The sequence below is a fragment of the Ammospiza caudacuta genome, chromosome 11 (genome assembly GCF_027887145.1).
Source record: "Ammospiza caudacuta isolate bAmmCau1 chromosome 11, bAmmCau1.pri, whole genome shotgun sequence".
Classification (NCBI taxonomy): Eukaryota; Metazoa; Chordata; class Aves; order Passeriformes; family Passerellidae; genus Ammospiza; species Ammospiza caudacuta.
In genome coordinates, this window is record NC_080603.1 from 5,046,007 (window position 1) to 5,190,185 (window position 144,179).

The following is a 144,179-nucleotide window of genomic DNA, read 5'->3' on the forward strand; positions in this document are numbered from 1 at the left end:
AGCCATCAGGGCTTACAGAGCTTTCACAGCGGTGCAGCCAAACCAGACCATCTCTGCAGGCAGCCCTGATTCATGGGCTCTGCCAGGGACTGTGTAGGTAGAACAGAAGGGCGAATAATTTCATCAGGAGAGCTTTCCTTTCAGCTCTTCCCTCTCTGGCCAAGGCCAGTGCTGGCTTTACTGGCCACATTGGTGTGTGTGACCGTGGTCACAAGGGTTTGCAGGTGAGGGAAGAGACCAGAATGTTGATTCTATGATCAGAAGGCTTGATTTATTGTTTTATGATATATATACTACATTATAACTATACTAAAAAGAAATAGAAGGAAAAGTTCCTCAGAAGGCTGGCTAAGCTAAGAATAGAAAAGAAAGAATGATATCAAAGGAGCTCTCTCCGACTCTGTCCCAGAGAGAGCTCAGTCCTTGATTGGCCATTAATTAATTGTAAACATCCAAGATGGCCCAATCACAGATGCACCTGTTGCATTCCACGGCAGCAGATAACAATTGCTTACATTCTTTTTCTGGGGCATCAGCTTCCCAGAAGGGAAAATCCTAAAGAAAGGATTTTTAGTGAAAGGATGTTTGCGACATATGTGCATTGCTGGTGCACGCAAGTGGGACAAGAACCTTTGTGATGCTGTAGGGCAGTGTGGGGTCAGACACAGAGCTCTGTGGAGTTTGTCTTCATGCAAACACATGAGGCTCATGCCACAGTCATGCACAGAAGAGTTGCACGTTGAAGCTCCTACCCTGTTAGGAGTACAGGTAGGCATCAGCTCCTACCTGTAGTGGATGCCACTCTTTTATGGTTTTGTCCACAATCATTCAATAATTCTGTTCATAATCATTCATAATTCTTGTTCATAGTCCTTCAATAATTCTGTGCTCTAAAACTAACAGCTTGTCACTGCCACCACAGCACCAGAGCCAGACTCTCCTTTTTGCTGTCCATCCCAGGTGGCCACACACGGCACCCACTCATAGGGTGTCACAGGTATACCCTCTGGAAGGGTTGATAAATCTAACAATTTCTGAACTCATTAATGCTTCTGCTGCCCGAATCCATGCAACGGGCTGAGTGTCACCTGTGTGTGTGTCCTTGCAGCCCGCAGGGACGGAGCCCGCTGGCGGAGGAGCCGCGGCGGTGCGGGCCCAGGAGGGGCTGCCGGCAGCCGCAGGAGGAGCCGTGCCCGCTGCCGCAGCTCGGGGCCCCGCGGCGCTCGGGGAGGATGTGCCCGAGCTGCGAGATCCTGCTCTGCCGGCCCTGCGGCACCCTGCACTCGCAGCGCGCCTTCATCGCACACAGCCTGCTGGACCACTACGACAGCGCTGCCCTGCCCTGCTGAGCGGCATGGAGGCTCCGGGGCCCTGAGGGCATCCAAACCCAGCGCTGGATCCATCGGGATGATTGATCCCAGGATGGAGGCTCCGGGGCCCTGAGGGCATCCAAACCCAGCGCTGGATCCATCGGGATGATGGGCATGGAGGCTCCAGGGCCCTGAGAGCATCCAAACCCAGCGCTGGATCCATCGGGATGATTGATCCCAGGATGGAGGCTCCGGGGCCCTGAGGGCATCCCAAACCCAGCGCTGGATCCATCAGGATGATGGGCATGGAGGCTCCGGGGCCCTGAGGGCATCCCAAACCCAGCGCTGGATCCATCGGGATGATTGATCCCGAGATGGAGGCTCTGGGGCCCTGAGAGCATCCCAAACCCATCGGGATGACAGACCCCTCTCGGGAGTTTTGTTGTTAATTGCAGCCCCAAGATGTGTGAAAAGTCTCTGTTTCGGCCCGCGTGTCCGAAGAACGAGCTGGAGTTCTTCAGTTTTCGTTCTTAAAGTTGTTTATTGTATCTTATCTATAAAATTTTTCTCCTGCCCAGCTGAGGTCCACTCAGCAGGACAGACAGAGGCACTCTGCCTGCCCCTGGGGCGGTGTTATCTCTTTATGCTACAAACTACAAATAACATGTTTGCAATTACTTTCCAATCCCTATCACCTATATTAGACAGTGAGCTTCTACTCTAAACCAATCCCAAAGTGCCACCATCACAGCAGAAGATGGAGATAGAGAAGAAGAAGGACTGGACACACCCAAGTTCCTCCATCTTGTCCCCAAATCCCCCATTCTAAAATCCCAAAATCTACCTTTTCATCCTGTGATAATTTTATTATTACATTACTTAAACTTCTGTGGCTTTCAGGTCCTCATACAAAGCTGGTAATTTGCTCCACAGGTCATAATCAAATCCTCAGGTGTTCTGGGCTGTGTGCCAGGGTCTCTGAGCCCCCTGGCAGGGTCCCAGCAACTCTGGACACCCAGAGGGATGCTCTGAGTTCTGACAGATCCCAGCATGGAAGCTCTGGAGCCCTGAGCACATCCCAAACTCAGAGCTGGATCCGTTGGGATGACGGCTCCGTGCAGCCGCCCCGCAGTTCAGTCTGTACCCATCACTCATATAACCAGCACAAACCCAGTAAACAGAGTTGTAACCTAAACATTTCTCAGCTGTTAAGTATAGGGAATTGTTTCAGAAATATTCTCTAGAGCCTTCACTCTCCTCTCAAGGAAACAAAGATTATCCCATTGGGCTGCAAACGTGACGAATACATGCAGAGCCACTTGCAATGCCTTTGTTTGCTTCAGTGTTATTTGTGGTCTGGAATATTAAAAGTTTTATTTCTAAATTAACTACCTCTGAGAAGCAACTTTATGGGGGAAAGGGGCTTCTAAAAGCTGTCCTGGCCACAAGGATTGCAGCTCACATCCCAACTCCCTCCTTGAATTTCCAAACTTGCACAGGTTTTTGGTATCTCACTTGTGATCCTGCACCTTGCCTTGGAAGGAGCAACAACAATCACAACTCACAAAGTATTTAAGCCTTCTTTGAGCTCTTAAAGCCTGACCTGTATTTTTAAGCAGTTCTTCAAACAGCGTAGAACAGCTGCAGACACCAGGCCAAGGCTCTGGGGCAGGGCTGGGTGGCATTAAACTCCAGGTGTACAAAGACTTTACCACTGTGGAATTCCCAAGCAGAGGTGAGGGTTGTAAGGAGCCTCAGGAACAGATGGTCCCAAGTCCAGCAGCATGCACCTTTTCCTCCCATCTATATGCAGGATTAATTCCTTGCTCTTTGGTAGGGAACAGGCTAAACAGACTTAGTCTCCCACAGCCATTAAGAGTTCTTTTATTTAGCCAAGCAGAAGAACAGAGGCTGGGACATTTGGACCTTCATTTCATCTCTCCTTTTCCTAAATTCCAAAGTAACAAGTCCATAGGGAAAAGGACTTTCTGTCCTTCCCACTCCTCTTTTGGAGCTATTCCATTTTTTGTTTGGTAAAATGACTAGAATCCAGACTTTTTTCCTATCCCTAGGGAATACTTGGGCTGGGCTATGACATCTATTCTTGTGTTTTGTTTCCAGCCCCCCAGGAAAACGGTTTCAGCAGGAGGAGTTCAGAGGCACATTTACAACATTCTGTGCTCCAGAGTATCTTGAACAACAGTGCTCAGCTCCCTTGTGGAATGTCTGACACTCAATGCTCCTCATGCAAGAGTACAGAGATCATTTCAGAAACCAGACTGAGCTGCTGAAAGCTCCCATTAGGAATTCCATGTAGGAGAAAGCCTTAGGCAGGACTCACAAACTGGAACGAAGCACTGCCAGGTTCCTCCTTTCTGCCCAGATTTCACTGGTTCTGCCCATTGCCAGCAAGTGCCCAGACTTCCTGCCCAAATACAGACTTCTAAAGCCAGAAATGAGATCTTACCAACACCCTTGTGCTACAAGGGCCTTAATCCCTCCAAACCCACATTTCCATGGTGCTTGATTGTCATTTTCAAAAGCCAACCAGGGCCTGGCAAACCAGAATTAACCTTTCCCATTTCTTTGGGACTGCTATTCCTAAACTGGGACCCCTTACAGCTCTCCCAAGAGTGAGCCATGCCATTACTTTGTAAGCCATACCATTACTTTGTAAGCCATACCATTACTTTGTAAGCCATACCATTACTTTAAGAAATATAAATTCAACCCCATTCCTCATAATCAAGCAATCCAGAGGAGACTTCTCCAGACAATCACCTGAGGAAGAGCAAGGTGACAGACTGAAAGGATGAAGGACTAGCTCATCACAACAGCATTATTTTAAATCCTTCAGTGCCATGCAGTGAAATCAGTTCAAATAGGTCAGAACTGAGCCTTCATCTGTTCCAGAGGGGAGAGAACGAGGGAAGCTCTCTCAGCATCTGCCTGGGAGGATTTTCTGTGTGGCTTGCTGAAGGACACCAGCAGCTCCTCATGTGGGTCACGAGGCTGGAAAGGCACCTGAGCAGCAGCAGCAGTGTGCAAACTGAGCTCACTGGGCACAGCAGCTCTGTCCTGTGCCCATGGATGCTGCTGTGCTGGGCTGGCTGAAGGACACTGCCAACAGCAGGGTGAACAATGCTCCTGGCAGGAGCCCCTCCCTCTCCTCCATCAGGCATGCAGTCCTGCTTGGGGAGAGCAACTACAACATTTCTGTTATACACTGAGGCAGCACCAACAGTTTTGTCCCTGATTTCTCAGAGCTGGTGAATTACTGCTCTTTGCCTGCACTGGCTACCCAAACCTGCTGCAGAGATCTGCCTGGTGTTGTGTTTGCTCCTAGCACACCTGTGACAGTGTTCACAGGGGGTCTTATGCTGAAGGAAGAGACAAGGATCTGACTCCATATTTCAGAAGGCTTGATTTATTATTTTATGATATATATTACATTAAAACTATACTAAAAGAATAGAAGGTTTCATCTCAGAAGGCTAGCTAAGCTAAGAAGAGAATGGAATGAATAACAAAGGTTTGTGGCTCAGAGAGCCCAAGCCAGCTGACTGTGATTGGCCATTAATTAGAAACAACCACATGAGACCAATCCCAGATGCACCTGTTGCATTCCACAGCAGCAGATAACCATTGTTTACATTTTGTTCCTGAGACCTCCCAGCTTCTCAGGAGGAAAAATCCTAAGGAAAGGATTTTTCATAAAAGATGTCTGCGACACACACCCAGGTTAATGTGTGTCCACTGAGGTCAGCCAACAGAACCACACCTTGAGTTTAGCCTGAATTTCACCAGCCACACCACAGGCAGCTCCTTTTTGTCTCCAAAATCCCCAAAGCCCCGTGCAAACAGTGAGGCCCAACAGCAGCAGAGCACTGAGCCCTCAACATGGCAACACCTACTGACACTTGTGCCCCAGAACAGCTCTGCTCCCTCAGCTCTTGGACTGTCATGCCAGACAAGTCATTTTTAAAATTATTACATCTTAGCAGAGGATTTCAGGCTTAGATTTTAAAGCTGGCTCTGACACATAATTACACTAATACACTATATTGTGAAAGAATAATAATAGAAATACTGATTACACATTTAAAAGATGTAGGCTTGAAACCATCCTACAGAATAAAGCTACAATATAGCCTGACATACCAATTATTAGGAGCCTCTACTATTTAATTATCTGATTTCAATAACTCTGGGAGATTAAAGAGGAATATTGGACTCTTTTATGTGAAATACAGGAATGGGCTCTGTCCAAGGCATTTGCTGGAGCGTGAGTGACTGATAACCAACATCCCACTGCCAAAACAACCAATACAAGCACAAGAGGGAAAGGAAGCAGCTCCACAGCTGAGGGGCAAATCCATGGGAGCTCCTTCCCTGGAAATCCAAGACAGGACAAGCAGGAGTGTGAAATCAGCAGTTGTCACCGTCTGTCACAAAATAAAAGATTCAAGATAGAAAGCAAACCCATCAAGTAATCATGCAATCAGTAATAAACCAGAACAAATAAAGATCATTTATACACTGCATATACCAAATTTCAGCTGTGGTTTTTAAAGCAGCCCAGGCAGCTTTCCCCTCTGCCAGATACAATGAAGGCCTTGAGAAGGAAAAGTCATTTTTTCAGTGGACATATACAAAGAAAGGTAATTAACACGAGACCACGTGAACTGAAGATTCAACACAAACTCTTTAAATTCTCTTATTATAATCTAACCATTCGATGTCTTGTGAATTCAGAAACTGATTTAAAACAATATGTTCCAAATCAGCCCCAATTAATGTACCAATTTAGTATTAGAGCTGGATATTGTGAGGAAAGTACTGAAACAATCAATGGACTGATGTGCCAAAATCCAGTCTTGGACGACAAACAGTGTCAAAGTCTCCTTTGACTTTTCACAAAGCAGTTCATTTATTTATTTGTTTGTTTTCTGAATGAAAGTCTGTATGCCACAGGCTGTAGCAAGTATGATGAAAACCAGGGAGAGTGGTGATCTTTTTACTAATACAATTCAGCAAACCAGGACTCTGCACACAACTTAACATGAAGCTATCACAAAATCAGCCTTGGTGACCTGGTAAATGCTGCTTCCTGCAGGTTCAGCCCTGAGAGGTCAGCCTGGGAAGCATTGCTGTGGGATGGGATCTCTTCTCAGCTATTTGAAGATAATTCACAGGAGGAAAACACTTCATTGTCTTTGCTGCCAAACACAAAAATAGACCGTTTAACTCGGCTCTTACTTTCCTTTCCCATTCTTGTTAATTAATTGCCAAGACACAGAGAAAGTAAAGACAAGCAAACACAACACAGCCATTGAAGGGCTATTAACCAACACAAACACCGAGCAGAAGCAGCATTTCCTAATCACCTCTAAACACTCCTCAAGGAACAGAGGCAATGGGATTGTCTCACCACCTCAGGTACTTTTATAACCCTGCATAGAAGTCGCATCCAAAATCCCCTCTGGACTGAGTGCAATGCCCTGGTGGTGCTGGAGGCAGGGAAGGGGCTCCTGCACCTGCAGAGGCACAGAGGGGAACAGAGGGGAGCAGAGAGGAGCCTGAGGCACAGAGGGGAGCCTGAGGTGGGACCCAGCTGCCCTCAGAGCCAAGGAAATAAAGGAAATGGAGATGCCACTGTGCTCCCTCCTGCCAGAGCCCGTCCACACCAGCCCCAGGCAGCCAAGGGCCACTTGCCAACTTCACCTCACAGTCCTGAAAAGCTGATGTCTCCCTCAGCAAGGCCAGAGATGCTCAAGTGCTCTTCCCACGTGTCCAGGAACCCCTCCTTATGCACAGTCACCTGCTGTGAATTACCTGAAGATGTCATTACTTTTTTCAGAGCTGTCACCTGCAATGCAGTTTCTTTTTAACTTTCTTGCTATCTGCTGTAGAAATAATAATTTAAAAAAGAACATGGCACACTTGAAATGCTACTATGCTGTATATTAAAAAAACCAGCCCTAAACCCAACAAAACCAACCCACGTAGCACTTGTTACTTTTACAATATTCTAGAAGTAGAAGTCTTTTCTGAGAGATAACCCATAGGGTGAGGAGAAGAGAATCAATGCCCTACACAGAACTGACTCCAGGTAAATTCTTAACCTTTAAAATAAACACAGAAACCCCAAAACAACAAAAGCAAAACACTCTCAACAAAGTAAAACCTACTTTAATTAAATTCATACATCATCCAACATTTCTATGCAGAACAACTGTTTAGTCAAAAAGTAAATATATATGTTTAATCTCTTTCAAATGTCCACAAGAATCAAGAGCTACCAGTGTTCCTTGGAGAACAGGCAGTAGTTAAACCTCTCTTGCTGATGTCCAGGAACAGTTTGTTACATCTTTTAACCAGCAGTTCCCTATTGCACATAACAAATTTGCTCTCCATGTAAGCACCTAAAAGCCTGGTACCTCACTAAATAAATTAAAACAAATCCAGTTTCTTCAGCAACCATCTTCAACATATATATCTCAGTAAAGCAACATTCCTGCAAGCTTTTAATAAATAGAGAGAGAAGATCAGTGACTGCATTGGTGTTCTGTGGAATGATCTTTCCCCATCAACTCTTGCTTCTCCAACCAGCTGGGGTTTTTGGTATGCATGCTTTAAAAATCACTTTGTGTTGTTTATTTCATGAGAACATCCCTTACATAGGTCAGTACATTTCACAGGGAATGTAGGACTGATCTGAGATGGGAATTTCAGTGTAAGGCTGGAAGGAGCTTCCTGCTGGAACCAAACCAAACTGTGCCTCTCTGGGAGCTGAAGGCAAAGTCCCAGAGGCTGAGTGGGAGACTGTAACCAACGAGGGATTCTCAGGCACGTTTGGAATAGGCCTCACCTTCCTCCTTCTGAAGGGCTTCTTTTGTGTGTTAAGTCAGAGGAACAGAGCTGTGCAACCCCTGAACATCTGGATGCTGCATCACATCTGTCAGGGCTCCCCCCCCCTTCCTTCAGCAGCAGCACAGACACGAAGCAGCTCCCTGCAGTACAGTGATACCATGGTTGCTATTTACAGTAGAATTAATGCATCTGTGCCAGTAGGGCAGAGGTCATATGAAAAATATACACAATACACTCATTTTTTAGCCAGATTAGGATATTAAAAAAAAAAATTACTCTTCAAGTCCTAACTTTAAATGAAGAACAGTTCTGCCAGAGGTCTTCAAACCTCCTGAGGATATGTTAGAGCACATTACCCTAACGTATAAAAACAAATATTTACACCTCCATGAAGTACCAAAGAATTTTTAAAAATGCCTAGTAGCTCTCAGCATGCAAAGTCAGCAGGAACTGATTATCCAGGATGTTCACTAACTGTAGACACAGTCTTGGAATCAAGCATTCAGAAGCAGAGTGCAAAAGACTCAGGAATTATTTCAGTCCGTTTGTTCTCACTGTCGTTTCCTTTCTTGGTTTGGATCATTTCATAGAATCACAGAATGTGCTGAGCTGGAAGGGACCCATCAGGATCAGAGTCCAACTGCTGGCCCTGTGTGGGGCTCCCCAAGAACCACCCTGTGCCTGAGAGCATTGTCCCAGTGCTTCCTGAAGTTTGGTTGGTCCATACCACAGAAACCCTTTACAAACACTTATCAAGGTAACCTTCAGCTTAGTGCAAATGCTAGCATGTCCTAGGACCTGTAATCCTTTCTGACAGTGTGAGCCATCCAGTTCACTTTAGTAGTCCAACTTTCCCGCAGAGCTTCATCAAACTTTTGCTTGAACTGTTTTAGTGCTTCTTCCTCACTCTTCCCTAAGGCCAGGGAGTCCTAAGGCAACAGGGAAACAAAGACTGTTAAGAATTTTAAAATGCACAGTGAAAGGCTCCTTCACCTTTCAACACAAGCCACAGTGTGTTTTGCTCTCCTTTGACACTTTTTCTGCTTACTACTCATTGAGCAATACATCAATGGGTTTCAATAATAAATCTTCCTGGGTTTAAAGATAAAACTGACAAAGAATGAAGCAAATTATTTTCACCTTTCAAGTTCTATGCTTGTGCATGAGCCAAGATGTAAAATACCCCTGAGATGACTGCATTTAAGATGCACAGATCCTGAACTCATTCTCTGAGCACTAGGCCTGACTACAGGCCTTGTCCTATAGAGCTGAAAAAGAAAACTTCAAGGACTGTGTGGAAATCTTCACAGAAATGAAAAACAATGAAAATGTATTTATCTTAGAATCAAAAAAAATCACATCCTGGAAAAATGCTGAGTCCTGCTGAGCTGTAGCTCTTACTGTACCTTGAGATACTGGATGTCCTTGACAGAGGTGAGCTCTGGCAGCCCTGCAGTCAGCATCAGTGCAAAGAGGGTAATAAGTAGGTTGCCGTGCTTGCGCAGGATCAGGTAGGCTTTCTCACAGCACTGCCGGAACCTGGGCACAGGGAGGGAGCACAAGAGGCCAGTCACACACTGCAAAGGGCTGCAACTGCTGGCTGTTCATCTGTTAACTCTTATCTGCAATCTGGGATCTGACAAACACACACTCTGGAACACAGCACAAGAGACAGAGATGCCTGCAGAACTTGTTTGTGCATTCCCACAGTGTCCTGGGCTGACTATATGATGCTTTTAACCCTAATAGTCTCATCCTGTTTATGATGAATAATAAGTTTTGCACCTTTAGGACTTGTACCAGAGAGTGAAGGGGGGAGAGAAGAAGCTCAGTTTGTTTTCAGACACTGCACTCACTCCTCCACATTCCTGCTCCTGCACTGTGCTGTCTGCGGATGGACAGACAGCGGGACAGAGCTCTCCTTTGCTTTTAGTTAGTTTAGCTAGCTGAGGCAGAGAAGCTCCCTGGACTGTGGGGTTTTTTCCCTTTTCTTTGGCCCTGTTTAACCTGCTCTGGATGAACACCCAGGGGAGCACCGGCAGCTGCACCTGTGGCCACCGGGCCGGGCCTGGCCTGGACATTTCCAGCACTGAGGGACTGATCAGAGCCCGAGTGAGCTGAGCTGCAACCCAGGGAGGGACTGTCTCAGTTTGTCATCTCTTTTGGAGCAGCAAGGGGTTCTATTGTTTAATATTGTTTAGGTTTTATTGTTTAATAAACAGGTTTTTTCCACTTTTCTCCAAGGAGGCATTTTCTCCCGGACAGGAAGGGGGGAGAGGCCAATTGAATCTGCTTTTCTAGAGGAGACTCTTTGGGGGTCTCTCCAAAATTTGCTCTGAACCAGGACACACAGACACATCCCATGTCTTCCCAGTGAGCCCTCAGTACAAAACACCACCAGCTGCTCTTCAGAAAGAACAAAAGTGCCAGAGGTCATGGTCCAACTCCCTGAGAATTCGTTAGGTGAAATGCACTGATGATCCTATAGGGTGGGCTACAGTGGAAAAGTCAAAGCTCTATTGCAATCCCTCTAATCTCTGCCATTTCTAATTCCTTCCATGATCAAAACTGAGCCAGCTTCCAGGGGTGGTGGATCAGGAGCACGCGGCTCCTCATGGCCAAGCAGGGCCAGCATGGGGCAGCACAATGAACAAGCCCTGATGGACAGGAAGGGTGGGAGGGAACCTCTACCTAAGGCAGTGCTTGAACAACAGCCTGGCAGCCCTGCCTGGAGCCCAGAGCTGCTGCAGGCAGAGCTGAGCCCAGCAGAACCTGCCACTCCTGCTGTGGGAGATCAGCTGCAGAGCTGCAGCTCCTGGTTCTAAGTCATCTGTGGGCATTCCAGCTCAGGGAGAGCAGTAGATAGCCCTGTAAATGCATGTTGGCAACACTTCCACACAAGTGCAAATGAGCAAACCAACCCCAGGTAAGTTCTGTTATGCTGGAAGTTATCTCAATTACAAATAGATCAAAGTAACACTCACCGACCAAATTTTTCCGTGTTCCCTGTTTTTCCTTGTTGAATAACATGAATGAAATCATAGGTGAGTATGAAAGGTACCCTTTCCCTTTTAATTCCAAACTTGGACTTGAAGTTTCCAAGAATATGCCCAAAATCTATGTGAAAGAGCTAAAAAAACCAAACCAAAACAAAACAAAAAACAAGTGAAAAATAATCTTCCCAGTGAAATGTGCCACTTTTCTAATATCTCTACAGGATGCAGGTATCAAGAATAGTTAACTCCTAACATGACTCTCCAAAACCTGTGGTTTCAACCCTTTGGGAGAATTTGGCTCTAAACCACTTCAAGATTTAAAGTCAGTAATAACATCCATACGCCTTTGAGTGACCACTGCAGCAAAAGATTCTCTCAGGTTTAAGCTGCTGCTGCCACAGAGAGACAGCTTGGTGGCAGCATCAGACAAAAATGAGCCCAAGGATGAGCCCACAAGGATCAACATCATCACATCCAAGGCCTTCCCACACAAGGACAGAGGCAAAGGGAGCAGAGCTGAGTTAATCTGAAGGACCCTGTGGCAGCTCCCCATGTTAGAATTGAGGTTAAGGACATTTCAGCTTTCTTCCAGGAAGCACAAACTTAAAAAAGAATACTGCAAATGTCTGTAAAGCTGTCAATTTTATAACCCTTGCTGATTTTCTAGAAGATAATTTCATTTAAATCAGACAAGTTACATTGCAGGGTAACAATTAAGAAAGCAGGTGTCTAGGAGCTCCCCCAGGTTCTGAGTGCACAGCACTGTGCTGCTGCTGGGTTCCACACTGAGCATTCCTGCAGGGCTGAGCTGCACAGACTCACTTCAGGGAAACCACACTGCTCCAAAATGCACCTCATGGATTTTTAAGGGTGGTCTTTTGCAAGATACCCTAAGACCATTATTATTCAATGAATCTAAATCATTATAAGGCCTCTTGCATGTTCTGTAAAAGCTCTGCAGAACAGCCTCTCTCCATAAAGAATTGCTGACGGACCAGGCTGTGCTCTGTCCTTCCCCCAGCATTACATTTCATTTCCTTGAAGCTCTCTCCAACCCTCAGTGAACCACAGACATCAGTTCTACCCATGTGTGCCTTTCCTTTCATCATGGCACCAAAGAAATTACAAATTCTGGAGAGAACTCTTGCACACCAAGGTCACCAGAAGGTTTTTTTACCTGCCCATTTTTCCTGACCATGATATTGTCACTGTGTCTGTCACCAATTCCCAGCACATATGTAGCTACACAGTAGCCAGCACAAGACAGAGTAAATTCTTCAATGGCTCGATCCAAGTCCTCTCTGCAACCACAGAGAAAGTTGTATTAGTGCACACTGATGGAATTCATGCCATGCTTTAGCCTCAAAAAAGATTTTACTTGTTTAAACTAGAAGTCCATTAGGATGCTACAAAACCAGAATTACTTGAGAAAAAAAATACTGTAAAGGTAGCTGTGGAGAACAAACATTATGAAAGGCAACATCAAGGCTTGAGACCCATGTAGTTTCCATGGGTTTGTTTGTGCTGCCAAATTTAATATAACCTACTCAACAGCACACAGCCAAAATGCTGCAAATGCCAGGCCCAAGGGTACCATGAATCTCAGGCAGAATTTGACATGCTAGAAAAACAATTAGCCAGAAACCACACATTCCTCCAGACTGAAAGAGAAATTTCTGAGGAATTTTGTAGCTTATACTATAGCTGAGAGAATAAGTGTAGAAATTACCCTAAATTGTATTCCTTCAGCCAGTTCAAGAGCGCGTCCTTGTTGAAGGCAGCAGCTGCAGCCACGTTGCTGCTGTTTAACTGAATGTCAGCAATGGTTTCTGAGCTAGAAACAGCCTCAATGAGGCCAGAGTGATCTCCAGTTGCCAAGCAGCCATAGGGCAACATCCTGCAAGGAAACACAGAGTCATGTCAGAACCTTAGCCAGCTAAATGCTTCTTTAGGGCATTCAGTGTTTGGAGATGGCTGAATGCTCATGTGAATAGGAAACTCTTAAGGGGCAATATATAGGAATTGTTTGCAAAGTTTAAGGACCAGCAATACATTTAAAACGTTCATTTTTTCTATTTTGTATACAGATGCAAAGAAAAGAGACACTTTAAAAAGCCTAATTTTTCCTTTTTTCTGGAACCCAGTTTCTTGTAACTTCCCAGGATGAGCCACAGAGGGAGCCCTGTGCTTGCATTTGTGAATTCCAGCCGGGACAGACCCTGACCTGCTCAAGTTCATTACCCATAAATTCTTGCTGGAAATGCAAAAGAGGATCTTATCCTTTTCCATCATCTTCCTACTTCAAAGGAAAATGCTAGAAATCCTTCTGAATCTTAACATAGAGAATGTTTTCCAGTTCATACTAAACTGAAGCATAGAAACCCAATGGAAAACAGGAATACATCTCTTAACTGGCTTGGTATCTCAAAACACACCTGTGCATTCACACACAGTGACCAGTGAAAATACCTCTTACCACGTCACTGCTTTACAGTGAGACACAGTTCAGGATGAAAATCAAGGAGAGGTGTGTATAAATAGCTAAGTGTATCTTTTCCCAATCCATTTCCTCCCTTCAGATGCTTAAAAAGCTGAACAGAATGGCAACATCCCATGAGATGGGAGCTCAGCATTTGCAAGGTAAACTTACAGCAAGCTTTTCAAAGGCAATGCATCACAAATTGAGCTGTCTGCTCTTGTGCCAGGCAGCTCAGGCCAAGGAAACGATCTCAATTGTGGTCATGGTCCATGGGTAACAGAATGAATACCAACAAAAATCTACATTGCAGCACACAAGGTATAGACCAGCACTCACTGACTTAGAGAGCTGTATAAAACAACTGCAGGACATGAAAATTGATGTGAAAATTTGATCAATTTTCAAATGAAAACTGATCATGAAAATTGATGTCTAAAGGTACGTACATACATACACATAAATATATATATATATAAAGCTTCACTGCTGGTGAAGCTGTCATTAGTATTTCTATATAAAACTATATATATTTTTATATATATATAAAGTTTAATATAAGATATCAAATTTAATAGCTACAAAGCATAACCACATCTCTGAACTGACACAGCCCATTATCCCAAGCCATGGAAGAAAAATGAATAAAATTCCTTACAAAATTAAACACAACGTTTTTGCTTCATAGCTATCAGGGGACTGAGCAGTTCTCCACCAAAGGGATAACACAACTGGAGTGGTGCAAGTAGTGATGCCTTGGAGGGGCTGCCTAGAACAGAGGCTGGACAAGATTTAGAGAATAAAGTGGGGATTTATTAAAGGCCTTCAACAGCCACACCTTGGGCAGTACCAGCCTCCCAGGGGCTACACCCAAGCTGGACAATGTTGAGAGATTTTCAGACAATTATAAGTTTGGTCCATTTACATATCAGGAGTCAATCCCTCAATTACAGCTTCAGGTAATGAAGTCATTTACCCCCAGTTTGCTGCCCCCAATTCACTTTTGTTTGTACTTTCAGGGCCTGAGACAGTAAAGTTTCCTTGAGCTTCAGGCCCAGTGGGATTGTTTGGTGTGACCAAAATGTGAAGACAGTAACTCACACTCTATATGGAGTTCAGAGTTGTGCACTGATGCAGTACAGCATCTGAAAAATATGAAAGCTAAAATCCTAAGGCATCAGAAACAGTAATGATATAGATTGGGATTCTTCCCTACTGGCAACAAAGTGCACTGAAAACCAGATTCAACAGCGTATTTCAAGAGGACTCAACTTCAAAACAACAGCAGAAGTGCAGGCTCGGAGCGTTCTTCCCGTTTCTGTTCTGCGCCCTGCCCAGCCCCAGCCCTGTCCCCAGAGCAGGGCTCTCCAGGAGCAGGAGGGTGGCTGGGACTGCCCCTGGGCACGGGGAAGCTCTGCCCATCCTTATCAGCACAGCACAAATGGCAGCCCAAGCTGGCCAGGTTAAAGTGCAGCCTGGCCTCCTCCCACGGCACCCAAGGCAGCGCGCTCGGGCTGAGCCGGGCACACGGCCAACAACTTCCCCTTCAAAAGCAGGCAATGATGAAAGCTGCAGCCCCTGGAGGGCTGTGTGCTTACAACTGCAGGAAAAAACATCCTTGTCAGAGAGACAGTTTGACAGGAGTCAAGTTAGGGACAAATCCTCTGGGCCCTTTCCATCTCATCCTGGTCTTTCTGACTTCAGCATCTGTCAGCAGGATATGCTCCCTGCTTTTTAAAGCCAGCAAAAGCCATGGACAGATCAATACTGAAATCCTGGCTAGGACAGAAAATTCTCTTCACTCATTTAAAACTGTTCTTTATTTCAAGTGTTTAATTCACCAAACCAGTGCCCTTCCAAATACACAAAAAATACTGGTGATTTATCAACACGTTCTCTGTAACTTCAGGTCCAATAGTTTAAAAATGATGACATGTTAAAGAGTTGTAACAAATACATTTTCCAGTATGTGTGTGAACTCTGATTTCACTCATACACAGCCATGTAACCTCAGATCTCACACAAGTAAGGGAGACAAAAAATGAGAGGCCACTATAGACAGGCACTGAAACAAAAAAGTGTTTTGGAGAATGTCCTGCATCTGGTCAAAAAGTAACCAAGTATTAAATATTTTTATGACAATTTACCAAGCAAAGGCAACTTGGCATAGATCAAACTCCTCAAATTCATAGTTTTCTGTTGCTGTTGCTTTACTTGTTTCTCCACTAACCCAACTTTGGTGCTATAACAGAGCTAAAGCAGTCCAAACACTTTCTGACACAAGGATTTTCCTGAGAGGTGCAGCACCACAGACCCCACAGCATCCTTGGGAAGACAGATGTGCTCCCCTCTGCTGTGACATGTATTTGTAATAGGTCACTGCTCAGGTACAAGTTTGTCTTATAAATTAAGGCGTGGAGATTAACTAAAAATACACTTTTTGCTTTGTTCATTTCTCTCTGCTACTTGGATGATGTTTGAGGTAGACTGGCAAAGGCAGAGTGCTCTAAGTGTCAGTGTTTGTCTCAGTGCTGGTCCTGTTCTGGAAAGCAGATCCACCCTACACCCCAGGCTCTCCTCACTGTGCCCACAGGATGAAGGACTTAGAGGAGCACATGGCACCATCCTCCTGCTCACAAGTGTCTCCTCTGATACACCCCCTGCCCTGTTTGCCACCCACAAGACAAATTAGTTGGCAGTTAAACAAACAAGCAAACATTTCTCCTCCTTCAGCTCTCAAAATCAGTATGTATTTGGCATTTCTCTCTAGAGCTGAGAAATCCCACTGGGAATATCATGCCTGCTTTTATTTTATGTGTATGCTACACAGACTGAGCTTAGCTTTCATTTTCAATCACTGCTAGAGAAGTGAGTGTGGACTGCAGGGCAATTAGAAGGGAACTGATGCTGTCCCCAGCTCAGGGGTGCACTGGCTGCCATTCGATCCATGCCTCATGGAAACTGGACAATCTGCTTGTGGCAAAACATCACTGATGGGGAGTGGTAGCAGCAAGAGCTTCTCTGACACTGCTGCCATGGCTGATGTCCTGCTTTTACTTGGATGGAGTTACCAGATTCTTCACAGTGGAAAAAAGTTGAAAAGTGCAAAATCCATTGTGCATCCACAAATGGAAACGACTTCAGGGAAACTAAGGATGATACAGGGCAACAGGTAAGGACTGCACTCTTTGGAATGGGCATGTGGCACTGTATTTTTCAGGAAAGCAGCTCTTTGACACTAGTTTTCCAGCTGAGACCATGCTTCTCACCCAAGCAAAAAGTAACCACTGACTCCTGACTCACAAACATGGCAAAGAACTCACTCCACCACTGCTGGCTCGTGGATTCTGGAGCTGTCTCTTCTTGAGAGAGATGCAGGCTATAAACACAGAGATGCCAAAGCCTCACCCTGCTGGCTGTGCCCTCATGCTCTGGGTGTTCTGAGTGCTGTTTTGGCCAATTCTGTTCTCAAGGAAGGTCATTTCAGAGCCTTCTCTTGGCAAGTGCCTGAATAATCTCTTTGACAGACACTGAACTGTAACCCTGCCTCAATCCCAGGACTTTATTTCATAATGGTAACTATGACAGGATGAATGGAAGGAAGATGCTCCCAGTTAAGCAAACAAATTGAAGAGGCCAAATATAGAACTTCAATTCTCACTAGGAACTTCCCCTTTTCTGCTTTTTTTTTCTTCGCAGAGTTTTAAGAAAAATCTTGGACATCAGAGCTACTTTTTTGTTTTCCTTTGTTGTGTTTTAAAAAAAAAGAGGCTTAGTCAGGAAAAACATATTTGATGACTCTCATCACTATTCCTGTTTGCTAGGCACGGTGTGTGGCCCAGGCTGGAACCACAAACAGCTTCTGGGAAGGCAGCTACTGAGGAATGCCTGATCTGGGATTCCACAGCTGCCAGAGGCTGTCCTTGCCCCCAAATGCTGGATCAGCTTCCTCAAAGTCAATTTATAATGACATAAATGACCTAAGGTTTCTTCAAGTCAGTGTTCAACTTCACACACACTCAACCATCTCATCACAAGTACATCTTTTCAGAAACAATTTGTAATTCACATTTCCACCTTTCCTGAAGCATTCTAAGCAACAAGTTGATAATTTTACTTACCTGTGTTGATGTTACGTGCCTTATGTAGTTCCCATTACTATACCTGAACCACAAAAATTTTAAAAGAGCTCCAAGACTCTAAATGAAGTACTTCAGGCAATATTTAAATATAAGTACTTCAAGACTTGTAAACAAAACTTAGAGAGGACTACAGCTCTTGAAACAGGCATACAAAATTTAATTTATGGCTAAAAATGTTTTCTAATAATATGATACCCAGTACCTTCCTTAGGACTACTTTCCTAAAGCGCAATTAGAATTTGTGAATTATGTTACCTAAAACTGGTTCATAAATTTGGGTGAAAAGGCTTCCCATGTACTAGAGGGTTGTGTGATAACACTGAGCAATGACTGATACTGCTGCTCTTAGGAATACTCCAGTATTCAAAGAAATCACGTTTACCCTACCAAGCATCCAAAAGCAAGAAAGCTACTTTGCAAGAGACTTTGGAAGATACAAAGATATTTCTGGCTGGAAAAATGCAACAAGAGAAAGTGACTTCAGAGTTGCAGATGTTCCCAGGGGCTGTAAGTGCTGGTGTGAGCAGCAATGAGAGCTCTGCTCCCAGCAGGAAGGAGCAGAGGTAATACTTCCCACAGCCTGCTTACCTTGGCCATGACAGCTGGGAGCTCTGGGAAGCCTGACAGATGTGTAGAAGAAAAAGGACAGTGGGGAAGGTGCTAAAAGCAGGAAAGCTTTATTTCTCAAAGCAAGCAGCACTGAGGAGCTCCTTACCGGAGGTTCAGGCCAGCCTCTTTCCACAGAATGTCCATCAGGCGCAGGATCTGCAGCGTCAGCATGTCCTGCCGGAGATCTGCAATGAGAGGTGACACCACTGCCTCAGCTCCTCACACTTCCTGCAGCCCCCAAGGCCTTCAGAAAAAGGCATCTAAAAATACTCAGCCTAAGGGTTAAAGTGGTATTAATCATAATCACATCCTGACTGGCAGTGTCCATGCTTTGAAACTTGAAGAAGATGCTTAATTAGTTTACTGATGTCAGAGTAATCCATGTTTACATGATGGCAATACAAAATAATACCAAAAAACTCAAGTGCAAACATGCCAGTGAAAAAAGAAAAGGAAAAACTGAAAGTTTCTAGCATTGCTTACCGTCACCATTTTTAAAGATGATCCCTACATGATCTCCTCCAAACATTTTGTTGTTGTACACTATCCAAAGAGGCTTCATTTTAGAATCCATATATCTACACTTCTCAACACTGGAAGAAAACATGACAGAAGTCTTAGTCAAATAGGAATAATTCACCTGAAAAGATCTAAACATGGTTCAGAACATAAGAGAACAGGTAGACTTCCAGTCTGGAAGTACTTAAATGCTCTGTCTGCTTTCATTCTGCTGCTATGTCATGAGCACTCCCCAAGCTATGAACATATTTGTTACATGTGGAATGTATTTGATACTGACTGGTGAATGTATCTCTACTTCTTAAATCAAGCACCCTCATTTTCAGAGAAAATAGTTTTCTTTATATTCTTTCCCATGTATTTTTAGACTTTATATTTAGGTGCTGTGGAAAGTTTTAGTGGCCTTTGTGCTTACTGTTAAAAACAGAAGTCAAGAATGCAGTCAAATTCACTTTTAGGCTTACATTTAAATATGTTGACTAAGACAGTATTATGTTTCATAAGACAGTATTACTTTTCATGGATCACAAAAGTCTTCTAATTTAACTGATGCCTTAACCTCAGAAGATGCCCAGCAGAGCTTCTGTCACTACAGGACAAGTTCCCTGTGGCAGCACAGCTGAACGATGCAACCAGAGAAGTTCAGACAGAAATGTGTTCCTGCTTTACTGTTTCCAGGCAAAGCTATGGTGAAATTGTGCTCATTCTCTACTTACTGCAGCTCTGAGAGTATAACAGAAGGGTTCAGAGGAGACTGGAGGTCAGAAAGTGCTTCTCTGTAAGCATTTTGTTTCAAACACGTATGCATTGCATCTTTGCCTTTTGCTTTGCTTTGCTTCATGGCATTCAGCTTAATTAGACTATTTAAAGTCTTCATTTTATTGAGGGCTTCCACCTGAAAGAGATATTTTATTATCAAGAGTTACTGCTTTGATTTGAGATGTAAGATAATGTGAAATCCCATTTCACAACAAAACCAAGTATTAAATCATTCTACAACTTTTTAAAAATGGAAATAATGGATGGAAATTAAGTTGCACATGTTTCAGAAATACCATTTTCATAACGATGAGATGAAAGCTCCTAAGCTTTGAGTCACTTTTAAAAGCACGACTTAACATTTCCAAAAAAATGAATGAGGCATTTTAATGTATGACACATTAACACAAATTCCTTCTTCAAAGTACAATTTTTAGTTCCCTATTTCAACAAAGCACATAACATAGGTGCCCCCTAGACATACAGAAGTAACAGAAATACTGATTATTTCATATTCTAACAAACTCAGACATTGCTGGAGATGAGCTGTGGATGCAGATACTTCATTGTTCACATTAAGATGCATCCAGCAAGGAATGGCCATGTGACCACTTGCAGACAATTTTCACAGAACAAAGTCTTAAATGTGTGTCATTAAAATCCTGCTGAAGTCAGGCAGAACACAAAAGCTTTAATTGGCTAAGGTGTTTAAAATCATTTCATCTCAACTAAGCTAAGTTTTTACCTTAGAAGTGTGTAAAAAGTCAAGGCAGTTATTTGCAATAATATAGCTGGGCTAAACTCCTTCTTTCCCTTCTGTTTTGCAAAGTTTTTTACTGTTCCAAAATCTCTGAGGAAATTGGTGATGTAAATGTGTAACACTGACAGAGCAGAGCCCTCTGACAAACCTAGATAGCACATACAGCAAATACAACTTAATACAACATACAACAAATACATCTAAGCAACTTTTTGACCAAACAGCTCTTCTAACAACCAGCTGTGCTTGCACCAGTAAGATGCTGAGCAATGCACAGATTCTGTAGCAAACAGCAGCAATGTAACAATTATGAAAGCTCTTTTCTATACAAGGAAGCTTCAGGCTGCCTTACAAGGTGCTGAGTCAAAACTCACCCCTCCCACAGCCTGAACCCTGCCAGGCAGGATGCTGTGGAAATTCTATGGAGTTTGATTATAAAACTGGGCAGTGGAGAGCTGCCAGGTCAGCCATCTGTCAAAACCAAAAGGGCTCTGCTTTTCCACTATTCTAGGAGCTGTACAAACACCAGTGACAAGGGAACAAAATGGAACCTGTGTTGTACAAACAGGAACTTTTTGAAGTATTTCTACTTTGAATTTCTTCCGTGTTTGCACAGTTGGGAATTTTTTTGCCCCTTCTTTGATTGTACTGACATTTGCTTCCTGTAAAGTGCAGAAAAACTTTACTGACCTTACATCTATTGCTTAAAGCATTTCACCACCTACTCTTTTTATGATTTTGACAATGCTAACGAGCACACATGGAAGAGATGGTCTTTTCCACGTCCTGTGAGCTGCAGTAATAAAGAGCACAACAGAACATCCCTGTTCCAAATGCTCCCAAAGCAGTTTCAATGCAGACAAACATCACATCAGTTACCCATCCACTGTGTGGATCTTTGAGACCTGATACTGTAGATACTTGAACTCCAAAGGGAGATGAATTTTCAAATATTTTTAAGATCACGATCTAAATGAACTCATTAAAACCACATTAGAGACTTCAAACATGATTTGTGAGTGTTCCTTAATGATCTGGTGATATAATTATTAGTGCTTTCAAAAGCAAACCTCTAGTACTTATTAGGGTATTTAAAAGCAAACATAGGTCTCCTTTGTTCTCTCTTTGTGTGTGTGTGTGTGAATGAAAGACCTATATTAACACTAAAATGAGTATTTGGGTAATATGCAACACCTTTTAACAAAAGCAAAAGCTGCAGGAAGTAGTCCTGAAGTATCTAGGTAAAATGTAGAACAAGCTACCCTTACAGGGAGAAAAACTTGAAATGCACAGAAGCTCTTTTTCAGTTAATCCAGAGTTTCTTGTGTCCAGAATACACAGATAGTGCTGAAGGTGTCTCACAGGTCTTAGAGCACTGTAAAACCAGCTCCCTGAGGCCCCACAGCCCTGGCTGCCTTCTGTGCCATGGAGGCTGCTCCATCACTCAGCCCTTTTAATTCCCTGTCTCACTCGCGCCTCCTTCTCCTCCACACTGCCCAACTTTGTAAAGGCAGCCAATACACCCCAGGATCAATGGAGTCGGGATGGCAGTTCCAGGCTTGGCTGAGTCAGGATGACAGGAAAGGAAAAGGAAGGGCAGTCCCCACCTGTTTAGCCAGCACCTTCATGTGAGCCACGCTGCCCCTGCAGTAAGCCTCCAGGATGAGCCCGAACTGCACCGACACGGCGGGGATGTGAACCTCCGACCTGCCGGGGAAAAACTGCTCAGCACCCACACAACTGCACCCTCCCAGCCACTCAAACACCCAGGACAAACAGTAAAACACCTCACGGGCACATCAAACATTGAAACACCTCATGGTCATGTAGCTGAAACTAGCCAGGTTTCCTTGTTGTCATTATACTGCAAGAGTTCTATTGTCATTATATTGCAAAGGTTCCACATTGCTGGAATTTCGTGTCTCTTTGATGTTTCTCGTAGGCAACTCCTCTAAGCACTGACTCTTTCTTCTTCTCACAGCAGCCAACTGAGTCCAGTTCCCTCAACTCTTTTATAACACTCTTCTTATTATCAGCTACAGCTGTGGCCTGTTATAGTCTGGCCTGCTCCTAATCTTTAATAATTAACCCAGCTGCAACTCTTTAGGGGGTAAGATTACTTTCTATACTACCTTTATTTACTTGTATTCTATCCCTCTGTATTTCCTAGGAGATGCTGGAAGGCCTCTGTGCTGGAGACAAGGAGGACAGGCCAGTTTGGATGCAGGATCCTTGTTTCCAGCCCAGGACTGCTCTGGGGGCAGCAGGGCTCATGCCAAGAGGGGCTGATTGAATACCTGCTTCAGGACCCCCTTTTACTCAGAGCAGCTCTGAGAAGTCACTGAAGGGCTGACTTTAAACCACACATTCTCCAACCTTTGAAAGGGAAAAGCCCAATTTGCCTGAAGGCAAACATTTTGAAACAAACCACTGAACTTTGTATCATAGCCAATTATCCTCCAAAACAATTTCATGTAACACTTGCTCTTTTTTACCTAAAAATATTAAAACTAATTAATCAACCTATCCAGCCTATTCCAGTCCATTCTAAAAGGCTTTTGCCAGTCATGAAACTGCTCATCAAAAGTAGCAAGAATACACAGAACAGCTTTTACTTTCTGTTAGACTTGCAACAGTAATAATTTTTCCCAACTGTGAAGTATAAATATTGTGCTTTTACTGCACCCACAGCCAAAACAAACACTAGGGGTATTTACAAACCTAACTCATCAGGTAGTCAGAGCTGAATGCAGTTTGGATTTGTTTCATCCAAGGGTAGATTACAGACCACTCTTAATTTATTTTTAATGAGAGGTGTGATCCATAGATCAAAAATAAAAAAATGGAGTTGTGGGCATGATGATAATGGCTCATTTAGAAAAATCCTCAAGAAATCCTATTTGAAAGCCCAATCAGCTCAATAGTTTCAGAGAGAAGAAAGGAAAATCTCCTACCTCAGGTGCCAGAACAACATCTGTCCTATTCGCCGATTGCCCAGTGCTCTTTCCAGGAGAAACCTGGAGAGTGCACAATCCAGAAAAGGCTCATACTTGAGGACTTGCACAAGTTGGAGAAGATACTGAGAGAGCTCTTCATCACTAGAATGAGGTACATAAAAGCAGTTAGTAAGAGAGTAGCTAGATTAGTGATATTTCAGAAATTCAGGTGCATATGACAAAATAATTACAGGATTTGTTTCAATACCAAGAGTCTTCCAGTTTTTCCATCACACAGAGCAGGACAACACACAACTTAGTGCAACTTCCAGATGGAAATAATTCCAGATGCATTCTTAGGATAGAATTCTAAGCAGCCAAATCCCTTGTTTGGATTTGAAAGAAGTCAAAATAATTTATTTTTTTTACCCCAAATGTCTATCCTTGACCATTAGAAATTACTCACTAAACTATTCACCACAGAGAATTCAGAATTCAAGGACAGGAAATGTGCAGTAATGATAATGTTACACAAGTCCTGCCCTAGGTTACAGAGGAAAGCAAATGAAATGCAATAAGGGAAGAAGTGCAGAGAATGAAAACTCTGTGAATCAAAACCAAATCAGTAATTCTCTGATTATTTATTGCATGCTGCAGCTCCCATTCCTATTAAATGGCACAGCAGAGTAGAGGTGGCTGGGTGCCAGGTGTTACAGTACTTGACTCAGGAATATTTCTCCCTTTGTTATTAAAACTCTCAGAGTTTCTCACTCCCCTTGCCCAAGAAAGGGATGAACACCCAGTCCTCTCTGGGACAAAGGTGCACTGGTGTTCTCTTGCAACATGGAAAATAATCACAATTTCCTACGAGATGTCAGAATAAGGTGGTTTTATTCAGCCATCAGTGAGCCTAGCCAGAAATCAGACTGCTTTATTTGGCCACCTATTCATGGCAGGCAGTGTGTTCAGCTCTTTCCTCTTGGCTTCTTTTGTCCTGTGAGCAAAAAGAATGAAGTTTGGTAGCCCAGAAACCCCCACCTACCTCATCTGCCTCAAACAGCCCACGGCATATTCCCTGACATACTGGTCAGGGTAGTTGAAATCCAGCAGCTCCAAAGCCTCCCTGGGCAGCAGCTTGGGCCAGATCTGCAGGAGGGCCTGGAGCTGTTCCAAAAAAAAGGTGACAGGTAAGGACACAGGTGGACACACTGCTCATAAAGGCACTCACATGAACGGAAGATGGTGACCAGCTGCCATGGGATGGGGGGTGTAAAAAGGAGAGAAGTCATTAGGGGCAACTGAGCTCACTTTTGATTATGTTTCTTTCTTACTCTTTCAAATGATGCAGATTATTTGTAGTCTGAAAAACCCATTTCTTCACATGTAGACACAATGCACCGTAAACGAAAATTAGGCAACACCTGGTATGTGTGGTTTAACAACAGACACACAAGACCTCTTATTTTTATTGAAAGTGCTCTCATAAATATATAACCATTTTGCTAACAGTGAAAGTTTTTTACTAAGGATTTAAAAAAAAGGGTTTTGTTGAGAGAGAGCTTTCTTTAGCAAAAACATTTGACGACCTCAACTGATGGAGCCTTTTTGAACATTCACTGTGAATATTAATGAGCTTAAATTGAAAAAAAAAATAGGTTAGGTATTAAAACAAATAAAGAATCTCTAGACTGATGCAATAATGTGCTGGAAAAAAAATTACAGAATACAGTGATGCATAACTTTGGACTACCAAAGAGAACAACATTTAGATGCCTCACAAAGTAATCTGATTTTATTGCACTGTTATGAAGCTCACAGCTACCTGCTGAGAGCAATATGTATTGAGTTGTATCACTATAGATACAAATAAACACTTTAATGCACATTAATATAAATGCATATTAGTATAAATTCAGTGTATCAACAGCATAAGATGTTTCTTTCTGTAGGAACAAGTCATGATAAGAACACAATTCCCTACAAATTAGATGATACAGGTTATTTTATATTTCAATAGCAACTTATAAAAGCTGAATAATGAAGAAAATCTTGTTTTTCTCCTGATTTCATAATGACTTAGAGCAGTGAAAAACATTTATTTCTACTCTGTCACCCATCAACTCCTGCTTCCAGTTCCAGTAGGACAAACAGGAGTTCACATTCTCAGCCCACATTTAACAGGCATGTTCATAACACCATTTATACACCTTGGGGGCAGATTCTGAACTGAGTCATCATTTTTGTGACATTCAGAAGGCAAGAAATGGGCATGAATCACATCACAAAGCCAGGGCTGTGCTGAAACTCCACAAGTGGAGGAAAGGACCAGCTAAGCCATGGGCAAATGATGTAAAGTAAAACTAAAGCTGTTTTAAACATAGATGTCACATTCCCACAGAAAAATACACTCAAAAATACACTCAAAAATCTACTGACCCAGCAAGGATCAGTGATGCCAGTCTTGACTGCAGCCACCAACATTTCCATAGCAAGAGCTGGCACTGAAACTCTGCAGGCAATACTAACCCTGAGCACATATTTAATACACAAGGCAGACACTGAAAATGCAAACAGCAGTTCTGCTTGTCAGTCAGAGACTCCAAAACAAAACTATCAGAATTTCTATACAATCTTGTAAATCAGGTGCAGAACCAGCAAAAATATACAGCTATTTTGTTAATACTGAATGATTGAAATGGAGAAACTGAAATAGTCTGAAAAGATGAGCTCACATGGCCCCACATGCCTCATACATCAGGCAGTGAAAGTCATGGTCCACAGCATGTATATTTACTGGGAAGAAGATCTGAAAATACAGAGCTCCTCCCTTTGCTGAAATCATTGCACAGGTGGTTACAATGAGAATGAACAATGCATGTTTCAGAGAAAACATGAATTTGGCCTTGGTGTATCAATATTTTCTTCTGTAAAGAAATAACCACAATTTCTTCCCTAAGAAGACTGTATGAGACAATACAATTAAGCACAGGCAAGTATTTTTATTCCAATTATTTTCAGTATTTCAGTTGTCCTTTCTCTACTTCTCATTAATGATGGTGTCACTTCACTGAAAGCAAGTGGATTTTTAAAAAAAAATTTTTTTTGTTTTAATTCTGCTTTGAGAATAAATACTGCCTGAGAATTCTCATAACAAGTTTTGCTACTCTGCTGAGCAGGGAGGTTATGGTAGCAGTAAGAGCAATTCCTGCAATGCAACCACTCTGCTAAAATCCTGCAAATCCAACAACGGCTTGGTACATAATAGTAAATAATTCAGGAAAGATGCTTGAGTCCACTGAACATAACTTCAGGGACCACTGAACTAACAGATGAGAGATAATTACAATCAAATATGAGAGAATCCACTTCTAAAAGAGCCTTACTATTTTTAAGCTGCATTAAATAAAAACAGCTTAATAGTTATTAAGTCCATTTGCTTACAAACACCTGATGTTTGATTGCTTTTTCTTATAAACAGCTGATGTTTGATTGCTTCTTTGAGGAGTTTTGTTGCTTTGTTGTATTGTGTTAGGGGTTTCTTGAACTTCCTTCTTGAAGTGTCAAGACTTACTGAAGTACATCTAAATATGGGCATTAAAACAACTTTTGGTACAACAGCATGCACATTGTAGCAGACAACTACAGCTAGTACAGCAAGGATTTCATTTTAAGGGGAAGTAAATTATAAATCCTGATCATTTTGGAATTCCTAAAATGAATGAGGCTGTCTTGCCTTACCTGAAAAGGTAAATCATTAGGAGCACTGACACATTTATGTACTACAGAAATATTCAGCATGTTTAAGGTAAGATCTCATTTTTCAGAGACTCTCCACACTGCCAAAACCAATATTATGATATAAACTGCACTATTGTCTATAGATAAGCAAACATAAATACTATATTCCTTCCAGAAAGTACACAGTAACAAGACAACAACATATTTTCAGCCATCTGTTTAAATAAAAAGTTTTATGCAAATATAATATTTAATGTTTCCAAGTGTAAAGGACTTTGGGCTGTCAGCTAATATCCATACTCCAAGTAAGTTTTCAAACTTGCCCCAAGGGCCATATTTTAAAGCCCCAGAACTCAGAATGCCTTTTCCTTCACATATTTTAAGGTGTAAAGAAGTGCCTGCTTGTATTTCTACAGTTTTGATTTCCAGACAACTTTGAATAACGAACAATAAATTCAGAAGTAATGGAACTACTAAGGAAGGGGATTCTTGCACAAGAAAGAACACAAGTGAGCAAGGAATGTGTGGGTGCTCCATTTTGTTAGTGTAGTGTTCATGGCACAGACAAGGAGCTGGGATGAAATTCCATTTATTTTCAGAAGTTCACTAAACTTACACATCTAGCTGGGAGGAATGATGCAGCAGAAAATGAACTCTCTGCTGGAGCACACTAGGAGCCTGACTGGATAATCACAAAAATCATAAAATGGATAGACAGAAGATGGATTTTCATGGATTGGCTGCCTTTTCTTCCAAGAACACATAGCCTGTAACAGGTGAAGGTCAGAAAACTAAGGGGCAATAGTTTTCTACAATCAGTCATAACCCTTCACAGCAAATGCTTTTTAGCTCTGAGTTTATAAAAATCAAAAAAGGTAGTTGAAAATTTTTAAAATGAGACTTGGGGAAAGACATGAACATTATCTCAGTGTAGTGGTCTACAAGAAGGTGAGCATCATTTACATCTGAATTCTGTCAGGAAGACCAGAACAACATCAGTGCTTGGTAACTTGGGCCAGACTTCATAGTCTGACTCAAACTTCACTGTACACAATCTGACTAAAACCTTTCAATTCCAATCCAGAAACCTGTTACTTTATTGTTTTTAAAACCATTCTATCAAGCAGGGATGGTCCTACTATGAGCTCATATAATTTTTCCTGTATTAAAGTTCAACCTATTCTCCAAAAGTGCCCCAAGAGTTGGATTCTACTTGAGTAAATACAGCAAAAGGCAGCAACACCAACTTCTTTACAGTGTAGTGAAATAACCTTGCACATCTGTGCAGCAAACAAGTGAACTAATTTTACTGAAAATGCACCTTGTATCACAGCACCAGCCTCATGTCCTTAAAAGTTATTTTAAAGAGACTATTATTTTAAAGAGACTGGATGGGAATCATGTGTTTTGTAGCACTGGTGGGTCTCATATCTGTCTCCCTTGGTGAGTTTTAATTACCCAGTCTGAGATCTGGATTTTATAGTATTTAAGCAGTTTAACAATTTTCACAAGAAGTTTTATTTCAGATCTTCATTTACAAAGTTTTTTTTTTTAGAATAGCCTTATAAAAAACATTCTTGCTGTGAGGGTGGTCAAGCACTGGACTTTTTTGCCCAGAGCCTATGGAATCTCCAGAGGTGGAGGTACTCCCAACTCACAGGCTGACCATGCTGGAGCACAGGGCTGCACTGGATGAATCTGGGAAATTCTTCCTTTTAGCATCAAATTTGAGCATCAGCCTGTGTAAATGTGTTTTTGTTGTCATTCAGAGGACCCCTGAAATGCATTTTGGTTTTGGTTTATGGAGGTTTTTTTGAGAGAATAAGTTCTTTACGTGTCCAGGCTGTAGAAGTTAGACAAGGAGCTCCAGCTTGCACAACAGCACCATTTCAAACTGGCTACACTTGGGAAAGAAATCCTATTTCCTGATGATTTAATTGAAGCTTTTTTCCCCACCAACATTGTCTTTTCCCTTACCTGAGCAACATCTTCAAGTTTGTTCCACTTTAAAGAGAGCAGCAGTTTTGGCAACGATTGTGGGAAATTTTCACGACAGTCATATCGCAAAGTCCAAATGAGATCCATTTCATTTTCACAAAGCTGAGATAAAGGATCTCTTTCCATTATATCTTTTAGCACAACATAAAACTTCTTACCACCTCGACCCTAGGAAATGAGACACGTATAATGTGATCAATTCAGGAAGAGTCTGGTATGGTATCTCAAATATCAGCAACCCTACAGCAGAAAGAACATCAGATAAAAACTCATGAAACACAGGGAAATCACCACTGTGCCTTTCTCTCAGATTCCTTACTGTAGACACTGTAAATAACAGATTCCAAATGCAGTGTGCAGAACTTTCTGAAAAAAATAAGTCAACTTTAGAGTTAAGGACGCTAGATGGCAATATTTCTGTTTTTCAACTCCAACACGGAGCACTCTCATTTAGGAGGCATATACTTTCTTCTATTTTTCAAATGAGCAAATTTAGATACATAAATAATAATTTCTTCTCATTAGCAATGAAAAAATACTTTTGCAACAATCAAAAGAAAACACATTTGCCAAGTAGACATACATTTATTTTGACCTTCTAGTCCTAAACTGTTTTTCAGCTCTAATGTAAATCTTAGCTGTCTTCCAAATTCAGAGTACGTAAAGCTTTTTGACAAAATATAGACAAGTCCAGAATATACTGGGAAAAGCACATATATATCTGAATTTTAAAGCAGTTTATCAAAGTGAATTATGTAAGATAACAGAGCCAGTAGAATTACTATTTGAGCAGTTGACTTATTTATTTCTAGACTGATGCAGAAGATAAGAAATAAATAAACCCAGAAAATTAATTTTAAAATAGTCTTTAGATGATGCTCACCGCCATTGCAGCATTGTCACTGTTTCTTGCAATCTCAGCTGCCTTTTCAAGTATCTGCAAGAAGTTGGTTTTAAATACATTAGATTTAACCCCAAATGTGACCACATTGCTAGAATAAGCATTACAGAAATGAAAGCAGATAAGGAAATGTTGCTATCTTTTAGGTAGTTTTGTATATCCAGTGGTATAACATGGACTTATGTGTAGTGTCCCCTTTCCCACCTGCAGGACCAGGGAGATCAGGAACAGCAGTGCTTAGGATGACCTCCATTATTTCCTTTTTCATCACTCCTGGGCTAAATTAAACAGCCTTCCTGATGACATCTTGCTTTCTGTTTCTGCATTTCCTCCTCATTTTTCATCACAGAAAATCAATTCCTCAACTCTAACTTACCCTTTGCTTTCTCCCCTCTACTTGTGCAATTTCCAAGGGCACAGTTTCCATGCCCATGGATCCATGCTTCTAGCCCTCAATCCCAGTAAGAACCCACAAGCCCAGTCCTTTCACCATGCTCTCAGACTGCCCATATGATCTCAGTCAGTGTGTCCATGTATTTCTCTAGATGTTGGATCTCCTGTCCTTTTTTTTTTTCCTTTTGAACATTTGTCTTGGTTTTTGAAGTTCAGGCAATAACCCATAACGGAGAATTAAGTCTAGAAGTAAATGCAGTTCTTCAAAGTGCATTTTGCACATTACTGCAACCAAGCCAGGTGTTACAATGCTGGCCAGGTATGTCTGATGCTGCTGCTTCAAGGAACAATGATATCATGAAATAAAATCTCAATAAAGAAAAAAGTCTAAGGAACTCCAGCATCTCATTTCCCTGAGAGCTCTGCCTCTCCTGTCACCCAGGAATACAACAGCACCCCAGCTGGTCTGGGAGCCACAGGCCCATCAAGACTTGTGTTGTCTTTCCTCAGACAACACAAGAAACAACAAAAGACTGCAATAATCAGAGCATAAATACCCAGCAGCTAAAATCCCTAGAAAGGCATCCTAACTTGTTTTATTTCTTTTCTCTGTATGAAACTCTCATTAATATCATGTATTACATCTGCTACTTGGCCACAAAACTTATTTACATACTGTGTGTGAAAACATGCATAAACAAAACCACAGTGTCCTAATTCTACGTTTGATTCTCTCCTCCCCCTGCTTTGCAGAGTTTCTCTGTGTGCAAATAAATTTTCAAAGTCTTTGCAAGCCCAGCTTTGTTCTGTGAACCCGAGCCCCATGATGTGCCTGCAGCACTGGCCATGGACCAGCCCCACACATGGCTCTTGTCTCAGACAAGTTTCTTATCCCTGCTCCAGGCTCTTTTTCTCCCTCAGCCCCAAAAAGCTCCTCACGGTGCAAGCAGCATTGCACAGCCCGCTGTGCAAGCAGGTTGATGGGATGATTGAAAAGATCCATCTATTTTTGCACATTATGTTTCTCAAAACACAAATCTGGCATCTCGTTCTTTGTTTTCTTGGCAGAAACCAGCAACAACACTGGGAAAATGAGAAAAAGCCATAGAACAAGCAAGTCTCAGCTGGAGCATTGTAAGAGACAGATCCTCAGCTGATGTAATTCCAGCAGCTGCAACATCCCTCCTCATTCAACAGAACCTTCACCAAGAGGATCTTTAGGAGATTGAGTTGAATGAAGCTGAAAGTCACGAGGGATGAAGACCATTAGACCCCACCTTAATGTCACTACACTCTGCCTCACCCAGTAAAATATTGGCTGCATTCAGCCCAGGCTTTTAAGTTCCTGAGAACTTGGTATTGCAGGGACAAAGAAAAGAAACACCAGAGCCAGAAGAAATATGTGATTACTAAAGAGACACACTTTTACTTAGTCTGTCTAATATGTACATTCATTTTTTTCTTTAAAAATTAAATACTCATAAGTGTAATGAGTAAAAAACTTAAAGTAATACCAAAACTGGATAAAATATGTCCACTATGAAGCATTAACTGGTTAGCCATAAATAAACAGCAATTGGTCAGTACTGGTTTAGCTCTTACTGCATTTCCAATGCTGTTTGAATAAAAGAAAAAGTACTGTGATGACAAGGAAGGGGAAACACTATTAACCCCAACTGAAACAAAAGAAATGCTATCTTGTTATTTGATTTCATTTTTATGAACCTTAAATGCCAAATCTGCCTTTGAGCAAAATGATAAAACTTGGTAATTTCAGTCTTGTTGTTCACACCTCCTGAAGGTGCAAAATCCTCCAAAAAGAAAAAGAACCAATTTCTGTAGGTTGTTACTGACTTTCCCCAAACCAGAATTCAGACTAATGTGTACATGAGTTAAGCCTGACTTTTATAATGTAAAATTAGCAGTCTGTTTTAAGACTTATTTCATTACTTGTTTCCAGGACTTAGCCTTTTTTGCTAGTTTCTAAATGGTTTTCCATCTATCCTTCACACTACAGAAATAACCATGTGTATTCCAAATATACACTTCCTTTCTAGACAGATTCTTATCTTCATCTGTAGAAAACTGCAGGGCCACTTCAGTGGATTTATTCCAAGAGCAGACCTTCAGAAATCCCTTTGCACACAGTGTTAAGAGTCCATTTATCTTTTAAAGGACTTGAGCTCACAGGGCAGTGTCCCAAAGAGTGCCTAACACACATTTGTACCAAGAGAGAACAGATCTTTATAGATCACAGGCAAGAACAGTTTAAAGGTTTCCAGAATAGCTGATAAATTTAGCTTTTTGTAAAACCATTCATACAGGAAACTGATTTGCTTTTGACCTTCAAAAGACCATGTAGAGACCACTTTTAAAAGTGTACATCTTCAAAATAGACCCTGAAGTCAAGCACTGCCACTCATGCAGTGCAAGTTTAACAAACTGCAGTACAGTGACTAAAAGGCAGGAAAAGGGGAATTCACTGGAAAAGGCAGTGTTGAAAGGAAAGAAAAAACAGTTATTTCCACATAGGCATAGTGCTCTTTAGGTCATCCCTTACCTTATCAAAGGGAGGGTAATTAATGGGCTGCTTTGAATATTCCTGAAATCTAATGTGCAAAGCTGTTGCATTTTCAGTGTAAGGGTTGGTCTGGACGGTTCCCATGGGATTCAACATTTCTTCAAGTTCATCTGAAACACAGAGAGAACAGGCCAGCATGCAGTAAGAAACCACTTCCTTATAAAATGGACAGAGCATGTTCTGCTACACAGCACTTTCAGTGCAATGCCCTGTATTTCCAACATAAACCACCTCCTGCATTCCCAAATGTTGGATTATCACCCCATGAGAAACTGATTTCCTTAAGGAAACATAATAGTCCAGGGAAGCTGAGCTATCCCCACACTGAAACAAATCCCAGTGAGATCTGCAGCTTCTGCAAAGCAGGACAAACCCTCTGGATCATATGGATGAAACTTTTAGAACACTACTTCTTGCTCTTCCTCTTTCCTGCTAAACAATGCTTTCAGGAAAGAGATTAAAATGCTGTATATATATACACATAAAAATTACAAGTATAAAGAGATTATTACAAGAGATCTGAACATGCATACAGTAAATATACTGTTCTTGCTTGCACCCACTCTTTCCCACAGCCAAAGTGCAAATCTGAAAAGCTGAGGTTTACCAGGAAATGATGACCAGCTGTGCAGTACCAGTTCTCCATTCCTCAAGTGTCCTTTATAATCAAACACCATGGTATTCACCCAGGCTACAGGATAATGCTGCCAAAGGAAAGAATTGTTATATGGAAATGAAGATGCCAGCAAATATTATAGAGAAAACACTGCAAATACATAAAATTGACTGGATGGCTTGGAGTTTTTTCCAAATGGTAATACCTTTCAAAAAAGAAATTAATCACTGAGAAATATCAAAAGTTTTCATACCAAGATGTGCAATTCTTAATACATACACTGCTTTTAATATCTTTGCATTTTGCATTCTTGAGCACAAGTGAGGACAAGGAAAGATTTCTGGATGCTCATTTTGATATAATGAGATCACTCAAGAAAAACAAATGAGATAATTACCACTTTTCCTGCTTTCCTAATGGTTTGGTATTTGGAAGGATTCATTGCCTTGGTGGACTTTTTAGTTTTCATCTTATCCATGACAGCATAAACAGCAAAGCAGAGCCTTGCCATCCTTGGCAGATCACAGACATTGATTTCAAACTCCAGCACTTCATTCCAAACGTGGTCACTTCTCCCAGATATTTCTGTGCTCACAATTGTTTTACAAAGGAGCTCTGTGCCATGGAAAAGACCAGCCCTAACATGAACCTGCCACAAAGAAATGAGAGGTTTTAAGATTATCACAGAACCTACAGAATTCTGCATAGAATAATATATAGAACATACATACATATAAATTCCATCAAACAAACAACTAAGCACAGTGAAGAAGTTAAGACTGATTTTCTGAATACAAATTAAAATCTTGAGGTAGAACCAACTTGTGCTTATAAATGAGAAATGTTTGGGGTTTTTTTTCAGCTTAAGGAAAAGCTCACTTTTTATTGAAACTATTTCTAAAAATGTATAGAGGGAACACTGCTGACCCTAACATCAGGAGTCACCTGCAGTAATAATAACAATGCACAAGATTTCCAGGGTTTGTTTTGTCTTTAGTACCCAGGAACCAACAAAACCAGGTAGCATGAACAATTAAAATAAGGATCAGGAAAGGAGAAGGACAACTAGACAAAGAACCTGGAGTTACTGGCACTGAAATTAAACTCATTACATGTCAATGCTAAGATGTTTTTCTGTTCTTTCTTCATTTTTCTGTTTCATTTCTACATTTCTGTTCCATAACATATATACACAGAAAACTGCAGAGTGAAATGTGCCAACTTCTTTCAGGTGGCCTTCCAAAATATCAGTGAGAGAGAGAGAGACAGAGAGAGAAAACCCCACAAATGTAATCTTTTGGCTCAACACCAAAAAGAAATCCTCAATGTTAAATATGTCAAAGTGATCTGATGTTTCAGGTTCCCTCTATTTCTGAATCAACCTTCCTCATATACACTTTAAGCCATCATATTATTGCTGAGCGCTGCAAGGCAAAGAGAGAGATATTAAATTTGATAGTGGCTTTGGGTAAGAAAAATAATTCACCTCTTTAATTCTATGACTTCTGATCCTGTTCATGTAAGGGTTTGAACCCCAATTTTTTTCTCTTCATTCCACCATGCCCCTTTTTGAATGAAATGGTGTGTACTGATGGGGTGGCCAAATACCAAGAGAAAAGAAAGGCAATTTTCAATATCATGTATTTGGAAAATGGGGTGTTGGACTGCTGGGTGAGGTCACTTGTGCCCTAGGTGGATGTCCCCAACCCAGCTCACACTAGGGCAGTGCTACCCAGCTGACAAATGTTTTGTTCCCCACTACAAATACTGCATTTGTGAACCTTGGTGGTGGGTTCAGCAGAAATGGATGAATATTGGCTTATCCACAGCACAGTGGGGCTAAAGGAACAATGGCAGTGAATTAAACAGCCTTAGAATCAGGACTGGAAAACAAATACAAAATTGTCACTATTGAGAGTGTAACAGTGCAGACAAACAAGGCAGGGAAGCATACACAGGTTTGCAGGGTCACTGCATTTATTCCTGTCCTAGGTTATCCACAGGAATTTAATTTTTCAAGACTGAAAAGCATTCAAAATACTAAATAACATTTAGATGGTGCCCACAGGTGCCAGTGTGAAAGAACTGCCCATTTTTCCTGTTTCTTCTCAAACTCAGAAAATACTTTGTTTTTCCCCTAAAAGCATAGTGAAATGAACAAAAAGTCACTTTTCTAAGCATGAAAAAACCCACCCTAGAAACTCCTGACAGCTATGTTCCTTCCAGAATCCTCCAGCTCTTTTATTTTTCCTTTTAAAAACTTAAGGGTCTACAGAGGAGGGTTAAGAAGATATTGGGACTAGCTAAATAATGGTTTAGACAAAAAAGAGGAAAACATCTGGTTGCCACAATCACAGCATCTCAGGTACTAAAATGTAACTATGGCTCATTTATCTGTAATGTAGAACTTCTTTTTGGTGTTGACCAAAATGTAGGATTTTTAATTTACAAGGAGGTTGTAACAACAGTTTTGAAAGAAAAAAATGCACCAAATACCCTGAATATAAGATGAGAACAGAAAATATCAATGGTTAACCAGGTATCTTCCTTGTCTACAGGATTGGCTACACAATTCACTGATTTCTGAACAAAATAAAGGAGTTTAATGTTGTTCTACCTCACAGGCAAGTGTTTGGTAAGGCATTAAAGTAGCTGAGTAATAAATCCCCACGTGTTAACAACTTGTGGTCTGTATAGCAGTCAGTAGCCCAGTCATGTATATTTTTACAGGAAATGATACTCCAGCTTTCTTTCTTTGTGCTCCTCATGTGTAGAAAATAAAAGACAGATTGTATAGAAGCATACAGCCCAAGTTTAGACATACAGAATATATTCAGGACTACTAAAATACCATGTTGCATTTTAAAACACTTAATATTTAATTGACTTGTGCAAGGTGTTTATGACAATCTATTTAAAATGAGCTCATTTCACACCACTATTAGCACTTTAGGGAAACCTTTTTTTAAAAAAAATCAAATACCAATGAACACTTACGTCATACTGCCACAATGATTGCAATGTTCCAATGCACATATCCAGCTTCAGACAATAAAGGAATGTTTTAGCAATAAAGCCAGATTTTGACCAATGCTACCAATGCAATTGGGAATAATTAAAAATGCTGAAATCTGTATGATTTTGAGCTCGCTTAGCATTAAAATCAATAAACAACAAACAGAATGTCTTCTGACACCAGACACAGTTACTTACTTTGGCATTTTCTTCTGTGTTTAGTTTATTGCCCTTTAATAGGATAATCTTGAAAGGGTTGGAAATATCCCATACACTCTGAGGAGAGAAACAAAGATACAAGTTCACTCTTCACCACTGTAACATTGAGACCTATTTTGTAAGCCAAGCATTTTAAGCAAAAATATCAAATACAAAGGAAAAAAGTGCAGTTAAAAATATAAATTTGAAATCCAGAAAGATAAATTGGTCATCATAGCTACAAAAGGAGATGAAGTAAAAACTCAGCTAGAAGAGAGTTTTCTAGGGGTGAGAACATACATCATGTACTACATCCTGACAATTCAAAATTTATTGTTCATTCTGAATAACTGCAGAGTGTGTAATAGAGCAAAGACCTGTCCACATTTCTGTTTCTGAGGTAAATCTGCCAAGCAAGAGAAGGCTCGGAGTTGACCCAAGTGACCTCCACTGGAGCACAGCAGCCACAGCACAAACCTCAGGCTCTGTGATTTATGTGCCACGAGTCGCTGCTCCCTTTGGCTATCAGACATTCTCCCCACCAACTCACAGTTGTTGCTCTTTTTTTTGGTGGCAGAGGAAGAGGAAGGCTGGAGGATTTTCGGTTGATGGCAGCTTCTATGGCAATCATCTCCTGCTCACACATCTTCTTGATGGTGCAGCACTCCACCAGGGTCAGCTGGGGAAGGGTCCTGCTCATCACACAGTTGAGGATATACTGAAAGCCCAGGGAAAGCAGCTGTTAGAGGCAGCAGAATATTCCTACAGCAACTTCCAAACCACAGGAACAAAGAATTCATTCCAGAGCTACAAAGGGAATGGTGCTCATGTGTTTTACACTGCAGACATGAGGAGGGGGATGTCGATGTTCAGTAATGGGATAGGAGGGATGGGAGGAAGCAACTTTGGACAAGGCAGCAGGGAATTGTTACATCAAGTTCCAAAAAACTCTGTGTACCTGGAACTGAATTAATGGGTGATCACCAAAGACATATTCCAGCCTTCCACTAACTTGCAGCACATAATCAGCAGGATCAACTTCCTCATCCTCTTTTCCATGGATAGTCAAACGTTTTCGGATTGCCAGCTCGTTCAGCTTGATGGGATTCATGTTAGGAGACACCTGGAAACTAAATACATCCTAACAAAACACAAGCAGGGATAATGAAGGTCAAACTTGTCTTAGGCAGACAAACAAGGCTAAAATTGTAGCACACATAAAAAAACAGGTAGAAATAATAACTGTTAAATCCAGACTATTTTAACAGTTAGACTCTGTATGTTCAGGGCAATCAAAATCACACACAACCTAAAAGCTGTAAGGTGTTAATTCTCTAAGTTTCATATTATCAGAAGTACTTTTAAAAACATAGGCCTTTATTTGATTTAGCAGTGAATTAAAGACTGCTAGAACAATGTATTGATCTAGAAGGTTCTATTTTGGAATGTTGAATGAGCGAGACAATTAGTCATGATGCATTTCAAAGTATTTAGCAGTACTAGAGGTGTTAACTTTTCATCTTTCTGGCCACAAGCAAGTTATCCTCTTTTTAAGTACCACTGAACTCAGAAGAAAAAGCTTCAAGTAAGAAAGCAGAAGAAACTGTGAATGTAATTAATGTAGAAAACCACCACCACATTGGGAGGAGAGCTGAAAAGAGGAGTAGTGGCCAATACCTGTAGCATTCTGAACACAGTATGGAAAGACTGCATTTTTTTTAAGAAAGTTTTTAATTAAAACCCTTAGAAGCTATCAACCTATTTCCAAAGTATCTCTAATTTTAATGTGTTCTAAAAAGATAAAGGTAAGAAGGTACTCCTTTTTGTAAATTAAAAAGGAGGTATAAATTAATTTCAAGTTCCTAAATTACAAAATCTTCTGTGAAATCTATCTCCCTTCATCTACCACATTATGCTTTATACAGGTTTGTTTGCAAAGGTTGATTCAGGAGGTACTGGGCGTTTTGTTGTTTTATTTTTTTCAAGGTTTTTTTTTTTTTTTTTACATGTCCAATTCTGAAGATGTGAGCACCCTAAACCCAGTTATTGACAAATGTGTTGTCAGTGTTGTCTGCTTAGATTCTTTTGACTTGTGCTTTGTTTATATAGACTGGTAAGGAGCCAAGCTGCCCAATGGAACAAGCAAACTCTGCAGAGATACAGCAAATTAATTCTGTGTTTTCTCAGTTTCTGCCTGGTCCACAACAGCTTCCTCCTTTCAGAAAGCTGTCCCAATGTGAAGGCTTTCTCCTCCTGCCATAACTGCTAGTGGCAGACAGGGAATAACACTTTTTCTTCACAGGAAGCTGGTGCTGTCTGACAGCTGCCTTGCTCCCCAGATGATCTGAACAGACATGTCACAGAGATGGGGAGCAGTCTCTCCTGCTCCAGAGACAACCATGAAGCCCTTACAGCTCACCCACACCTTCCAGACAAAAACTGCTTCAATATTTCCTTCTCTCAATCTTGCAGCTGCAAGAATTGACAGAACAGTGCCCACACCTTCCTCTCTTACTCTCCTGGGATGATTCCAGTGCTCAGTGCAAGCAGCAAAGTCTGGAAGTTTACTGCTCTAACAAGCAGTTCAGATTTGAACTGTTAATAGCTCTGAAGGTCAGAGCTGGCAGCAGAAGCATTTGAAACATTTGAAATGTCAGCAGCCTAAGCTATTATAGTGGCAGGCAAATACATTCTGCACCAGCAAGAACTTTTGCACTGCTTTTGTCCTGTCAGCACAGGCATATAGATGCAGTATTTAATCAAGGGATGAAGATAATCTCACTCCTGGACAACACAAATTCTCTCTTAAGATGAAGAGGACTGGAAAATGTTTTGTCATAAAACACCTATGCATCCAACATCAACTGGGGCTACTGGTAACCAAATTTAGCTTTTGTCTCTACATTCAGTGTCCCCAGAGGCAGATGTGTGTACCACTTTAAACCTTTAAAGTTTAAAAGGTTAGTGCCAGAAATAATTCAGCTTTGTAACTAAAATAATCTGAATCATTAGAAAATCAGCCTCTGGCACTTGGGTCAAAATGGACACCAAATCTAGCCTGATGCATTTACACACTTGTAAGATTTTTAAGGTTTCCAGTGCTGATTATTCATGGTTATCCAAAAGAACAGAGTGCAAAAAAGGGCAATGGGAATACTGGATTCAAGCACAGTCAGAGTAACTGCAACATCATAAAAACTCATGCTAAAACGTTTCATGTTTTCCTAGCAGACACTAAAGGGGGTTTTATTTTTAAAATAAACTATAGTTTTGCTAGCCTTAATGAAAAGCTAAGTCTCAATGCTTGGTTTTCTACGTGCATTTCTAGTAAAGGAAATACTGATTCTTCTTTTGTAATGTTTTAAAGTTATTTGTCAATGTAATTATCAGATCAACCTCAAAGATGTTCAGTGAGTCACACACAGAGACAAGTGTGTTCAATATGGTGCTACCAATCACCAGCAATCTCTGATGAACTGAGCTCAAAACTGAATGTAAGTGAAGCAACACAGGAACAGCTGGCAAAACAAGTCCTGACAACTTTGAACTATGTTTTACATTTAAACAAATGTGAAGTAATACAGAAGATACAACTGTACATTTTGCCTCTAGAAGCTGAACTGTAATCAGACTTTAGAAGTTCAATTCTCAGCTGTGGGCTCACATCCTCACTTTCTTTCAAGAGTCAAGGATCCTGCTGAAAGACTTTGCAAACACCACAATATAAGTGCTCTATTTCATTTATATCCTTGAGCAATCCATGCCAATTCAGACCTGGACCAAGAACAGCTCATGAAACATGAACAACCATTCCTACCTGGCAGTTATCAAAATGAACAGCCACCACAAGGTTTCCATTGTAGAGCTTATCTTGGAAGCTCTCTGGGATCACAGGCTCCTGCTCTGGTGGATAAGTGTGCTTCAACCAGTCCATCCAGGAGAGACCCACAAGGGACTGAATCTTTTCCTCACTGATTCTCCTCATTTTAGCTCGGAAGTCATTCACTTCAGGATCTTGTAAGGCATCAAACTCATGGAGACCTGAAAGAATTCAAGGAAGCAAAAGGATACACAGCTGTAAAAATACTGCCCATACCATCAAAACTGTTACTGTCTTGAAGTTAAGGTGGCACAGGTGGTTTCCTTCAGACATCCCATCCAAAATGGATGCTCAAAGCTGAGCTGGGTTCTACATTGTCCTGTACATCAGTGTTTTTCAAAGTTACTTGTACAATTGGCATGAGTGTTTATTTTAAACAAGAACCAATGTATCTCCTAGCTACTATGAAGTAAAAAATCCAACCTTACCCTGAATTCAAGGTAGTTTGAAAGTTTTAAGTCTCTCCTCACAAGAGCAAATTTTAAAAACCACAGTAAATGCATTGTAAAGATCACAGAGCAGAAGTGCTTTCAAGCTATAGAGGTTTTTTAATTGCCCAGAAAGATGATATCATCCTTTTAAATTTTCTTTAAAAGTCAAAGAAGAAAATCCTCTACTCACGTCAAAATGACATGACTAAAATTTCTACCAACTCAAGACCAGTTAAGTTCCTTTTCCAAAACATGTAAAGAACAAACACACAGGGCAACTCCTGCCTGACCACTTGGTGGCCTTCTGTGATTGAGTGACATCAGAGGACAAGGGGATGGCTGTGGTTGTGGCTTCTGAAAGGCCTTGGACATGGGCCCCATAATGTCCTTGTCTCTAAACTGGAAAGAGATGTATTGGATGGGGGACTGCTCAGTGGGTGTGAAATTGGTCAGATGGGCACATCCAGAGGGTCACAGTCACCAGCTCAGAGTCCCAATGGACAGGAGTGACAAGCAGTGTCCCTCAGGGTCACCAAAGTTATTAACTAGCTTCATTAATGACATGGACAGAGGCCCTGAAGAGCTGCAGACGACACCCAGCTGGGGGGTGTGGTGACACAGCCAAAGGAGGGGATGCCAGCTACAGCAACCCAAACAAGCTCAACAAGTGGGCACATGGGAATCTCACAGAGGTTCAACAAGACCAATGCAAGGTCCTGCCCCTGGGTCACAGCAACCCCCAGGATCAACACAGGCTGGAGGATGGGGAGCAGCCCTACCCAGAAGGATTTGGGGGTGCTGGTGGATGAGCTGGACATGACATGGCCACGAGCACTCAGAGCCCAGAAAGCCAAACATGTCCTGGGCTGTATCACAAGCACTGAAGGCAGGCGGGCTGGGGAGGAGATTCTGCCCCTCTCTTCTGGGCCCCCAGCACAGGGGGACAGGGACCTGCTGGAGAGACTCCAGAGGAGGCCACAAAGAGGCTCAGAGGGCTGGAGCACCTCTGCAGTGGAGATGGGCTGAGAGAGCCTGGAGAAAAGCAAGCTCTGGGGAGTTCTTAAATTAAAAGAGGGTAGATTTAGATTATATGTAAAGAAGAAATGTTTTACAAGGAGGGTAGTGAGACACTGGCAGCAGTTGCCCACAGAGGTGGTGGATGCCCCATCCTGGACACGGTCAAGGTCAGACTGGACAGGCTCTGAGCAACCTGGTCCAGTTGAATGTGTCCCAGCCCACAGCAGGGTGGTGGAATGAGATGACCTTTAAAAGGTCCCTTTCAACCCAAACCATCCCATGTTCCTATGATACAATGGAAAGCTGTGACTTTTTGGTACTTCAGGGCATGTAGGGCCTGCAAATGTCTTTATCTTCACTGGTGAACTTTGAAGGACATTGTCCAAATCACACAAAGCACCCAGCACCTTCTGAGAACAAAGCACTAAGTTTAGAAACTCAGACAGGAGCACTTTTTTTCCATGCTAAGGTACAGAATAGGGGCTGCTTAAGGCAGGATCTCACACAGCTCTGATAAACCAAATATTCAATCACAGAACGTGAATCTCTCTCCGAATCTGTCAGGATCTGTCTGAATGGTTAAACTGACCAACTGTTCCCATTGTCAGCTCTAACAAATAGGCAGACAGTGCACTGCTGAAATCTAAACAAAACCTGCAGTCTTTATAAGAGACCTAACAATGGCTCATTGTTTTAAAACAAGAGGTATGACCTCATATGACCCTGTCAATCTTGATTGTATAACCATGCAGACTAGATTTAAAAACTGAAAACTCTGAAATAACATCACGAATAAGTTACTGTGAAACCTTTAAAAATAGCATTTCATTGTTTGATGAAAATTAGTGTCACAATTGAGAGCAAAAGCAAGAATCATTGTTAACCAACTCAGACACCACGTATAATAAAATCATAATAATTTCTAGCTCCTTCTGAGTATCCAGTTTTCTGGGAGGTTATTTATGATAACACTGCTCAAGGATTATGCTGTTCTTCATTTAATAATAATATATATTTTCTCCTCATCTACAAAATAAAATTTGTTCCTGATTGATGTAGCAATACATTGCTGAAATGCAATACAGAAAGTAGCTTTAAATAACTTGCATGTGTTTCATGTTGAGTATTTAAATTCTTTCCAATTACATCAGTACTTGTTTGACAAAGGGAAATACTGAATTTTTAACAGTTTTTTCTTTAAATCCACTCCTCCCTGCCCAATTAAGACCCTCATCCACAACAAAGTTTAACCTCATTTCTCAAAAAAATAAATGGAATTACCTTTGCCTATTAGGACACCTATTTTGGAATCCAACTTTTCTCCTGGATCACAGTTCCTTGTCACTAGTTTAAGGACAGGAAGAAAGGGTCTAACATCACAAAGTCTCCGTGTTTCATCCTCTAATTCTTCATGTACAGCAGTCTGATTCACACATGAGAACATGTAAGAGTCAATCTCCATGAGGAGATGAAAGAGTGGGTAGGAATGTGCCTGCTTCCATAACAGCTGCAATGAAAACAAAGAAATAAATGAAAAAAAAACCCCAAAACAGAAAATAGGGACGTATCTTAAAGTACTGAAGGTACATTCATTTCCATTTATGATCCCCAAAAAATAGAAAAGAAACATGTTTGCTAACTTGTTTAAATTTTACCACTATAAATCACTGTATGTTTACTTTGTCTCACTTCTAGTGTCTATCCTGAGTGATTTCCAGGACAGACCTCTGGAGTTAGCATCAGCATTCCTTTTCTTGGGGAACAGCTAAACATCAACAGTATATATTCATGGCATGTTAAGTTTCCCTGTGCCACAAGCAGCAAGGCAACCAGGCAGTTTAGCTCCAATCCCTTATTGCTGTCACTTACACATTTGTTTTCAAAATCTTTATCACTTGAAATCACTTGATGTATTAGGAGTAGGTTAGTCTGTGCTGTAATTCATTCACTGGGAGAAGTTACTGAGGAATTAGGAAACGTCCTCACATGGCCATTATCTGATCAAAGGTCATTAGATTGCTTTTTAGTGTCTGTGGTCACTTCCTTACATTCTGCCCTTCCCTTTGTTTGGACATTCCATCGTGTTTTAAGTGCTGCTCCAATTTGTACAAAACCTTTAAGAAGAGGCAGATGCAGTTTTTAAAGCAATTATCTTTGGTGCCAGTCAACAGAAGCAGGAGCCCAATCTGTGACTTTAAAAATCTAATCAGGGCAATGTTAGCTCAGCAAACAATGGTCTGTCAATGTGTTAGAAAAAGGTTCAGAGTAGCAGTACAGTATTAATTGGAGCTATTAGAATAACCTCTGCTGAAGTGTAACTATCAGCAAGAAGCCACTTTCCAACCCTTGCCCCCTGCCCAAACCCAGTGCTGACCCCCCCAGACACATTCCTTTATCAGTCAATCTGCTGGGCACGTGCCTCCAGTACCTCATTTCTATGCCTGCTAAAATTCATGACTTGATTTGCCAGAGGGCAGGCCAAAATGAGAACCAGCCCTCATTCCAAACCTCAGCTAACTGCCCATTTGGTGTTACCTGTTTAATCTGAGATATGGTGGCATCTCGAGGGACATCCAGGTTGATGTAGATTCCAGTGGGCAACAGGAAGTCCACAGATATTGAGCCATCAGCACCAATCTGTGAATCCACTGCCCAGATGTCAAGGCTGTCTGTCACGGCAGGAGGCATTATGGAATCTCAATAATATCATAACCACATGGCCTTAGGGAAAAAGAAAAAAACCTAAAATTCAGTATACTTAACCTTCCATAATTAGACACACATTTTAAAGTCTCTGGAAGGTTGACATAAGCCTGCTTTGTACAGCTCAGCTTACAACTCTGAGGTCTCAAATGCCAGTATTGCAAACCCATAAGCATATTTTTACTCATTAATGTTATTTAATATACTAAAAGTATTTGCCTAGCAAAGCACTATTGTTGAGGTGTTTATATCATTAAAACTAAGTAATAAGAGAAAAAACTAATTAGAGGTTAGCTGAAACAAACTAAGAAATTCATTTCAAGTTCTCTCTAAAACTTTACCTGTGTAAAACACAACCAAAATAAGCTTCATGGATGAAGAGTGGCAATATTTGATCAGTTTCATTATTTTATTTTCTGCAAGTTTCCTCTTAGTTGTCCATTAATGTGGCCAGTAACATGCAATTTGAAAGTCTGTATTAACAGCAGGAAAAGTTTCTTTGACTCTGCTACACACTGCACTACTAGAAAGTGCCGTTTTCCTCTGAAGACACTTATCTCAATTTGTTCTCACCCTTAGAGAAGGATCACTGAACTCCACCCACGGTGGGAACTGCCTCCCTGCAGGGTAGGAGGAAACCCTGCCCATGATCTCCTCTGGCTCACTCCTCTGCCTTCCTGCTGCCTGTCCTCTGAATTTCAGCACATTCCTATTTCCTCTGAATGCTACCACTGGTTTTTTTCTGACATTCCAAGTCTTCTTTTGTGATTACCACTCTCTAAAGCTGACTTTTCCCTTCAGCCACGGTTCACTGAATCATTTACCTTCCTCCTCATCCAGACAATGCTCCTCAGCTGCCAGAAGGATGGGGAGCATTGGAAAACACTACAATAAAGCACTTTAACACACAAGTTACTCCTGCATCTTTTGAATTCTTGTTGGACAGCACAAAATGCGGGAAATCCCCCTTTGTAACAGAAAATGTCAGAATGTTCAACTCCATTCTGCAGCTCCCCAATATCTCAATTAGTCCTTCCCTTCCCCACAATGGATAACAGATGATGCCAGCAGCACAAAAATCAACTTGCCACAAAAATCAAAGCTGCCTCAGGTATTTGCCAACACACTCCATCCCCCTCGAACTGTCACATAAATACACTGAAAAACAAAAGCCAGATCATTCCAACACCTTTCCACCTGGCCTTAGCAAAGCTGTGAGTACCAGCACAAGCTGCCAACACATCTTGGAACCGCATCAATGCATGGATCACTTCACATTCCCCTTGTACTAGATAAAATATAGCAGAGATTTCATTAATGCCAAATAGAAAACCTTTAAATTTCAGAAAGCATAAGTACATAAGGAAAAAAATCTTTTTTCTCAATAGAAGCAATAATTAGGGAGCTTCTACCATCATCTCTATCAAAAATAGTTTTACCAACATTATGTCCACATTTTCATAAACAAAAAATCCACTACACTGAACATAAGTAATTAGAGGTGGTAGTATGGTAAAAATAACAACTCAGAAATGAAGGTATTTTATTTTAATCACCACAGTTTACAAATCCATCCATTCATCACTGGACATGCAAAGTTTAGCATGGTGTGTGAGCTCTAAGCTGTCTAAAGGAAAGAAATAAAATGTTACCCCACCATTACACCCAGCACAAACTATGTTATTGGAATAACACAGCATCTACCCAAAAAACAAACCCAGATAAAATGTCTAATTCCTCATTAGCAATCAGTATATTTTCCACAAGCTGCTATTTAATGGGATACTATTTGTTTTCCTCCATCCAGTTACTGGTACTCATAATATGCAGGCTGCAATTCTGTTGGAACTGAAATTAGCAGCCAGCAAAAAATACTAATACTGTACATTTTTCATATTTGGATACTCACATTTGCAGTTATTTTCTGTGCTCATGAGGGTAAAATAAAGAGGTATTTCCATTACAAAGTGTTACTTGGACAGGTACAGCATCAAAAAAATCTGTTTTATGTAGTTATTTTGTATGTAGTTAATTCCTGCTTCAATTCAGTGTATCTTTTCTATTTTCATCCTCTTTCAGATATTTTCCACAGTTGTAGTTGTTGAAACCACTTTAAGTGCATCAACAAGAATTTAAAATCTTCAAAGAAACAAGACTTAAAAATGCTGCTCCATGTCCTGGAGCCCAAACACCACAACACAGAGTTATAAAGTTCTTGTAAGATACTTGTTTCTAATTACAGATTTCCAGCACAGACACCAGAATCTTTAACTGAAAATGCAAATGGAATTGCAAAAAAGGGAAGGGAAGCCATCTGACCAATGTGAGCATGCTGAGGAGCTATTCTTGCCTGCAGGCACTTACTTAACATTTCCTTCCTCAAGGAAGCGGGTCAGTGTGCTTTGCAGGCAGCACCCCTTCTGCCCCAAGAGCTGACATCACAGGGTGAGAGAGGCAGGTTTCATCCTGAGAAACTCAAGATTGCCAACCCACAGCAGCTCTGGGGATGAGTCACGGCCCCAGCTGGGACATGTGTGGTGACTAAATCTCAATATCACATCTAGGAACTGAAACAAAGGCAAAAAGCCATCTGGATTGGGAGTAACAGCACCAGAGACATTTTAAACAACTTCCAGCTAAAGGAAAAAACCAACAATTCAAATAATAATAAAAAGCTATTTCAGGCTGTTAACCTCATAGCTATTCCTGCCCACTGTCACAGTAACAACAACCTCACTTACAAAAGAAGGAAGTAATTAAAGCAGCACTTAACCTTGGCTCCTCAAGTGTCTAATCAATGACTTGGAATGTCACAAAGCCCAATACAAAATGCCTTGCTAAGGTACAGGTGGTACTGACAGACAGCATTCAAACCTTCCCATGTAAGTGTAAATTTTCTCTAAGCTTTAACCTGCAAATTTCAGATTCATATATTTGTGTGTGCCCACAAATGCGTCTCCCTCCTAATCAATTTGTATTTTCATAAACCAGCAGCTCTGCCAGAGCTGCTTATATTAATGGAAAGAAATGGAACACAGATGAGTAAAACATCTGCAGAAGAAGGAAATTTATCACTCATTTATTTAATGTACACAAAGAAGAAGCCCTAAAACAGGATTTCTCAATTGGGTGTTGCTGTTGTGGTTTTTAAAGGATTTTCCATCTCTAGGCAGACAAAAGAATTTGTTCATTCCAGAAGCCAGGAGACCTTACAGCTTTTCCCTCACCTCCCAGCAAAAGTACATCTCCTCATTTAATCAACAAGACCACTTGGAAATCAAAAAAGGAAAAAAAAAAAACAAAGAAAAGAAAGAGCTACCAGAAGCAGGCTGCTTCTTCGTTGATTTCTAAAATATTTTAAGGACAGACACAGTCAAAAGTAAGCTGCAGATATTTTTATGTGAATTGCAGTCTCCTCATGTTTTGTCCCTAAGCAAACCAGAACTAAAATCATATGTCCAGGTTATACAGAGCAGGTACAAAACAGGTTTGGAAAAAAAAAAAAGTAGAACCTCTGGAACATTGCACAGTACCAGTTAACAAAACCCAGGCATTCAGAATATCCTCAGGAGTTTCAGACTAAGTCTTCAGACCAAAGGCTCAGTAGGATTTCAGAGGCTGTGGTTACACACTGGGGCTGTGCTCTCTTTCTACACCACCCACCCATTTTCCTGAAGGCAGGCAAGACTATCTTGTGCCAAACTCAAATCCACTGTGACTCCTTCAGGACATTGCTGAGAGTCCAGGACCACCCAGCTCCAAGGGCTTCCCACCACTGCAGAGCTGGAGAAATCAATTTTACCTGTGCTGGGTAGTTAACTTGCACATGTACAATAATTAAATAAATTTTACCCGTGCTGGGTAGTTAACTTGCACACATACAGGAATTAAATCCAGAAGGTGCAAATATCAAAGAGTGCTGACCAAGGAGATACAAAGGACAAGCATGGGAGGGAGTTTGTAAGGTTACCCTGAAATTAAGAGCTGCCCAAGAACAGGCTCACAGGGAGCCTCTCTGGAGCACTGCAAAAAATGAGACATGGAATAACAATGCAATGAACTCTCATTTGAAAATCATTTATCATATCAGCAAAAGGCTTAGACATTAAAAAGTACCAAATCCACTTTAATTGTCATCAACACTCAACATTTATCTGAGTCAGATAAGTTCTTTTAAAACCAACTTTTTGAAGAATGCAGCAATTATGAAAACTCACACTGTGTCATTAAATCCTTTACTTCTAAACTCACCACAAATCCCCTATCACTCATCCTCTGAGATTTGTTTTTCTGTTAAAAGAACACCAACATAAAATCCAACGCAATGTTAAATGTTTTATCTTGAACTAGAATCCAGAAGAATACTAATCAAACACAAGTAAAAGTAGCTGCAAAGAAGGTGGTAATTATAAACACACATATAATGCATTGCCAGAGGAAAATTTTGATGCCCTGTTATCTCTCCTAGTATTTATTCTCCTGAGCACCAAGGAAAAGTCTTTAGAAGACCTATCTTCCATCTGAAATGATGTCACCCAGTCCCTGAAATGTGGTCAGTTCTCTCAGGATGAAATCAGTATGCTATCATCCCAAACAGAAGGCAAAAAGTTGGAGGGGAGAATCATTTATATATTGAAAAGTAACTTTCTGTAAGTTTCTTTTACACCACCTCTTTGAAACTCAGGTGCATTTTAAGGGCACATAAATATCTACAGCTCTTTAAGTTAAATATAAACCTGGATTTATTCTTCTTTTTCACTAAACCTATGAATATTGACATAAAGGACGAGTATCAGAAGCAAACTTGTTTTGGATATGCAAAAACTAAGGGCACTCTGCTTATCCAGATTTTTGCTTTATGTAATAAGTTGTTACAACTGTTGAGCACCACATCCAAGACAATCATCACTGTGATCAATATAGCTCTTTATCTACTGCTTGCTCTGTCATGTGGCAGTCAAGGGGCTAAAAAAAACCAGAAGTCTTGCAGTAGTGAAAAGGGCCACCCCACGCAGACACACAAGAACAGTGTTTGAACAGTATCTCACTGTCCAGAACAGACGAGATGACAATCTGACCACAGTCTTTTTCTAGGAAACAGCACCACATCACGTAGTCTAAGTAGGAGAAACACTAAGCACTTACACAACACAACCATTGTAATCATTTTTCTAACCATGTAAACATCTAGTACTATAAAAGGATGAGCAAGCTATAAATGAAATATTTGAGAAGAAACAAGGGAAAAGAACCTATTAGAACGATGGAAAAGGAGTCTGACTATGCAGGAAGACTTATGTCCTATGAAACTTAGAAGGCCTTTAGAAAAAAGGTTTTAAAAAAGATTTTAAAAGTCTGATTTCTTCTGAGGACACTAAGATAAATATATGCATTAGATGAGGGGCAGTTCACAGCTCTGTAGAACTACGTTTTCTTCTGTTCCTCAATCAGCATCAAATTCCTGGGAGCTGTTCTGCAGCCCAGGGCAGTGCCTGAGAGCTGCCCGCAACCGCCACAGGCTGTGACAGGGGCACTTTGGGCACCAGCTCGACCCTCTCCACTCATCACTCCTGCTCCATGGCCTCACCACTTCTTTTCTACCCCCTCATCACTCCTGCTCCATGGCCTCATCACTCCTGCTCCATGGCCTCATCTCATTGCTCCTATCCCCTGCCCCCATCACTCCTGTTTCATGTCCTCATTCCATCCATGCTCCTGTTTCACTGCCCTCGTCACTCCCATTACCTCTCCTCATCACCCCTGTTCCATCCTCTCACCAGTCCCATTCCCTTTCCTCATCACCCCTGTTCCATCCTCTCATCAGTCCCATTCCATCTCCACAGCAGCCCTGTCCCATCCCCTCATCAGTTCCATTCTCTCATGGCTCCCGTTCCCTCTCCCTCATCGCTCCCATTTCATCTCATCAGTTCTGTTCCATCCCCTCATCGCTCCAGTCCCATTTGCTCCCCTCATGGCTCCCCATTCCATCCCCTCATCGCTCCAGTCCTGTTCCCTCCTGTTCCATCCCCTCATGGCTCCCCATTCCATCCCCTCATCGCTCCAGTCCTGTTCCCTCCTGTTCCATCCCCTCATGGCTCCCCATTCCATCCCCTCATCGCTTCAGTCCCGTTCCATCCCCCCTCATCGCTCCAGTCCTGTTCCCTTCCCTCAACGCTCCAGTCCCGTTCGCTCTGCTCATGGCTCCCGTCCCATCCCCTCATGGCTCCTGTTCCATCCCCTCATCGCTTCAGTCCCGTTTGCTCCCCTCATGGCTCCCATTGCATTCCCCCACCCTGAGGGCAGCTCTCCCTGAGGGCAGCCCGCAGCACTGTTCCTCTTTCCTGCCATCTCCTCCCACCCACCACGGGCACACAATGTTAACACCGGGCACACAATGGTGAACACCGGGCACACAATGGCAAACACCGGGCACAGGCACCCCCGTTTGGCACGGCCCGAGCGGCCTCGGCCTGTGCGTGCAGCGGGGCGCGGTGACAGCACGGCCCTCACCCACGGAACAGACACAGGGTGACACCAGGGGTAATGGGAATCACAGAATAACCAGGCTGGAAGAGACCTTCAGATCATCAAATCCAACCCAGCCCCAACACCTCAACTTCAATCATCAAATCCAACGCAGCCCCAACACCCCTGGCACCCAGTGCCATATCCAGGCTTTGTTAAACACATCCAGGGATGGTGACTCTGCCACCTCCCTGGGCACGCCATTCCAGGACTCTATCACCCTTTCTGTAAAAGACTTTTCCCTAATATCCAACCTGTATTTCCCTTGGCACAGCTTGAGGCTGTGAACTCTGGCTATGTCATTTGTCACCTGGAGAAAGAACCTGAGCCCATCTGGGCACCGCCTCCTTTCAGGAGCTGCAGCTGAGTTTAAAGGTTTAATGTGACAGATGCAGCACTGCCTATTTCAGCATGAGTGAGTGTAGCCATGATATTTTCTGAAAAATCCTTTCCTTAGGAATTTTCCTCCTGAGAAGCTGGGAGGCCTCAGGAACAAAATGTAAACATTGATTATCTGCTGCTGTGGAATGCAACAGGTGCATCTGGGATTGGTCTCATGCGGTTGTTTCTAATTAATGGCCAATCACAGCCAGCTGGCTCAGACTCTGTCTGAGACACAAGCCTTTGTTATCATTCCTTCTTTTTCTATTCTTAGCTAGTCTTCTGATGAAATCCTTTCTTCTATTCTTTTAGTATAGTTTTAATATAACATATATCGTAAAATAATAAATCAGCCTTCTGAAACATGGAGTAATCCTCGGACCTCTGTGAACAGTCACGTGTGCCACTGCAGAGCATGGAAACCCTGCAGACCCTCTGTGGGAATTCCCATTTAGCCCTAGAATGAACCCACTCAAGGTTCTGCCCTTCTACAGCTGCACAGGTGAATTTCCAGCCAAACTGCTTCCAAATCTAAAAATAAAATACAATCAACTTGATGATAAATACAAATGCCTAAATCAGCAAAGCAGAGGTATTTCCACTCCACAAATGTCAAGGGTATCTACCTACAATAGCAAAGATTTTAAGAATTCAAGACATCTACAAAGTAGACTCAAAAGTTATTTTTAAAGATCATGTGGTACTATAAATATTTCCCAGCAGTTTAGTTAAACTGCCACATGAGCTGGCCTTATGGAATGGAAAATTAAATGTCCATTTAGTCAGGGTTTCTCCCGAAATCAGAATAAAAATATCACCATTTAGTTTTCTAAAAATATCTATGTACAGAAAACATAAAAGACTTTTTTCAAAGGCCTCCTTCCCTCACAGTGCTCACACTGGTACCAAGAGTCGTCTCTCAGCTATCAAGTCTAGATTGTCTCATTTTCCTCACAAAATACAGCTAATTTTCCACAAACAAAGATAATTTCATTTGAGTTTTTTTTTATCCCAGCTCCCTGATTATTTTGCCTGCTCATCGCCTGTAGCCTTATTCCTCTGGTGTACCCATAACATTATGCACTAAGTTTTAAAAACTGAAGTCACGATTTTAAACCCACAATGAATGCAGTTTCTACTCAAATATTAATGCCTCTAAATAAAAGTGGCCCAGTTTTCAAGAAATGCTGACCACCTAAATTTGCAAATTACTTACACAGGACTCAGAGATATGAAAAATATGCAAACATGTTAACTGGTTACAAATTAATATTTAATTTAAGTAACTTCATTTGAACAGATGGTTAGATTAGATTACCTCTAGTCATCCCTTTATACAAAAGTTATTCTATAATTCAATGACAGTATAGCTTAAAAACTAACTGTGAAAAAAACGGTCTTCAGAATTTTTTTTTCCTGGAAAACAAGTCTACATGGAGAGAACAACACTACTAAAATGGTATTCCAGACTCAGAGGAACTTATGGACTTGGCTTGCACAAGAAGGAAAATCTTACTTCCTGTTACTTTATACATATAAATTTATGTAATTTTACATATATATACACACTATATATATACACTTTACTCAGGCCAGCACGCACATCTGCTGCTCCCTCTGAAGAATATCTATGAGGAACTGAACAAGTGAATAACACTTGAATCCCAGGCTTTGGCTAGATTTCTGTCAATGGCCAGGCAGCAGGTAATTCTGGAACAACAAACAGGAACACAGCAGCTTCTCACAGCCAATTAATTCACAGCCATCCTCTGCTCTACCCTGAAACCACTGCATACTCACATTAATACAGAAACAGGTTCAGGCCATCCTTTTGAGTTGTGCAAGTAAACTGAGTTACAGGAAGAAGAAAAACTCCTTTCACATTTCCATATTGCTGTGTCATATTTCCATATTGAAATTGTCTTTAGAAGCATCCAATCACTGGATCACACACAAGCTGGGGACACTATGGGAAAACATTCCCTTTCAGCTGGCTGGAATGCAGTTTTGCATGGTTGAGAAGGAAGGAGTAAAAAGGAATGGGAGAAAGCAGCAGCTCAGAAAAGCACTGTCATATGAGGAGCAGTTCATTTGACACCTTCACCAACACAGTCAGGGAGAGAAAAAGGAGAGAGCTCAAAGGAAAAAAGCCCAGGCCAGTTACTCAGGATTCTATATCAACTGGGCAATGAGAAAACATCTGGTAGAATCACCTTTAGAGGCATTTCTAACCAGCTCTCTTAGATATTTTGGCAAACTTCAACAGCAGCAGGCAGAGTGGGCAATGCATCTGTAGATCTGTTCCTGTGCACAAAGGTGAGACTGAAGATTTGGGAACAGATCAGAGCTGGTGAGTTCTCAGCCCTTTTGACCCTGCACTGTAGATCCTTCATGAACTAGAGGGAGTGTTGCCTTTTTCCCAGCCTGGAAATGAAACTTGAAATAATTTTAGTGAGGAGGTAACATAAGAGTAGATCTTTAGTTGAAGGCCTTCAGGGGCAGTTATGGAGAGAACATGTTAAAAAATAATGTTAAAAAAAAAGGCAAAAACCAAACAGCATCAGGAGGCCAGCATGAAATGTTAGGGTATGTTGAGTTCCAAGAGTAGACTCAACATTGAAATGATGGCACACTCACTCGGATGTTTTAAACAAACAAACAAACAAACCCAGGCTTAACAAAACAGGTGAATGGAGGGGGCACAAGAGCAGGAGGAGGACTGGACAGTCAGACTGAATGGAAAAGGAGGAGAAGGAGGAGCTGAAGCAGAATAAAGATGCGATTTGAAGCCCGGGGTGCAGGAGGAGCGGCACATCGACAGCTCCCCGCAGCCTCAGGGCTGCCTGGCTACTTGACAGCTCTTAAGATCATTTCAAATTGTAGGCAAAACCACAGCCTAAGGGCCTGGCTTTCGAACAGCCCAAGCTATTATTAAACTACTATGCAGTGCCTGTCATGAATCTGAAAAGATGCATTAATAATCTGAGTTTTATTACTTTATTGTACTAAGTAAACTGTAAATAAATCTTTATTGTTAAGTTAACTGTAGAGGCCCTGTCCTCCCACTGCTCAACAAGAATTGTACCTGACTTCTTAACAGACCCACAACAAAACTAGGAAATAATCAGCCAGGATTAGGTCTGCTCTCTGGGATTTCCTTGCCTGTTCTACCACTCAAAATAATTTTTTATTCCACTGTAAACACAAAGGAAACATTCCACTTATAAGACATTTAAATATGTAAATAGTTTATATTTCCTCTTCTTTGGAATTGTACAAATGAACCTAGACCAGCAAATCTCACCAGGAGCTGGCTATTCAGATGTTACATCTAGACAACATTCTACTGTAAAAAAAGTTAAAAACAGAAACTGAGGTTTTCCTCTAAGTGGATGGATATCTCTTCACACAGGGACTAAAAGATTCACCTTTTAGTTATTTCTGGTATTTTGATCAAAACCTCTAGGAAAGGGGATTATTCTCCAGCAGACAGACAGCATGTATCTACAGAGGGAGGTGAACCAGTGAAAAAAAAAGCAGTTGAGGATCAAGAAGGAGTGAAATTTTCACCTGCAAGGAGGGCACACAGCCCTAAACACACAAGCAGCTTGTGCTTAAGTCACATACAGAGATACCATGCATTCTACAAAGTAGAAAGATGACCTTAAATGGAAAAAAAATATAGATTTTACATGCTTCATCTGGCCAGGCATCCTTCCTGATGGGGTCTGTTCCTTATACAATCTGGATTTTTGCAGTTATTTTTCTTCCAACACCAGTTTCAACACCCCCATCACAAATTCAGAGGTGGCTGCTCACAGCCATTTGTCACATGGACAGGACTGGTCAAGGACTGAGCAAATACTAAAGGAAATCCAACAACTCATCTCTAATGCAAATATTTAGATATATTTTATATCAATTTTTCATCAAACATATTTATAAAGACAAGTTAAAATACAATGCCATTTGGTAGAAAAAAACAATCCTAGAAACCCTTTTTGTCATGAAGATAAAGGTAATAAAGCTAAAAGTAGCCCTGGCCATTCATCACAAGGACCAAAAATATTTCAGATTAAGTAGGAATTACAGACTATTTAGCCTGAAAGGTACCCCTGGGAGTCAGCTGGTTCCAAGCTCAGCTCCAGCACCTTGCTTAGGAGTCTGCACACATAATTTTGCAAGTCTCCATGGATGGAGGCTCAGTGTCCCAGAAATGCAGCAGCCCCTGGAGCCTCCAGCATCCCTTCAGCAGGGCCTGGCTGCTCCTGGGGTTACTTTTCCCCTGCTGTGAGAGTCAGCATCTGCTTCTAAGACTTCACAAGAAATCCATCTGGCTTTTTAACTGTGAATAGAGATGCTGAGAGGACTTTATTTTAATGCTAATTGCAATTTAAAAATTCCAATTGCAAAATGCCTTGTGATGATCCAAACACACACAAGCACACAAACTCCAACTAAAAACAAACAAACAGGTTGCAAAACGTTTCTCCAAAAAGGAAAATATGAATTAATTTTAAGTTGTAACAATGGAATTCTCTGAGTCTCTTAAAAAAAATTTTAAAAAGGAAAAAAGTGGGGGGAGGGAGGGAAGAAACACAAGTTTACTGACAACTGAACACCTGAGCAAGTTTTGTGTCTGGCATAAGCCTAAGAACAATGATTTAAAATGACTAAAGCTGTCTCCAGTGGACATTCTTCATTTCATTTGTTTGGGGAGCTCAGCTGCAACTTTGTTTATCTGTTTTAGTAACTTGATTACCAGAGTCAAGAATTAACTTGTCAAACTAAGTGTGCAGGCAGCAAATAGGTTGGTTTGGTTGGTTGTGCTGGGACCTTGTGAGCAGGTGCTGTATTTCCATTGTGTAATCTAATAAGGCAGTAAAAGACAAATAACTCCACATAACACAGACCCTGAACACTTCAGGGGTCAGAATTCACAATCAGGTGCCACAAGAATGTGGCACATGAGTATTTACCAGTCACTTGACATTTGGCCTAGATCAGGAACTGATGAAAATTTAAATGTGCTGACTAAAAATTGTAGCATTTCTTTCAAGTACCTAGAGAAAGGGAACTAAAGCACATCAACTTATTTAAATCCACGCTGAATTGAAAATTTTATAGAATTTTTGTCTTTAAGGCAGGAAATAGATCAATCCAAACATGTTATTCTGTCAGTTAAATACACTTTGTTAAAAACACCAAGTATGAAAAGCTTTTCTTGTCTGATTAGGTTCCACAGACATTGTTCTACCCAAATTATGACACCCTCTACACATCTGTGTTCAAAGAAGAAGCTAAGAGGAGTCATTTCCTCTTGGTAATAGAGTAATATGCTGAAATACACTTCTTGTAAAGTAAAATGACTTCTCACCCTTCTCAGCTCTAATGGCCAGATCTTTTTCACTCCCAACCAGGCATTCAGGACTATTTCCAGTGAGTTATTTACTCCTGCAGAGTTACATTCACACAGCCACATAGCAGGAGTAAAATGCATCAGACATATGCATTTTGCATATTACATTTTACATCAGACAGATGCATCTAAAATGTATCAGACAAATGCAGCTTTCTACCAGTTTCTAAGGAGAACATGCTTAAACATCTGACAATCCGATGCAAAGTGGCAGATAAATGATAACATTTCCCATCTCAAGCACATGAAGGATACAGAAATTAGGAATTACACTATATCAGGATAGAAATGTTTATTTATCTGGTAGTAAAAAGTGCCACCCACAGCAGCTGCATTAGGTAGAGAAGCTCCTTTTATCAGAAATGAGAGACACATGTGTCAGCCCAGAATTCACAAAAGCTGGAAGTGAGCTACAAACAGTGAAGGAATGATGTCTCTGATATTCATAAACTGAAAACCTAAGCAAGTTTGATGAGTGATGGAACTGCAATACAGGACAGATAATACACACAACAAAAATAAAGTCAGTCATAAGGGCCATGACTGGACAGTTACAGACCAAAAAAAAACAAGTGTATTTTCAAATTCCCTGGAAAATACAAGCAGTGCCTTAACTTTTTCCAGCAAATAGGGGCTTATATGTAATCACATGTATACCAGACAACCCCCTGCTCAAAACCACAGGCAGCATACACAGCAGCCAAGAGAAAAACCTGAAACCCATCCCAATTTCACAAGATACAATTAATTCCAAGAGGGAAGATGGTTCAGTGAGAATCCATGAGTCCATTACCAGCTGATCAACTGAAATGAGAAGAGTCACCCATTTATATTTTTAACATAACTACAACAAAGTTAAATACAATAAAAGCCTAATAATCATGCTGACTTTACAGCAAAAGACAATAGAAAACCCCAGAAAACCCAAGCCCTGTAATACTTACTCCAATGAACCTTCCCTGTTTCAGTCTGACTGTGTAGAGAAGATACTTTTATTAAACATTTTCTTCCTATTACTCTTGTTTTTTCAGAAGATTCCACGAGATGACCTCAATGTGATCTAAAAAAAGTAAAACACAATACAATGTAATTGACCAAATGAGAAAATCAGCAATTTGTATTTGGTGTAAAAGCTGCACCAACTTTCTGTGCAGAAATACCTAATAAACACAGTATTTTTTACTGCCTTCAAATACTACAGCACCACATTCCCACTGCACAATGTGATTAATCTAACAATTAAATTAATGTCAAATCCACAAACACCCTGCTAGCAGAAAGGAAAAAAGGAAGTAATAATTTGAATACGCAATTTATTCTAATAAGTCTTATGATCATGAATTAGTCAAAAGCATTTTTACCTGCTATAAATACTTTCAAATTTTTGTACACTCAATTTGAACCAGACTAGCAGATCTCCATTGCACTTAAAGCCAAAAAAAAGGGAGACAGAGTTGCCTTCTTATCTTAAGCACATTTTCTCTTTTTCCCATGGGCTATAAGGAGATTTTGGTGGAGGTTTTTTGTTTGTTTGGGGGGATTTTGGGTTTTTTTAAGAGTGTAATATCATCTGTAGGTCTGCTATGGAGAAGCTGAGCCGATGACACAAGTGATCCCATATTCCTATTCACAGCTCAACCTATGACAGGCTCAGAAGGTCTCTGACCAACCAACACCCTGCAGATGCACAGGGCAGAACATCTCCACAGAGGCAAGGCTCATCCTCCTCAGCTGTACGCTGCAAATGGAGCTCTCAGGAAAGAGAAGTGAACAAAAACCATTCAATCCCCCCGAGCAGCAAGCACTGCTATCTCCAGGTTTGTAGGCCAAGCCACAAAGCACAAGACATGTAACTACCCTGCACTTCCCATAAGCAATTCTTTTTCTAAACCACACCAGGCACGTCCCCTGTGCTTGTGAGAACTCAGCACAGTGACCAGGAGGGAGGGAGGGAGGGCTGTCACTGCCTTGGCCCACACAGAGCAGAATTCCTCTGGGAATTGGTACCTGGAGCCCTCTGAAGCAACTCCAACTCTTCAGTGACTTTGAGGGATAAATCCTTACTGCCTCATACTTAGGTCTAAAAAAAGTTAACTTACTGCTCCATGCACAACCAGGTCTAAAAAAAGTTCATTTACTGCTCCATGCACAACCTTTTGGTGCATAAAGGTGTTGTCACAAAATGGGTTTTCACCTGGTGTCGCAGACATCTTGTCATGAAAATCTTTTCATTAGGATTTTTCCTGCTAAAAAGCTGAGAAGCTTCAGCAACAAAATGTAAACATTGATTATCTGCTGCTGTGAAATGCAACAGGTGCACCTGTGATTGGCCCATCTTGGATGTTTATAATTAATGGCCAACCACAGCTCAGTTAGCTTGGATTCTCTGTTCGAGACACAAACCTTTATTATTCATTCCTTTCTATTCTTAACTTAGCTAGCCTTCTGAGATGAAACTCTCCCTTCTACTCTTTTAGTATAGTTATAATGTAATATATATATAATAAAATAATAAATCAAGCCTTCTGAAATATGGAGTCAGATCTACGTCTCTTGCCTCATCCTGAAAACCCCTGTGAACACGGTCACAACCTGGTGTCCAAGAAGCCACTCCATACACACTGAGTTGATTTATTTACAGAGGCATGAGTTAATCCAAAAACTTCTCAATATTAATGTTTAGGAGCCTACAGCAGGGAACACACACAAGAGAAAAAAAAGACTAGAGAAAAATGAGTATTATGTAATTTGGAAATTGCAAGGACAAAGCATCACTGTGAATCTCACAGAAGCAAGGCTGAACTACCAGCCTGGAATTCATGTTTTACAGCCATGTCAATATTTGTGCTTGTGGAATCAGAAAAATCCTAATCAAAGGCTACTGGCCAGCAGGCAGGATCTTAGGAGGGGCTGTGAAATGCATCCTGCCATAGCTCACAGGCATGACAAGAGAACTTCCACCCAGGGAAGAAATCCTGCAGGACCTGTGGCCCCTCACACAAGGGGCACAGTGTGTGACTGAACCATACCCCATGGCAGGAGCAGGACACTGACTAAAAGCTGGATATTCCAAACTTCTAGAGGTCAATGGCTAACTAGACATGACCAATCGGATGGTGGGTGCCCAAAAATTACCCAGGGTCTATAAATGGTACAGCTTAAACAAACCACTGCATTGTGAACAGCTCCTGTCACAGCTCCCTGTCCTGTTTCACCTCTTTTCTCCCAGCATTTTGGATCTCTGCAGCTCAGACATCACACTGACAACAGGCTGGTCCTCTACAACCAGCTGTGGGGGATCAGCCAGCCCTTGAGACCTACAGTACACAAACAAAGCAGCCATTGCTACAGCCAAGCATGAGAAACAAACCCTTCACTAGAGGATGAGAGGGTGCAGCCTTGTTTTTCTCACCAACCAACCCTCCCCATTCTGCAGAGCAGGGGTAAGAGAGGTGGCACCCAAGGGCTGCAGACCACACGTGGGCAGCCAGGACACCTCCCACCTTCACACCACCAGTGGAGAATTTGCTGGTTACATCCAGAAGACAGGGTACAAACCCTGCTGGCCTTTTACTGCCTGTGAACAGCTGCTGAGGACTCCAACCACGTCACAAACCTGCCAGCACCATCTTGGGGAACTGCATAAGGACAGGAGGACTTGGAGGCACTGCCTCACAAACTGCACTCTCTGAGGACATCTCTTTTCCTCACTGCACCTCTCTGGGGAACATGGGAAAAACAGAACTGGCAGCTGGACACTACAGACAGCCTCTCTTGTGGGTCTGCTGGGTGTGATCTCAGCCAGAACACACCACCAAACCACCATGGGCCCACACCCATAAAACTTCTTCTGACAGCACCCACCAGGGACTCAAGAGAAATCCTTTTCCATTCCAGCTTGCAACTTCTGCATGAGAAATTGCATTTGGCAAAATAATAATTTTTGTGAATCCTTTAATCACATCCTCATTACACAGATACTGATTTTATGTAAATCATAATTTGTTTTTTCTAAAATATTAACAATCCTGTGAGGCAATTCAGCAATCATATCACTGAGTGGTGGCAATAAAAATGCCTGTGACAATACAGTAAAACTTTTCAGAGCTCTTCACCTACACTCTCTATGTCCAAAGAAACACTTCTGAATGTATTTTATATTTATATATATGTATATATATAATATACATATATATGTATATTATATATTACAAAAAAAAAAATACCACAAGGAAAGAAAGGGGGAAGAGCTACAAGAAACTTTTGCCTAAAACTCCTGTGTGGCATAATGTTCAAGATAAACAATTACAAGTCAAGGGAATAGGCCACTCACAAAGACAGAGAAATGGAAAAAGAGAAGAGAGAAAAAAATAATTCATAAGCAATGTAAGGTGTCACATAGAAATCACTGGGCTAATTGTGGCCCTGTTGTCTTCTACTCTATAACAATTTCTAGGCCCATCAGACAGGCTGCTGCTCTGTCAATTCTTCCAAAGTACACAAAAAATCCATTTGTCAGAGAGGATGCTGCAGTTTTACTTCAGGATAAGGAACTCTGAGTGGGCTGAATGACATAACACATCAGTTTCTTGGGTATCTTCTCTGTAATTAAATCTCTTACTCTGGAAGAAAGCACTGAAGCAGACATCAGGAGAGACTGGCAGAAGTTTAGGACAGTGATACACAGCTGGGGCATTTTAGAGCTTTTGGTTCACAACTTTGGTTACCTCAAAGCTGCCTTGAGCATTTCATGCTCTCAGTAGTGCTGAAGACTGGACAGGTGAGTATCAAAGTGAATTAGCTGCTGTAACAACGGAGAAACTCACCTGTCGCAAACATCTTTTATGAAAAATCCTTTCCTTAGGATTTTTCCTCCTGAGAAGCTGACAGGCCTCAGGAACAAAATGTAAACAATGGTTATCTGCTGCTGTGGAATGCAACAGGTGCATCTGGGATTGGTCTCATGTTGTTGTTTCTAATTAATGGCCAATCACAGTCAGCTGGCTCAGACTCTCTGAGCCACAAGTCTTTGTTATCATTCTTTGCTTTTCTACTCTTAGCTAGCCTTCTGATGAAACATTTTCTTCTATTCTTTTAGTATAGTTTTAATGTAATATATACCATAAAATAATAAATCAAGCCTTCTGAAACATGGAGTCAGATCCATGTCTCTTCCCTCACCCTGTGAACACAGTCACACTCACCATTTCACCAAGTCAGACACAAAAAAGTATGAAGCATCAGTAAATACACCAAGTATCTTCAACTTTAAAAAATACTGAAACATGTAAAGCAACTCAGTCTGAAGTTCCAACAATAACAGACACTTCAAGAGCATTCACTGCCAATAACTAAGCCATCGCAACTCAAGCGCAGGAACTAAAACAGGGAGCAGAAGAGAAGCTCACAGCAGTGCACATCTGCCTAAATGACAGCAACTTCCAGCTTCTGCACACTGTACAGGCTGAAAATGCAGGTTCAATCTGCATTGAATGGAGTATTTCATGTGTGTTACACAGTGGTGTGTGCCAGCTGACCCAGAGCAGAGCTGGACACAAGCACTGGCCCAGCAATGCAGGGCCCAGAGTCCCTTCAGCAGCACAGACCAGCTCTGACCTCTAAAAGGTGCCACCTATTTCTGCAGTGACATCAAGAGACAAAACTGCCCATGGACAGCACACTGTTACACACAGGACAGCATTCTTCTTTGTGCTCTACTTTCCCAGGTGTTGGTGCTTGGTCAGAAACCAGTGATATCCTTTGAAAAGCCTCAGACTTCTCTGAAATGTGAAACCCACGTATCTTGTACAAAATCTTTTAACCAAAACTGAACAGGCATAGAGCAACAAGTTCTCATTGCACAAGAACAGCCACAGAAAAAGAAAAAAAAAGGCAGAGACAGAAATTACAGAGCACCAAATGAGTTCAAAAGAGATATCTATGTCAGATTGTAAGTCAGTTTATGTCCTTTCTTATTCCTGAAGCTGGGCCAAAGCGATTGTGGCCACATGCCCCAATTGTCAACAACATGCACTCTGGGCAAAGCACAGACCACTTAGCATTTTCCAGTATTATTCTTTAGGTTAAACAGATAAAAACATGATTTGAGGCTAGATTCAGTTATGCCTTCACCAAGAAGTCGATCCCATAATTACATTTATGCAGTGGGTGATTGGTGCAGGAGCCCACAGTGACTCACAGTCTGAGGGAGCCTCGTTCACCCTTCCCAGAGCTGTGCCTCACTGAGCCCTGGCTCACCTCTGAAATCCCCTTCAGAGCCCAACAGGCTCGGGTAAAACTCATTGATACTCACACAAGCACAGACTGATACACCTCACAATGAATCATGTTTTTACTCGGTTACACAGGCTGCTGAGCTCCCTTCCAGTTCAAATCTGCAAAACAACATCCAAACGATCTTGAGAGTTTCCACCTTTATTTTGAACATATTTTTTCTTTTGATCACAGTGATTCTTAAACAGGGTGTCTGTTACAGACATTTGAATTTATCCGGGAGGGTGGGAGGGTGTGTCCCTCCCTCCCAGTGATGTATCCTGCCTGATGGTGCTCAAGGTTCAGTAACCCTCCTGCTAATTCTATCTTAGAACTCAATTCCATTGGAGTTGTGAGGAAAATATCTTTTTTCCTTACAATGAAGTCAAACTTAAGAGCAAAAGACTGTTAGTGCTTACTGGCACTGGAAAAATGAAGGACTTTCCATTAAAGCAGCAAGAACAGATAGTTCCAGACAGGAAGCAGTCACCTGCACTATTAAGGATCAACAAACAGAAACCTAAACAAAAATAATTGGTTTTTATTTTCCCAGAACGTTTCACTTGTCTTTTTCCTGCTCTGTCACCTTCAAAAGAAATGCCTCTGGGCAAAGCAGAAGGGAAACACATCACTGTTAGGGAAGCTTAGCAAAAAGAGGCTCCTAGACAGCAAATTTTCCTCTCAGACTGTGCCAGACAGGCAGACATCCCCTGACCTGAGGGCAGAGTGCTGAGATGGAGATGGGCAAGGTCTGTGCTGAGGGAGACCCTGCGATGCCCTCAGCACTCAGGGCTGGCTGCCAGTGCTGATCACTTCTAATGACAAGTGCAGGGGAAGAAAAGCTCCCAGGAGAGGCTCTGGCCTGGAGGATGTGCTCTGTCTGCCACTCCACGGTTCAGAAAGCACAAAGTTCAAGGCTGCTGTGACAGTTCTGTGAAAACAGCAGCGTGTTTGTTATTTCAGATGACTCACAAACAAGTGCTTAGATCTGCTTTATACTGCTCCACAAACACAGAGTCAAGTGAGCAACACTTTCCAGCCTTTATAGTGCTCCACAAACACAGAATCAAGCGAGCAACACTTTCCAGCTGGTTTCCAGTTCCGCTGCAGCACGGGGCACAAGCGATGACCCAGCTGGCTCAGCAGCCCCGAGCTGGGACAAAGCCCTGGATGGCTCACCCTGAACAGACTCATCCATGTGAAGATGGAACTTCTCCCAGGGCCCACAGATCACTTCCACCTCCATGCCAGCCCTGCAGCTTCTCCACCTCTGGCTCACTCCACGTGGCTGAGAGCAGTGAGGAACGGGAAGCTGCGGTCACAGGGCAGTGCTCCTCTTCCCAGAAATCCTCACCTACAGGTGAAATGTGAGCCCCAAAGGCTTGAGATGAGCCAGCCTCACCGCTGAGCAGCAGTTTAGGCAGGTGCAGACAAAGCCAGCATGCTGCACAAGCCCTTGTGACACCTACAGGGGTATTTGCAGGAGTCAGTGAACCCCCAACCTGCCATCCCTGCACACCCTCAGCAGCCCTGGCACCCAAATTCAGCTTCCCACATCCTACAACGGGCTGCAAGCAATAATAAAATATTTGATTCTGCATGGATTTTCATTACATCTAGAGCAGAATTTAAGGACAGAAGTCTCAAGGGCAAAGGCAGGGGCATTAACAGCCAGCAGCACAGCAATTCCTGTTTCTTTGCACTTCTATCACAACACAATCACAACCCATACTTTTGTTTTTCAAGCTGCCCCTGAATCTAGAGTTAATTACTGGGCAGAACACAAGGATTTGCTCTCAAACAAAATTACCCCTGCACCATTACTTTCAATAAAGAAACCTTATATTTGTTTAATGAGATATTTTCAGCCATTCTACAGTTTATAGTGTCCTTTTTCATGATTTCTCTCTGATTGCCTTGAACTCTGAAAGGCCAAGGTCTAACACAGCATTTCCTCTGAACTCAGGAACACCTGAACAAGGCCTTTATTGCTGATGCATTTTCTACTCACCAGCGTGTCACACACATAAAAACACTGAAAAACACCACCTGGTTCTACCCAGAAGTTACTACATGAATCAATATTTACCTGCACTTTAAACAGAGAAATACAGCAGCGAGTCCTCATCCTGTTTCTGTGAAGATCCCACCACAATTACTGAGTTACTTGAAATGTAATTAGCAGCACTACTTGTGATTTCTGTTTCTTGTGATCTGTGTAGTCTGTTTTCTTCACTATTTGCACGTCCCCACGTTTCACTTCCCAATTACATTCTGTGAAATGCCTAATATGGTGAAACTACACAAATTTACTTCTATTTAGTTCCCAAATTCTGCTTTTTGTTGTGCTCATATTTGAATTTATAGAAATGAGAACACAGAATTCAAAAGCAAGACTGAACAATTTGTCAGTTATTAATCATTCTGAGCCATTTTGTGAAGGTGCTGCCCACCCTGCTCCAGGTATCACTTGAAAGGCTTTGTTCTTAATGATTAAAACAAACTCCAAATTGTGGATTGCAAGGAACTATGAACCAACACAGAAATACCTAATTTATTTTACAGACATGCTGCTGCAGTCCAGCTTTCTCTTTGATTCCAAATATTGCCACAAAATAAATAAATAAAAACAGCATTCCATCACTAAAAACATGCATACAGTAAATTCTACCTGAAACTCGAAGTAATCACTAAGAATAGTTCCTGTGCTGAAGAAGGAAAAATACAAGTATCTAAGAAGGAAAAATACAAGTATCTAATCTAATACAGATATCTAAAAGAGCTAATAGATTTCCTTTTGAGTGTTGGATGTAGCAGTTTACCTCCAGCGACATCCAACACTCAAAAGGAAATCTATTACCTCTTTTAGATAATAAAAGTGTGCATTTTAATCTGCTCTTGCTCCCCACTCCCTCTTCTTTCAGGTAGCGAGGCCTCATAGAAAAAATATTTAAAATACGAAGTATAATTTCAGCATGATAATTTATAATACTATGTAATTTAAGAACTTCAAATCTGAACTAATCCCAGGCTAGAAGCAAGGGAGTGCTTGGTTTCAAAAACAAAACAAAAAGAAAACAAAAACAAACAAACAATTCTAAACCCACCAAAACCAAAAACACACCACAAAAGAAAACAAATACAAAAGACAATCCTCCTGTCCTCAAACCAACAGTTTAAATCTGAATTTGGATCCAAAAGTCAGATTTGAATAGTATTCACATTTTTTCCACTGCCTTTGGACATAGCACCTAACATTACAGAATACTTGATGTAAGAACAAACCAACCAACCCAAACCCTTTTTTCCTCAGCCACAGTGCTCAGCTCAGGAATTCAGACTGCTGGCATTTTCTGGCTTCCTTCATTAATGAAAGGTTTCAGTCCATTCACCAGATACCTGCTCCACAGACTCATTTCTGAGAGAAGCAGAAGCATTTTGTGGTGCCAGGAGCCCTCCAGTAGAAATTCCCTTCCAGGTTGTGAGCAGGAGCAGAGGCAGCAGGTACATTGTGTTTATTTTATATTATATATTTTATATATTATTTTATATTATATATTTAATATATTATTATTTTATATGGCATATTTTATATATTATTATTTCATATTACATATATTTAATATATTATTTTATATTGTATACTTTATATATTGTTATTTTATTTATCCTGCTGGCACTCAGTCATGACACCAGTATTTACTCCACTGTCTGGCACTCCCTGATAAATGAACATGAGCTCCTTCTTCTCAGACTTTCATGTGGCACCTTCACTGCATTCTGCACCCCAGCCTGCTTCACCTCCAAACTGCAGGAGCAGGAGGACAGCATCTGTATTTAGGAAAGCAATTATTAAAATATGACAAAATCAGACACCAAAAAAGTGACTCTTGCAACTGAAAGCAAAGGCTTTTCAGTTTTCACACCAACAACGATGGCTTGATCAAGATAGAAATTTCTCGGCACCATGCCTGACAGCAGAAAAGCTCAAAAAATGTTTTCCTAAACGCCTTTCAAATTTTCTCCCAAGATAAGTGAGAAAGAAAACAAAGCCCCTCTAAAATCCTGTTTTACTTCTCACCTGTGCATTGCAAGAAAAAAGTACATCACAGAATGACAGAAAGTTTAACAACAAACCATTTCATTTGCCACCACACCCCAACCAATCTTTCTTCAGCTTAACTGGGTCTGTTAATCACCAAAATGTAGGTCTTGAGCCTGAGCTTTCAGGAATGCTGCCATTTTGAAGAACTCTTCTCGTATAAGGGGTCTAGCCATTGCCTCTTTTTCAAGAAAATTGTCATTATATAGGTAAAAACCCTTTATCACTGCACAAACAGAGCTAAAAACCACCTGAAGAGCAGCGTGCTACTTTCCTGGCCAACAAGTCCCAGTTAAATCAGCAATGAAGACACAACTTAGGGCATCAAGAGAGTGGAAAACTTTCACAGAAATTGGTATATATTGTCTGGTTCTTTCAAGTTTTATCAGCACAGCACAAAGAGCCTGCACCTCTCACTCTCCTGAGGCAACAACCCCAGGAATTCACCCCTGAACAGTGATATACTGGGATTTTAAAAACTGCCAAGTAGTGATGGGAAGACAAAAGGAGCCACCAAATGCTGAAGGCCTCTATAAATCCTGTACAAAATCTGACAAGTTACCAAACTACAAATGAATCTGAAAGTTCAGCCGTGGTTTGTGAAATTCACATTAAAAAGAAAGTTACTTGAGGACACTAAAATGATGAGCTGCAGAGATAGACTAAGGCAAGAATTGCTCTGCCTTCTCATGAAATTTACCTAGAAGTTAACTGGAACCAAAATAACTCAGAAAACAGCTATAAATAGAAAGGGGTTAATCATTCAAATTTCTATTCCCATGACAAGAATACACTAAAGGCTCTAACTTTTTAATCTTATGATATGATGCTTTAAAAATACTTCAGCTGCTGCACTACAATCTGCCTCTACCTACTTTTTAAGAATAATTTCTCCTTTATTTTTTTTAAACACAATAAAGGAGATTTTCTTTTGACAATACCATTTTCACTGACAGTCACCAAGCGAGCCTGTGCATCAGCTGGAACAACTATATGGAATCACTTAAACTGATCTTTTTATTTTTTAATGGGGCCACTTAAAAATACATTTACCTTTCCCCCACCCTATTATAAAGCACATAAAACTTATTTGTCATCGATTTCAACTACCAGAGCTGCTACAAAGTATTTTTCAATGACGTGTTTGCATTTATCCTAGAAGCAGCAGAGACATTTAGACTCATTAGGGTTGGGAAAGGCCTCTGAGATGATGGAGTCACACTTGTCCCAGCACTGCCAGGCCCATCCCCAAGCCCTGCCCTCAGCATCACATCCATTGTGTTTGTTCAAGGACATTAATTCAAATTTACCATGCAAAGAAAGAAAACTGCCTCACCCTCGATGCACAGATGAAAACACACACCAGGATAAGCCAATGTCTCTGAACTCACACAGAGCCTGTGACACACTTGGAAATAGAATCTAATTATTACAAATCCCCAGCCAGTGCTTTACTCACAGTATTTCCCATCCAAGTAAATTAATGCTGAAGCTTTTCAGTTAAACCAAATGGAGTATGAGAAATAATACACAGAGAGAAGTTCTTTACTCAAAATGTAGAAACAGATAAAGACTTTTGTCATTTTGTGGTGCTCAGCAGGTTTGCTATAAAGTGAGTTGTAACCCAGCATATCTGCAGTGACAGAAATTAGGACAGCACCCAATATCTGCATTCAGCTGCTGCAGATCTCCACTGACTACTCATACAAGAAATTGTGACAAAAAAACTTTATTATGGTCTTAACATTCTTTCCAACTTAAGTTACATCCTCACACTCTTGCCAATCCTGCTTTTATTGAAGAACTCTACTAAACAGACAGCTTTTCCTCTTTATGCAGAACTTTCCTGCTCTTCCCTCTCACTGCAGCTCTTCATGCACCAGATTTATTTACAGCACCCAGGGGAAACAGAAGCTCCCAGTTATCAAAACAGACTGCAGAATGCAAATAAACAATTGTTGTGCATTTTTGTCAGCTGGACTCTTAATTTGTGCAGAATGACAGTGGGTATTAAAAAAATGGTATCCTAATGCCACCGTCATATTTTATGAAAAATCCCTTTGCCAGGATTTTTCTCCTGAGAAACCTCAGAAAAGAAATGTAAGCAATAATTATCTGATTGCTTGGAATGTGGTTTAAAAGTTGCTTACCAACAGGTGCATCTTTAATTAGTTCCATGTGAATTGTTTTTATTTAATGACCAATCCCAGTCCAGCTGTATTGGGACTCTGGTCTGTCACAAGCTTTTTATTATCATTCTTTTCTAACCTCCTTTCTCTTTCTTTAGTGTAATTTTAGTATATAATTTTCTTTTAATATAATATAAAATAAGAAATAAAAAATATAATAAATAAAATATACTATACTATAATATACTATACCATAATATACTATACTATTATATTATATATTATTATATACTATTATATTATATACTATTATACCATATACTATTATATACTATTATATACTATTCTATTCTATTCTATTTCAATCTGCTAAGAACTTAAGAGTCAATTCTCATCTCTCACCTCGTCCTAGAGACCCTCACAACACCACCACAACAATTAATAACCACATCCTAACAACTAAAGCAACAATTCAGTAAACAAAATGTCACTGCTGTTACTATTACTCAGACAAAAATAGAGTTAGGTCATTACTCTGAGCTTACTAAAATTTTCAACATAGCTAGAGGTCACCTAATTTTAGTGTAAATAAACATTTCTATTAAAAATACATTACCTCCCTACATTACTACCACTAGCAGGAGATGTAAAAAAGACCCTGTGAAGTGCTGGGGAAGTAAAACTGGCCTAGCATGAAGACTCTCAGTATTCTACACATCTGGAAAGTGATATCTCTACCACTAAACACATAGGAAATTCTGCAATTGTTTGCACACAGCTTGTAAAAGCTTATAAAATAATAAAATTATTTAAAGTTTGATATGTAATCAGATGCAGATTATCAGTATATTATAAAGTTTTTTTTTATTTTTAATAAAATATAAAAGGACTTGTCAAAAGCATTGTATCTGTCTTACACGGATACTAAAAAGCAGAACAATATTTGCTACTGAGCACAGATAATCAGTCCCTCCTCATTTTTATTTTTAACAATAGAAAGGAAAGTCTCTTTTTTTGCTAGCAAGTTTTGTGCCAACAATTAATGTACCATTTGCTGCTGACAGTCTGCCAGAGTAATGGTGTTTTTCTTCACTCTGAGGGTTCAGAAACTGCTGCTCACTTTCCGGTCAGCATTCATCAGATTCCTCCCACGAAAGGAGAAATGAGGGAGCTCTTTGCAGACACAGACACACCTCAGGCATCACCACAAGTAAATAAACTTCAGCAGAAGCACACCAGTGCTCCTCACCTCCTGTTCTTGTGGCTCAATCCACAGTTCCTCAATTTCACTTAAACCTGGCAGAGGACAGAATAAAATCATAGAATCATTCAGGCTGGAAAAGACTCTTTAACAGCAAGTTTAACCATTAACCCGGTGCTGCCAGCTCAGCACTAAACCATACCCTGAGTGCCACATCTGCACATCTTTTATACTCATCCAGGGAAGGTGAGTGCACCACTACCTGCTAGATAATGCTTTTGGTGAAGAAATGTTTCCTAATATCCAACCTAAACCTCCCCTGGTGCAGCAGAGGCATTTCCTCTCGTGCTGTCACTTGGTGCTTGGGTAAAGGCTGACCTTCCCCTGGCTGTACCCTCCCTTCAGGTTGTTGGACACCACATTAGTGTAAAATTGCACAGCAAGTTGTGGCTGTCTCACCCCTGGGAGTGTCCCAGGCCAGGCTGGATGGGCTTGGAGCAACCTGGGATAGTGCAAGGTTTAACCTTTCCACCCAAACCATTTTAGGATTCTACATTACAAATTTTATTTCCTGCTAGGTTTGGACTTGTTTCTGGGGATTTAGTCTTGTCCATCTCCATTAATTAGTAGCAGGACCAACACTCTGCTGTGTCTGCTCCCATCCTGAGGCTGCCATTGCCCATGTGTGTGTAGTGGTGTGAAAATCTCAAAGGCCTTGCCGTCTTCAGCAACACCTATTTAAGTCAAAAAGGGAACTGGAAAAAAAAAACAAAAAAGCAACAAAACCAAACCACAAAAAAACCCAAATGCAAAACATCTCCCAACACCAGCAGAGAGTAAATAACATTGTCACGTACAGTTAACACACTTCCATTCTTTGGGGTTTGGGAGGGAATAAATTGAGGATCTGAGGAGAAGGACTAACCCAGGAGTAGTAAACTTAGTGCCATACTGTACAAAGAAAAAAAAAAAGTAAAAAAGCTGGGCATACTGAAAGGTAGATGAAGTGGAAAAAAAGTACAGGCAAAAGGACCAAAGTACTCTTCAACACCAGAAAAGGAATTTGAGAGATGAAGCCAAGCAGGAAGGGCATTCAGTACCCAGTGCAATTTTCAAATAACATTTTATGTGCTTCTTTCTACCAGGTCAACTTTGTACTCAGCTTTTTGAGTTTCTGCTGGCAACACAGGCCTTTGGTGACCTGGTTCTCCCCTGCAGCTGTGTCTGTACCAATGGTTTGTACATGCAAAGTACAGACCAACCTGCGGTCTTCTGGAGAAACAGCAATGACACCACTGACTGAAAACCATCCTTCTGCAGGACTCAAAAGCAGCATTTTTGGGCTGTTACTGGTAGTGACACAAATGTAATCAGTTTTTTAAATCATGTGGGCTTCATATTCTTCTGTTGCGAACACAGTATACTCATAAACATCCAATTGTTAAGTGAAAATAATAGTTACCTTTGCCTCCTAGAAAATAAAATGATGCAACAACATCAATGTGCATCTCTCAAGAACTGTAGTTACCAAAGATAAAAAAAAGGAATTGCTCCAGAGTTAGCTCCCATAAGAACCTCAAGCATTAAAAAACACTAGCTATTCTATTTTCTAGAGATTTTGTACAATGCTCTCCAAACCACCTACCTACCCTGATTTTTAAACTGCTTCTGATACTCTGTAGCTGCACACACACGTCTTCCACACTAAATCTGTCACAAAACCACCTGACAGCAGGACTCTGAGCCTCTGGCAGTGTCTACGGACCAGTGATTGTCCACATGGCAGCTTCCATAAACAACTGCCTATTCTTATGCTTATATTTTAATTATTTCATTGCCCTGATACCTTCCTGCACACAAAGGGCTTCCAGAAACACCAAGAGTTTAGCAAACACCTCATAGCAACCCTGCACCATAAAACTAAAGGCACAGCAGTATTTTTACAAATTCTTATTAACAGATAACTCTCTCCACAGAGCCCCACATGACTTCCACAGAACTCTTTATCTACCTCTGCCAGCCACACCAGCTCCTGCCCACATTCTGCCAGCTGAGGCCAACTCCAAACTTACATCCTCCAATTCACATCTCAATTCTCTCACTGAGGTTTATTTTTAAAATCCAGTGGATGTTTGGTGCCTGGGGACAAGGAGAGGACAGGAATGAGCTAAAGGGAGAGCAAGCAGAGCAAGCTCTAATGGAGTGCACGTCACTTAAAACTGTCCCATAGCTCCAAATTATGCTTTCTGCTTTGCATACAACAAATATGGTGGAGAAAAGCCTCAGAAGAGCACTGTGAAAAGACATTTAAAATCAACCTAAGCCTTTAGTAACCCCTAAAAGTGAACCCAAAGAGACAGCAATGAGAAGGCACTGATTACTTGTGTCTCATAAAAAGAAATTAGGAGTAACAGTGCTGTCACTGTTCCTCCCCTTACAAGTAAATTCATGCAAAGACAAAACATAACACCACATACCAACACAAAAATTAAACCTCCAACACAGCCTTTACTCCAAATCATCAGTTTCCAAAAAAAAGGAACGAAAATTGCGTTTCAGCCAGTAGTGAAGTACTAAAAGGTTATTTATCAACCTAATATGGGAGGTAAAACAGTTCAGCTTTACACCAGCATATAAAACTGAGCTACACAAGCACAAAACTAGACATCAATACCTCTGATGGAGTTCCTTAAAGATATTTGATGAATTCACAAAGCTGTTCTAAAAAATCAGAGTAACTACTTTTGCAAACAAAATCAAGATAGTCTAGAAACAGAAAAGCACCCTTTACAATTCCATTGCAAAAATTGCAATGCATATTGCAGCTGCATGCAATACTACTTTATGAAAAATGCACATTTAACAAGCTTTAAAAAACAACATTAAGCTGTGAGTACAAATTTACATATTTTGTGTCAGAAGGAAGTTAGAGTACTCCTATGTTCTTTTAAAAGTGAATACTAAACATGCTTCTGTATACCTAGATGCAGCTCCAAAGACATGAAGGCTCTCCCGAGTTCAGCTCATTCACAATTTCAAGTCAGGACACGGAAGGTAAGAAATGGATACATGTGCCCTTCTCCCTTACAATGAACTGCAGAGGGCCTGGCCAAAAGCCAAAAGAGAGAATTAAACCAAGGTAGGCGAGGACAGCCCGGATCCTCAGCTGTGTGCAGCCCTGGAGCAGGCTGGGATGAACCTTGGCTGCAGAAAAGAAGCCAGAATCAACCCAGTCACAATGGCCACACACGAATGATCAGTGGGGAAGCAGAACTGCCCAATCCCACTTGTCAAAGGAAGCTGGTTTTGACACCTCGGTGTCACTCTTTGTTTCTTTAATCTTCTGAAGCAGTATGTAAATTCAATTATGTTGGTACCTACTACATATCCACGGGCATTTGCACATGAGGGCCTCCTCTGCAGCTCCTAATGTATGCAAATGAAACCACATTCCTGAATTTCCTTCCACCAAAGGCTGGGATAAAAAGATTTACCCATGTAAATTTGATAGACTAACACAGACTGGTCGAAGTTGCCAATAAAATACCTGATACTTCAGGCATTATCCAGATTCAGGTTCCCTTCACCTTCAAAGTTCCCTGAATTATGATTATTTCAAAAGTTACCTGCTGTTCATTCTGGATTGTAAATACACACTTTACCAACCCAAAGCAAAACTTCTTGCTTACTAAAATAATTTACAAAAAGTTAAATTTCTAACACAAGATGATCTTTGCCCCCAAATCTGATTTAACTATCAAAACAAAACACATGGAAACTTTCACACGTGAATGACTAGAAGGACTAACAGCACTGCCACAAAACAAAGTGTTTCATGCACTCAGGCATTAGTATTTGAATGAATTAATATGAATTTCTGGCCTCTAGAAATTAAAAATCCTCAAGGCAAACGATTTGAGATGTAATGTGTAACACCGTGTGTGTGTCAGCCCAAGAGCATTGGTTTGAGGAAAACACATATTCACTAAAAATAACAAACAAACAAACACCCAAACTCACCAAAAAACAAACAAAAAACCCCACCAAAACAAACAAGCAAGCTTTTTATGCAACTGTGTGAATTATGCTTATTTCAGATTGTTCTGTCCTGGACTGCTTCCAGTGAAACTGCCAGTGGGGAAATGCTCCCAAGTCAGGAAGCCCAGCAAACCCAAAGCATCCTTTGGATAAACACAGCATCACATTCTGCATTTGTTTTCAGCTAAGTTAACTGATGGCAACCCTTTAGAGAACCAAGGGCAACACTTCCATGTGTATCTTTAGATCTGTGAAAAAGCACTTAAACTGAGTGCCCTGGTCACTGAAACACAACAGCAGCTTTCGAAGTAAACAGCCAAAGCATCAGCCTGCATTTCCACACAACTTCTAAATAACAACATTCCTTCCTCTGCATCCTCCTCCTGTATACAGCATCCTAACAGCTGGGGGTTTTACTGGATTGTAGGTCTAAATTATTTGCAAAATAGCCCATATAACAGACATATACAAACTTTAAAGCTAAAAGAGTAGTGGAACGGGACATGTTCTCTCTTCACTACATCACAAGGTCAAAGAATGATTTTTTTTTTTTTAAGAAGGCTTTCCTACACTGGAATTTGAAGTTCTGCCAAAAGCCCATAGACAATTGGAGAACCAGTGAATTCATGACATCAGATATTCCAAGGAAGTGAAACCTGGCTGAACGGAAGTGATTTTTACTCAAGAAAAATAGATACTTAAATAGGCAAACAAGAAACTATTTTAAGACCAGGTATAGAGGTCTTTTATATAAAGGAAAAAAACACACAAAAGTCAAATAATAAAACATCCCCAAAATATTTAATCAATGTTAAAACCCCACTAAAGCATGTTTCCACATCAAAACATTCCTGATGTGACCAATACCCCTGATATTCTTTTTTAAAAGGCCAGTAAACCAATTACCACAGAATTTTTGTTCAGCAATCCTTTCCTGAACCCCAGCTCTCCTGAGAAGCACTACTTGCTACCATGAAACTCCCAAAGCCTGGAAGCCCCATCAGTCTGAAGGGAAGCTTCCAGACCAAAGTTTCCAGGTGACCTGGTGATTGATTCCCAGCCACCTCAATGCATTCCTGAGACTTCACAGCCCTCTGCCAAGCATATGGATGTTCAATATTCCTTTACATGCAATTTTCCTAAAAGCAAGCATGCACTAGAGTTTTATTCCACCTTTAATTAAATCTTTGAAGGCACACAGCTGTGGGAGTCTCTGGCTAATACTGCAAAACACAGGCCAGTCAAATTTCCCCAACATCCTTCATACATTCATCTCACTTCGAACCCTGAACTATGATCCTGAGAACATAAATTATACATTGCTGAGGTTTCCAGCTCCAGGAGCTTCCTAAGCCTGAATGAAGCTCAATATCAACAGAACAATGGCAGCACGGACTCAGTTAGTACCTAATATTTCTAGTTATGGCTACGGTTGTCAATTCCAAATGAACAAAACTTCAGTGTAAGCAGTGACAAGAAAAGACTGTAAGCATAAAGTTCCAGGGAAAAAAGACACACCTAAACCAAACCAAAACAAACAAAAACTCTGTACATCTCAAGAAGAAAAAGTCAGTTTTCCGGAGCTTGGAAAGTGTCCAGCATGAGTCTAAGCACACATGTGTTGCAGCCAGAGAAACCAGCGAGTCTGGCATGAGAGGTTTCCGTTTCTCTTTCAGGAACTCTTTGGGACTAATGAAGATTTATTCCCCCCTTGCAGAGAAGCCGCTCCTGGTCTGTGGCAGCGCGGCTGTCTGTTAGGAGAGCACACGATGACAGCAGTGCCAAAGCCACCGCTCTGCGCGCCGCCCTGCAGCCGACTGCAAACACATTTCCCAAATACTGCTTTGCCATACAAATTCCTGCGGTTCCCAAGGAAAACAACGCTCAGAAACCCAGCTGAAAACAACCGGGAGTATCGACTAATAGAAACGCCACTTAAAATTCACAGAGCAATCACCGAAAGTTCTCAGCTTGGGACAAAAAAAAAAAAAAAAAAAAAAAAAAAAAAAAAAAAAAAAAAAAAAAAAAAAAAACTAGGAAAACCCTCCAGGCAGAGCGCAAAGCTTGTCCGGAGAACAGGACAAGCAGGGGGGAGCGGGCGCCCAGGGACCGAGCGGGAGGGGTGGCCCGGCTGGAGCTGGGCACTTGTTGCGGGGCCGATCCCGGCACAGGCGGACACAAAGGCGCCCGCCCGCCGCACCGAGCCCGGCCCGGCCCCGCCGGCCGCCCCGGGCCCCTTTCCGCCGCCAAACGGCCGCGTCCCGCCGGAACCTTCCCCCGCGCCGAGCCGCCCGCGCGGTTGAGCAACCGCGGTGTCGCAAGCGGAGCGGAGCGGAGCCCTCTTCCCGCGCAGCCCGGCACCGGGCCGGGGAGGCACGGCCAGCAGCGGGCTGGCAGCGCAGGGGAGCCCCGCCGCAGCCACACCGACACCGAGCCGCCCGCCGGTGTGCCCCGTCCCGTCGTGCTCGGAGCGCAGCCCCGCACAGCCACCGACCCGGGCACGGCCAGCCCCGCACGCCCCGCTGCTCGCCCCGCACACCCACCTGCCCGGGCAGCAGCGGCCGCCGCCGTGTCCGCGCCGCCCCAGCCAGCGCGGCGGCGCCGGAGCCAGCGGGGAGCGCTCCCTCGGCCGCCACCGGCCCGGGCGCTGCGCTGCGCTCCGCCGGGGTTACCAAGGCGATGGCTTCGCCCTCGGGCCGCCGCCGCCAACCCGGGCCGGGCTTTCGCTCTGCCGGCGCGGCTGGCGGCCAATGGCGCGGCGCGTCCCGCCCCTGCGGCCGCTCCCTTCCCCGAGGGCCGGCGCTGCGGGCTGGCGGCGGCCGGGCCGGGGTCGCCTTTCCCCCGGCGGGCCGCGGAGCCCCTGGCGAGCCGCCCCTGGAGCTCCGGGAGCGCTCCCCGGCCCGCGGACGGACGCCTAACTCCGCTCGGCCCGGCGCTCCCCGGGAGCCGCTACCGCGCCCCCAGGCCGGACTGCGAGCAGGGAGAGCAGCCCTGGGCACGCTGGAAAACCTCATCCCAGACCACCTTTCCCCAAGCGCCTTCTGGAAATCAGCTCATTATAGCAGCCTATTGCCTCGGCAACGAATTCCCCGCTCCGTCCTCATTTCAAGAGTCTTGGTGCTGAGCGGTCAGGAATAACTGCGTGGGAACTAGTACTTAGAAAAGGGGGTTTTCTAAGGCTTGAAAGAAGTAACCAGAGGAAGGGAAGGTAGAATGTAACCGGTAATGAAACAACTTTTGCATGCAGCGGGCCGGTCCCCACCCACTGAAATCAGCAGCAACATTCCTGCCGCCTTCAATGAGCACAGGGCGAGGCGTAGCACATCCTTGTCCACAAAGAGTATGCTCATATTATGCATATTTTAACATCCCTATGCTAATAATCATGCTGTATCATTAAGCTTGTCTATTTTAGTCTGTTCATTTTTCCAGTTATTCCAGTTTTGAAAATGGATGGATGGATGGATGGATTTACTTCCTCAACTTCACTTGCCGATTCTCAAGGCACTAAAAATCCATTAAATTTGGATTAGAACACATCTAGGAAATGTTTTGTTGTTTTTTTACAAACCACCCAACCAACCACAACATCTATTAACTGTAAATCTCTGGGAAGGACAACGATCTCCCCTATTACTTCAGCAAATGGGATTTTTGCATGAATGGTGATCATGCAATGCTACCTCTAGGCAAATCTCAGTGGAAGGGCAGAAGTTAATGAGAAATCTTGCCTACCGTGTGTCAGTTGCCTTCACAGCCTTTCTGTCCTGTGTCAATTAACAGCTCCCCTTCCTGCTTTTAGCAGTTCCTTAATCTGCTCAGTACCACAGGCATTGCTCCTGAACATCGCGCTGCTACTTCACACCACAGAGTGTAGTAACTTCCCTTGACTTCCCTTCTGCCTGGAAAAAAAAAAAAAAAAAACAGAGTTCAAATGAAACTGGTTTATCAGGCAAATGTGCCACTCATACAAATGGATCGTGTTCTACATAACAAAGTTTAGTTCAGCATGTTGAGCCACTTGTTTCTTCTGTTTAAAGTTTACATTGCAATTGAAATATGTTTCTGAAGAAATAAGGCATTAATGAAATCCAGTAGTGTAAAAAGTCCCAGATCTGCAGTTTCTCAAATCATTCTGATACTTGTGGTTTTGACATTAAATATTCCAGATAGTCTTGGCTTAGACATTGAAACCTTGGCTCAGTAGTTGGCCTCACTGATGACAAATGGGTTTGTGACTGGAAAGGCTTGATAAGGTTTCTTTAAAAAGAGCTATTTACTCTGGATGTTGCAACATTAGGTGTTGTTCTACAGGATCCAGTGCAGCCTCTGCAAAGCACAAGCCATGATGTGAATGACTTATGGACTGAGCACAGGGCTACAACCCAGAGCCTTGAAAATCTCTTTACTCTACTGTTTACTGACATTTTTTCAATTGAGTAATGATGCCTTGAAGTGTCTATCACACATAAAGCCCCAGGCACCTTAAAACTGTCTTGTATAGACAGTTCCTGTGAATTGACTTCAGTGATACCTGACCACACTGAGTTTTTCTCCAGGGTTGTAATCCCCGATTTCAAATTTCCTTTCCATTTTCTGTTTTATGCCTCCAAATACAATATCAGTATTTAGCAGGGGGAATAAAGAGATCTCAGCCAGTAGTTATTAAGATATTTTAGATTCTAGTTGATCAGCTTGCATGATATTAATGCTTTTGTCACACACAGAGTTGTTACAGACAGTGTGTGTGACACGGATGAGGAACTTGCCTTGAAACATCTTAAAGAAACATTTTTATATCCTGTGTGGCATGCAAAAAAAAAACCCCACCAGACTTCAAATATCATTTTAATTTTCAATTTCCTTATCTTTAGATTGCCTGCCCACCCCCCTTCACAAAACAACAAATGTTCTATTATTCTGCCCCCCAGGCTATTGTTACATGTGTTCTCAGTATAATGAAAGGGCTTTGTCTGAAAAGGCTGGATCTGAGTCATGTCTTTGCATGTGAAATAGCTGTACACCTAGGGCACATTCTTGTTGCTTGAAAATGTGTCATTTTCAGTTTTTTTGGGTTTACACTCTTTGAATTCTGTGTCACTGCAGTGATCAGAAGAAAGGAACTAAGTTGTCTTTGTATTTGCAAACAGCGCAGAACTGTGGCAGCAGACCCAGACATAAAAAAGGCAAGTGGAAACGCCATGTTAAGGATGTTGGGCCTGAAGCAGAAAAAGCCATTCTGAAAAAAAAAAAAAAATCTAAAGGACATCAATCCAGAACACAGCAAAATACTGGGCAGGAGATGCTTAGAAAGAATTCATTAGAAAATTTAAACACTTAGAGCAACTTGCTACTGTCTGACATTGTGATACAATGGCAACATCTACAAACCAAATGAGCTCTGGGCAGTTAAAGCACAGGAATGTTTTCTGGTGAATACAGAATGACACGAGAATTCTCTCATCAGTAATTCTTTTCTTAAAAAAAAAAGCTATATTCAAAACTGAGCAATAGTAGAGAGAATAATAGCCACTGCACTGCATGGTCATCCCTTTGCCAGCTTGCTGCCTACTGCTGTCCAAATAAAAGGCTTTAGAACATCTTGTGTATGACAAATAACATGTCACTCTCCTCAGCAGTCACTAGAGGAAAGCCAGTTTGCTTTGTAACATTCAAAAAATAGCTTGTCTGTTAACAAAACTTTAATCTCCCCTTTGAAGGCCTTTCTTCATCTAGACTAGAAAAAAAAATGTCCCCTACTCCCTAAAGTAGCAGGTTGGTACCATTTGGAAGGTAGAGTCATTAGTCACTGAAATTTAAGAAGTGTTAATAAACAAGTGAATATACTGGCTGTGACTATTTCAAACCATGTGTTTAGTACAATAAATCCCAAGAATCAGGTTTAACTGTCAAAGCCTATATTTCATCTCCTCTAGGGAAAATGCTAAGAGATTCCCAACACATGATTTCATGCTCTAGGTTAAAGTGCTGCAACCCACATGAACAATATGACAGAGAGGATAAGGTGTATGGGTAACATGGTCCTGTACCAGCTCAGCTGATAAATGGAAGTTGGATAAGGCTGGATAAGAGGATAAGGTGTATGGGTAACATGGTCCTGTACCAACTCAGCTGATAAATGAAAGTTGCTCTCCTGGACCTCCCCTGTCTCTGCAGCTGTTAGAGAGCCCAGCCTGTGAAACCCAAGCTGGCCACTGCCACCAGGACCTCTGGGGGTGCATGGAGAAGTGCTAATGGCACGGTGAGGGACATGGTGTGACACAGCACCTCAGGGCTGAGAGCAGGACACACAGGGCTGTGAGCAGGACACAGCACCTCAGGGCTGAGAGCAGGACACTCTGCCAGAGGTGCTCAGGCAGTGCTGTGGTCCCTGTGCCCATGCAGCTCTAGCCTGAGTGTCTGTGAAAGCTGCCCTTGGTGTCTCAGCTGTCCTGGTGCAGGAGGGCAGCAGCAGCAGGAGGAGCAGCAGCAGCAGGAGAAGGAGCAGCAGCAGGAGAAGGAGCAGCAGCAGCAGGAGTAGCAGTACCAGGAGCAGCAGGAGAAACAGCTGCAGGAGTAACAGGAATAGCAGCAGGAGCAGCAGAAGGAGCAGCAGGAGAAGCAGGAGCAGCAGCAGCAGCAGCAACAGCAGGAGAAGATGCAGCAGCAGCAGGAGCAGGACCAGCAGCAGCAGAAGCAGCAGCAGGAGAAGATGCAGCAGCAGCAGCAGCAGCAGCAGCCAGCCCGAGCAGTAGCAGACTGCTAACCACGTGTCAGACAAAAGGGATGCTGGCTTTGGCTAATGGAACACCAGCCTGCAGCCACAACAAGCAGCTTTTAACAGTGCTTTGCTAAACCAAGTTATTGAACACGAGTAAAATTCAGCAGAAGAGTTCTCTGAGAACCCAGAGTATATAGGAAGCAGAGAGGCAAACCCCTCAGATCCAGCTGCAGCAGCCCAGGCACCATCCTGGCACTTCAATGTTGTGTTCCCCCTGCTGAATTCTGTATCTGAGACCTCTCATTTTAAAATTTTAAGCCTGGCTTAAACAACACGGAGCCACTTTAAATCCAGGGCCTCTTCCTCACCCTCCCTGAGTCCCAGGCTGCTGTGCCCCAGCAGAATCACCAGCAGCCAGCTGATGCACCCACCAGGGCACACACAGCCCTGCTGTGAACTGCTGGGCTCAGCTCCCTCTGCTTTTCCCTGCTCAGACAAGCTGTGTGAGCTGGTGAGCAGCAGCAGGTCTGACCCCTCCAGGCTCTCCTGGAGCACTGGCTGTGCTGGGGATCCCTCAGAGCTCCCCAAAGCTGGCTCCTGGCTGGGGAACTGCAGAGTCCCTCTGCCCTGAGGCTGCAGCTGTGCCAGGAAGGGCTGGGAGCTGAACCCCACAGCCAGCAGGCACTTGGCCCTACTGCTTCCAAAGCACAGAAACCCCACAAAAACCCCCAGGAGCTCCTAGGCAGCCACTTTTAAATGGTGGCATTTTGATCACTTTATGCAAATTCCATTGTAATAAAGCAGCACATTTTTAATAGCACTAATCTGTAGACAAACTGACTGAAAATACTTATTGTCACTAATTCCATACCATAGCCATTGTATCTTTTTCTGCATCTGTTCTGGTCTCTGGGTATGGTCACACTTGACAAGACTGCTTTTTCATGAGGTATGTGGACCTCCATCTGTACCAGCAAGTGAAGATTAAAAAAACTACTCAGAATTAGGAAAAGTAAGGCCTTTACAACAATCAACAGCATCCTGAAGTGGCCAGCTGACTTTCCTGCTACATTCTCCCTTTATACACAAATAACTCTACATAGTCTTTTATTTTTCCAGTTTCCTAACACAGACTTTGTAAAAATAGTTCCATCAGTACAAAACAAATTCTTTCATCCAAAAGGCAGTGCCTACTAGAGCAGGACTTCTGTACACATGTAACCTCACAGCCCACACAGACAAATCTCCCACCAGCTATTTCCTCTGCCTACTTTGTGGGCCTGAACTCATAACCAATATTAACATTTCATTAACATAACTGGATTGTTAGAAATGTCAGTTTTTAGATGAGGCAACGAGTTCCCCTGTGTTATTTCTACCAACTTTTCCAATCAAATACAAAGATCCCATGACACATTTTGACAAAAAGTAGGGCACAGCCAGCTTATTTATTCTTTTACTAAAAATAGGCTTCAATGTCCAGCAGGTTGTAATGTGTGAGACAGCACTTAAAGTGTAACAGCTGCTCCTCCTGCCTCAACAGATCTGTGTTACCAGCCCCCCTTTGCAATCTGCTAATTACCAAAATCAAACATCAGCCTTCACAAGGAGTTCCCTTTTTCTGAAAGGCTTCCTATGATTAGGCTAACCAACAATTGGAATAGCAATAAAATATCTTCTCATCCTTACAGGAGGAGTTCCTGACACCCTTCCAAGCACAGCACAGCATGTTTTACATCTCTTGGGTTAATGGCATATTACTATTCTCAGCCAGAGGCAAAGACTAGAAAGAGATTCATTACAGGAAATCCATCTCTCTCTCAGCCTCTTTGCATATTTATTTTCTAGCTGGCCTTCTTGTTAAGGCAATTCTGATAACAGAGCAGATGTGACAACTGTGCAAACCAGCAATGAGCAGGAACACTATTGAGGCTGTCACACGTTTTAATGACTGTGGATATGAAACACTGTCCAATTTCAGCATTTCACCTTGAGGAGACTTTCAACTCATGTTTTGTCAAGTTTTCTTCCAGGACATCATTGTCCAGCCACAGTGGTGTAAGTCACAGTTAGCAAGACTTTGTTTTGCCAGAACTGCCACAAGAGAGAAACCAGAGTCCTTGTCCCTCCAAGGACACTGATGGGTCAAACACATCTACTGACCTGAAGGGCACAGTGGGCATCACCTCAGAATTTGGCCACGGAACTTTGCAAACCAGGAAAGACTTGCTCCAACCTACCTTGCATGAGTTACACATGATGTGCAAACCAAAGAAAGAGATAAAGGCAAATGTGATCTATTGCTGCTACCATAAGACACAGGTGCTGCATTAACATTTCACTAGCCCATGGAAAACGTGATCAAAACAATAATTTCATTGCTTATCACCACTATACCTACACAGCAGGGCAAACTAAAAAAGCTGTGAAATTTAAAAATTCTGTAAGTACTAGAAAAATGACAAATACTACATGCATTATCATTCCTCAAAAATGCCAGTTCTACCTACAAATGGACTATTATTTTGAATCTCTATCTAAAATCTCAGATTCTACCTTCTTCCCTCTGGTGACTGTGTTGTAATTTTAATACTGCTGATGAGTTTCTAGTTTTAAAAGGACTACCAAAAATACATATATATAGAAGATAGGCTTTCAAAAGGCATTTAAAGATGTCTTACAACAATGTTTCAAGTCTAATACTAATTCATGTACAACTAATTTCAATGTTTATTTCTCTATAAAACTGTCCTACACTAAACCAGTGCAAACACAGTCACAAGCACACACTGAAATTGCTGAGAAGCAAGAATGTTCAGTTCCCTGCTGCAGTAGACAGAAATAATTTCATCTCACAGTTCTACTAAACTTCTGATAATACAGAATCACGAGCCCCATCCTTGGAAAAAAGCACATTTCAGAGCAGAATTATTAATGGGCACTGCACAACCAGTGCAGGAGAGATTCCTGGAATACTCCTAAAATGCCAGTACATTTTTTGAATTCCTTTTTTCTAGCCTTTCATGCTAGATCATCTAGTCATCCTGAATCAGGAAGACTCATGTTTATTTCTAGGAATTATATTTTAGACAGTTTTTTCAAGCTACAGATGCATCATCCCAATTTTTAGTCTATAAAAGTTAAAATGACTAAGTCTGGCAAGATGCCATCACAAAAAAAAAAAATTTAATTGTTGCAATGTAAGAGTACAAGTGTGTCATTCTTTGTTTCAAAACTAGAAATTAAGCCAGCCTTACTATTTTGGAAACTCCAGGCTTTGTGCTGAATCACCTTTTACGGAGTTTCCAGGTACTGATTAACCAAAAACTGTGTGTTTCACCCCCTCTGCCTGGCAATCTATCACAACAAGTCAAAAGTTTCATTTATACGACTCCCACGCCTTCAGATTAAACAACTATGCAAATGATGCCAAGTCTTTGTTTATCACAGCTTTGTCAGCAAAACAAAATCATCCAGCAGGTGAATCATGCAATTGCTGTCTGTGTGGATGAGGGGAAGCAGAGATGCCTGCTGAACTTCACGCTCCCCAGTCCATTTCTCCTTCTCCTCTCCTTCACTGCGTGCCTGCAGCCCTGCCCATGTGAGAGCTCTTCCCCAGCAGAAAGGCACAGCTCACAAAGTGCTTTAGGCCCACCAGGAGAGCTCAGCCTAAGAGCTCTCTCAGCTCAGCAGAGTGCCCTTGCTGCCTCCCCTGCCAGGGAACATGAGGTTTGTTTCCAGAAGGAGAAGTGCATCCATCTCAGTGCCCCCTCCCCTGCTTGCAGAGGGGTTTTGTTGCAGTTCTGCTCTGCTCTGGAGAAACACTGACAGGCTGGCAGCCATCTAGGCAAGGTTAGGTCACCTTCACAAGAGGAGAGCACATTCCAGCAGCTCATAAAAATGTGGCTCAAGAACACTTTTTCTGTTCCTGGAATGTACCTCATTGCCAAAGAAGGTAGCTACGACCAGGAAAATATTCCATGGGGAGCAAACAAATTCTCCTGCCAAAGCCATTCCTCCCTGCTCCACCCCAGCTGATATTACACAAGTTGAATAATGCATGTCAAGGTATTAAGTAACATGTAAACACTTCCAGTAAATGTTTCTGCTGCAAGCCTTGCCTTAACTGGTATTGCTTCCCCCCTGTGATAATGGAAAAACATCTTCCTCAGTTCTTCTGCACCTAAAGCTCATTATTCATGAGGCACTTCCCACCAAATATTGGCTGGTAATCTTCCTCTTGCCCCATCTCCAGAGCAGATTTTAAACCTTTTGCAAACTCAGCTGTCTCAGAGATGGCCTTCCCTGAAAGCCTCTATTGGCCCCACAGCCAGCTCTGGGGAAGGCTGGTGTCCCAGGAGAGCTGCACTTCTGGTAGGAACAGATGACAAATTCCAATGGAAGCAAGCTGGGGGTTTTCTCTCCCACCAAGGATGTTTTATAGGGGCCTTGTCTTCCCATCGTTGCCCAACAGTGAGATTCTCCACCCCAATTTTGAGAATATGTGTTTTCACATCTTTTCCCAAGGGGAGCCACAGCTCTTTCCAATCTGGTAGAGGAAATCTCTTTGGAATTTAGTAGGCATGCCCACTGCTTGCACAGCATATGCCAGTAATTATAATTATATGCCAATAATTCCTTCTGCTTTACTGGCTGGACACTCCTCAACAGGGGCAAAGGCAGTTCTGAGCCAACTGACCAAAAGAGGACAGGGTTAATCACATCACTGGGATGAAGCTGGCTCTTGAATCACCTCCATGAGACTGAGAATCATTAGTCCCAAGGGAGAACTGCCCAAGGAAATTTCTGGGATTTTCCACTGGCATTTGTACTTTCATGAGGGTTTTCTGTAGGAGAGACTGACCTAGGGTCAAGTATCCAAGGAACTCCCAGGGAACAACACCAAAGTCCACTCTGAAAAATGCCTGGGCAATAAGTTTGAGCAGAGCTGTTAAGTAAGAAGGCAACCTCATACATTTTCTATAACTTTTTCCAAGCATAAATTATTTCATTTGATGTCTGTTAACTGCATAGGGCTGAGACTGAGTGGATTGAGTTGGGTTGTTTCCTCTCCATAAGTGTTTTCCTGGCAATTGAACTTGCAGCCCAGCTGAGGATGTGACACCAGCAGCACTAAACACTGCTTAGATCCAAGCCACTGCAATTGATAAGAAATATGCTCCTGTTTGGGCAATACATGGAAAGTGAAATGCCAAGCTCCTCCAAGCCTTCTCTGTCCCTGCTTACAGCACAGCCTTTTGTGCCTGCTCTCCCACATCTGGGAGAGGAGTAATGGCAACATCTCAGCTCCAGCTCTGTCTGACCACTGCACCACAGCACAGAGAGCACAGAGAGCATGGGAACTGAAATCACACCCACCATGGCAAAATCAGGTCACAGCTACACAACAACTTCTCAGGAACTCATACAGGCTGATGGTTTTGTCTGGGCTGATCAGGACAGGCAGAGAGCAAACCCCATGCCAAGAAGGAGCCTGTCCTGCTCAGAAGATTGCTCAGGAGATGGGTAATGACTGCATTACAGCTATCACAGGAATGCCAGTGCTCAGTAAGGAGTGATTTGAAGAAGGGTTTCCAAATGCTACTCTCTGCTGCTTTTAGTTCCCCCACAGAAGAACTTTTGGAAAGACCAAACCCTCCACAAACACTTTTGGAGAAAGCTCTGGCCAGCCACTGCTGCTTTCCTAGAAAAAGGTAACTCACTGAGCCCTAATTCTTCTTTATGCTGTGAAATAACCTTTTTATTTATGAAAGACTAATAAAATAACTGATTTCCAGACTTCTAAAAATGTTAGGGCTAAGTGGACACTCAGAAAGATATTCAGAAAGTCTAGACTTCTCAAGACCTGAAAAGTTCACCTGAAAAGATGTTTATTTTTCATCCAGGGCACTGAGGGCACTGAAGCTCAGGTATAAATTCCTGGTGCAGATGAAATAGAGATTTTTGGAGTTCACTTGAATTAGCAACATGAATGAAGCATTTAAATTTTACCTTGTAGAATTATGTGTTGAATTTTAACCTTTTCCTTAAGAAACCTCTGCCATGGCTCATAACTACATCCAGTTGTAGAGTCTATTTATTCTGTATATCACTTCAGAGAGAGGAATGTGATGACAGCAAAGGAAATGCTTTTGCACTGTCCTTTTTCCCCTCCATGCACCCAAAGCAGAATTGTGCTGCCCAGCTCCTGCCTGGATCCCTCTCCACAGGGACAGGGGAACAAGCAGGACCTGCCACAGCCCCCAGAGCAGCAGCAGGTGAGATAAAGCAGGACACAGAGAGCCAGGAGGGCTTTCCTGAGGGGTCCCCTGGGTGTGCACATTGCACACACACACAGATGTGTATAACCCACCCTCCTGCAACTGCACAGCAGTTTGCTCTCAGTACAGCAAGAAATGTTGTACTGTCACACTCCATAAGTTGTGTCACACACCATGAAGCAGTCTGCCAGCCCTCTCTGCTGATATCTCACATGCCACCAGGAGCTGGGAGCACACCCATGCAGCAGGAGGGCCAGGACTGGATGGTGATGGCAGGCTGTACACATTTGGCATGTGGAAATGTTTACAGAGCTGACTGCACACAGATCTGCACCCTTATTGCTGTGTGCTCACCCACAGAGCTTGGAGCAGAAGCGGTGCCAGCTCAGGGATCCACCCAGAGCTCACCCTGCAGAGAGCTGCTAAAGCTGAGCTCTGATGTGAGCCCATCACAGAGAACATCCCACACAAATCCTTCCTTGTGCCCCCACACAATGGACACCAACACTCAATCACTGAAACCGAAACTTCAAGGACATCCTTACCGCGCCATTAAACTGCATTTAGAATTCCTTTTGTCAAGTACAATTTTCAGTTACGGTGACTCAGTTGTGGTGAGGACTACAGGTGTTTCAAAACAGCAAAAAAAGCAACAAGTATCAGCTCTCAAGCACCTTTGTTCTCAAGCACCATTAACCACAAAGCAAATACCTGGAGCAGTCACAATTCAGGAAAAGAAATCTCTACATCCCAGTGAAAGCAGTCTCAATTCATGAAATAGCACCTGTAAACTTCCAAACCATCCTTTGCTAATTCCTTCATGTAATAAATCCAAAATAACCTCTTAAACCACTATTGTTAAACATTAGTCTTTTCCTTTGATAATTTAACTTAAAGATGTTTATTTAACCTTTAATTGCTAAACATTCCTCAGAGAAAAAGCCTCAATAAAGTATTAGAGAGATGCATACTTCACTTCTTTTAATCTTAGTCACATCTTAAGCTGCCATTATCACAGATATATGTTAAAAAGAAATACACTCAGATATGAAAAACAAAGTCCTGTTACAGCATGTCAGGTTTTCTATCAAAGAACATGCCATTACACTTTGTGGCTTAATAATTTTCAAACCTAAGAACTGATGATGCTCAGCTAAATTTTCCATAAAATATGCCTTGAAAAACAGCATGGTTTTGTTTTGCTGTTTTCTCTCCTTCCCCCACAACAACAGCTGGGGGGACAGTCATGCAGTTCCATAGTGGCTTGGCCATATGAACTCTATTAAAAAACTGATTATTTCAAGTTGCTAAAGATCAGGTGATAACCTCCCTCAAAAGATGAAAAAATGTGAACAGACCCTAATGAGTATCTGGTAGAAGTGGGGCTGTTGCACTGTGCTGAATTAGAATGATAATGCAGGGAACTCAACAAAAGCAGCTTTGTGTTCCTGCCTGCGGCCGGTGACAGCTCTGCAGGGGCTGTCCCTTGCAGCATGTGGCACTCTCAACACTGGGTTCACACACCCTGCTCTGATGTACCTGGCAGGGCTCCTACAGCTAGCTGAAGAGAACAAGACCCTGTCCCATGCTGCACACCTTGTGTGGGGCAAGGACTTTTAAAATAAATCCTTCTGGGCTGACTGACTCACTCTTACCTCTCAAACACACCTGCCCATGGCACTGCCTGCAGAAAGCCCAGCTGAGCACCACTGCTGCTGCCTGGCCTTACCAAAACAGGCTCTGTGCCTGCACTTGGGACTGGTGCTGCTGCTCCAGGTGACACTGGAGTGTCACTCCATGGCAAACATGCCCTGCACACCAGGGACAGGCTCTGCTTCACCAGGGCTGGCACACCCAAACACGCCAGGGGCTGCTGCAGGCCAGGGCTACAATGGACACAGCATGGCATCACTGTGTGGCATCATTGCATTGGCATCACTGCATTGGGATCATTGCGTGGCATCACTGCATTGGTGTCACTGCATTGGTATCACTGCATGGCATCACTGCATTGGTATCATTGTGTGGCATCACTGCATTGTCATCATTGCACAGCACCATTGCATTGGCATCATTGCACGGCAGGTTTATGTATTGTTGGAATCCTGGATGCTGAGACTTTTAAACTCTCTGTGCTGAAAGGCACAGACCCACAAGAGATCACTGCATTGACCTGAGGCTGTGAAGGTTTCCAAAATGAATTGACAGCACTGGGATTGTGGGTGTGGAGCTGGTTAGAAGTGTGTAATATCACAGGGTGGAAAACTTAAAGTTTGGGGTCTTAGAATATAGAAATAAATATAAAGCAAGATGGAGGTTGTAAGGTGGAGGCAGATTGTTCTTCACCTTCTTCTTCCTCCTTCTCCATGGGTTTGGGTGGCATTTTGTAATTGGGCAGAACAGTCTGCACTGGGGGCTCTGTGGGATCAGTTATTGGGTTAAAAGAGAAAATAATCCAGGTGTCAGCTCTTAACTGGATAGTTTAGTCTTAGCAGACTTTGTACCAAGAGATTGTTGGCCATTTTGTGCCTTCTAATGAAAAGCTGCTGAACTCATGGTTGTGAGACTGTTTTACTGATAAGGAATAACAAACACCTGGGTCTGAACATGAAACTGCTGTCTGGAGTGCCTTCAGCGCAGAGCCAGAGAAACCCACAGTGCATGGCAGGTTTATTGCCAGCTCCCAGTGACTGTGCTGGCCTCATGCAGGTTTCCTGACAGACACTGAGTGTCTTAATTAGCACCCTGCCTTTTTAATGCCCAGAAAATCACACTGTGCTTGGCACTCTGGGTCTGCATGGCTGCTCCCACACACCCCCACCTGTAACCTTACCCACACAGAAATCCTGCTGAGCCCAACCTTCTTTCCAAGCCAGTCTGCCCCCAGCATATGTCAGCTTCTCTACATTTTGCCCTTTTCCAATTCATCCCATCTGTTTATGGTCTATCTAGTTAAGTATGATTTTCCAAGGTTTCCAAGTAATCTTTTTGCCTTTTTATTTTCCTATCTGATGTCCAGTTAATGATATTAAAGGTAAATTTATTAAAGAACTACCTTAATTTCTATTTTATTAAAGAACTATCTTAATTTGAAAATAGCTACTCAATTTCTTTCCACATTTTTTCTCCAAACTGGCTGAGTGTGACCTTTGTAAAGGTATTTAGCAGAGGCCTGTCATTTGTCAAATTATTTTTCCAGTTTTTGTCAGCAAGAATTTTGAAATCATGATCAAATTATTTTTGTTACATCAAATTAAAAAAAAAAAAATGTTCTCTAGCTAAGCTGACATATTTTAGTATAATTCCTTAAAACTGCATGAGATGAAGTGCACAGTGGAAAAAACCCACAAAAATCTGGTTTGTGGCCAAAACTGCACCTTGACGTAAAACAGAAGGGGGAGAAAAATTAAATCTCTTGAATAATATTTCCCAAGTGTTTATTAAGAATTTCTTTCTTTCTTTCTTAGTCTCAAATCCACAGTAGTCTCAAGGCAACGGTGTCACATCTGTGTTGGGCCAACCCCTCGTTCTGCTGCCCTGCCATCTCCAGTAGGTTCTGCATCCGTGGCACATGCAGCCCAAATTGTTTATTTCTGCAGCTCTCATTAACCTCTGACTGCTCTGTTGGAATCAGGAGACCAGTTCAAATATCTTCTTACAGTTGCTGCTAAATTGTAACTGTTTGAAAAGATTAAGTGTGACAGGTCAGAGAAAGGAACAAAGAGTTTTATTCATGGAGAATCTTGCTGGCTTTCAAAGCGGGTCATATGAGGAATATATGAATACATAGGTTTTTATAGCTTGTGCCTAAATTAGAAACAAGATCAGAAACCTCAATGGCCCTCATGAACTCCTTCCTGTTTCCCCATGCTCTCCCATTCATTTTGGACAACACACTGTCCCCCTTTATTCCTCTTCCTCCTCTTGTCCCTCCTTGTCCCTTGTCACCCCTCTCTGCACGTCCTGCTCCGTGACTCTGCGCTCATTTGTGCCGCATTCAGAGGAGAACACCCCAACATCTCTGGAAATCTGGGAATTGCCAGCTGTCAATGTCCCATCTTGCCTCCCCTAAAGTGAGTATGAGTCCAGACTCCAGCCTTCCTTAACAAGGGATGCTCAAATACACTTCCCAGCAAGGTAAGAAACAAGCAATTTAATGTGGTATGAGACAAAAAAAATCCTGGCAAAGCAAAATTCCCCAGGAAAAAGGCCATTTCCTCACCCTCTGGCTTTGGAACTAGACCAGGATAAGCTAAGTGGGTGAGGCAGAAGTGCTGGCCATTTGACCACCTCAACGGGGGGGAAAGAAAAAGGAAAAAAAAAAGGAAAAAAAGGCAGAAAACAAGTGAAAACTGCTTGCACATGAATCCCTAGGGCCATCCAAACTGGGAAGGGATGCTAGAAACCAGTTCTGCTTCCAGGATTAAGGTTTTGAAGTCAACAAGGGCAGTAATTTCTGGAGATATAGTACAATACAGACAGTGCCTTTTGACTCAGACAGAAGAGAGAGCAAGAGACAAACTTCTGGCTGGACAAAAAACTCTTCCTGCAAGAACAACCACCTCTGAAACAGGTAAAGAGAACAACAGCAGCTGCTTTGATTTACACTGATGTCACAGAACAGAATTGGAACCAGCCAGTATCTCTAACTGGTACCAATTGCTACATCAGTGGGTCTAAACAAGTTTACAGCCTCAGAAGACAGCAATCACCCCTCTACACAGGAAAGGAAAATCGTTTCTTTTAGAGGAACTCAGAATTTCTCAACCCTAATTAATCTTCTAAAACAGGAAATCCCTTGCCAGCACAGGTGGAACTGGCTTGGTAACACATTGGCTGTGCAGCTGGGGAATGAAAAATGGGATTTCCCACCAAAACCAGAGCAAGTAAAACAAGCAGCTGAAAAGCTGGAAAGAAGAATACAAGTGAAAAAACTGAGAGGGGAATTTAGGAAGTCTCTAGGTCATTCCTAAGAAAATTCCCTACAGGGTCAAGGATGGTTTGAGGCCTTCTGAGGAAGCAGCCCTCACTGAGAGCTGAGTATTAGGGCAAAGGAAACTCATCCAAATCTGTATTTCAGGAGCCAAAGTCGAGAGGGCACTCTGCTGCCTTCTGAAAGAGCCCTGTAATGTGCATGGACAAGTCCAGCTTCCCTCAGCCATCCCTTTGTTCTCTGTAATTGCTATGTTTAAATGCAGTTTACACTGTTACTCACTGGACCACATCACAAAAGATGAATGCCAGCACAGACATTTCTTTGCCATTGAAATGTTACTTGAGTTAAAAGTCAAGACAAGAAACAGCCATTTCTCTTTGATACTTACAGCATTACAATTGTGGAGGCACGTAGAAAACAGGGAGATAAGTAATGCTACACATTTCTGTCTAATTGGAGCCAAAAGACTCAGAGACACGTGAAGATAACACAGGTGCTTGTAGGGTATGACCTGCACTCTGCTCTGAGCACTAGGGCTGTGCTTAAGTTCAGCTTAGCATAAACAGTATTTTTCATGACAGTTTACTTTTTTTTGTCCATTTTTTTTAAATATTTTATTTATTTTTATTTTATATTTTATTTATTTTTTATTTTTTTAATTGTTCCTGCCCATGGCTGGAGGGTCAGAACTAGGTGATCCCTAAGGTTCTGTAAGGTGCCTTCCATCCCAGGCCATGCTGTGATGCTCTGACTGGATGACATCAAGCACCACAGAACCACCTGTATCAGAACACACAGGGCAGGTTTCAGAGAAACTAAAAAAACATTGCGTCTCAAACAAAAACAACTAACACAAACAGTAGCACCCAAGCTTTGTTTAGACTAGGGGAAGTCCAGCAAGAGCTGTCGGGGTTGGGTGCTGCAAGGTGTGTTCTCACCAGAAGGGCAGTGCTCTCAGTGTAAAACAGCCTGAGGAAGTGACCCTCACTCTCTGATGTGCCAGACAAGTGGGTAACAAGCAAAACCAGATTAATTTACTTGAACTACAAGTACCCCCTCAACACTTGCTCACTGGGGGAAAAGATAAATATACTTACTATTAATAAATATAACACTAAGAAAGCAGGACTTTTTTTCTTTCCTACACACACACACAAATTCTCTCTATTTAGACTATTAGAAGGCTAACTTTTCTCACACATGCATTTCAGTCAATAACACAGGTATTTGCATTGTTACTTTCTCATGAGTTTGTATTTCATTGCCCCATTTTGACAGAGCCCACAGGACATTGCTGGAGTCCATATGGTTTTGTACTGCACAGCAAAGCAGGCCATGCTTGGAAATGCCCTGAACACGTGCAGAGGAGGCAGAAAAATGAGCAAGGTCACTCAGCTGGGCTTTCCTTTCATGTTCCAGCAAGAAAGTCACACACATTCTCCAGAGCAGGCAGAGCAGCTCAGCTGCTCACAATTCAGTGCCCCCATGTGCACTGGCAGTGCCACTCGGAGCTGTGAGTGACCTGCACAGGAGCTGCTCCAAAATGTGCCCGTGCCCTCCAGCATCCCCACAGCCATCCCCAGGCTGGCCTCTGTGCTTCAGCCTGCTACACTCAATATTGAAGGTAAATGTATAGGAACTACTGAAAACTATAGTGCTTAATTGAAGAAGAAGACAAAGATTTACCAGACGTGTTCTTCCCCTTAAGATGGGTTGGTAAAACACAGAATTTAACTTTAGGTAACTGCAGAAGTGAGATAATGTCATGATGTTTTGCTTTCTACAAGATAAAAGGAAAACCCCGGTTGCTATATTAAGAGAGGAAATTATTTTAAATAAATATCTCAACTTCCTGGCAAATTACAAGGTTTAGGTCAGCTCTAAAAGGAATTTGTGTCAGCTAGAATAAGACATCTATGTGAAAGATTAATGAGAATGAAAACCAACCTCTTTAAAAAGTAGAAGTAATGCTTGTTGAATTTATCATCACCTGTAGGACTGGTTATGTTAATAATCCTTCATGTTATGCCAGGTAGACTGAAAATAATTAATAGCTCACAACCTTCCCACAGAAGTTTCAGTGCCAATGTTGTTCTGACTGTTGACAATAAATACAAAGTGTAATCCCAAATATTTAGGCCTTCAACATAAATTCCTTATATCTGAGCAACTTCCATGAAAAGTTAATAAGAAAAGTTAATAAGAAATCCACCAGTCCAGCATTACCTGTGAGTTCCTGGATCACAGAATTTCAGCCTCACTGCTCACAGCTCTTCAATGAAGTTCACTGTGCTCACGACCTGGAGAAGCAGATGTGATGTTACACTCAGGGCTCCTCAGCTGAGCTCTGCTGAGCCACAGCAACACTCAGGAGCCAGAGATGAGAACCTGGGTGCTGCCAAAGCCTGGCTGACTGTGCTGCTCAGGGGCTGCTGTGAAATCCTCAGGGCTCTTTGTCCCACGTGCAAGCTCTTTCCCAGCTGTGAAACAATGCTCACCTCAAAGCAGCAACAAGGAACGGCTGCGAGGACACGGCACCGTGAGAGAGGAGGGGGAGGAAGAGGAGGAAATGGAGAATAAAGCAAAAGATGGAAGGGAAGAAGGTTGTTTATACGCTTACAAAATCTCTAAAATAGTCACAGCCCAGAGAGATGCAGGTGGCAAACTGATCTCATTAGAGAAACCACAATGGTTCGTTTCTGCCAGGATCCTGTTTCCAGCACTGCTCATACCCAGATGCTGCACAGGAAGGTTCCCAGCCACACTGTTTGACAGACTTTAATGTGATTCCTGAAGGACAAGCCAGAAATACTTGGCTAAAATTCATTGCCAAGTTAGACAACCACTACATAAGGAAGAAATAAATTCCACTATGTAGAACAGGACACCCACGGTTATCAAGTTTAGAACCCACTCATGGCATTTTTCCTTGGAAACAGCACTTGATGCAGCACACAGCATCCCTGCAAACAGCCAAAATGCTGTGATACAGGCCTCAAAAGTGTGAGAAATAAACCTGTTAGCCTAGGAACTGGGCAACTGGTGTGCAACCAGCACCAAATCCACTGAGGCATGAAAGGACTGCAGTGTGCACCTGCACCATGCAGGCTTTTGAGGCAAAGCAGGAAGATTTACACGTCCCCTCACTCCATCAGGACAACGTGGCATGGATGCTGTCAAGACAAGAAATGTACAAGACTGACTGCCTTCATTCCTCATCCCTCCATTAATACTGGATCTTAGGAACTGCTGCTCAGGGCTAATCAAAAAACTCCCCTCATGATGTTTTTCTGTTGAAAATTGTGTGTTTGTCCTTGGGGGGGGGAAAAATAAGCTTCCCATTAAAGGCCCTCACTCTCTAGTATTTAATTTCTAAAAACACCAAGACCTACTATGTTTTTGTTTTCAACAAAAGCTTGTTTTTGAAGTGGTGCCTCACCGGAGCTGTGGGTCAGTTGCCAGAGCACACCTCCCACGAGGTGTGAGATCACTCAGAGGGCAGGTGATGACACCACTGGGGAGATGCAGCCCGGCCAGGGATGCCAGGCTGCACCTGAGTCAAAGCTGTCCATGAAAAACTATTCGCAGTTTTAGAAAGTCTACTGCAAATTTTGACAAAAGCAATGCGCTTCGCTTTAAATTTTTCTGCAAAATAACGTGTTTGGTGATCATGTCTGTTCCTCACCATTTCTGGGCACTCCTGAAGTGCAACTTATAAAAGTGGAGCGAGCAGGACACTGGAGGCTCCAGCAACAGCAGCCATACCTACCACTGCCGGAATTGCAAGGGAATTCTTCCCCTTCTCAAGCATCTCACCCACAGTATCTGGCCACTCACTGCCCAGAGGGACTGAGCTCCCAGAGAATGCTCTGAAAACGTCAAAGATTAACTCACTGACCCTCATGTTTAATGTACAAAAACTCTTAGAGGAACTCTACACGTAAGCCTTTAACACAGACTCTGCTCCGAGGGCAATGGACAGCCCTAACAGCAAATCCTGGTGCCTCGGCAGCTGCCTGAGCTCTCTGAGGGTATGTGAGGGCTCCGAGAAGCAACCCAAGAGCACACAAGCATGTGCAATCAAGGCTCCACTCTTATCAGACTCCTCCCAGTCTGCTCGAGCTTTACCAGCTCACTGACCTCCCTCGTGTCACAATTGCCAGTAAAATACAAAAGCCTGAAACTGAAAACACCTCCGGTCTACCAAAGAACCCACTCCGAAGGACAAAGTCACCGATAATGCTGAGCCCAGCTCACAGGATGAGCCGCTGATTGTCTCAGCGCTCTAAGTGAGCGGCTTAATTGGAACAGAAAAACAGGGTGATGAATCACAGCTAAGGAAAGCACCTTGCTGAGGAAGACAGACAACATCAACGCTTTACATCATTAAAAATTTTTTGAGGTTACTCTTTAGGACAGCACACGTGGAAAACATTTCAGGGAAAAAAGATGAAATGTTGTTTAATTGGTGAATTCTTGCCATGAACAGGTGTGACACATGCTGCTGGGCAGGAGGTGCGAGCCTCAGACACGCTGCCAGCCACACTTCCCCGCAGCTGCCAGAGCTCGCTGAGGTTTCAAAGTTTCCCAGCGGGAGGCCCTGTTCCCTTTGCTTTCTGGTAAATTAGCCACTGTAGTTACATGTCCTTGCTGGGTTCGATTTCGTTTTTTCTTCTTTCTTCTACTTTTTTTTTCTTGGTTTCTTTTTGATGCACAAGCGTGTGATCTCACTCAATCCTAACTCCTCATCTCCTCACCCCGGAAAGGGAAAGAGACGCCAGAAGCACCCGAGGGAGTGGGGATTCACCTGGGACTGGGGAGATTGTCACAGCACGGGAAGCGCCAGCAGCGACAGGGAGGGGACGCGCCCGAGTCCGGCCCCGGCAGCGGGCAGGAGCGGCGGAGGCTGCGGGCGGTGCCGGGCCCGGGGAGCGCCCCCGCTCCTGCCCAGGGGTCGGGGGAGGGCACAAAAGCAGCAAAGCAATAACGCGAGCCGCGGTCCTACCGAGCCGTGTACCTCCCGCAGCCTCGCACCGACAGCGCGTCCCCAGCACCGCCGGCACGGCCCGCCCCGCCCCGGGGCCGCCGCCTCTTTCCTCCCGCCGTGCCTCGGCCCGGCCCCGAGCCGCCCTCAGCGACCCCGCGGGGCTCGGCACAACACGGCCCCGAGCCGCCCTCGGCGACACCGCGGGGCTCGGCACAACACGGCCCCGAGCCGCCCTCGGCGACACCGCGGGGCTCGGCACAACACGGCCCCGAGCCGCCCTCGGCGACACCGCGGGGCTCGGCACAACACGGCCCCGAGCCGCCCTCAGCCACCCCGCGGGGCTCGGCTCGGCATGGCCGGCCCGGGACAGGGCGGCTCGGCTCGGCCCGCTCCCCTGCCGCTGCTGCCCGCACAGCTCCTCCTCACCCCGGGCACGGGCATTTCCCGGGGCACCGCTGTCCACCGGCCACTGGCAGCACTGCCACCACCACTACTGCCACTGCCACTGGCACCGCCACGCACCGCCTGGCAGTGCCCCCAACCACGCTGTGCCTTTGGCCTGGGCAGAGGAGCAGCCAGCCCCTTCAGTTTACAAGCATGATCTTTTCAGCCGTGACTTTGCACTTGGTAGTGAAATACTGAGTCATGCCAAATGTTACCCAGCTGTTCCTTTATCTCCTTCGCTGGGGAAAGGTGATTACTGCAATAAAATCTGCTGGTTTCTTTCAGGCCAGCCTCGGTTCCCTCGGAGGGAAAGCAGCAGGTAATGTGGGGGATGCAGGGCCCGGCTCTGCCACAGCCAGCCGAAGGCACAGCTTCCTTCCACCCCTCTCCTCCTCCTCCTCCTCAGGCGGCTCCCAGCATGGCCTGCAGCCAGGCAGCCACCCACGGGGCCTGCCTTCCTCACAAACACCACCACACCTGCCACAGAAACTGCTGTGGGAGCCCTGCAGGCTGCCACGGGCATCCCACAGGCACACCCTGCATCACCGAGGATGCTCTGCCCTGCCCAGCTCCATGCACAGCAGAAACCAGCTGCCCACACAGGTGTCTGCCTGACCTCCAGACATCCAAAAAAGGCTTCAATCTCCTCCTCACTTCAGCAGCACCTTGTGCCTGCCTTCCCCAGGTTCAGGCCACTGCTTGGGAGATGACATTCTGACAAATCAAAACCTGTAAATTCAGGTGCAGAGGTGACAGATGTGCAAACCCAGACATCACACCTGGCCACGTGTCAGGGGGTGAAGCACAGAGCTCTGCAGCTCGGATCTGGAGAGACGGCCAGGGCATCTGCCAGCACACATGGGGCTGATAAAAGCTAAAAGGAGGACAGCAAGCAGACCCTACAGGAGGAGTGGCTTCCACTGCTGAACCAAAGGCAAGTGTGGTCTCTAAGAAAAGCCTGAATCCAAAAAATGCCCTAGTAGGAGACCTGGAACATCCCACAGGATAAGCTGATTGCATTCCTGTTTTATTGTCTGCCATAAGCAGCAAGCGTGGTGTTCAGCAGCCGAGAAACTTGAGTTAATGATCTCTTGTAAATTTCAGTACTTGCAAGAAAGGTTTAACAAGAATTTTCAAACCTGCAAAGTTGGAATATATGCTAAAAACATGGCAACATTACATTTTGGAAGCCTGACATTCTTTTAATTCATGGTATGGGCAATAACTTGCAATCAACAGTAGCAACTCCAGACCCTCTCCTACAGCTGTGCTAGCCACAAATAAGGTTCTGAGCAGGGCAGAAAAACCAATGTCACAGAACAAAGGAACCTGAAGTGCCCTCCCCCTGGAATTTCCTTTTCCAGGCTCCTCTCTTTGCACATGAGTGTGCTTTGGGGATCCTCAGGGCCAGGTCTGGAAGGAGCAGAGCTGTCCCTCCCAGTGACGCAGAACAAAGCCCAGGTTGCAGCAGATCCTTTTCATTTCTTGCAGGGTGCCGGTTCCCTCCCCTTGGACAAGCATCTGTGCCCACCAGTTACATCAGCACCTTGCAACCTCACCCTCACCTGGAGAAGAGCTTGGGGCACTCTGTGCACACAGCTTCCCCCTGGAGTCACAGGAACTGAGAAGTCAGAGTTCAGCCCCAATTTTACCTGGCACAAACCCACACCACAGGAAGATACCCCCTTCCCTTGCCCACTCGTGGTGCTCTCTGCATGGCCCCTGCCCTCCCACCACTGCCAGCTCCTTTCCCACTGCACATGTGGGTTGAGTGAATTTACCCATGCTAAAACACCATGTTGGCTTCTTTTCCCAATGTACTTGTGACTTCTTAGCAGCTGCTCCCTCAAGGAGAAAGGATATGTTCATTTTTTTTATTTTTTTTTTTTTAACAGAAGGTACAGTACTTAGTTCTGCATCTAGAAGTAGTGGTTCAATAATCTGAATTGAGGCATCCTCCAGGCACCTCCCCTAACACCCATATGGATCAATGGCAGATGTGATGAAAACCCAAGCAGCTGAGAAGGAACAACTAGAAAAAAACATCAGGACCTTAGGAAGTGTTTTGCACCAGTAACTCTCAGGGCTGTGGGTGCTTTTGGGTTCATATCTGCATCAGAATTTACAGATTTGGAGGCACAGTTCTCCACGACTGACTTTTGCCAGCACTCTATCAGTAGCTTTTATGGCATGTGTAGGTCAAACCCTGCTTTGAAAGGACTCTGCTTCCTTTGGACATTCTGGCATGACCATCTATGTCCAGGGAGCCAATCTGTCAAATTTTAGAGAACAACGAGCAGCAAGGCACTGCTGGCTCTAATTCCTCACTGAGTGTTCCTGAGATAGTTCCTTAATCCAGATTTCCAATTTCCTCCCACAGAGCATGGCCAATACTTCCCTTTTTCCATCCTCCACCAGCCATCCCTGTACAGATGATGCTGTCCAAGTCAGGGTGTTCCCCATGCACTGAACGCAGCTGTGGCACCTCAGCATGGCCTGAAAGGGTAAAAATAGGTACCAAGCTACTGCAGAGACAAATCCCACTTGCTCACTTTCTTGCCCTTGCCATGAAGGGATCCTGTTTGTATGTCCACTGCCACAGCTGGATTTTTCAGCCTGCAGACAGCTTGTCTGCCCAGCCTAGCTTACAGACTCCTGGCCAAGGTTTCATCTCACCTTATCAGTGTATTCAGCATTCTTCAGATCCTGCCTACCCACACCCCTCCCTCTCTGCTTCCCAGGATCCCTTTGTATTCTTGTCCTTATCTAGTGTTGCCTTTTATCCTTCTTGCTTTTTCTTTTTACTATCATTTCTCACCACACACCTTGAGAAGGGTGAGTTTCCTGGAAGAAGGCTTATGGAAAAGATCTTGCCTCCCTATCTGAGCAAGCAAGGGAGCCAGGAGCTATTTACATATTTTCTGATAAGCAGTGAGAATGTCCTGATGGTCCCGTGAAGTCCACAAAGAATTGGTTTCATGCTGTTCTGCATTTTCTGCTTGTCTGTGCTTGCCCAAATCTAATGAACTAACAGTATTAAAGATATTTTACATATTGTTATAACATTATTTGGAGGAGAAAACAGTATCACCATCTTGAATTTAGTTATTAAAGAGATGATACTGGCAACAAAATGATATTAGCATTTCAATAATGAAAATAACTTTTAAAGTATGATTTTCTTATTAATTATCAGTTATTTTCTGCCTACAGTATTACATTACAGCTGCATCTAATTTCTAATTTTTTGTGCAACCATTAGGGCAAAAATTATATTTCATTATATTATTAATTTTAATTCTTTTTTTATATGGACCAAAACCAGGGCTGTATTGAGTTTTTGACAGTTGACATTTTCTTTTCGTTACAACTTTGAAGATCTGGAGCCTCACAAGAAAACTCCCAGTGAGTGAGCTCTGCATGGTGTGAACGCAGCAGATTTCTGAGTATTTTGTTCTCTGTAGCTGAGAAATAAGCAAGGCTGGGCTAGGAGGTAACTAACTACCAGGAGAGAGCTGCTTGCATGACCGCTTCTGAAAACGCAGCTGAAACTCTCCTGGGGGCAGATCCTGAGACTGTAACTGTTTTTGCTCGGAATATTCAAATCAGCCTGTACTGACAACAAACAGAGTGAAAGCCAAGCCAAGCCGCAGTCTCGGAGGAGAGGAGAAGACACGAGCAGCTGTGAGAAGAGAGCACACGAGCTGCCCCTGCAAGGGCTGCCCGCTGCTCTCTGGGAGACTCTCCTTGCCCTGGTGGGAGCTCTCCTGCTCCCACTAATTCCATTCTTTCGTTTTTCATTAGATACCCGGCCTGTTATGACTTTCAAAGTGGTTAATTCAAAGTTTCATCTTACTCACAGCAGTTATCAAGCCCTAACACTTGACAAATACCTCAAACACACCCGCTTTGAACCTGGCTTTAGATTACAATATAAAAACTACCCATTTGGTCAACAAAAGTTGGTTGGTCACCTGTCAGTCCCTGACAGCCACACCCATCCTGTCTCTGACAGTCACCTGTTGCAGCATCTGCTGCAAGCAGGATAAAGGAATATCTATTCGTTTTCACTTCTCTTAACCCTGTGATGCTCAAAATTCCTGACTTTTGAAAGGCTTTTCTATAGGTGCAGTTTGGTACAACAATGATTTTTGAAGCAATACAGACACACCATTTGCAATAAAACCTCATCCACACAGGGAGAAATGAGGCAGCAGGCTTCGTTCCAAGGAGCAAATTCCACCATCCCAACCCAGATGAACTTGACCCTTACACAGCGCCTTGAAAACACGAGTACAGGCCTAAAACACACAGCTCCACACATCTATTTGCTACCATACCAGCTCTCAGTCCAAATGTTTACAGGTGAGAATCCCTCTTAACTCTGTTTTTGAATAGTTGCACTCATTCTCATTTTGGCAACAGTGCAAGTTCCGTGTGATACTTCATTCAGCTGAACGTTCTGAGCTGTTCCTCGCCTCGCTGTGCCTGATGCTGGGAGGGCACAGGCAGCAGGGCTCAGCCAAAGTCACATGAAGCGTGCTGCTGCTAGGCAGGAGCAGCAAGCTGTGGGGAAAACTTTACCAGGTAGTGCAGAGGTGTATGTGTAATAAACCACCCTGTACCGTACCACGGGCCCTGCCGTGAGCGGCAGCACCGCGCTCACAGCGCCCGCTGCCAGCAGCCTTGACCTTGGAACGCTCCCGAGAGCAGCGCTGCCGAGGAGGGAGCAGAGGACATTTGCAAATAGTGCACTCGGGCGGAAAGACAAGCCCGGGGCACGTCTGCCACGGCATCGCTGCCGCTGCACAATTCCGCCGTGCAGCCGAGCGCGAACCCCACGGGAGCCGCTCACCGGGGCCAGCTCCCCACGGCCCGGACTGGGGCTGGCTCAGCTCCCCACGGCCGAGAGCGCTCACCGGGGCTGGCTCCCCTCCCCTCGGCCCGGACTGGGGCTGGCTCAGGTCCTCACGGCCCGGGGCTGGCTAGAGTGGCCGCTCACCTGCCCACGGCCCGGCCCGGGGCTGGCTGCCCTCCCCACTGCTCGCACCGGGGCAGGCTCAGCAACCCACGGCCGGGAGCCGCTCACCGGGGCTGGCTCCCCTCACCTCGGCCCGGGGCTGGCTCACCTACCCACGGCCCGCACCGGGGCTGACTCCCCTGCCCTCGGACCGCACCGGGGCTGGCTCCCCTCCCCACGGCCGGCAGCCGCTCACCGGGGCTGGCTCAACTCGCCAAGGCCCGGGGCTGTCTCGAGTTGCCGCTCCCCTGCCCAGGGCCCGGGGCTGTCCGGAGCCGCCGCTCAGCTCCCCACGTTCCGCGGCCCAGCCCCGGCTCTGCGGAGCGCTCTCTGCGCACTCTGCCCTCACTGCACACTCTGCCCTCGCTTCCTTGAGGCATTCATCCTGGTGGATGCTAAAAACGTGTTTCCCTTGGAGTTTTTTTTTTTTGTGGCGTTTACTTTAAGAGCATCGCTGTCTGCTAAGTCACTGCAATGCTTTCTAGAGTCCCTGGGATATTTTTATACTCGTTCATTATAAGATGTACCAACTGCTACAAAATAGCAAGGGCTGCAATAAGAGCATTACGCGTTAAGGATGGCTTTAATTACATACACAATATCTATGCAAATGCCAGATAGCATCTTCTGCATGAAAGGGTTGGTTGGTTTGCCTCTTATCCTCTCAGTATGGAATCTTAGTGCTTCTTATGATGCAATATTAATTTGGTTAGACTTAATTTAATTACTTTGGTTGGTAATTAAATCAGCATGTCTTAAATTAAAATAACCAGTATCATCATGAAGTATTTCTGTCACAGTGGCTTCTAAAATATTTCAGTCAGGACTAGATCCCTATTGTTCAAGAGGCTGTGAAAAAAAATGCATTAGAGAAAGGGACCAGACAAACCCATCTGCCTCTTAATGTGAGGAGGCTACTGCTGAATGGCAGGCACCTGGCACACTACAGGTCCCCCTCCAGGCACCAAAAGCAACATTTTTCTCAGTCTCATCCTACTTTGAATACCTTGACCTGAGTGTCAAGTCCAACATTACACCATAAAGCACTAGAGCAGTGCTTGTCTTACCACTTTCCTTCAGCTGTTTCAGTGTGTTTGGTTAAACCCAGGAGCACCAGAGAGCAAGTTCACAGTGATGATCGTCCTGTCCCCCCCAAGTCACTGAGAGGTGAAGTAGCTTCAGCAAGGTAGTGTTAACTCAGTGGCTCACCCTTATTTGTACTGCTGCTGTAACTGTGCTAGGAAGCTGGGCTCCTGTTTGAGCAGGACTAAACACACATCAGGCCCTTACTGAGTCACTGGCACAGGCAGAAGGACTCCAACATCCTGCCACTGGCAATGATGCTTCAGGCACAGCACGCCAGGCAATGGGGGTCTTTGACTTTCCTGCAGGAGCAGCTTCCCCTGATGTGGTCTGGCCAAGCAGGTTTTGAGGTAAAAAGCAAGCATTTACTGCAGATTAACACAGCACATGTGGAACTGCACTGTTTGTTTAACTATGACTATTGCAAAGTGTCATGAGCAAGGTACAGTTACAGGTACAGTGAAGAAACAGAACCAGCCCCACAGATTTGCAGGACAAAGGTTACAAACACAATTTCACCTCAGTCCTCTGCAGGCCATGTGGCACAGTCTTGATTCCTTATTTCTCCTGCATTAATTCATCAGTGAAGCTCGAGCCCACTCTCTCCCTTGCAGCTCTCAGGAAGAGATTGCTTGCATACTCTCTCAGCTGGATGACAAGGGAAACATTCAGTGTGGGCCAGGAGAACACATACCCAACAGTGAGTTACACAAGCAGTTGTGAGACAGTACTGGAATGTCAGCAAACAGGATCTTTGGGTCTAGCTGCAGCTTTGGAGGCAGAGAGCAGCCTAAGTCATCATGAGCAAGAGGCCCCATCACAGCAGCAGGTAGGTTTGCTTTGAGAGGTGACATGGCAAAGCAGATGAGCCCTGCTGCTCTCCAGGCCAGGGCTGCATTCCCAGCTCTGTGCACACACTGCACACTGCAGTGAGTCTGCAGAGCAGCTGCAGGACCCCTGCCTCCCACCAGGAGGGATGGATGACTGCCTTGTGGAGTGCATGTGGGGACAGCAGCAGTGGGGCATGTGGAATCACACATCACAGGCTTCTGGGCAGCAGCGAACAGCATTGTGACCATGTCTAACTTCTCCCGCTGCCCTCGCCCTTCCCCTGTCATTGTGTGGGCTGGCAGGCTTGCCAGATGTGTCACAGCCACATGAAATGGGTGACACTTGTGACCCTGCCCTCGTGGCCCCCAGGCTGACGGTCAAGTCTGAGACACAGACCAGCCCAAAAGGAAATGAGGAAGGCCCTACCCAGAACAGAAAGACTGCAGGACCCGTCTCAATGTGTTTGTTTATTCTGCAAGTTTTAAGATGGAAAAACCCCCTGTAATAACAGCCAAGCTTGTGAATTCTGTGCTATGTACAGCAATTCTGTATGTGAGCTCTGCATGTGCTTGTTGATGTCAGTGCCCTGTAACCAAGAGCCACTGCTGCCTATCACACACAAGTCCTCATTATGTTGCATAACAAATTACCTTTGTTGCCTCACAGAATGGCACAGTAGATTTTGTTGTTGCCTGGTGTAAACTTTATTCTTGCGAGTTCCATTCTGCCCTGACGCACTGCTGCTGCCTGACAAGTGCTTCATTTCTGTTGTTCAGCAGCAGAACTCCACAGTGCAGGCGGCCTCAGAGCCTGAAAAACAAGTTCAGAAATGCAGAAATACGCCACCACTGTGTCTGCAAAACAATCGGCCACGTGGATCCTGGCTGCTGGAACACTGGGCTTAGAGCTGCAGCCACACGTCCTGGGAGGCAGCACCGCTGCACATTCAGCCCTCGTGGTCATCTGATGTTTTCAGCCACAAGGAAAAACAGCAGCACAGAGGAACAAAGAAAGTGGCAGAACAGCAAAGGAATTTTAAACCGACAAAGAATTCATGGTGTTGGCATTTTAATTCTATATTACTGCCTTTTTAATGGATTTATCCAACTGACTCTCATTTTCAGTGTTTAAGTACTGTTTCTAACTAAAACCCATTAGTTACAATGTTCATCTATTAAAGAAGAAAGTGTGAAAATGTTAACAAATTCATCATCATGATTACAGAATGTTAAACCTCACTAGACACCCCTGATTCTTGCTTCTTTATATATGTTCAGCACATATTTCAGGGGAAGGAAAACATTTACTGCCAGGCTTCAAACAGTGTTTCCTTTCTTAAAACATTTTAGTTGGCAGCTTTTTCTGCTGGCACATGACCAATACTCTGGATAAGTGGGAAAATAGCAGTGATATCTAGAGGCCAGATTTTGCCACTTCTTAAAATGAGTAATGCTATCTTATTTTCATATGTCCTGGCATTCCCTCTACTCAGAGCACTACTGCAAACTCACTGATATCTGCTCCCTACTTTGTCTGGACAAAATCCAAAGAGGAAGAAAATCTAGGCATTAAAAGGGCAAACTTCAATAAAATCTGAGAGTTGGCCTGTTGGGATAACCCTAAATAAGGGTAACAAAATCTGGATGCTAGCTTATTTAAAAATACATGTTTTGCCATCCCCTCCTAGTCCTTTGAGAAATGTATGTTCCAATCTCCAACACACACTCCTCTCCCATGCACTCTCCAAATTTTTTAGCTGCTTCCTAGTTGAACCTGCCCTTTCATCAGTGCTCCTGTCACCCCACTGCTCACCCCATCTCCTCCACAGCCAAGAAACTCATCAAATAAATCACTGGAGACATTGCTGGACAATGGGTGAATGAACTGCTGCTGAGGGATTGGGGTTTGCCTCTATTTACTGGCTGTAGTTAGAAACACTTGAAGCCAAATTTCAATTACAGGGATAAAATAAAGGCCAGCCCAGTCTGGGCATTTTAAGAGATAATTGTACTTCAGTAAAGCACTAAGGCAGGGCTGTTGTCAGACACTGCTGCTCACAGCTAATGGTGCTGGTACAAAATCTACCTGGGTATGACTGCAAACAGCTTTGGAGAGCCGTCACGGGAATGAGTGTGGCCACTGAAGGGAGCCTGAATGCTTGAGGTACAGGACAGAGAAACAAAAAATCTTTGTAGGAACCTCAGGTATGTGAGCACTGTACAGTGTAATTATGTTGTTATTGTAACAGCTACTCCTTAGCTTGTGGAAAAATATGGTGAGCAATGCTAAGGGAAGGGAGGGAGATTACAGCCCTGCCTGCTTCAGAGTGAAACACCAGGCCTGAAGCTGTCACCTCCTTCACCTTCTCCACATCCTGATGACACGGGGCCTGGGGAATTTCAGATGATGGCTGAAAGACCTGGGATTTCCCAGGAGAGAGAACTAGTGAGTCAAAGAAGACTTGGTAGGAGCATTCAATACAGGAGATAGCAGCTTGGCTCTTTCCTGTCCTGATGTTTGAACACAGGGCTATAGAAGGACATGGAAAGGGTAGAAAACACAAATCTGAAGACAAGTAATTTAAAGTGAGTCCTGAGAAAGTCTGGACATTAACAAGAGCAGGCAGTAACCCAAGTCCTGTTTACACTTCACACATTTAGGCACTAACAGCTATTGTATAAGTCCTGCTGTCAGCTCTGGGCTGACTGGTTACTCTCTTTTAAAAATACAAGAACAACATGACTTCAATGCAATTTGAAAGGCAACATTCTAAATTATAAAATTCTTTTCTAGACAGCATATAATTAACCTATGGAACTCATTCCCGCAAGATTTCAGTCGAGCTGAGACTCCTCCAAAAAGGATTGTACATGTATTTATTAGCTGGCCCGATTCCACCCAGGGCAAGGGCAGTGAACATTCAATTGGGTATTTGTAAGTGATCCTTTTTAAGTCCCCGTGGAGAATGTGCCAGCAACCCTAAGGACGTCAGCCGTGGGAATGATACACCCAGGGGCAGCAATTCTCCAGGGCTGCCCTTTAACACTTGATTTCTCCTCAACAAGAGATGGAGCTGAAAATTCAGCTCCGCTGCAGCCGGCAACAGCGCCCTCGGGACGTGACCTGCAGCCTTGGCAGGGGGAGTGCACAGGTAATAAATAACACCGTGACCACAGCTGCAGTGGGTGTGCACAAGTGACAGTGAGTGTGCACAGGTGACAGTGACACAGTGGGCATGCACAGGTGACAGTGGGTGTGCCCAGGTGACAGTGGGCATGCACAGGTAATACAGTGACAGAGGGTGTGCACAGGTGACAGTGACAGTGGGCATGCACAGGTGACAGTGGGTGTGCACAGGTGACAGCGGGTGTGCACAGGTAATACAGTGACAGAGAGTGTGCACAGGTGACAGTGACAGTGGGCATGCACAGGTAATACAGTGACAGTGGGCGTGCACAGGTAATACAGTGACAGTGGGTGTGCACAGGTGACAGTGACAGTGACAGTGACAGTGGGTGTGCACAGTGACAGTGGGCACAGGTAATACAAGTGACAGTGGGTGTACACAGTGACATGGACAGTGGGTGTGCACAGGTGACAGAGGGTGTGCACATGTAAGAGAGGGCGTGCACAGGTGACCATGGGCGTGCACAGGTGACAGTGGGCGTGCACAGGTAATGCCCAGTGGCCACACACCTGCAGTGACCACTGACCGCCCCCCTGTGCATTGCTGAGGTTTCCCCCCACCTGCCGAGCTCACCGAGCGTTCGGATTCGCGCTGGTTTTGTCGCTCAGCCGCTCCAGCAGAGCCGAGGCCCCTGCAGAGCCGACACTTGACACACACAGATCTGCTGGGACCCAAATCCCGACCGCGCCCTTTGTGATTTCCGTGCCGCCAAAGCCACCGCTCCCCCCGGCTGCGGCGGGGAAGGACGGCCACGGAGGCATCGGGCCGGGACACGGTGCAGCCCGTGCGCTTGGACCGGGATCCTCGGGACTCCCCCAGGTTCCTCGGAGCTTCTCCGGGCTCCTCCGGGCCCCCCGGGCCTCTCCGGCCCCTCCGCCCGCCCCGGCCCCGGCCCCGGCCCCGGCCCCGGCCCGGCCCAGCGCCGGCACCGCCCGCCGCGGAGCCCCCGCGCTCTGTGGCGACACCTGGCGGCGGCGGCCGGGACTGCCGACTCCGGCACACCGGGATGGACTCGGGCACACAGGGATGGGCTCGGGCACACAGGGATGGGCTCGGGCACACCGGGATGGGACAGCTCGGGCACACCGGCGTGGGACAGCTCGGGCACACCGGGATGGGCTCGGGCACACCGGGATGGGACAGCTCGGGCACACCGGGGTGGGACAGCTCGGGCACACCGGGATGGGCTCGGGCACACAGGGATGGGACAGCTCGGGCACACCGGGGTGGGGACAGCTCGGGCACACCGGTGTGGGGACAGCTCGGGCACACTGCTCCGGGCTCGGTCACACCCCGCTGGGGACGCGGGGCTCCGTTCCTCCCCCTGCCTTAAAGCCAGCGCTCACCTGGGGAGGCCGGACTGGCTACAGCCCCTGTGCAGCATTGTCCCAGTTTGCCTCTGCGTCTCAGGGACAGGGGCACTGCGATGGGACTGGACCTCAGGAGGGGACACATCCTCCTGCACCTTGGCCTGAGAAGTGGCTGAATTGCAGTGGAAAAGCCCTGGAAGCTGTGGGCTTATTTAAGGTGCTCGTTTTAGCTTCACCGATTCAAAAGTGGAAGGGCCCTGTGGAAGGAGAAAAGCAGTTCAGCCTCGGAACCCTGCTAACTGCAAAGGCTGGAAACAGCCCTGCCAGCACAGCACAGGGGCTGAGCGGGCAAAGGACACCTGAACACTGATGTTACTCTTAAAAAAGACAAAGCAGAGCCTGGGCAGGAGAAATGAACCTAGAAAGGAAAGGTAGCATCCAAACAAGTTAATTGAGGAGAAATACAGGAGAGGAGGGGAAGAAGGATTTCACCAGTTTTGCCTCTGCAATTTTGTCTCCACTTTTTAGGGCACAAATCTACAAGGCAGGAGCTTCTGCACCTTTTGTAGAGGTGTCTCTTCAGTTTCTCTTGTGGTGAGTTAAGCCTTGAGCCCATCTCCCAAGACCCACCTTCCATGCCAGAATGCAGTCGAGGCTGCTGGTTCCTCCCTGCTCCAGCCAGTGCCCTGCAGGTGTCCCAGGCAGACCCACAGTGACAGGGCAGGGCTGGCACCAGCCCTCAGTGCCAGTCTGTGGCACAGCTGTGAGCATGGCTGGAGCTGTCCTGTAGCTCAGGTCAGCACTGAGGGCTCCAGGGTGAGCACCAAGGGGCTCCTGGGCCATGGACAGAGGTGGCTGCAGGGCCCAGGGGAGGCTCTTTGGGCTGATTGGGGTCTCCTCAAGCCCTGACACACAGACACACACACCTGTGCTGCCTGGAGGCTTCAGGGGCTCCAGGGACCTCACTGCATGGGCAAGGAGGGATCCAAGAGCAAACTGCTGAAAGAGCATGGGGAGAGATCATTCTGATGTGCAGTGGCTGTTTCAGAGCTCTGCCAGGTCTCAGCAGTAAAAGCCTCCTGGTTTTCCTAAAAACAGCCCTTCTGAAGGCACCAGCCAGAGGGACATCACCCACAGCTGAGGAGACGAGGAAAGAACAAGATATTTCAGAGTAACTGCAAAGATCAAACACGCTCTCAGTATTTTACAATGGCATCTGGGATCCCACAGTTAAGCTGGGTTTGGAGAAGCAGCTACAAGTTTCTCCAGTTTTCAGTTCCATTTCAAACTCTGTGCATTTGCAGCCTGAAGTCTCAAGACAGCTCAAGCTTCACTGTGCTGGGTTTCCTCAGCGTCAACCCCTCTGGAAAACATCCCATGTGCACATTGCATCTCTCCAGATTTTCTTCTCATTCCAAATCTGCAAGTACAAATATAGTAACATTCCATTCTCCTAATGCACACTCACAAGATGTGCTGAAATGTCAGATGCTAAACGGTACAAAAAAGCACTTTAGCACGTTCCTGTTGATGTGCACTGGAAGAGAGAAGGCAGAAACCGCTTGAACATCTGTTGATTTATTAGATCTGAGTACTGCCCTCCTTTCATCTGGCAGCAGCAGAGCCATTAACGCTGCAGCAGCTTCTTCGGAGCTTGCCGCCGAGCACAAGGGAACATCGGAGCTCCAGCCCCGATGCTGCGGGCTTGGAGCAGGGCTCGCTCTGTCCCAGGGGGAGCTGCGGGAGCGGGGGGATTGCAGGAAGGTGCAGAGAGGGGTGGGCAGGCAGGTAATGCCCCTGCTGGGGGAGGAAGCCGGGGGGAGGCTGGAAAGCTTCCTACCGCTGGAGCTATTGTGTGCCTGCTTCCTCTGCTGCACAGGCAGGGCCGGCAGCGCTGACGCGGCCGGGATGGAGCTCACAGCCACCCCGGGGATGGAGCTCACAGCCCGGGGATGGAGCTCACACCAACCCCGGGGATGGAGCTCATAGCTCGGGGATGGAGCTCACAGCCACCCCGGGGATGGAGCTCACAGCCCGGGGATGGAGCTCATAGCTCGGGGATGGAGCTCATAGCTCGGGGATGGAGCTCATAGCCCGGGGATGGAGCTCACAGCCCGGGGATGGAGCTCATAGCTCGGGGATGGAGCTCATAGCCCGGGGATGGAGCTCACAGCCACGCCGGGGATGGAGCTCACACCAACCCCGGGGATGGAGCTCATAGCTCGGGGATGGAGCTCATAGCTCGGGGATGGAGCTCATAGCTCGGGGATGGAGCTCACAGCCCGGGGATGGAGCTCATAGCTCGGGGATGGAGCTCACACCAACCCCAGGGATGGAGCTCACAGCCCGGGGATGGAGCTCACAGCCCGGGGATGGAGCTCATGGCTCGGGGATGGAGCTCACAGCCCGGGGATGGAACTCATAGCCCGGGGATGGAGCTCACAGCCACCCCGGGGATGGGGCTCACAGCCACCCCGGGGATGGGGCTCACAGCCCGGTGATGGGGCTCACAGCCCGGGGATGGAGCTCACACCCACCCCGGGAATTGAGCTCACAGCCAGCCCGGGGATGGAGCCCACAGCCACCCCGGGAATGGGGCTCACAGCCCGGGGATGGGGCTCACAACCCGGGGATGGAGCTCACACACAGCCCATGGATGGAGCTCACAGCTCGGCGATGGAGCTCACACTCACCCCGGGGATGGAGCTGACACTCTGGGGATGGAGCTCACAGCCCGGGGATGGAGCTCACAGCCCGGGGATGGAGCTCACACCCCAGGGATGGAGCTCACAGCCCGGGCACTGAGGGGCTCTCCTGCCCCATCAGAGCCGGCTCCTGACAGGAGCATCGCTGAGTCATTCCAGTGCGAGTGACACAGGCTCTGCTCCGTGGTCGGTATTGTTTCTCATGCTGCTAAAAACAGACAGTTGGCAATATTCCTTCTGCACATTTGAATTTACCCAGAAAACTCAGCTTGGCCAAAAATGTTGAGATAACATGATTTTATCCTGCTTCTGGATGGGAAATGGAATATTTTGACATATTAAGAGACTTCAAACAAAAATCAAGGTTTTGTTCTGATCTATTTGCATTTTCACAGGGAGCAGAGGGCCAGGGAATCACTTCACTTTACCCAAATACACTCATATTTTCCTAATATTGAAATTATAAACTGCCAGAGAAGCTAAATATAGGAACAAAACTAACTGCAGGAAAAATAAAAGCTTATTTTGTGCCTCTTTTGATTTTGTTAGTAATATTTCTTTCCTTTTTCTAGAGTACCTTGCTGAGATGAAAAGAAAAAAAATCCTAGTTGTCAAATTGTATTACCTAATTGCCAAATCTGTATTTAATCTGATGTTTCTTTCTATACACTTGTTATACTTCTTTCCCTTTTTTCAGTCACAGTTCCTATGTAAATGCCAATTCTCCACAGTGTCCTAGCCAAAATATCTGCTGCACTAGTGGGAACTAATCTCTTTGGCACTTAAGGAGTGAATCTCAAGGGATTTTTCTTCAGCAGAAGCTCTGTCATACCATGAGCACTAACAAACACTGCAATTTGTGTCTCCACACGTGGTGTACAAAATTTAAACTCCTCACAGCTGCATTTCTGGCTGTGATCTCCATGGAGATGTCACTGCTGACCTGGAGCTGGGGCACTCAGCCCTGCAACATTCCCCTCCCTCTGCCTGTGTTAAGCCCAGCTAACTTTTGCCATCTTCTGGAGGAAGGGAATAAAATGAGGGTGCTCAGTTATATCTGTCCTTTTACAAACCTCAGACATTAAGTAATCTGGAGTTTTGCTGTTCTTACAAAAATCACTAAATTTGCAGAATTTTTAAGGAGCTTTTAACTTTTTTATTCCCAGTTCTCCAATGCAGTTCTGATTCTGCCTTAGACTCCAGAGGCCTTATGTTCTTCAGAAACACCCCCAAGGTCCACATTTGTGGGGTTTCCTGACAAGTTCTTTTCAGCATTGCAGCCTGCTGAAAAGAACTGCTCAGTACCAGACCAGTGGTGCATTTCCCCTCGACTGAAACAAAAATCTCCTTCACAGGAGAGCTGTGCTTTCCCATGGACAGTGAACTCACTTCCTTCTGCTTTGTTTATAGCCCCATGTGAAGTTTTTCCTCTTCCATTCCCTTTTCCAAAAGCAGTAAGACAATAAGACATTGTTAAGTGTTAAACATCCATGTTTCTGTTTCTTGTCTTCATAACAGGATTATTAGAATTATGAGAAATGAAACAGGGAAATGATAAGGGAGAATAGCAAAAATTAGCTCAGGTTTTTTATACAAAACAGAAGAAAAGACATCCAGAATTGGTCCAGCATTGGCCAGAGGCCTTTTTGGTTTTAGAAAAATTACAGATTAGCCATGTGCTGTTAATGAACCTGGGATCCATGCCTGAGCTAGAGTACTTTGTACCCTGGAAAAGGCGACAGGGCACGGGAATGAAGCACACAGGTCGCTGACAAAGTGCTGAAATGCCACTTCCAACAGCACCAGGAAATAAAGTATCCATCCCTGAACTACAAAATCCTTGGACTCCTCAAAAAGGGGCCCTCCCTGGAGGGATGAGGGGTAAACATACTCATGGGAGGAGCTGAGGATACCTGTGGAGAAGAGAAAACTCTCCAGAGTGTGGGAGAAAGCTAAAGGAGTCTGACCTTCCTCATACCTTGGGGAGAACATCAAATAGATAGTTTCAATATCACTCAATGACTCTTTTAACCCTAAAAACCATGAAAGTTTTGCTATTTTACTAACAGCTTGCATGCACAGGAACAGACAAGGCAAAACCAGTGGCACTAATCCAATTAATAACCAATTCAACAATGAAACATTTTATATATTTCAGATCAGTCAATGCAAAATGACAATATCAACAGGGGGAAACAGCAATTGCAAACAACCCAGGGGACAGCCCTGAAGTTAGGGGCTACCAGAACCCCCATTTCCAGCTCTTGGAGGGCAGGACAGAAACAAACAGAAAACTGAAACAGAAAGCCCTGGCTCACAGCATGGCATGGAAAAGGGCATTGCTGCTGCTGGACATGTGGCAGGGTGGGAAAACTGATAGTAGGGGGAACAGTGGGGGATGCCCAGGGAGACTGAAATTTCTGTGTCATTTTATGTATATAATTACATGGACACACACACACATGTATATATAAATACATATATATAACACCATGAAAAATCCCAAACCCCTCCCACATATTTCAATATGTAAGTAGCCTTTATGCTGCAGGCTTAGTTTTTCTAAAGTCAAAGCTGACAGATTACACATTAAAGTGTCATTATTTTTCTTGATGCTCTCCTTCTCTTTCCTATTTCATATCCCTCTGCATTTTTTTTCTTTATCTTTAATTCCTCTTCTTTCTTCCCCCCTTCCATTCCTCACTCTCCCTACTCCCCCCACATTAGCATTTCATCCCTCCACTCATTCTTGTTCTTTTCCTGCTGCTTTTGCTCTTCTGTCTTCTTCCCAGTCATTAATTTCTTTCATACTGAATTAATTCTACCCCTGCTCTATGAATCCTGACAATCTATCTGGTTTTAATTGTTGCATTAAACCTAGCTGGACATTTCAGAGAGCCGTGTACATTTAAACTGAGGACCTTTTCAAAGTCTTCATAATTCAAGTTGATTCCATGTATTTGATACAAGAGCCATATGTTTCTGTGGCTCACCTATTGATTGGCACATGTGAACACTTAGGGAGCAGACCTGCATTTGGGTATCCAGGGCTTTTGCTTTCTCAGCTGTCAAGTAATTTTGGGTCATGTAACAGCATTGATGCTTTGAAACATGCGGAGATTTTCTCCACGCTGCTAAAAATGCTCTTTAAATGTAACAAATGAGAGCTCACAATGCTGCCTGGGCTGTGCTTTCAGGGGTGGAAAAGGAGCCCTCCCATGCAGCTCCTGCTCAGGGCAGGCAGGGTGGGAGGGTTTGAGCAGCATCGAGACCACGGTGCCTCTTCATCACCATCAGCCTTGCTAACACTGCCACAGGTGCCAGCACTGCTTTGAAGGTTTTCTGATTCACTCCAACAGGTTGCCTAGAAATGATCAATTCACCTATTGCATCCTCAGAGCACACCCTTTACTCACACAAAACTCCTGTGCCTCACCTGCTGAGTGCTGAGTCTATAAAGAAGGGGAGAGAAGAGGGGGAACATCATAATGGATTCTGGCAAAGACATGTGAGAATTGACATTTCCTTCTTAGCACCTAACTCAGTAAACTGTACTTTAAATCCTACCCTAGGTGTCCCTGGCACATCTTTGTATCCAATGTGTGCATCTGCAGGGAAGAGTGGACAGAGACTAGGAATGATCTAAATGGAGGGGAAAAGTTCTCACACTGATTCAATTAGAGCAGTAGATGTTGTAATATAGCTTCAAGGGATAACCGAAACTTTTGGAGAGTGCTTCCTTTTATTTTTTTTTTTCCTTTTTCTTTCCTTTGGCTGCTGCCACATGGAGCTCATTTCACATTTCAACTATAATGTGAGTGATACAGGAAAACAGTTCTCACATTGTGTCAAATCCACTGGTGCCAGATCCACAGGCACCCTCCTTCAAGGAGCCTGAGAGCACAGCCATGCTCAGGGTTTGCCTTTTCCACCCTGCTCCTGCAGCACCTGGGCTCTTTAAATGGATAGGTTTTATTTCTGACTGCCAGCCAGAAAATACTGAGTGACCACCAGAACACAGTCCATCTCAGTCAGTTCTCTGAAAAAAGCACAAAATTAAACCATGACAGGTGTTCTGTGCTAGAGTGATGTGAGGCACAGGACAAAGGGAACTGCCCGTGTCAATAGAAATCCATCCTAGCACCATGAGGGTGCACTGGGTTCATTTCTGCTCTGCTGATTTGCACTGGGGCAACATCAGCCCTGCCAAGTTCTCCAGGAGCAGGGCGCCCTTCAGTCTGGATGGCAGCAGTCTGCAAACATCACAGGAGTATTTTGTCTGGGGGCTCTCAGGAGCTGGGGCTGCTTCGTGTGCTGTGGTATTGCACAAACACCTCAGTCTTGCTTGAGCAGTAAACAAATATAACCATAGCTGCAAAGATAAACCACAAAAAAAAAATTCCCACTCCTGGAATTCCCAACACAAGGTGAGCACCTTCCTCTCAGAAATAGCCAGCTCCTCATCTTCCCACTGCACTGGCTCAAGCTGTGAGTGCTCAGTGAGTACAAAATTCAGCCTTTGTCAGCTCAGAAATTAACAGATTTGAGAAAAACAACCCTGGAAATCAAGGTTTGCTCGCTGAGGAGAGCTGCCCCAGCTCAGTCCTTGCCACCCAAACTCTCATCCTGCCATCAGAGCTGGCACATTGACCCTGCAGCACTGAGCGGGGCTGTGGCTTCAGCACGGCCAGGCTGGGCAGCCAGAGGGGCATTCATGTGCAGTGTGTATTTCTGTGCTGGCAGGGGATATCACAGCTCATCCTCCCGCTGCCTGGCTGCTGGGACACAAGGACAGGAGCCTTCATCTCAGCCCAGGGGCCGTGGGGACCCCTCGCAGTCCCACACAATCCCTGCCCAGCCCCGTGCAGAACTGAAACAGGGCAGGGAGCTCCCAGCAGCACGGGGAATGCAGGGCTTCCTGCGAGCTGCAGCATCGCTTCACTGCTCCTCACATTCTCCAGCATCCACCACCCGCTCGAGTTTCTTCAGCAAACCCTGCTTGTCTTAATACTTTATAAATAGTTCCTTTTCAAATAAAGGGCAATAGCTGATCATATAAAGAATTTTAGAATTCATGTAGGATCTAATAAATTGTGAACACCTCAAACTCATGATGTTGGGAACTACAGAACTTGGTGATTTTGTTGCATGAATTACAAACCACTGCTACAAGCTAGCAACAATCCTGTGTCTGTGCATTAACAGATGCAAGTAATGTATGGAAAGGGATATTTCCTTAGCCCATACCCTGTTCTTTTTTTTTTCTCACTTCAAATTTCGCAATCACACATGTCCCTTTGTTCAAGGTTAATGCACTACACAGTGACTTTTTTGGATGCCAGTAATATAAAATGAAGGTTTACTACCAAAAACGTCAGTAAGTGTGTACACACACATTTTCTGTATTTGCAAAGTCTCAGTTGCCAAAAAAGGATTGTATCCTGCATGTATTTACAGGAAAATTTGGCTATGAAGATCACTTGACACCTTCCAGTTCTGCTAACCAAGTGCTGCTTTCCACAACACTTTATTAAAATTTGTACGGGGCCACGCTCCAAAACGCATTTGGAGCGTGTTACATGAAGGAAATTTTGTTACATGAAGGAAATTTTCCTTCAAGGAGAGATCGGTGGTTAAAAACATGGAACACCAGAGCAATGGTAAAAGCCTGCTGTCAGGAACGAGGACGAGAGAGGTAACAGCCAAGGAGAATCCGCGAGGGGAAGGGAGCCGGCAAAAGCAGAAATGTGCAACGGCGCGATTTTATAGCAGGAATTCCCCGCGCTGCGAGACCGCACGGAGAGCCAACGCGCCGCGGGCCGGGAAACACCGCCCGCCCCCGGCTGGGCTGGGCTGGGCTGGGCTGGGCTGGGCTGGGCTGGGCTGGGCTGGGCTGGGCTGGGCTGGGCTGGGCTGGGCTGGGCTGGGCGGGCTCGGCCGCGGCGCTGGGACGGAGCGGAGCCCCGCGGAGGGACACGGAGCGGCTCCCGGCGGAGCGGGGCCGGCAGAGGGCAGCGCCGGGCCGGGATCGGCCACAGCCACAGCGAAGGACAGGCTCGGTCACAGCCACAGCGCCGGGCCGGGATCAGTCACAGCACCGGACAGGGCTCGGCCTCAGCCACAGCACCGGGCCGGGATCCGTCATAGCTCCGGACGGGGCTCGGTCACAGCTTCGAACTGGGCTCGGTCACAGCTTCGGACCGGGCTCGGTCACAGCCACAGCGCCGGGCAGGGCTCGGTCACAGATCCTGAACGGGCTCGGTCACAAACGCAGCTCCGGACCGGGCTCGGCCTCAGACACAGCACCGGGCTCGGTCACAGCCACAGCACCGGGCAGGGCTCGGCCTCAGCTCCGGACCGGGCTCGGCCTCAGCTCCGGACCGGGCTCGGCCTCAGCTCCGGGCCGGGCTCGGCCTCAGCTCCGGACCGGGCTCTGTCACATCCACAGCTCCGGGCAGGGCTCAGGCACAGCTCCGGGCTCTGTGACAGAACCGGGCCGGAGCTCGGTCACAGCCACAGCTCCGGGCTCGGCCTCAGCCACAGTTCCGGGCTCGGCCCTGCCCCGGCCGCTGCCCCACACCGGCCCATTGCAATGCTCAGGGAGTGCTCCTGCCTCAGAGCCCCAAACGTGTCATGTGCAACATCAGAAAGGCGCACTGGTGAACTCCCCGCCTCTAATGGGAAACACTTGAGAGTTCTACCAAATCTGCCACTTTTTAAATGAAAACATGAAAAAGGGCCGAAATAAAACAAAACAACAGGGAAAAAAAAAGTTGGAATCATGCGCTTTGATTCAGATACTGAAAAATTTTCCTCAAGGAATGGAAAAACTGATGGGGAGGGGGGGAAAGGCAAACCAAAATCTTCTGGTGCTTGCAGCAGCCGGAGCAGACATTCTTCCCTGTAATCCCCTCGCTCCCTTCTCGCTTCGGGAAGGGAACAAAAAACCCAAACCCTTCTGTGATGGCTCTTAGAGATTTTAGGACATTAAGATGTTTAAACAAGTGGTTCCCATTTCTGTTCCAAGGCAACTGGTGACTGTCCCAGACACCACTGGCTGCTCCGGGCTGAACTGAACTGTGGTTTATCAAAAAAGGCGAGCCTAGAGACTTCCACAGCAAACTCGTTGATTTGGGGGAAAGAGTGGGTTAAGAGGACTGTTCCCTGAGACTGGAACTACAACAGGCGGGGCAGGAGGCTGCCCTGCAGGAGATATCATCGCTGATGGGTATTTTAAAAAACCATATAGCTAACTTTTAACATCTCCTCATTGTTTTGTTTTTTGTTTGTTTGTTTGTTTGTGTTTGGTTTTGTTTGTGGGGTTTGAAGGATTTTTTTTTTTTTTTTCTGAAAACGTCCCTGTATCTCGGAGGCTTCATAGGAAGCAGAAAAGCGACTTGTAAGGCTGGGACAGAGAGGCCGCCCCTTCCCATATCCCTGTCCCTGCCCTTGTCTCTGCCCTGGCTGCCCGGCAGGGAACATCAGACCCATGGCAGGATCTAACGGGGACATGGACTGAAGCGCCTCGGAGCCCTTCTCCCGCTGGTACGAGCGGGGATTCCGGGGCCGTTCCGGTCCCTGCTGCCCCTCTGGGGCTGCTCTGAAAGCAGGAGGGGCTGGCAGCAGCTCCGCGGCCCCAAAACCTCGGGGAGAAGGCACAAGGCAGAACTGAGGCTGCCCGAACCTCAGGCTGCTGCATCCTGCATCCCCCGAAACCCTTCCGGCCCGGAGGGAGTTTCAGTAGCCCGGCAGCAAGCAGTGGCGAACATTTCTCGGCATTTCGTTGTTTGGGCTCTGCGAGCCGTTACCGGGGCCGCTTCTGACTCTGCGCTGCGGCTGTCAGCAGCTCCTCGGCGGGGCTGGATGGGGGATGGATGCGGGGCTGGATGGGGGATGGATAGGGGATGGATGGGGGATGGATGGGGGATGGATGCGGGGCTGGATGGGGGATGGATAGGGGATGGATGGGGGATGGATGGGGGATGGATGCGGGGCTGGATGGGGGATGGATGCGGGGCTGGATGGGGGATGGATGGGGAATGGATGGGGGATGGATGGGGAATGGATGGGGGCTGGATGGGGAATGGATGGGGGCTGGATGGGGGTTGGATGCGGGGTTGGATGGAGGCTGGATGCGGGGCAGGATGAGAGGCTGGATGAGGGGATGGATGGGGGCTGGATGCGGGGTTGGATGAGAGATTGGATGCAGGACTGGATGCGGGGCTGGATGCAGGGCTGGATGAGGGGTCGGATGCGGGGCTGGATGCAGGGCTGGATGAGGGGTTGGATGCGGGGCTGGATGCAGGGCTGGATGAGGGGCTGGATGAGGGACTGGATGCTGGATGCGAAGCTGGATGGGGGCTGGATGCGGGGTTGGCTGCAGGGCTCTACGCGGGGCTGGATGCGAGATTGGACGTGGGGCTGGATGCGGGGCTGGATGCGGGGCTCTACACAGGGAAACCTTCGTGTCGCAAGAACCACTCGTACCCGAGCGCGGGGAGCAGTCAGGAGCCACGTACCCGATGCCTCAGACGTTGTGGCTGATAAGCACCAAGCGATATCGCCTCCAAAGCCAGGAGCAGAGGAAGCGCAGGTCAACATGTGCCTGATAGAATTTTTTTCTGAACATCTTGTTAAAAGCCACACCTGAAAAAAAAAAAAAAAAAAAAAAAAAAAAAAAAAAGAGATCAGTAGCGACTGACTCTTTCTTGTTTCCTCCCCGTTTTGATAACTGAGAACATTACGCCTCGTGTTGTGCCCAGCTTCACCCTGCACTTCATTGTTTGTTTGGGTTTTCGAGGAACAAAACGATAGTAACGAAAAGAACCAGTTATCGCTGGGCAGAAAACGGGGAAACGGGCGGCACATCTTAAACAACAGCTCAGTAACTCTTGTGTGCGGCGGGGCCGGCAGCGTGCCTCCAAACCCGCACCTTGGAAGAAGTGGAGGCTACCCCGACAAACCCACAAACCACGAACCTTCTCCTCTCCCAGGGCCCATTTACTGAAGCCCCGCGGTTTTCCTTCCCCTGCCCCAGCCAAAAGCCAAATGCCCATCAGCTGTCAGTGACATGTCCCTCGAGGGCCAGCCCCTGCTCGCATTCACCCCGTGCTGCCTCGTGTCATCGAAAATGGTCACTGTGAACGACAAAAGTGAAATTCCGGCCAGTTATTTCGTGATCGCTCCGAATTTGTTATTCAGGTAGGGTGGGGGGAAAGTTACTTTTGGAAAGAGAAAGAAATTAAACGAAAGTAGGCGAACAATTTATCTGCCAGCAAAACCGTAGGATTTGCAGGGACCAGCTGGGAAGTCAGGAGATTTTGCCGGTGTCAGGAGCCACCTGTGTGCGCACACTCGCATGTGCCCTCAGGGAAAACCGAGTTTGGCATCTCCGGCAGGGCACGGCACGGCAGGGCAGGGTGCCGCTCCTCCTGCCGTCATTTTACAACGGGAAAAGGCCTTACACAGCTCGCAAACCCTCTCTCAAAGGCAGAGCAGGGACAGCCGGTGTTTCACTCTCAAATCGCACCTGATGAGATTTCTCAGGCTTTTTGCTCACTGAGCGACTTGAGGGAGAGCAGGGCTCTCCTTCCCTGCCCCTGCGCTCCTGATCTGCGCTGCTCGCTGCTGATCTGCGTTCCTTGCCTGCCTCTGTCTCTCCGGGACAGCGGGCGGGGTCCCGCGGGGCGCAGCCCTGCCCGGTGCCCGGTGCCGTGTGCCTGCGGCGGGAACAAGCAGGCTGTCGAGGTTTTGTCGAAAGCCGAATTCTTCTTGAGGAAACACGCAGCTGATTCTGAACGAATTCCCACCAGCCCACCAAATCCTGCAGCTGCTTGTTTGGGCAATAAAACCCCGTGTGGTTTCTAAACTCACGAAAGAAAAAGGAAAAAGATGTTAATCCAAGTAAACTATAAGTGAAAACTCATTGATTACCTCCGCCTTCCTGTCTCTGATCTGATTAATCATTTGCCATCATGCTTTCCGAGTCACTTCTGTGTTGGTTTCCCTCTGCCTGAATCCTGTAAGACTTTTCCAGAAGGGCGGCTGTGATGTTGAGACCGACATACTGTAAACAACCACAAGAAGCAGAGCGAATGTTTTCAATACAGCTCGAGGACTAAAATAAACTCATCGGATTAGGCCAGCCCGAGCGATTGTTTTGGTGAACGCTTCCCAGGCCCGCTGCTGAGCACATCCCCGAGGGCTACCTGGGGCGGGCGGCTGTGCCGGGAGGAGCCCCCTGCCCTGCCCCTGTGCTGGTCCTGTGCTGGGGGCAGATGGTACAGTGCCTCAGAGCAGAGATGCTCCGCAGACCCAGGGATGGGCTTCTGGTGGATGGAGAAGCCGCAGGGGAACCGCAGAGCCGGGAATTCTGTCTGAGTCCCTTCTCCACCCGCCGCGGTGTGCCCAGGGCTGCCAGCGGCGCTCCGGGGCTCAACACTGCGCTCTGCGGCGCTTCTCGGGGCTCTCCAGCCCGGCTATCCCGGCCCTGCCCGAGCCCACTACAGCGTCGAGCTTTTTAGCCCTCGCAATAATTTTTTCGCTGTCTGGGGTTGACCAAAGCACCACTCCGCCTGCACGGAGCTGATCCCCCGCGTTTGAGGCTGGCCGGCCCTTCCTGCGAGCGGGCAGGAGCGGACCCCAGGGCGGGGAACGGGGGTCCCCGGTGCCCGCCCGCCCCTCCGAGCCGCCCTCCGGCCGCACAGGCCGGCCCGGGCCCGCCGGACCTCACCGCGCTCCCGAGCGTCACACACGCAGAGCGGAGATTTTTTTAAGTAACAAATGTACTTTTTTATTTTTGAAGCAAAAATATCGTTTTCGGCTTAACAATGGCCGGATCTCGCTGAATGAAGCCTTTGCATATTTTCCTGTTTTAATTGGTTGTATAATAAACAGTCCTGACCCCGCACTCTCTTTTCAATGAGTTCAGGGTGAAACGCAGACCATGGGACTGGAAATGACTTTTTCACCACTTAAAACACTGACAAGAATACCAGGAATCAGGCGGTACTAAACAGCCGCTCCGGCCGGGGCGGGAGGGAGGGTGCAAGGTAAGAGCTGTGTGTGCGTCTCCTCACGGAGCCGGCTCTGCCCTGCCCTGCCCGCAGCCACCGCCCCCTGCCCGGTCCCGGTCCGGTACGACAAGAGGAACCGGGACAGAACCCACGGGGTCCATCATTCAGCATCCCGCTGTCCCCGCGTTCCCGCCGGCCCGCAGGCAGAGGGCAGCCGTGCCGTGCCGCGCCGTGCCGTGCCGTGCCGTGTCGCCGGGGAGCGCTCCCTCCGCCCAGGGCTCTGCCACCCTCCGAGCCCGGCCAGGGCTTCAAAGGACCTTTGCGGCCTGCGCAAAGGACCGGAGAGGACGAGAAAGCTGCGGTGACAAAACATCCCCCGGCGCTGGCACTGCCCCGGGGGCTGCAGCAGCACAGGGGCGCTGGGAGTCCGCTCTGTCTCGGGAATCAAAATCTGTCCTTCCCCGACAGAGGCAGGCTCCTTCCACGTCCGCTCCGGGCAGGGAGAAAACACCCCTCGCTCTTCTGCTTTCATCTCTCGCCAGCGTTGCATAAAGCCGTGGCCGCTCCGAAAGGGCAGCGGCGGCTCAGCAGCCCTGAGCCCCCCTTCCCTTCCCTGGCTCTGGCCCCCGCAGCAGCCCCGGGATCGGAGGAGGCTCCGCGCCAAGGTGCCGTCCCGGGGAGCGCGTCCCGCTCCGTGCGCATTCCTCCTGCCGTCATTTATATAACGGGGAAAGACCTTACACAACGCGCAAAGACCGCGCTTGCCAGGAATGCGGCTCGATTTTGTGAGGGACCCGCGGGGCTGGGGCAGGTGGGAGCCGCGGGAGGAGGTGGCGAGGGAGCGCTGAGCCACCACGGGCACCCCTCGGTCCTGTGCTGGTGTTCGTGCCCGCGGAGCTGCCTGCGGAGGGGTCTGCACCGCTCCTGCTCCCGTTCCCGCTCAGCCCCTGCCGTCCCGAGTGCCGCTGTCCGGGACACTCGGTCCCTGCGCATCCCCCGGGCTGCCCAGCGGGGAGGCACAGCTCCTCCGGGACACTCGGGCCCGGTGCCTGGCCGCTCGGTAGCGGTTCCCCAGGGGCCGTGCCCGCTGCCGAGGCGAGCACCAGCACCCCGGGAGATGATGGGCACCCCCTCCCCAGGCCGGTGGCATGCACGGGAGGCCCGGCCGTCCCCGGCAATGGCAGAGGCCGGGCTGAGCCCGGCAGGACCAGCCCTGCCTCGGGCCGCTGCCCGACAGCGCCCGGCGAGCGCAGCCAGCCACGGCGGCCGGACTCTCCCCGCGGTTCCCGTGCGAGTTTGCATTCAATGCAGTCTCTGTAAAATACAGAAAACCATCGTAAAAACATCTTAAAGGCGCGACGGCCACTGCCGCCCGGGAGCGGCGCGGGGAGAATGAGAACAGAGCCCAGCCGGGCACAGGGAGCTCGGGATGAGGGAGAGCAGAGCCCGGCCGGGCACAGGGAGCTCGGCAGAAAGAGAGCAGAGCCCGGCCGGGCACAGGGAGCTCGGCAGAAAGAGAGCAGAGCCCGGCCGAGCACAGGGAGCTCGGCAGAAAGAGAGCAGAGCCCGGCCGGGCACAGGGAGCTCGGCAGAAAGAGAGCAGAGCCCCGGCCGGGCACAGGGAGCTCGGCAGAAGGAGAGCAGAGCCCCGGCCGGGCACAGGGAGCTCGGACAAGCCCCTGGCCTGGCAGGAGAGCGTCCGCACGGCCCTGCCTGCTCCCTTCTCTCCCAAACGCACGGCTCCCTGCCTCTCTCTATGGGCTAAATCGGCCGCTGGTCAAGCGCAGCGGGAGCTGGGCGGACACCACCTATTCCAGGAACTGCAATAGCCCCAGGGGCCGCACGTCCCTGCCCGGTCCCGGCCTGCCGCCTCCTCTCCCTGCACCTGGCACGGTCAGGTGTCGCTTCACTCCAAGCTGGCGAGCCCCAGCCGTTCCCGGAGTGTGCCAGCGGGTGCTTCAGCCTTTGCCTCAGGCCGAAGGACGGCACAGCCAGGGACGGAGCCCAGGGAGCGCCGGTGGGCCTGTGCGGGCGTCCGGGGAGCTGCTCCCACCCTCCCTTCGCCCCGTGGCCCTTTTGGCCTCAACATAACCCTGAGGAAAGCAGCGGTATAGGCAGTACCTATCTAGTAAGGAACAAGCAGCCAAGGCCTTGAGCCCTCCGGTGCAAAGCTGCGATCCCCAGTGCGCTGGCAGCGGCGTGAGTCCCGGCCGCGTCCCGTGTGCGCCGGCATTCCCGCTTCGGCCTTGGGCCTCGCGTTACAGCGGTGTTCGTGCGGAGGCCAGGCTCTCTCCGTGCTTCCCGGTACCACACGGCCGCCTCGCCGTGACCCCCGCTTTCCGGGCCCCTTGTGCCTCTCTGTCCGCCCGGAGCGGAGCCCCTCGGCCCCATCAACGCTCGCAGCGCCCTCCCCGCCTGCGGAGCGAGGCCAGGGGGCACCGCAGGGCTCCGGGATGGCCGGGCGGGTTCCTCAGAGCCCCTGTGCCCTGGCCGTGCCCGCCGAGCGGCAGAGAGGCCGCCAGTCCCCGCGTCTCGCACTGCGGGCCAGCAGGCCCTGCCTGCAGAAAGGGAGAGCTCAGGCAGCCGGGCAAGGGCGAGTGTCAGGCCCCTGGCTGCGGAATGCTCGGCCCCGTTATTACCGGCTTCACCCCGGCAGCGCTGGTTTGGGCAGAGAGCTGCCCGTGGGGCCCGTGAGGCGAACAGCGCAGCCCGTGAGGCGAACAGCGCAGCCCGTGAGGCGAACAGCGCGTCCCCGCCGCTGCCGCGGCACCGCAGGCCTGGCCAGGCCGGGAGCTGAGCGGGACCCGCTGCGAGCCGGGCCCGCACTGAGCGGGGCCGCCCCGCCAGCCCCATCCTGTGCTGAGCCCCGGGCCCGGTCAGGGCCCTGCCGGCGGGGACGGGCAGGGTTAGAAGCGAGGCCCAGGCAGGGTTAGAAGCGAGGCCCACGGGCCCGGCGAGGAAAGAGAGAGGCTCCGCACGGGGCTCGGGCCCCGTCGCAGCGCGGCCGGGCCGGGCTTGGAGCGGCACGGGACCGTTCTTTTCCTTCCAGGACCACGGTTCCGAGCATGCCAGGAAGAAATGAAAGCGAAGCAGCGTCCGGCACAGCCCCAGGCACAAACCCGAGGCCTCCGCCGGCCCGGGCGGGCACACGGGCGAGGTGCCGGCGGCTGCCCGGACACGGAGCGGAGGCGCCGCACACCGCGGAACCAACGCAACTCTTCCCGCACCTTGTCGGCCGCCGCCGAGACAGCGCCGGGGCCTGGCGGAGATGATGGAGCGCCCAGCAGGGTCCCGCAGCCGAGCTGCGGTGCACGGAGAGCGGTGCCTGCCGCCCGCAGCGGCCCCGGCACACAGCGCCCGCCCCGCTCCCCGCTGCCGCTTCCCGATCCCGAGCGCGGAGGAGCGAGTGAAATAAAACGATATGGAAAGACGGAAAGGCATTTTATTGGAGACTTTACAATGCTAGAAAGTACAATGAAAGTGCTAGTTCATTCTAGAAAAGTTGGTCCCAAAATGGTACTATGCCACAGCATCTATCGGTTTACACAAACATTTACAAAATCGCTATGAACTGGCCCCTGTTTTAAAATCGCTATTTTTTTCCACATTAATCTATGTAAAATTGAAGGATCAAAACCTTTTAAGAGAAAGAGTAAGCATTCAAAAGCAGAACCTACCGGGAAATCCATTTTGGGCCAGGTTTGGGGGCAAAAAAACTGAAGATAGTTTAAACTTTCATTATTAATAATAATATGCACACGGAAAAATATCCCAATTTACAGGAAAGAGTCTCTTTTTTTTTTTTAATAACATCAAAATATTTTTTTAGACCTGTATAAAATTACTTTTAAGACCTCAGAGGACATTGTCTCCTTTAAAAAATATATTTACCGCTGCCGAAACGTTTGACGAGTGAACCTGGCGCGTTTTGTTTGTTGGTTTCTATTAACCAGCAATATCGCACGTCTGCTGTTACAGCAGTCCCCACGTTAAGTACTATTTGAACGAAAAGCCACAGCTCGGAAGAAGCGCAGTGCTTTGCAGAGCGAGGAGGAAGACAGAGGGGATGAAGAAGAGGACGAGCACCGCGGGCACACCATGGTGTGTCTAGGCCCCGCCAGCCCCGCACCGCACGCGTGAAAATGCCTCCGCTATTTACAGACTCCGCTTTACTCTCCCCATGGCCGAGCCCGAAAAGATTCCGGCCGAATTACAAAATAATTTTGAGGGCTGAACAACCAATTTTTAATTAGATGCCCCCCTCCATTAAAAAAAACAAAAACACAAAAACAACAAAACAAAACAAAATAAAACCAAAGCAAACAAACCCAAACAAAAAAAACCCCAACAACTCACAAACACACACGCGGAGCAGAGGAACTCCCGGTGAATCCCCGCTCGCCCGGAGAGGCGGCCCGGCCGCCGCTGCCCCGCGGGGATCCCCACACTTACACTGCTTTCTTCTCATCGAGGGACGCTCCTACACTGACACTACGCGCGGGGCAAAGCCGCTATTTCCCCGCCGCGAGGGTTTGGGCACACAGAGAGAGGGAAGTCCGTGACTAGAGACGAGGAGGAGAGACGCGGAGCGCGGGGGAACGCGGCGGGGTAGCAGCGGGGCAGCGGGGCCGGTGCATTGCTGTGGCGGCGCTGGCCGGAGCCTCCCTAGATGTCTATGCGGGAGTGCAGGGCGCTGTGTTTGCTGTCGTGCTCCCAGTAAGAACAGTGCATCATGGACAGCTCGGCGGGCTGGCGGGCGCAGGCAAACTGGAGGCCGGCTCCGTTTGCCGCCGGGGCCGAGGGCGGCGCGGGGCTGGCCGGGCTGAGCTGCTGGGGGTGGTGGGCGTGCGGGTGGTGGTGGTGGTGGCCCACGCCGTTGTAGGAGTTCACCATGCTGGGCAGCGCCATGCTCTGCACCCGCGAGTAGGGGCTGTAGGACGCCGGGCCCGAGAGTCCTTTCACATTGACGGGACTGACGTTCCCACCAGACATCTGGCAGGACGTGTAGGGCATGGGCGCGGGGGGCTGCGCCAGCGGCCACGAGTTGTTCATGAAGGTGGACTGCAAGTACTTGGGCGGGGACAGGTAGCCGTAGCTGTCGGGGCCGAAGAGGGTCTTGCCCGGCTGGAAGTGGGTCGGAGGCGGCCGGAAAGGCCGTTTCATCCTTCGTCTTCTGCGGTAGTTGCCCTTCTCGAACATGTCCTCGCAGGCGGGGTCCAGGGTCCAGTAGTTGCCCTTGCGCTCGCCGCCGCCCTCCCGGGGCACCTTGATGAAGCACTCGTTGAGGCTGAGGTTGTGGCGGATGCTGTTCTGCCAGCCTTTCTTGTTCTTCTCGTAGAAAGGGAACTTGCTGATGATGTACTGGTAGATCCCAGACAGCGTTAGCCTCTTCTCCGCGCTCTCCCGAATGGCCATGGCGATCAGGGCCACGTAGGAATAGGGGGGCTTCTGCGAGGGGTCCGGCTTCTCGGGGCCCTTGTCCGCGCTCAGCTCCTCCTTGCCCCGATCCGGCTCCTTGCTGCCGCCGGTGTCATGAGCCAGCAGCGCCACCGTGTCCTCCTCGCCGTCCGGGTAGTTGCTCATCATGGTGCCCCGCGCCCGGGGCGCCCGGCGCGGTGCGGAGCGCTGCCCGCTGCCCGGAGCCCGCTGCCGGCGGCCGTCCCGCTCCGCGTTCGCCGCGACGGGGCCGAAGCCGAAGTCGAAGCCGGGACCCGGCCGGAGATCGGGAGGCGCCTCTCGCGGCGCCGCTGGTCCGTGCAGCGCGGCGGCGTCCCTGCCCCCGCGGGCTCGGCTCCCCTCTGCCGCGGCGGCCGGGCTCTTTTCTGATTTGTATGGGCCCGGCCGAGTTCCGCTTTCGTCAGGAGCCCGCTCCCCTATCGCCGCCGAGCCGCTGGGCACGGCCGAGTTCACCCCGCAGTCACGGCGCCGCGCTCAGCCCCGCGCACACGCGGCCCGACGTGGCCCCGCGGAGCGGCGCGGAGCCGCCGGGGGCGGGGGGAGGCGGGGGGCGGCGTCCGGGGGGCGCTGGGCGAGCCCCCGCCGCCCACCCCGGAGCCCGCCGGTGCCGCGGCGCCGCGCTCCCCTCCCGCCCGGCGCGGGGTCGCGCTGGAGGCGGTGGGTGCGAAGGGGTGTGCCCGCGGCGCTCGCCCTGCCACGGCGGCTTGTCACGCTTCCAGCCGCACACGCGGTCGCGTTTATATGTCTTGGCCGCGGGCCCCGCCAACCGATCGCTCCCGGGGAGCGCAAGGAGGCTGCTGCCGCTCCCTGCAAGTCGATTCTTGCAGCTCTTATTTGCAGCAGGCAGAAAGCATAAGGTGTCGGGTCGCCCCTTCTCCCTCCCTGCAGAGCACACGCAGAGCCCCAGCGCGGCTGCGGGGCTGACAGGCGCCTCGAGGGCCGGGGCAGGGTGGCCAGACGGGGGATGACACACTGGGCAGCTTTCCTGCTCCTTCCCCTGGAGGTGCTTCGGCTTGTTTCACGCGGTTCCTGAAGCAGCGTATGTGGCACCCACATACCCCTCTCCTTCCCTTTTCCTGCCTTCGGGCAGAGCCTCCCCGAGCAGCAGACAGGCAGTGTCAGCTGGCCCGAGCACAAGAGATGTCGCGCTGTGACAAACCAGTGCCCCGGGGCACAGCAGCGGACATTTCACACTGGTTTCTAACGGGATCTCCAGTCGTGTCCCGGGAGCGGGGCAGACCCCGTTTGTTTCCCGAGCCTTTCCAGCAGACAAGGCACCGCCGGCAGCCTCAGGAGCCGGGCCGGGCTCCGCGGGGCCGGCACCACCGGGGCGCTGCAGCAGCGAGCCCGCCGGACCCGGCATCACCGCCCGAGCTCAAACACAACCCGCGCTGCCCAAAGCGGCCCTGGCAGCAGCCGCACGCTCACCTCGGAGCCCGCAGCTCTGCCCGCCGGCAGCTCATGGCCCTCAGACTCGCTCCTGCCTTCCTTGCCCGCGAACCGCCTCTCACGATGCGCCCTGTCCCCATGATTTTAAGTGCGACATCAATTTTCGTAACCAAGCGTGAGCCCGGGGGGTGGCAGCTCCCGAACGTCCGTGCCGGGACAACCGGCCTCTGCCGTCGGGCCGCCCAGGGCTTCGGTGGCCAGTGAGCGGATTTCTAGTTCCTCTACCCGACCCGGGACAGAGTAATTGCGGGTAAAGGCAGTCGAAGATGTAGAAACCTATTTTAACCGAGATATAAATTAGCTCTTCGAAGAACTATTAGATTTATATACATGCATATATGTGTGTATATATATATATATATATAAAATTATATATTTCGATATGTCTCAGTTAGAACACGTTTCTGCATCTTCGCTTAGAGCCATATAACCAATCCAGTACGGAGGAACGTATGGCCCAAAAGCCGGGCTGTGTGATTTCGGACACAGAAAGGAGGCAAAGCCGGGCTCTGTGATTTCTGTCACAGAAAGGAGGCAAAGCCGGGCTCTGTGATTTCTGTCACAGAAAGGAGGCCCGTCTATTTTCATACCCAGGCACGGAGCAGCGCACACCGGCCCCGGGTTCTCTCCTAACGCGCACAAACGAAAGGGCGAAGGGACGAGGCCCGCAGGAGAGACCCTCTCCAGGGCTCCCCTCCCCGAGCAGCTCCCGGCGGCTCTCCGGCAGCTCGCAGCAGCCGGAGCCAGCTGTGCCCCGCCGTCGGGGCCGGGGCTGCGGGGTTCCCCAGGGCCGGGCGAGCTCCTTTTTGCGGCCACCCATGCTGCTCCCTGCGCTCCCCCTCGCAGCATTTCCGCGGCCAGGGCCGGTGCAGGTGTAGCAGCGCTGCCGCGTGTGTCATCACCTCGGCCAAATGGCACATTCCTCCCTTCTCACTCCTGAGCCCGGCGCGCTGCTCCTTGGCAGGGCTCGCTCGCTCGCTCGCAAAGGGCGTTTGACATCCGAGGGGCTTGTTTGGGTTTTTTTTTTGACAGCCCCATCAAGGGGGATTCGGGATGAACACCAGGGCAGAAGCTGAGCCCAGCGCTGGGAGCGGCGGTCGGGCCGAGCAGCAAAGGTGAGCGCGCAGCCCCGTGTGCGGCTACTTGAACGCTTGACTCAAGGGCAGGCAGGGGCTGTCGGACTTTCCCCTCTCCCCTCTTTTAATTAAGCCCTTTTTGGGACATGAAACAACTACCTGAAAACGCAGGAACACGCCCCTGGCAGCCGAACGCTGTAGCTGCGGTTAAGCGGAGAGCTGAGGGCTTATCGGCACCCACAGAAAAGCCGCAGCGAGGGGAATGCAATAACGGGGACGGGCAGCGAGGAGGGGAGCGCGGAGAGCCCTTTCGGGACAAGGAGCGGGGATCCCGGCACGGCCCCGGGAAGCGCCCGGCCCGCCGGTGCCCCCGGGAGAGGCCGCGCCCCGCCCGGGGCCGGGCAGCGGACGGACAAACCGGGACACGGCGGGACAGAAGGAGCCGCAGAGCCGCTCCCGGGCCGGGCAGCGGACGGACAAACCGGGACACGGCGGGACAGAAGGAGCCGCAGAGCCGCTCCCGCAGCCGCTCGCCGGGGTAGGGGATACAGGAGGGGAATTAGCCGAGGAGGGGGCTCACGGCGCCGTGTGCTTGCCCCGGCCCGCTGCGGCGGGGAAGGGGCTCTCGCTTTCTGCACACGGGGGCAGAGCAGCCCCGGACACTGCCCGGCGCCGGTGCAGGGAAGCGGGAGGGAGGCGGGCAGAGCGGGGCTCCATCCCGGCCGCGCAACCCCGCTGAGAGAGGCGAGCCGAGAGCTGCTGCAAACCGGGGCTTCGCCGCTACCGAGCCGGAGTTGTTCGGGTTCCCCTTCCCGAACCGAGCACGGCAGCCCCGCCGGGCCCCGGTGCGGTTTCCCCGGTGCGCAGCGCTGAGCCCGTTCGCGGTGGGAGCGCCGAGCGGAGCGGGCACGGCGAGCGGCGGACTCTGCCGCGGGGACACGGGACACGGTGCCACCCCCGCGTCTGGCCCCGGCAGCCCGGACGAGGATTGCCGCGAAAGCCGTGCCTTCAGCTGAAGCGCTGATAATACTCGAGTAGTTTGGGTTTTCTTTTCTACTCACTCTCTGCAGGCAGCAGAAGCTGGAAAGTGTTGGGGTCGGGGGGTCGGTTTGTTTGAAAATGCGGCAGCCTTCCTCTCCATAAGTAGTTTTGGTTTTTTTGTTTTTTTTTTTTTTTTTTTTTTTTTTTTTAACTTTTGGCGAGAAAACGGAGCGCCGGTCCGCCCCTGGCTCGGAGAGCCCCGCTCCCGTTCGGCCAGCACAATCCGCCTGCAGGCACCGGGGCAGGGCTCTCCCTCCCGCACCGAGACCCGGACGGGCACAGGCGGCACAGCCCCGGTGTCAGCCCTGCCTGCGGCTCTTGCTCCGTTCGGCTGCCCTGGTGCCGTCCCGACATTACCCGCACTCATTGGGTTCACGGAGCAGCCACACGGACACGGGTGTAAATGCGGCCCCGGGCGCGCCTTGTTCCGAGCCCCGTTTCCCCGCGGCGCTCTCGGTCCCCGCTCCGTCCCCCCAGCCGTTCCCCTTCCCTCGGCACACCCCGCAAACTCACCATGCTGCCCTTTCAAGTATTCCTACTTTATTCCTTTCTTTTTCTTTTTATTTTCTTTTTTTTTAAATTATTATTTTAAATATTGTTTTCCCAGGTACTACCGCTTTTTAAGATCGCGGAGTATTTTTCCCCATAACAAACCCAGAAAAAGCAGGCTCGGTGTTAAACGCGGCGTGCGCGGCTCTGTCTCGCACCACGGCGCTCATGAGAGTTAACGAAATGTACTGCGGGAAATAAAATATTCTGGCCTCAGTGAAAATTCAGCCGATCCGATCTGTGAAAAGGCTGGGACGGGGCCGTTTTTCCCGTTTTCCCCGTTTTTCCCGTTTTCCCGCGGTACCGAGCGCGGAGGGAGCGGAGGTGCCCCGGACGCGGCTGCTCGGGCCGGGCCGGCCCCGCTTCCCTTCCAAAACCCGTTCGCAAAACCCTTTCTAAATGACGCCTAGAGGCAGGGCTCGAACCTGGAGGTGCTTTTGTCGGCAGGAATACAACCTTTGTAACCTCAGCGTAGCTATTATGTGAGACGAGACTGCGTGCGCGCCTTTAGACCCTAAACGCTGCCTTGGAAAAGCTCGCATTATCAAAATTTCACCTCTCACTTGGCCTGCAAATCACCTCGCTCACCACAAACACACAATCCCACTTTGCCGTCTGTTCAGGATTCCCGGCAGCACAATCCCGAACATTTCATAAACGCTCTTTAATTACATTACTCAGAGTGTGACGCCAGAAGAAGGAAATATTCACCTGGAAAGTGTCTTCTTCTGCATGAATGAGTCTCATTGTCAAAATCTTGAGCCTATATGTTTCGCAGTGGAGAATTTAGTTTCTCATTTATACCGTACAGCTAAAAATTTTGGTAGCTTCAGGCTTGTTTTTACAAGCTCCCAGCTGTACAAAGATTTCTGTTTTTACAGGAAAAACTAAGCAATCCGTAGACCATGATGGCTGTACATCTAAAATGTGAGCTTCATGAGAAACAGAGCAACTTTATTATGATCTGGACTGAAATCCCATTGAATAAAAGTCCATCTAGCAGAGCCCGAGGGGAAGAGTCACAAACGGGCTCAATTCTCTACCGAATCCAATGGGTGTGAAAGGTTTTAGGACCCGGAGAGTAGATTTCCCCGTTCAGCTGATACTCTGAGGATATTTTCATGATCCCATTTAGTTTTGAGCCTATTCCTGTTGCCTCAGTATCAAAGAAATCTATCTCACAAGAAAAGACCAGCCCCAGCCCTTTCCCCTTATCTATTCCTGCTTCCCATCTCTCCTCTGTAGCCTGAGCCCGACTCTTCACTCCAGTATATTTGTTTATGCTTAGAGAACAGACCAAGAGGAAAACAAACTCCGCATTTCACCCCACCATTTGGTAGTTCCTTTCTTTCATGTGAAAGCAGAGCCTGATCCAGGGAAGGTTCTTGAATTCACACAACCGGTTACATGATGAAATGCAAACAGTTTCTTGTGGTATTAAATGGCAGCCCGCAGCAGAGTTCAGGTTGGCTGTTATGGATTCACCGGGCAGGGCTCTGCAGGATAATCCTGTGTTGCTGCCATCCTGCAGCTCGTGGCCTACAGCAACGCTGCCGAATGCTGCAAATAAAAACAAACAAGGCAGCCTCTGCTTTTTACACAGAGCAGAAATGATGGCTCTTTTAGGAAGCTCGAAGCAAAGATCGTTTGTTTCAGTCTGACAGCCTCAAAAGCAAGCTGCTCTTTCTAGCACTTCGAAATTGATGCTTATTTTTTCTACAAAGCATGGGAAGGGGGAAATAAAAAGAGGGATTAAAAAAACCCAAACCATACAAGTCCACTCATGTCCAGATCGCCCCGAAGTTGTAAATTAAGAACATTGTACAACAAAATTAGAGCCAAAGGAGGCGTCTCCCGTTGTTGCTGCAGAAATACATGGCTTAACAGATCATTTTTAGGTAAGAAAAAATTCTGGGTGTTTGTCTAGAACGTTTGAAAATTGCTTTGTTAAATATTGAAGCCAGGAAAATTATACAAACTTCAGATTTTTTGAAAAAAAAAAAAAAAAAAGAGAATTCAAGAAAAATTCTTCCAACCAACATACAGACATCAATGAAAATTTGTTTTCTATTACTTTTTTCAGAATGTGGGTCCAAAACCGTATGCATGATGAATTTCTATAATGTCTTAAATTATATAATCACCCAAGTCTGTTTTCTTAAAGGCTCTGTTACTACATTGAAGCAACAAGGTTTGAAAAGCTCGTTCAGGGTAGAAGCTGAAATTGAGGAGACAGAGATGCAGGGATGCAGTGTAACGATGGAACTGGATTGTTAGAGATGGGGAGGAGGGCAATGCCTCACCTGACACAGGCAAGGAGCAGCTTGGAGCCTGCACCTCATCCTTGGGGCTGGAAATTGCACCTCATCCTTGGGGCTGGATCCTGCACCTCAGCCTTGGGGCTGGATCCTGCACCTCAGCCTTGGGGCTGGATCCTGCACCTCAGCCTTGGGGCTGGATCCTGCACCTCATCCTTGGGGCTGGAAATTGCACCTCAGCCCTGGGGCTGGATCCTGCACCTCAGCCTTGGGGCTGGATCCTGCACCTCAGCCTTGGGGCTGGATCCTGCACCTCATCCTTGGGGCTGGAAATTGCACCTCAGCCCTGGGGCTGGATCCTGCACCTCAGCCTTGGGGCTGGAAACTGCACCTCCGCCTTGGGGCTGGAGGCAGCCCTGGCACTGGGAGTGCTGGCTCAATTCTGGGAGCCCTTTGCTGTGGGAGTTTTGGGGATGCTCCTGCTCAGCCCCAGTCCCAGGGCAGCGCTGGGGACAGGCTGGGACAGGTCTGCAGCTCTGCAGCTTTCAGTCTGAGCCAGCAGCCCATGCTGACTCACCCCGACCTCTGAATTCGGGGCAGCGGCTGTGCGCTGAGAATTCCAGTTCTGTCTTTGGCAGCTCCTTGAGAATTTGTGCCAGGCATGGTCAGGGATTTCTGTCCACTCTCTGCAGGCTCCTGCCCTGGGAGAAAGCAGCCAGACACAGCCAGGTGCTGTGAAATTCACGTGTGCACCCAGACTTTGCCATCTACACCACGACCACGTAAGTCATGCTCCTCTTCCATCTCTGAGCAATGCAGGAACAGTTGAATTTGGTTAAAGCTAAGTAGTTGTGTCCCAGGGTCTTCCAGAACTTGTATCAGCCAGGAACAGGGTGCTTTTGTTTTAAATAGTCTGTCCACATCTGGAATGTGTGTATATATTACCCACCTAAAGGATTTGTGAATAACTCTCTGTACACACGAGCTTCTCCCCATCTGCTGGCTGACCAGCAGCCCTGGCTGCAGCACCCAGGGAATGCCCTGGCACATCCAGAGGGCAGAGATGTGAGGAAGGGCTGGCACACCCTGCCAAGAGCACCTTCCACCCTTTGGAAACCTGAGGGGTTCAGGAGGAGCCTGCGTCTGTAAAGCCTTTCTTTTTCTCAAGCTTCCCAGTCAGAGTGGTGTACAAACTATTCCCTCCTAACTCCAGCTGTGCCTCTCCCAATACCTGCTGCACTTTAAAACAATTAGAAGTTTGTTTCTTTTTCAGTGTAACTACTGTGCTTCTGCAAAGATTGAAAAATAAATAACCAGGTTTGATCTGACAACAAATCTGTTGGATCAAACCACATGCCATCTCTAGGTTAAAAGTGATGTGATGGAAGTAATTCTCTTCTTTCTGGAGGAAAAGAGCTAAGCCTTAGCCAAAGTCAGCTTCAGATGACACATTTAACAAATATGACAGTCTCCCCCCAAAACCTGAATGAAGCACACACTCCCTGGAGTGCCAGTGGAGGGTGGATCTGATCCTCAGACACCTCTTAGGCCCCTGCATTGTTCCAGCCAACCAGTGGGCTTGGAAGCACACTGTGAGCCCAAAGGACTTGATTTCCCTTCATGGCAAGAACTGAAACTTTGAAGAAGCTGAATATTTCAGTTTAAGTGTGGCCACCTAAATCCTTGTTGATTTTTGTCTGTGCACTCACCTCGAGGTCTTTTAGTTTATCTCCATCTTGTTCTGACCTTCTGAGTATGTAAACCTGAACTGGGAGTGCACCAAACATGGAATTTGCATGACATTTCCAGCTTGTCCTGCCTTTGACCTGGCCAGAAACAGCAGATCAGAGCTGCTTGCAGCTTTCCAGCATTTCTTCTCTTGGTCACAATTGAGAGCAAGGAAATGCAGAGCAGACCAAACAAAAAAAAATTAACCAAACTTTCTTAGACTCTCAGAAGGGACTTGGTTCAAATCCAGTTGAAATGTAGATGAAAGTTCAGCCTGCTCATTTCATTACAGTTTGTTTACTTACATATAATTTAATTTCAATTTGTTTTCCTTTTTTCATCCAGTTTGTAGCTATCCCTTGCAACAAATAAAAGAGACACCCATTATGAGAATAGCTGTCAGGAGAAGTTAAGCCCTGTATCAGTCTGCATCTGCCTGGTGCCATAGGTGCTTCATACAAAGCATGAAAGAACATTATTTCCACAGAAAAGCATGTGCCACATGGCTGAATATTGCATTGAGCCAGTTCTGTTTGATGGCTTCATGTGGGGCTGAGCTATTGCACTGAATGCATGTTAAAGCCTCCAGCAGGTATTTGGAATAACTGTTCAAAAAATTAAAATGTATTATTCTGCTGTGTTTCATTTTTAATGGGCAGGGTGCAACAGTTGGATGTTTTAAAACTCTGATTTTAGCTGACTTCAATCCACGGCAGTGAAAATGAAGGGGTTTGGCTGTTTCTTTTGCCTTGAGTGATGTGTCAGCTTTTAGTGTGTCCTGCAGCATCCAGAGAGAGCTCCGGGGATGTGCCAGGGGTCAGTGCATGGCTCACACTGCAAAGGGGAGAACTGGGCTCAGCTTCACCTGAAAAATTATTGAACCAACAGTTCTTAGAGCTGATCTATGCCTGGAGTGTTGTACACTCACTTTTTGGGCAATTCAAGTGTTTTACAAACAGCATCATTGCTGGAAGGCATAAAACAAAGCTTTACTTGCTAGTGGATCCTCCCTCAGTCATTTCATGTCATTTTATACGTGTGGTTTCTCAGAATTAGGTAATACACAGGATCTTCAAACACATCTGGGAAGTCCAGCTCTAAATCCTGGCTGTGATTGCTGATGTCAGACACCTCACTTTGAAAATGTGATGGGCCTTGACAGCAAGAAGCATTAAAAACAATGAATGAAGGGCACTTCAGCAGAGATTTTCAAGGGAGACATTGTACCATTGAACCAAAAAAAATAAGCTCTAAAAAGAAATAAAGAGGCAGCAAGGCCTGCAGAAAAGCAGGCCCTGTAACCCTGATTTAAGGTGTAAGGAGCTGTGTCCCTGTTCCTGATTGAGGGATGACTGCAAAGGGATAGAAATGCTTGGGCTTTTAAACTTTCAGGCTTTCAGAATAATGCAGAGCTGCATTTTGGCTATTTTGAAGCTGAAAAGGAATTTCCCTCTTGATCTCAAAGGGAGCAGGATTTCCCCTACTGTTTAAAACCCCTCATAATGAAAAGGTGCTTTTCTGTTTCACTTCTTGCTGTTGGGGAGGTGTTAATCCAGCACTGTCATGGCCCTGCAGCTATTTTGCACATTTGCTGGGAATGAAGAAAAGGAGAAACTGCAGTTTATGACCTATTTAAAGTCTGTTTGTTCTAATAAAACATATATTTACAAACCAAGATTTTACAGCCACTTCTGGGATAGAAAATGGGGGGGAAAAAAGCCATCTCTCCTTTCTTGCTCAAGTGTCTATGCATAGAGTCTTGCCTGCCTCAGAGAATTATTACCTTGAAAATACCTATATGGAGGGACTAATGTGGGGGATAACCCCAAAACCCCCTATATAGAGAGACTAATGTGGGGGATAACCCCAAAACTCATTGATTCATGAAGTTGGTGTAAATATATATTTTGAAAAACCATTTGTTAGGAGGCTCCCCCTTTTCAGAGACTGTTAGATTTTCCTGAAACCAGCAAAGAACTACTTAGGAAAAAAAAAAAAAAAAACCAAAAAAAACCAGCTGTGGGTTTATAAGCAATTATTTTAGTCTGAATAATGTACCAAAAAATCCCAGCCTGGCTTCAGTTTTTCATTAGAAATGCTATTAATTTTTGGCAAAAATCAAAACTGCCTGACTACTCCTTTGGGCACAGGTCAGTTTCTTGTTTAAAACGGTTTTGATAAAAGATTTCTGATTAGTGTGTGTCTGAAATGCCCAACTGAAATGTACCTGGGGCAGGAGCTGGAGCTGATTTTGAGTGCAGAGGCAGAGTTAGAGGAGGTTTGGTTGTCTCACACCAGCAGGGAACATTTCTGTTGCTTCACATCCTTGCCAGAAACCAACCTCCACTGAAAATGCTTCCATCAGCAGCAAGTTTTGCTGCTATCAAACCAAAAGAATCTTTTCAGAGGTGGGGTTAGTGTTTTAAAAGTGATGCTGTTGTGCAGCAGCTCCTGCACAAATAACCTACAGGTGGAGGCTGCTCCTGTCTTACAGAGTTTGTAAATGTGAATGAATCTCACAGTGCAGGTTATTCAGTCTCAGTGTGTCTGAAAACTGGCACAAAACCCTTTATCAGGGCCAACTGCCCACCACATGATGGCCACCACATCATCACAACACTGATTAGATAAAAAAGAAAGGAAAAATGGAGCTAATATAGTTGTTTTTTTTTTTTTTCTAAATGGTGATAACTATAGTCCATGGATAGAATTGCTGTTTGTATGACTGAAATCAGCTTTCTTTGTGCATCTCTTCCATAAAACAATTATAAAAGAAGATTCTTAAGGGCAGGGTGGCTTGTTCTCTCTTGCCTCCTTGAATCAATAATGAGGCAGCAGGTTCTCCCACCCTCTTTCTCCTTTCTCTCAGATTTATTTCTCCAGCCCCATTCTGGCCGGGCTGCAGGGCCTGTGTCAGTTCTGGAGTGGCTGTGTTAGTCAAACACACAGCAGATGTCAGTGCGTTACAAAACTTGCTCTGAGGATGAAAAAAGAAGTTCCAAGTGAGAAAGTTAGATGGGAAAGCAAAAAGGCAGGGACTGCAAAGCTCTGGAGCTGGGGAGGAGGTCACCCCTGTGTGTTCAACATCTTGTTAACCACTGACACTGGCAGCATCACTGCAATTTTCCAGCCTCTCCTGTTGAGCCCATCTAAAGCTCTTAAATCTCTCACCCACCCAGATTTCCTCAACCTTCCCAGCTGGGTTGGGAAAGTGATGCCAGGGGATTCTTTCCCCCTTTTGCACAATTCAGCCCCTGGAAGTGCAGCAGAGAGTGGCACAAACTGAGAGCATCTCCGCTGCTCGCTGCTCCTGTAACCAGAGATTTTCTCCCTGCTTTAGGAAAGTCATCCCCAAGCTAAATATTTCCCTGGCCGGGGTGTCAGGGCTGAAGCAGAGGTGGGTCATGGAGAGTCAAGGCACACATACCCTAAGGCAGCCCGGGAACAGAGGAGAGATCCCATTAAAGGCTGCCTTGTTTCCCCAGAAAGGAGAGCACTGGAAAATAAACAGCAAATGAACATCCCCGGGGCCGCAGGGAGCTGCGGAGTGGGGAGGGACCCTTGGGCCTTCGGGACATTCCCGGGAGCCCCGCACACACAGCTCAGCCGCGGCTGCCTCGCTCTGTGCGGGCAGATCCCGGCAGGACACGGGGATCTGTGTGCGCGGGGAGCCGCGGCTACGGCACGGACAGACGGACAGAGGGACACGGGGACAGAGGGACAGAGGGACAGAGAGACAGAGGGACAGAGGGACAGAGGGACAGAGGGACAGAGCTCTAGCAGGACACAAGCACACAGCTCCTGCAGGACAGAGGGACAGAGGGACAGAAGGACAGAGGAACAGAGGGACAGAGAGACAGAGCTCTAGCAGGACACAAGCACACAGCTCCTGCAGGACAGAGGGACAGAGGGACAGCAGGACACAAGCACACAGCTCCTGCAGGACAGAGGGACAGAGGGACAGAGGGACAGAAGGACAGAGGGACAGAGGTCCAGCAGGACACAGGCACACAGCTCCTGCAGGGACACAGGGACACAGCTCCGGCAGGGACAGAGCCCCAGTAGGGACAGAGGGACAGAGCTCCAGCAGGACACAAGCACACAGCTCCTGCAGGACAGAGGGACAGAGCTCCAGCAGGACACAAGCACACAGCTCCTGCAGGACAGAGGGACAGAGGGACAGCAGGACACAAGCACACAGCTCCTGAAGGACAGAGGGACAGAGGGACAGCAGGACACAAGCACACAGCTCCTGCAGGACAGAGGGACAGCAGGACACAAGCACACAGCTCCTGCAGGACAGAGGGACAGAGGGACAGCAGGACACAAGCACACAGCTCCTGCAGGCTCGCTGCTCCTGCAGCTCCCATCCAGGAAACTCCCAGGGCTGCCTTTGTCCGGCAGAAGCACAGCAGAATGTTTGTCTTTCTTATCTGGGATAGGAAACCGATGGGAAATGCTGTGCCATACTCTCCACTGTTCTCCTGTCATATCATTATAATGCATTGCACGAAGGAAAATCTCTTGGAAAATCAGCGAGGCTAATGAGAAGACAATCCCCTACTAGAAGGCACTTTTCCATCCAAATTCTGCAGGACTGATGTGAGTAGCCATTGGTACAAAAACAAAAGATGAACTAAATGTTTATGTCAGGAAAACACAACGCACCCCGAGTGTCTCATGGCATTAGGAGAGTAATTGTTACACAAGACTAATCTCTTTTCCCCAAATAACAAACCTAGGCCAGATTTTTTTTCAGACTTCAAAGAAAGAACACAGTAGGGCCTTTCTACTGCCAAATGGCTAAATGGAATAAAAAATTGTGATTTTGCCATTAAATACTTGATATCAATTCAAGAGGATTTTTTTTTTTTGAAACAGTGATGCTATTCTATACTGGAAAAGGATAAATCAGAATTTCAAAGGCTGTGAGGTCACTGGGCAAGGAACTGTGCACACCACAATGCACAGTTTGCAGCATTTCCAATATTTCCAATCCCAAACCCTATCTATATCTATATCTATATCTATATCTATATCTATATCTATATCTATATCTATATCTATATCTATCTATCTATAAATATATATAGAGGTATAGATCTATCTATCTATAGATAGATTGATATAGATATAGATATAGATGAAATATATATAGGTGTATATATATGAAATATATATATAATATATATATATGATATATAGAATATATATAGAATATATATATGCTATATCTATCTATCTAGATATAGATAGATAGATATAGATATATATATGAAATATATATATATATGATATATATGATATATATGATATATATGATATATATTATATACATATGATATATATTATATATATCTCCTATATATATTAAACCTATATCTGGTTCTATATATATAAAAATAAAAATAAAATAAAAATTAAAAATAAAAATAAAAACAAAAATAAAAATAAAAAAAATATATATTCTATGTGTTAGGAAAGTCAGCATAGATTATCCTGAACCAGCATCAACTGCCTTCCATTCTGCCAACAGAATTTTCCCTTGAAGATTTACTACAAAGCTCACAGTATTCCTCTAAATTCCACTGTTTTAGATTAAAAGAAAAGACTCTGAACTAGTTGGGAAGGCTGACACAAATCACATCTCTAAGGAACTTTCATTTTCTTAGGGAAATGCTTAATGAAAAATTGATTAAGGGATTACCGAAGCTGTGCAAAAGGTTGATAACAACACAGTCACTGCAAAAACTTCAGATTTTGAGGAATAGTTACCAGACCTAGATAGGAACCAAAATCCTTTGGAGGAGAGTAAAATTCTCACTGGTTTCCATTTCTACAGCACGTGTTCCTCAGAACTGCCTACAGACACACACTCAGGAAATTATTCTGAATTAGTGTTTAAAGTGGATTAATTAATTGGCCTCAGCCTCCAAGTTATGCACAAGCAAAAGCTTTTGGGTTAACTAAGTTAAAAGCTGTTTAGAGTACTCAAATTCTGAAAGGAATTTCCACAGAGGATTTTAGTCCTGCTAAAGTAATTGCTTTAAATTCACATCTTCACTTAATTTGCTGAGGTTTTTTTAAAGCCTTCCTATGTAAATGGGTGCTACAGCAACACAGAAAAAAGCAATTTGGATAAGTAAATTTGTCATTTTAAAAGTAAACAAAGAAAATGTTTAATCTCAGCAAGAGTTCCAGGATCATTTCATGAGAGTTCTATGAGCAATCTCTGTGCTGCTTTTTGCAGCCCATGTCAGTACAGCAGCAGCAAAATTCTGACATCAGTGTTCTCTGCAGGTATTGGGCCCCCAGTTTAACACCTGAAACTGTTTGCAGGTATTCCAGGCTTTTCAGTAGCTTAAGTGAAACTCAATGATGTCACCCAAAGAATAAAAGTAATAATGAAATAATAATGGATAAAAATAATGAGGGTAAAGGAAGGTGAGCTCTGCCCAGGCAGCCCATGGGGGAGCAGGGTGGGTCAGCCCTGCCTGATGTCCACATGGACATTTTCCTCCTGGAAAATACAGCCAGTTCCACAGAAAAACAACCTTGGTATGGGTCCTTCAGCAGTCACCAAAGTGTGCTAAATTCACTCCAATCAGCCAGCTTTGTTGTGGTTGAAATTTTTATATTCTAGATGAATACATCTCTCATGGCTTCTTCTTTTAGTTACTTCAAAATAAATGATTTGTGTTGATTTGTGTTCGCTGCTGGCTTCAAGTCTGGGTGGTTTGCAATACCTCACCCCAACAGCAGCACCCTCAAGATGTGATTTGATGTGATTTTATATTCCTTTTTGTGGAGCTGTTATCCTTGTCTAGAGAAAACCATCAAGAGGAAACAGCAGTGCAGGTGTTGCTGCCTAACTGAGCTCATTTTCCACTTTCCCCTACACAGGGAAGGTGCAGTGCCCTTCATTTGCTGTCCCTGCTGCCCTGGGGGCTTGAGACATCATTCCTCTGGCACCCTGCTCAAAACCAGGATTTAGCACCCTATCCCCACTGGGAAACAACCTCCTCAAAAAAGATGCACGATTTTGCTGCGAGTTTCTAACTTAAAAGAGGAGAAAAATCCAGATTTCCATTCTCTGGGGACAGAAAAGGCAGCCAGCCCATGAGTGATACCCTGCTACACTCCCCTGCATTTACAGCACAGTTCAAGGAGCTGCAAAAGAAG

At 45.7% G+C, this 144,179-nt stretch overlaps 2 protein-coding genes across 3 annotated transcripts; both read right to left on the minus strand.

Annotated features, from left to right (window-relative positions):
• Positions 1 to 7,480: 7,480 nt before the first annotated feature.
• PIK3CB (phosphatidylinositol-4,5-bisphosphate 3-kinase catalytic subunit beta) lies at positions 7,481 to 95,118 on the minus strand. Of its 2 annotated transcripts, XM_058811959.1 has the most exons (25): positions 95,084 to 95,118; positions 78,655 to 78,821; positions 58,121 to 58,236; positions 44,684 to 44,869; positions 43,430 to 43,655; positions 40,638 to 40,861; positions 37,779 to 37,961; positions 37,371 to 37,538; positions 36,821 to 36,898; positions 34,005 to 34,256; positions 33,599 to 33,695; positions 32,971 to 33,101; positions 30,000 to 30,053; positions 29,096 to 29,284; positions 24,423 to 24,544; positions 23,399 to 23,542; positions 22,052 to 22,151; positions 19,642 to 19,820; positions 18,890 to 18,999; positions 18,513 to 18,591; positions 12,909 to 13,076; positions 12,357 to 12,480; positions 11,168 to 11,313; positions 9,590 to 9,722; positions 7,481 to 9,112 (listed from the first exon to the last, which is right to left on the minus strand). In XM_058811959.1, exons 4-25 carry the CDS (start codon positions 44,834 to 44,836, stop codon positions 8,975 to 8,977), a joined length of 3,198 nt encoding a protein of 1,065 aa, XP_058667942.1. In that variant the 5' UTR covers positions 44,837 to 44,869; positions 58,121 to 58,236; positions 78,655 to 78,821; positions 95,084 to 95,118; the 3' UTR covers positions 7,481 to 8,974. The 2 variants fall into 2 exon arrangements, with proteins under 2 accessions (XP_058667942.1, XP_058667943.1); XM_058811960.1 differs by lacking the exons at positions 37,779 to 37,961; positions 40,638 to 40,861; positions 43,430 to 43,655; ... (2 more) ...; positions 78,655 to 78,821; positions 95,084 to 95,118 and having other exon boundaries at positions 37,198 to 37,428.
• A 31,745-nt stretch (positions 95,119 to 126,863) lies between these two features.
• FOXL2 (forkhead box L2) lies at positions 126,864 to 129,206 on the minus strand. The gene has a single exon (XM_058812409.1). It carries the CDS (start codon positions 129,023 to 129,025, stop codon positions 128,105 to 128,107), a length of 921 nt encoding a protein of 306 aa, XP_058668392.1. The 5' UTR covers positions 129,026 to 129,206; the 3' UTR covers positions 126,864 to 128,104.
• Between the last annotated feature and the right edge of the window lie 14,973 nt (positions 129,207 to 144,179).

Excerpts from the sequence above, each read along its gene's own strand:
- PIK3CB (XM_058811959.1), bottom strand. The coding sequence starts at position 44,836 with ATGCCTCCTGCCGTGACAGACAGCCTTGACATCTGGGCAGTGGATTCA. Across the intron at positions 37,962-40,637 it reads TTCATTTTGATAACTGCCAG|GATGTATTTAGTTTCCAGGT; the intron begins GTAGGAATGGTT and ends GTGTTTTGTTAG. Across the intron at positions 33,102-33,598 it reads CAGCTGGTCATCATTTCCTG|ATGAACTTGAAGAAATGTTG; the intron begins GTAAACCTCAGC and ends TCTGTGTTTCAG.
- FOXL2 (XM_058812409.1), bottom strand. The coding sequence starts at position 129,025 with ATGATGAGCAACTACCCGGACGGCGAGGAGGACACGGTGGCGCTGCTG.